General features: G+C 42.0%; 2 protein-coding genes across 3 annotated transcripts; both read right to left on the bottom strand.

Annotated features, from left to right (window-relative positions):
- Positions 1–688: 688 nt before the first annotated feature.
- Positions 689–34,794, bottom strand: STIMATE (STIM activating enhancer). 2 transcript variants are annotated; one of them, XM_014251515.2, is made up of 8 exons: positions 34,626–34,794; positions 17,963–18,011; positions 16,084–16,179; positions 13,883–14,004; positions 7,455–7,567; positions 6,483–6,560; positions 5,583–5,732; positions 689–4,704 (listed from the first exon to the last, which is right to left on the bottom strand). In XM_014251515.2, the coding sequence occupies exons 1-8, from the start codon at positions 34,792–34,794 to the stop codon at positions 4,588–4,590; spliced, it is 894 nt and encodes a 297-aa protein (XP_014106990.1). In that variant the 3' UTR covers positions 689–4,587. The 2 variants fall into 2 exon arrangements, with proteins under 2 accessions (XP_014106990.1, XP_087917921.1); XM_088061795.1 differs by lacking the exon at positions 34,626–34,794 and adding an exon at positions 21,875–21,899.
- A 2,317-nt stretch (positions 34,795–37,111) lies between these two features.
- On the bottom strand, positions 37,112–108,717 carry SFMBT1 (Scm like with four mbt domains 1). The gene is made up of 21 exons (XM_005522172.3): positions 108,640–108,717; positions 72,219–72,380; positions 65,820–65,914; positions 61,693–61,933; positions 61,253–61,341; positions 60,078–60,324; positions 59,280–59,377; positions 58,416–58,517; positions 57,389–57,539; positions 55,479–55,561; positions 53,442–53,568; positions 52,660–52,773; positions 51,241–51,283; positions 50,289–50,353; positions 48,717–48,856; positions 46,735–46,844; positions 44,867–45,042; positions 43,976–44,154; positions 43,599–43,844; positions 43,247–43,375; positions 37,112–42,570 (listed from the first exon to the last, which is right to left on the bottom strand). Exons 2-21 carry the CDS (start codon positions 72,244–72,246, stop codon positions 42,430–42,432), a joined length of 2,604 nt encoding a protein of 867 aa, XP_005522229.1. The 5' UTR covers positions 72,247–72,380; positions 108,640–108,717; the 3' UTR covers positions 37,112–42,429.
- Positions 108,718–121,896: the final 13,179 nt, after the last annotated feature.

The raw sequence follows: 121,896 nt of genomic DNA, 5'->3' as shown, positions 1-121,896 counted from the left end.
GGTTGAAGTTCTTGATATCTGTTAAATGGGACACGAATGTAACAGTGGCTATTAACAATACAAGTTTTAATCTTCCACTGCAATAGGAATTGTGGAAAACTCCTTAGCTGGAGGAAAGATTCCAACTGAAATATGGCAATGACCATGGAGAATGTAGTGAATGTACCCATGGCTGCCACTGTGGTCTCCAAATCTCAGGGAAGATTTGACTTCCCCTCCAGGAAAGTGCTAACAACCCCTCAGGGGACTGACACTTGGTAGAGTGAAGATTATACTCTGAATTCCCTGTAAAGGTGCACTGGGTATGGGGCTGCGTGGATGTGGTAGGTGGAAAGTATGAAATTATCAGGAAAATATTACAGAGGAGTTACAGAGGCAGGATTGGGTCCATCCTGTGCAGCTTCAGCTGTGAAAAAAGCCTTCCTCAGGGTGAGGATCTGAGAGGAGCCTGCAAGGATTCTTAAACTTGTAAACAAAATTTCTGACTTAAGAACAGCGGCTCTTCCTGATAAAATGGGACTTGCCATTAAGGTAAATGAATATAGTGAAATTAAAATCAACATAACAGTGCATACAATTAGAGCTGAAGTTAAAATCAAGTAGCAGAACCTGCTTCCCACAAGAGCACACCATAAACACTGAAACACAGACACTTTGAAAGAGAACAAGCACAAAACAAGTGTACAAATCTGTAATAAGTCAAACTTTATTGTAAACCATTATACAATGTAATTACATCAGATACCCTTAAAAGTTTAAGGTAACACCACTGATTAAACAATATGGTCCAGAGGGCAGCAGAATACAGCTGTTGGTTTTGCTCACATTGGCTATACTCTGAATTTACTTACAAACAAACCCCACATTCAGTTTGAGACGGATACCCACACAAGACGAAAACACCTACAAAAGAGTCCCTTTTTTAAAGATACTGCAGTTTTACTTTGTAAAACCATAGTAGTCATTTTCAGTAATTGAACTGGAAACGTCACCTTAAAAAGTTTGCACGCCTATGCTGTAGATGTACTCTGACTTGGTGTGGCTGAATTTATTCGCTTTCACTACTGGTTTCTCCTGTAAAAAGCACAGCAAAGTTGCAAACACGGGTTAGTCAAGCACAGTGGCAGAGATTCCTTGTGATGCTCAGCTCTGAGCAGAGCGGGAGAGCCCAGGCCCCCCTCCCCAGGCTCGGCAGGGATCGGAGCACACACCTGCCTGAGGGGATCACTTTGCATTGCTCTAATTTGCAACTCAGTTTCTGAGTTTTCCCTGAAGAAAAGCTATAGTACATTTTAGTTAGCAACATTAACAGACAGCATTCACCTACTTAAAGTAAGACAAGGGGACCTGAACATACTGGAGCTAGAACTTGGAAACCACATATTAGACAACACCAGTGTTTGAAGTTTATGCAGATGTTCACAGGTTGGATATTAGGAACGGTTAATGCATTTAGGTTGACCGCTCGTGGTAATTTCTATCTCCACCAATATTTCTGTGCCTCTTCTCTAAGTTATAATCCCTTTCTCTTACTGTGGCATTCACTACATAGCTTATTTTCATTAAACAGAATCCTATTTTCTAAGCACAGCCTGAATTAAACCTTTGCCATGAGCTGTCCTGAAGCACATTTGCCAGGCAGAAATCTGAGTGACAACTGGAGGATAATGCAAAACGTGATGTTGCAGTATCACTACTGGATCAACTCTTTATCAAAAGTCCATTTCAGACTGTACTGCCAATACATTTTAATAAGTGGTAAGACATAGTGAAGCACTAAGCACACACTCTCCCTTCTCACACATTCAAACCTGTCAGACAAAAGGACTTGTCCTACTCATATTTACTGCAAGAATTCAAATCTTTACCTTACAGAGAGGAAAACTTACAGTTTTACATTTTCCATCTCTTTCACAATGATAACAAAGAATGTGTAGAAAAAAACATCCAGATTTTGTTATTTAGCTAAAATTCTGAATAAAATTATTGTCTTAGTAGAGAAAGTAATTTTTTTCCCTTCTGAAGGCTGCTCCTCCTGTTACTACTGTGGTATTTAAAATACTTCTGTGTCTTTGGATCACAGTGCTTTACTACATCATCTTGCTAGGCATATCTAGATCTCACATCAAATGACATTTAAGTACTTAAGACATGAAAAATTAGGCATTCAGAACCTTTGCTACAACCTCCTTCGAGAAACAGCTCCGTAGTGCTTTATACTGTTTTGTACATGGTCAATAAGCTTGAGGTCTGCTCAAAACAAATATTTTTACATGATTAAGGCCATAATTTTATACTGACACTTCACAGACTAAACATGAGACTAGAATCATTGAAGTAACTGGAGGAGGGAAGAGGACGATAAGATGCAAGCTCATAGGGTTAAATTTGTGTGCGCTGCTCAGTTTTCTCAGCTGGCGAGGACAGCCATGGCTCTGCACTGGGATGTAGCACATGGTCAGTAGCTTTAGTTCACTATCTGAAATAGAACAAATCCTATGCTAAAAAAAAGAAATGCTGACGATTGTGACAAGAGCCAGTCCTAACTATTAAATCCCTTTGGAAAAGTGAGCTGTAGGAGACTATTCTGTTGATGAATTCCTTGAAGTACTGTGCTTTTGGAGATCTGCGTCTGCCCAGTGGTCAATAGTCAAGAGAAGATGTGAGTCACACAATCAGTAAAAAACCCCAAACCCCCCAAACCAGAGGCAACACTGATTAGGGACATTTCCCCATCCCCACCCCCATGTCAAAAGAACTCAGGTAAGCTTCCACTGTCATTAGTTTCTAGATTTAGTCTAAAGGAAACACTAGTACTATAACTTATTGCAGTTCTTACATTTCAGTGCACAGTAACAAAGGTCAGCAGCTCAGTTAAAACCTCGGGTTTGGTAAATGTCCCTTTGAGCTGGCTGGACACCCTCAGGTGTCACAGAGCATTGTGTCCCCTTGGCAGCCACTGGGAAAAGGGATGCTGGAATAGTGGAAGTAAGCACGGGAGCGCACAGTTCAGTATTTACTAAGGCCCAGTTAAGTGGTCTGGATAATAAATCACATTAAGACCTAGTAAATCTATTAAAAAATGTAAAAAATCTTAAAAAGTTCTGAGCAGTTTTCCAATGAAACTGATTTAAGGCTTGGAATTTTTCTGGTGTCCAGATACTACAACAGATTTGCATTTAAGGTCTGTTGTCACCTCTTCGACACATTGCCTTGTCCTGCACAAGGTTTAGCTAAGCAAGGAAAGCTGTCAGAAACAATCATTTAGAAAATACGCAAAGCAAAAGAATGTCACTGAAAACATGTCTACTAGGTTTCAGATCACCACGTGTTCTCAGTTATCAGAGATTATTATTCTATCTCAATTAGAAGAGACACTGAAAATCCCAGAAATGCTGTGGTAACAACTGCACTGTACCCCTTGGGGCTGTTCTTTTACTACTGAAGGATAATGAGACTTTATGGAAATTAAATAGGAGAAATTTTGTTGTTGCTGCTGTTAAGCATATTAAGTAGAAGATTGCTTTTCCAACAAAAAACAAGGGATAGAATTGTATTTGCAATATTGTTGCACAACTGCTTCAATCAGATCACAGTCCTGTACTGCAGGCCCTATAACAGGAAAAGTACCAGAAATGTTCCATCTCTTTTGGATAATTTGAGAGGTATGCACAAGAGACTTGCGGAAACAGAAATAGTAAGTCATCCATAGATATTAATTTCACAAATAATTTATCACAACAGATTTTTGTTATACACTAAAGTGCACCTTTGTCAAATATGCAAACACCACCTCTTATTGAAAAAGATATTTTCAGATTATGTGGTCAAAAGTACACATAGGACTGCATTTTTTAGTGATATTTGGTGACTTCAGCAGTGACAGGGAGCTGTTCCCTTTGCAATCCCTTTGTCTTAAATCAGGAGACAGGATAAATAAGATTTTCACTACAAATCTTTTGACCTGTTTTGCACAAAAAAGGGAACTGTACCCTTTTCTCTGATAAAGAGAATCTTTAAATACAACTGTATGAAAATATAACTTAAATATAAAATAGTCAGATAGATTTGAGAAGACTTGGAAAAAAATCTTTGTTCCACCTATTAGTTCCATAGGTACCCGGTAGCAAGTAAACTTCTGTACTTAAAAAAATAATGTTAAGTTACAGCTTGTAACCATAAACTATTCTGCTCTAGGAATTATGCTGCAAAAGCCAGTTTTAGTAATAAAACACAGTCCTTTAACATAGTCAACTCTGCTGCATTTTTGAGAACTCCTTACACTGTCCCATCAGTAACTGAAAGTGAAAGATTCTGTATCTGTTCTCTCTGATCTTCTCTGACACCTCCCACTCGATCCTCAGTGACTCGTCCATTTCCCACACACGATGAGGAGACATTCTTGCATAACTGGTCAGTGTGTTTGTAGTGCAACTGAACTGGAAGTCTTCCAACTGCTTTGCCTTCTGTTGGTAGACCTTGCTTCTAAGTCAGTTTGTATGAAAAGGGAGATGCAATTGCAACATTAAATCCCACTGACAGAAGTTTTTGCCATGAAACCTGCAAGTCCCCAGGCCAAGGAATGTGTCATACAGGCAGACCAAAGCGATGCTTCTTCTTCTTGATGGGCTTTAAGTTGGTCAGTCTGCGCAGGTCCTCCTCAGCGTCCGACTCCTCCATCTCATCATCTGCTGAAATAAGGATCTAAAAACAAATTACAGCTTCTGAGCACATGGAGCAGACACACTCCTTTCTACTTTTAAACTTCTATTCTTTTTTATCCTTGCAAAGCACCTTATTATTTGCTCAGGAAAGAGCTTACAGGACAACTAGGAATCACTGCCACACTATCAAACATCATTGTAGATCCTATCAGAAACCTCCAGTAGTTTTTGAAGAAGGATGGATGCATTTTAATCTCACTACAGCCACTAACTCTGAAGCCAAAGAATGATGCCTGAACAGTGGAGGCAGCTTGAGAGAATTTTTCAGGTCTTGATCCACACTGGTAACAAGGCAGTAACATTACCTGGCAAACCCCATATAAATAGCACTGTTTATCATACAGAAAAGTTACATTAACTTACTTAAGCTAAACTAACTCACCTTCAGAGAAACCACCCATCTTTCAGCTGAACTAAAAACTGCTCACTTAATGTAATTTAAAATAATGTTATGCTAAGGCAACTATGTAAATAATTCTCAAAAATCAGGTCAGTTGCCTCCACCAGCTCCCTCTCACTTTAAGCGATTAACTTCTCTTTGAATTAGAGATTGTCTATTAATTGTCTATTAGCTTTGTATTCCCTGTGAGGTTTTTTTTAGAAGCACTTGCAGCACAGCTCACCTATGGTATTTACATATATTATTGTGTCTTCCTGCCTATCTGGAAGGAAATTAAGTGCCAGAGTAGTACAATGACTTTTTCCTTAACTGTTTCTCAGCTGCCCATGCTAGGAGTTACTGCTAGAGGTCCACGCTCAGAAAATCAAACCTAAGTTGACAGTGCAACAATGAAATCAGTACTGGGAGGGATGAACTGGATTGATATTGCATTAATTGCAATAATTAACTCTACATACTTCTGACTCTGACTCCTCATGTGATGCTGCTCTCCTGTATCGGACTTTACTTCCATTTCTTGAATCTTGTCCCGCTTCCTTTTCTTCAAGTTTAGCTTTTGTCTTCCCTTTCTTCATAAGGAAATTATCTACTACCCAGAACATTAGCGCCTGTTAAAAAGAAGGGGAAAGTGACAGTTCAGCTCTCTTCAGAGTAGAAGAAAGTTCCAACTACTGATCAAATGAACTTGACAATAATTCTGAACTGCCCAAAAGCCAAATCTTGTCTAGGCACAGTGTCACATAGCTTTTTACACCTTTCAGGAATCTAGAACTCAAATACTTTATACTTTGTGGATAGAAGAAGAGAAGAAAATAAGAAAAGCAGTGACTACGCACAGTGATCATATATTAACTCTTCATGTGGCAAGGCTTTACCAGCAGCTATTACATGCAAGAACACCCACTGTCTCTGGCTCTAATCCCTAAATCCCAGATTGCTGCACGAGTGTACTTTGGGAAGGATGACTGCACACTTGCCCTTTTCCTTTGCTCCACCACAGGCCAGCCACTATTAGCTATGTTCAGACACAGGATACTCCACAGGACGTCTGTCCTTAGATCAACTGCTTCCTGAAGCAAATTTCACTGTAATTTTATAATCTCTATCTCAGTCAATCTACTGAAGTCGTCAGGCCAAAGGGGCCTATGAAGCATTTCTGCCCCCCTCCTGAACCTGGTTCTTTAGCTCCCTATGGATTTCAGCTTTGTAAAATCTACATATCCAGACAATTTACCCATTCTTTAGCAGTCCTTAACTCAAGCACCAAGGTACACTGTGTTTTAAGGACTAATGTTAATTAATGAACACATGGCAGAAGGATATCCAAGTAAACATCTCATAAAGTGAGTTATACTAACGTTAACAAAGAAGGGAACTATCAGCATGACGATTGCCAGCTCCAGCTGGGGGTTCTCTATGGGATTCAATAAAGCCACCTGTGGAAAGAAAAGGATCGAGTTCAGCTCGTACATGCACACAACTGGCTTAGGCAGGGCAATGCTCATGTACAAGCTAATGTGACAGAAATAATGCAGGTGAACCAAAAAAGGGCAGCTTTGAGAAAAGCAAAGTATTTAGGACAGCTCATAAATTACTACAGATAAGTAAGTGGAGCTGACAAGAAACTTATTTCTGTCACTTTTGTTTACAGAAGTCTGAGGAGCTGCCTTAGAATCATCTTGAACATTTTAGAGCTGCTCCCAAGGAACATGCTGTAGATTCCATCTTTAGGAAATTTAAACAGCAGATTTTTACAAAACACACAGTAAGGAGAAGAGAGTTCTCAAAGTAGTCCAGAGCATACAATAGAACTAACTGGTTTTAATGGCCAGTAACAGCACCACTTTGAGTATCTGGTTGCACAGAGTCCATCAAAACAAAGATTAATTCAGTCAGCATTAGTGGATTCATTAATGCACCACAAATTTCAAAAAGTCTACAGTTAAAACCTACCAACAAGGTCAGGCTAAGAAAATTCTTTAAAATCCTGCAAGAATACAAAATAGCTGTAGGCAAGAATTAGAGTTAAGAAAAGAAAGAACCACTTAGTAGTTTCAAGGGTACTTTAGACAAGGAGATAGAATTAAATTTTGGATATTTCAGGTTACAAAACAACCCTCAAAATACGATACGATATTCCTGGCACTGGATAAAGGTCTCATTAGCAGCATCCCAATTAAACTAAAAAAACATACCACTACCACAGAGTTAATTGGCAATGAGTGTAGACAATCATGATGCTTGAGCCAAACCAATAAACACTCCTGGAAGTCTTTTTACAGCTTCCACCTAAAATTCACTTGTCTGTAAAATGCTGCAAAAACACAAACCTCTTTCCACTGAGGTATAAGCAGCACTATGATGATGATGGTTTTCTCAAATGTCATAATCATTATGTACAGAGCACATTGGCCCATCCAAGCACTGCACTGCAGGGGGTCACCTGCAAGAAAGAAGAAAGATTCGACATATGCATAGGTTTGATTTACTTTGTAGTAAACATCTTAAAAAAGCAATATCAGAAGAGGCAGCAGGGCAGCTAAATCCTCCAGAAGTGCCTTCTCCAATTCCTTTAGTGCTGCTCCTTCCCCTCCCTCTGCCTCACTCCAACTTTCAGAAAGTATCAGAAACAGAATCTAACAGGACTTTGTCCCATTCAGCAGTACCTGTGATAAACTCACACTGTTTCACATAATCTGATGAAAGCAAGACAGATAAACTTTCATTGTGTTTCTCCTCGCATTGTTAATTTTGATCCTCTATCATGACATATTAAGTGTCTTAAAGGGAAAAATTTAAGGGAAACATGGCTGGGGAAAACACATTTCCCTTCAGTCTAAGTAGAACTTAGATTTCCACCATTGTCCCTAGGCTACCTTAAGCATATTTTTCCTCTCTACAAAGCTAGTTACTGTAAGTAACCATTTGAAGCAACAGGTGCAAGAGCTGCTAAGAAAAATTTAACTGAATAAAAAATTAGGATCACATTTTAGCTCCAGTGTGAAAGAGTTTGAAATTCTGCTGCATCTTGAGGGCAGACTGAGAACCTGAGTGCATGAAGTTATCTGCCAGGACAGAAAGAAGACCGCAAATATTTGAACAGGAACACTTATGTGCACTATTAGATGCTTTGAAAGAAGGTAGAGGAAGAAAAAGAAGACAAAAAAGGGGAAGAAGGATTGGTAAGCCTAGCAAGCTTTGCAGGTGAGCTTGAAGCTGCACTTCGCTCGAAAACAAAAGCAAGTTTTCCCTCTGGAGGGGGTGACAGATCTTTAGTCTTTGCAGCAGCCCCTGCAATCTCTTCAAAGGCAGCTCTGAACACTTGGCCTGGGGATGAATAATGGGCAATGGAAAATCAGATGCCTTTATGTGTTTGTAATGCATAATGGACAGTTGCTGCTTCCTTTTCTGGAACACTCCTGAAAGGCTTTCAGTATTAATACTTGGTAATAGTCTGAGACTTAGTGTTTGCTGCTGAAATGGTCCACAGAGAAACTGATAAATCAGACAGGTGTCCAAAACAACAAATACTTCCTAACCCAAGTTTTACAGGATGAGTTAGTGATCAACACTCAACAGTTTGAGAGGAAAGCAATTAAAATGCTTGAGTTTTACAATTACATACTGCAGTTACAGCTTCTCTTGTAAAAACCCAAAGAGCTGGAAATTTGAAAGGGAAAAATCAGTAAGTCAAAGTTGAGCAACTGTGATTCTTCTGAAGATACAAGGCCTGAATTAGGTTTGAGAATTAAATTTTAGCAATTAATTTCTATACTCCATATTTTTATTAGCATTTTCTAGTTTTTCTCACTAATTAGAAAATATTAAAAAATAATCTAGCTTTAGCTACAGCCTTGCTATTGAGACAAACAGTTCTTTCTAATCTGTTTTCCAATCTTTATTTAATCCCTAAAAGCAAAGACAGTGAAAACAGCCTTGCATCTTTTGCAACTCTCAGGAGATTTTGTACATCCAAAAACTGTGGAATTCTGCATTAAGTGTTGTGCACTCTCAGTAATTAATGTTTTGTTCCACAATCTTTTTGTGGGGAGTGGTGCTGGTTTCATTGGAGTTTTTTATATTGGTACAACTGAAATCAGAAGCTGTTTTATTAAATTCCACTTGAGTATTTTGTGTGCCCTACTGCACCTACAAAATTATCTCTTGGCTATAATTGCAGGTGGGGACAAGAGGGATGCTGCCTAGTTTGAATTCAGCAAGTCTTTTGACAGTGCCCCAGTAGAATACTTGAAGAAAGGGGGGCAGATATAGACTGGGTGGGTGAAGATATAATTCTGATATGAAGGAAAGAAAGCTTTCACAGTGAGATTGGTTAAATCTGCTGGGGTTCTTAAATCCTAAACCATGGATAAATGAAAAACTGACTGGACCATGCCCTGAACAACCCACTTCAGCTTTGAAGTTAATCCTGCTTTGACCAAGAGGGTGGATTATATGACCTCTGGAGATTCTTTCTAACCAATTTTTCTATGGTTTTATAAACCATGAAAGTCAAGTTAATAACATCACCACACCCAGAAGGTGCTCCAAAGAATATTTTGCACATTTGTACATTCAGAGATTCTGTACACAATCCCAAATTAGAATTTAAAGTTCATGTTGAAGACATAAAGCTCCAATTTGATTTCTAAAGTCTTTTACAGTCATCTCTTGAATTCCGATTTTATACCTGGCACTTACAGAATAATCCAGCAAATTAGTGGAAATCTTGCTACTGCAAGAAAAGCAAATAAAGAATGAAACTGAAAATTCTTGAATCATCTGCAGTGACAACTGTAGCAGCATTTTTGGAAAATGCTGGGTAATGCCAAATTAGTCTATAGTTGTACCTGCCACTGCCATCAGCTGCTGTGCAAAAGAAAGTTTAGAGACAGTTCTTGTACCAAATACCTGTTATTCCTCTACCCTCTAATTTCCCTCTGGTCTTCAGATCCTGGAAATTTTTCCTTAAGAAAATGCCAGCTCACAGAACTACTCCAAAATAAATTTTAAATAGTTTTGAAGTCAGTGCTATCTACCCCACATGGCTATAAGTAAGTTGCTGTGCAAGTTGCAAATGAAGAGCAGAAGGGAAAAGATGCATCAAATACAATTTCTGAGCTCTGCCACAGAGAGGGCAAAGCCAAGCAAAGAGGCAACAGCATGATTCAGTTACCAGTGGAGTTTACAATCACCATGAGGGATTTATCACCTGTTTTCTACTCACAGCAGCTAAAGTAGCTCAAGACAAGAAGGGAAGGAGAACGCAGGGAACATTCTTTCAGTACAGATCATGACTGCTTTTCTCCTCTTTACATACTCAAATATATTAACTGATTCTGCACTTCTATTAAAATCCAACTACTGATCTAATGAATCTGAAAATACAAAATCATAGATGAGAAGACAAATCCCATAAAACTAAAAATTCTGACATAAAAAAGCCCTCGAGGGAACGTCATGGCCCTTTGTTCATAAATCAGACTGCAGTGCTGTTTTGCTGTACAAACAGCCAGCATTTATAAATATTGATATTTTGGTATCCATTCCTTTCTTGAGGCATTTATGCTTAAGAACTATCCTCCATATAAAGAAGAGGCTTTTAAAACCAGCAGGACACTGCTATTTTTGTGACAGCTTCAAGTAATGAATCACCAGGGATCAAGTAATAGAGCTAAGAAGGGAAATGAGCTCACAGTGAGAACTAACTTGAGACAAATGATTATTTAGGCTCTAGGAACACAAACATCATTCAGTCACAAGAAGAGACTTGTCTGGAGGTGGAAGGAGGGCTCCTGTTTGTTTTCCCACACTTACAAACAAACTGAAATCACCCTGATCTCCAAGCTGAGGACTGGACTTCACTACTCCAGATAAAATACCTTCTAATACTTTTCAGTGAGTCATAGGATGGAGAAGAGAGGAGACGTGTGAAGAAAATAAGGCTCCAGGGTGACCTTATTGCAGCATTTCAGTACCTGAAGGGGGTCCAAGAGAGCTGGAGAGGGACTGTGGAAAGGGCTGTGGAGTAAAAGGACAAGGGGGAATGGCTGCCCATTGCCAGAGGGCAGGGTTAGATGGGATATTAGGAAGGAATTCTTGGCTGTGAGGGTGGGGAAGCCCTGCCACAGGGTGCCCAAAAAAGCTGAGGCTGCCCCATGCCTGGGAGTGTCCAAGGTCAGGTTGGATGGGGCTTGGAGCAGCCTGGGACAGTGGAAAGTGTCCCATGGCAGGAGATGGAATGAGATGAGATTTGAGTTCTCTTCCACACCAAACATCCATATTTAACTTCAAAATCCCAAGTTCTAAACACACTTGAAACCCCACAGAACTGCATTTTAGTCCCCTCTTCTACCGTACTTAATTTATTTTAAGAAATCTTAGGAAAAAGAAGAGTGTTCTTTGGGTCAAACTGAAAAAAATTAAGTAAACTGGTGATAAGAGGGTTTTCACTTCTTACAGCAGGGACACTTAACAGAAGATGACAACAAATGATCCAGTGCAACTTGTCTTTTTAGATGGGATTTCTTACAGAGGGCCTAACCTTGCTGCACAGCCAAAACTAATAGCTTTCCATCTGCTCTCTAATTCTCTTTATACCAGAAGCCTCTCCTCCATGATTAATGGAAATGCAGATTTGCAATATGCTTTAAAAGAGTCCCTACAATAGCTTGATTAAAAACCTAACACAAAGGGCAGAACAACACATTAATAAGATGCAGAAAAGAAAGTTAGTGACTAATTAAATGATCTGATATTAGAGAGAACAACTAACAGAAGAGGGTTTATGTAATTTCATACACGACTTATACACACAGAGGGAGTACTCAATAAACAGGTTCAGGTGTTTCAGATCTCTTAATTCAAAGTGACAATACTGGAGCAGCCACAGACCACCTCCACAGCAGAACACAGGCTCATTTGTTGACTTGAAGAGCTTAATTACTGCAGTCAGAAATGCCTCATAACTAAAATAAACTCAGGTTCATTCTGAAAGTCTTTAAGAAATAAAGAAATTTCAGGAGAGTGAATATACTCCCCACATCTCCCTGTCCACACAGACTGCTTACTGTCAAAAGAACATTAAAATGGGAAAGGACAACAGACTACACACAAAAAAGTTCAAAATGTTATTAGCAAGAAATAAAATATAATATCTGACATGATTACAAATACCTACCTATAACTGTAATAGAAACCACAATTTTTTTTTTCCTCTAAATGGAAACTCAAGTTTTATATGGGCTGAAAGCTGCTCAGACATCTTTAAATGGCTTCAAGCCAAACCAACAATCACAAAACGGGGCTCTGGGCAAGAGGTCTCTTTCCTTCCCCCTGGGGGGAAGCCCCTTTGCCTTCTCTGGGCATTGGGGCTTACCTAATCCCTTGAAGACACAAGTCTGGGGACTAAACTGGAGGAACTATTTACTTTTCTTTACATCTAGTGAATTTTTAATGGTTTAGCTCTCTTGGTCAATTCCCTGAAGAATCAGATATGCACCAGTCCAAGGAAAGGAGTGGAAATACTGGACTGTGGCTTGTGGGATAAAAGCAGACAAACAGTGTTGTGGCAGTGCTGATTTAAACAGCTTAAGTGGCCATAAACTGTACCCTAAAAGATACACATTAAATCTCTATAATTCCAACATGCCCTAATGGTATAGGCAGCTATTTCTCCTAAGTAGCTTGACATCATCTCTAAACCTCTGACATTAAAGCAAATAGCAATTAATGTTATTTGATTGCAAACTTCTCAAGCTTTTAAAGTGCTTCAATTTCACAAGGCCCTTATTTATACTTAGTTCTGTCAGCTACTCAAGATCATTAAAACCAAAGAAATCTACAAAACCAAAACCTCTACCAATAATAATTATGAAACTGCTGTGGAAGTTCTTTCTTTGTTAGGCAAACATTTTTTACTTTCTTACACTTTTTCCCCCTCGAACCACTGGGGTTGTTGTTTTTCTCTCTGATGGAGAGCCACAGCTCACTTACAAGGCAACATCTCCCATTCCTGTCTCAAAAAGCTTCAAATGTGATTTCTAGCATGTACACAAAACTTTCATTTTCATTAATCTGAGAATAACAGACTGAACAAAATTAAATGTTGATGTTGAATATGTGTGATACTCAACTACAGCTGCAAATCCACAACTTTTGCATATCAGTGGACTTCTGTAATGGAATGGAAGATAAACTCCACAACTTCACCTGAAAGTGATTTCACAGTCTGTCCCACATGCATTTTTCAGCAGTGACACAGGCCCTACGTGCACATGCTCCAGTGATCATTACTTGAGAAGCAGCACAGGCCATCTTGCCAGTCCTTTCTTTGAAGGAATGTGGCTGTTTAAAGAGGGCTGGCAGAACTTTTGGTCTGTATCTTCAGCCAGTGGCACAAGGTTCAGTGGAAATTTTAGTAAGAAATGACCTTCCAGCAGTCATTTTTTTAGAAGTGTTTCAGAGTAAATTTATCATGCTGGTATTTTTTCCATGTGATTAGCCAATATCATGGTTTGTTGAATCACTTCTTAAAAAAAAATATTCAAGCAGTTGTTCCAAACTCAGTAAATGCTCAGAGACTTGTGGAGCTTTCTAAGACAGAAGGTGCATGCTTAGATATAGAACTTAAAAGAACCCTAATGACAAGTGAAATATTAAAATAATTGTAAAATTATTTCAGGATGAGTTAACCACTGCTGAAATACTCTGGGGCTCTACCCTGAGAATCACTTCAGTGCCAGAACAGAACATTTACCATATTCCCCAAAGCGGAGAGACTCCCACTGCTGCCATTCCACGATGCTGCTGACAGCACGGATCCCAATGTAGATTAGCAGCATTCCTAAGGTGGCATCCAGCAAGAAGTTGATAAGGTACCTGAAAGGAAAAACACAAAAGAAAACAAGGAGTCAGGAGCCGTTTTCTACAGGTTTGGGGTATTTTAACACCATAATTGATAGAAGTATATTGAGTAGCTAGGGTATTGAGAACAATCATTTACCCACTTCTGTAATTACACTGAGAGCAAAAATTTTAATAGTTTTAGCAGCGTCAATATTTTTTTTTTGTCCTTAAAGATCCCAAAACTTTCTAAAAACAGTTATTTTTCCAATAAGCGTTCACCAATTCTGAGTTTTAATTAACGTTGCATTAGTCAAACGTTAAAATCGAGGCTGAGTGTCTGCAGAGGAACGTCGGCAATCCCGAGCCTGCACGAGTCCCGCCGAGGCCACAAGAGGCTGCTGTAAGCCCGCAGCAGGAAGGCAGCAGCAGGAGCAGGGAAAACAGAGGTGCCAGCACCTATTCCACAGCCAGGGAGGGCTCCCGGCAACCCAGGGATGCCCGAGGTTCCCAAGAACACCGAGATTCCCATGCACGCCGGGCTCACCCCACGTGCTCGGCCGGGATGTGTCCTTAACCTGGCCACAACACCTGCTGTGCTGCTGCCAAGCAGGTCTGGACCCACTTTAAAACTCAGGAAATACTCTTCCTATGATGGATTTTGGGTTATTTCTTCTGCTATCAAGAAGCTGTACCCTTGTCTGAGAAATTATCGAGCTCCACACTGTAATTTCTGTTATCCTGAGAATGCTGAATAACCTCACTAACTTGGTTTGTGTCATGTTACATTAAAAGTGGGATTTGAAAATAAAAATATGTAGATGCAGGAGAGAATGTCAGTAAACATGTCAGTAAGCCCTTTATTTTGAAAACACAGCAAAAGGCATTTTTAATTTTAAAATACGGTAATACATTAATGTGCTTTAGCTTTGAACACTGACATTTTTTTACATCCTTTTGTTTCCTCACTTGAATATATACTTTGAGTTATAAAAATGGAATGAAAGTAATTTGCACCCACCACTTTTTACATCAGGAAATTCTTAAATCTATAAGCAAGGAAAATCCTACAATGATGCCTGATATTGTTGAAACTGTCATAATTATAACTCAAACTTTACAGTCAACGTGCTAAAATAAATGCATTTTGCCTGACAAACTGCTTTGTGGTGGGAGGAGAAAAGCAGTGTTCTTGCACATTTATACCATGTAGGAGCACAGAGGGAACCATAAAGGACTAAGGGATATAAAACTGGCTGTTACACCAACGCAAGCAAGTTCCTTGAGCTGTGTGTCTCCTTTGTTTACCCAAGAACAAGTGAGTAGATGCCATCGAAAGGAACTGGATTGGTTCTAAAAGGCAAATTACTGGGCTTTTAAAAGCAATTTCACAGCTTCCATTACCAGCAATGTGTAAGGTACTTTGAGCATGAGCCTTATCAAGAGCAAACCCAAACAACTCCCATTTGCTTCAGGAGCTCCTGTAAAGAGCTTGTTGGGGTCTTAGTCACAAAATCTTCAGGTTTAATACAGTACAGAGAAATGCTTATCTATTTAGTCACACTGCTCCAAGTGTGACATTGCAGAATTAATTTCTGTACTAACTGCCTGGCTTCTGAGCAAGATTTCTCGTTTTTAACTAAATGAAAATAATACTGCAGCAGCCAATGTAAGTTTTTAGAAGCAAATACAAACACAAATGATTTATTTGCTAAATAATCCTGAAAGCAACTTCACTTTATATTACAGCCTTGCTTTGCTAGAGTGAACACAACTGGATATTCATTTCCTTTGGTCCCAGCACCTTCAGTAAACAAACCTGAACTGCAATGTGCATCCCAAGTCCTCATTCATTCACTGGAGAGGGACAAGTAGCAAGGCTTTGCCTGTTATGTTTAAAACAGCTGCACACAGTTCAGAATCCTGCCTGCCATGAACTTAAAGAGAAAAATCCTGATCCTTGATTAACTAAGTTTAAACCACAAGTTTTTTAAAGGGACTGATTTTTACCATGAAAACTCTCTTCTCAGCTTTATTTTGCCTTACCATCCATATGCACCAAACTCAGCTACAGAACTTCCATAAAGACCAGTTATTCCAAAATTAAACACTCACAGTGAACAAGGGTCTTCTTCTGTAAGGTCTGATAAATAGACATTTGCAAAGTGGATGAACAACATCCCTATGGCTTGCTTGGAAGTATCTAAAAACCTGTGTAAAGTAAAAACAGTTTTTAAGACACACAAAACTGTTTGCAACACAGCCAGATGTTGCAAATTTATGTTAATTAAAACTCCATCTCTATTATTAATTTTTTTTCCCCAAATGAGAACGCCAGAATGATAAAAGTATCATGGTATTTAGCTTTTATTTAATAATGTTCCATTTTAAATTCTGCCCCTATTTTTTCTAACAACCCAAATCATATTAACTTGAAACCTACCACTGTAAATGTAAAGTCTATGGATATCCTCTTGGTATCATATGCATTATCCAAGAGCTAATCCCAACTAACTCTAGCTAAGTCTTTAATAACCTCCTGGAAACAATGAGTATCCCAGCCCCTGATAGGTATTTTGGACCTTTTATGTTTATGCATTTTTAGCAAGCTTATGGCACAGACAAAAATAAAATCCTCATCATGTGCTTGTGGGCGAACAACTTAATAGTGACTAATGAGTCCTTTATCTACAGCATTTTATTTAAAAGCCAGCATATTTTTCACCTGAAAGCATGAAGTGGTTTCACTGAATTTTATCTACAGTGCAGAGCTTAGAACACACTGCAAAAGAATTCCAACCTTGACAGTATTATCTCCAAAGCAGATGATAAAGTCAGAGAGAAAACAGTTTATTACTCAAGGGGAAACTATAAACCCCCACTTAGACAGTGATTCAGTAATGACTCCAGCCCTTACCATTATTTTTTCATCATCCTTTGCACAAAACCAAAACTTGCAGTAGATGCATTATTAAATGCAAAACATAAGAATCATAATAAGAATGTTCCACAGGCAGGAGTGTGTTTGTTTATACAGAAAAATAACCATTTTGCCTGTTTTGTTTCCATGTCTAAAAAGATCTAAACAGTCCAAATGACATTTTATGCCTGAATTCATCCACCCTCCCTGATAACTGTCTTGAACTTCAATCTCTTCGTTCACTGCATGACACAGAGAGCAGTGTTAGAGATGAGGCAGGAAGCCAGTGAGTTACTTATCTAATCAGTACACCATGCTATAAATAACAATACTTGAGTCCCAGAACAAGATTCTTTGCTTAAAAATTAAGGGCTATCAGTGCACTTGTCAGAATTTCAGGCTGAGGTAGACTGTAGTACACAAAGATTTTGTACTTATTTTTTCAATAAAATAAAGGTCAGTGTTATTTTGAAAAGCAGCCATGTATGAGAGGAACTTAAACTACTGAAGTCTTGAACAAGTGGCAGCCTAACACTGAGACCAGTCTCAAAATTGGTACAGCTTATGTTGGCATTGATTCAGTCCAATAACTTTTAAAATGTAACAAATACAAATACACTTTTTATACCTTATACTTTTTATGGTGATGTACTTGTATCTTTTACCATCCTGTTTTCTATTTTATACATAGTAGGATACCAACAAAAAATGGAATTTTATTTGTACCCAGCTGAGATCATCTTCTAAGCTTATGCAAGTTTGTTGATGTTCAGATGTATCTTAGGGCTACTCCAAGTTTTCATCTTTAGGAAGAAGTACAAATTGAAGCTTTATGCCTAAATGCACATCTCTACAGATTCCTGGAAGCATTCAGTAAGAAATGACTGCCCAGGAAACACACAGAAGGTAACCTGACTCATGTATTTTGGTAACTTTTTTGGTTCCTCACTGACAGTTACCAATTTCTTGTCATCATTTTTCTTTATTTTAATCATCATACACGAACATCATCCCTTCAATTTCTACAACATGCCAGAAGAAAAGAAGTTAAGAATAAAGCATGCAGAAACTTACCATATCCTCCAGGGACGTCTTTCATGCTTTGGTTCTCTGAAGCGTTTTACTAGGAAGAAAAAAAAAATTAAAAATTGAAGACAATCAGCAACTTCCAAAGCAACAAAAATATAGAAAAGTGAAAGCAGATCATCTTGCAGAAACATGACATCCTGCAACGAAATGGATCTTTCACTACTGCACTTTACTGTATCAAACTCCAAGGATCCATTTTTAAAGAAACTCCCTTCTGTCACCTCTAAGTTCCTAGAGCTCCATTCTCTGACTGCCAATATCCCTCACATGAAACAAAAATCCACATCTGACCATTATCCCACTGGCCTGAGCCTTTGTGACTGCCCATCCAGAAAATTTAATTTCCAACAGGAAAGCAGATATTAGAAAGAGCTGTTTCTTTTCCTCACTGGACACCCAAACCCAAATTGCAAAGTATTCTCATAACATGGGGCAGTCCATAATATCAGAATGAAATTAACTGAATCAGTAGCAAGACAAATGCATTTTCTGACAACGTGTCTCTATTATGGCAAACTTAATTACAAAAGGAAAGAAGGACATATTTTTTTTTGTCTGATAAGCCCTTCACAGAAAGGTTGACAATTGTTAACGTATTGAAAACAAACAAAAAAAATAATCAGTATTAAAATTAATGACAACTATACACAAAGGCAAAAAAGTAGGTAAGTTTGTCTCTTCAGTTTCAATGCAGTTTATTATACAAACTGTTTGGGCATCTGATAGAAAGCTCCTCTCATACCCCCTGCCCAGCTACTTCCATGTACTTCCAACCCATCCCAGCTCCACCTGGAAGGCTCTAGATGACTCCTGAAGAACAAGTGTGGGAAAATAGAGGGACAAGGGCATAAAAGCAGTTGCTGATGTGCCAACAGTGGCTGGTCTGTACATTTGTTCTGTCTGGTCTGCAGTTTGTCCCATCATCTTAGGAAATTCCATTTCTAACTCCTTCTGGGTAAGAAAACTTGACTTCCTGCTGGGAACACACACTCAGCCCCGCCATGGGTCAGACCTGCAAAGGCTGTGGAAGTCTCACCTCTATCAGGTCTGGCCTCATATCCTAACACAGATTTATTCTTTGGTGCAGCTGCAAGATACTAAACCCTTACACATCCCAAAGACAGACAGACACAAGATAATGTGAAACCTTTCCACTAAGAATGGAGTTTACATATGGGTTTTACTTCCTTCTGCCCAAATTTTAGTACCACTCACCAGTTCCCTCAATGTAAGTTATTGAAAAACAATTATTTAAGTTCTTATTTCAGAAATGATCCCTTATTAAAAAAAAAAAACCAAAAAACCTTGATTCCCCTCCACCTCTTCAAATTGCAGAGATTCTGATTCAAGAGGCACAAACCATATCAGGTATAGTCAGGCAAAATATCAACAGTTATTTTAACCTGCTTCTCCAGGTATTAGTGATGAATTTCAGTTTAATATAGGGTGCTCTGTGTACATCATGCTTACCCAGCTTACAAGCCTTTAAACTACATTCTGGTTTCTAAACCAATCATAACTTATTCACAAGTAAGGCAATTTTCCCCAAAGTCAACTGTCCTCATGAAACAATTAAATAAATCACCTCCAAGGTGGAGGGGCAACAATTTCAGGGGACACCCAGCTGCCAACCTGCCATCTCACTGTCTGTCACTGCTTCTGACAGCAGAGACAAACTGTTTCACCCCCCTGAGAAACTAAAAAGTGACAAGATTAAAAGACTGTACATTTACACCAAAGATAAAGTTGTAATAGCAACATTTGCCAGCAGTTTTTCCTGTGAACAGCATGACATAAATATAAAACTTCTGTTAAAAATGAGCAACACTCAGCCAAGTTAACCAGTTTGTTATTTATGACAAGTCCTCCTCAGTCACACTAAGGATTACTTTAATTAGTGGCAGTTCTGTGTAACAATGGGAAGCCACAAAGCATCACAAAACAAATGCAAGAAACAGAAGTTTCAGCTTACTGTGGAGTTAGAGCAAGATGCTTTTCTGCAGACAAAATGGCATTAAGCTGCTATGGTGTGCTTGCTTTGGGCAGGGGTGAATTCCAAGCTTAGGCTTTTGTCTGTTATTGCTATGAAATTGTGTAATGCCTCTGGATTCATTAATTTCCTTTAGAAATTCAACAAATTCATTTTGGAAGAGGATACTCAAAAGCAATTCCACTAATAGCATTTCAAATTTTATCTGTACTGAGGAACAGCCTTGATAAGGTCTGCATTTCTCTGGCCAGTTCTAGAAACACAACATTTCATTTGAGTTAACATTAAACAGGAGAGCAAGCTTGGAAAGCCTCTGCAGTTATCTTCTGGGAATGTAACTGGCTGACCACAGCACAAACATGCATTCCCCCAAATTAAATGAGTAAAATCTTTAGGAGTTGCAACTTGATGAATATGTACCTGTACATTTGAAACTCAGTAGGTCCATAAGAAAGTGCTGTTTGCCCAGCCCAGCTCCCTGCAGCAGTGTCTGTGAGCATCAGGTGTTTCTGACAGATGCAGCCATTGCCAGGTACTTCCCAACATATCCCTGGTGCAGAACTTGAGACTTCCCAGTAACTAAACTGAGCAAAATCCCAGCAGGCTGTAGACAACCCCACTGGTAAACTGAGGGTCCTCAGCATGCTCACTAGTAATACATTAATTTTGGAAGCAAAAACCAGCATGCTTTTTAAAGAATCTTTACTGGCACTTTCTAAGCACCTATCAAATTGGGGAGGGGAAAGTAATTTTTCCCTTTTCCCTCCCCCAGAAGCAGTCAGGATTGCTATTCCCAGCCCCAGCCCCAGATTCTCTTGGCAGTCTCAGCACAAACTCGGGCTCGTGCGTGTGTCAGCTGACAGATGGATCTCAATCTGCCGGCTCCTGGCTGCGAGGACGCGGTGCTGCTCCATATGCTCCAGCTCGGAGCACCAGCAACCATCCACCAGAGTTAATATTAATTAACTAATAATGTTGAGAATTTCATGCTGAATTATAAATGAAGAAAGAAGCGCTGCTTGTTTATACATTCAGTGCCAGAATTTTTCAGGAAAGGAAATAAAAGCATTTCTGCCAACAAGCATGTGAGCTGCCAGATGGACAGATAACAGATAAGCATATAAGACACAGTATTGCTAATGCAAAATTCAAGTTCATTGAATTGTCTTCCCACTTCATTGAAATTCTAGGAATAATTAATGCTAGAGTACTGTGGAAGGGTTTCTAACACTTACTTTAACGTGGGAGTTTTGCAACCAGAATTTTAGAAGACTCACAGGGTCTTCTCATAAGGGCCAGAACAGAGATAAGAAATTAAATAAAACCTCTCTAAGTTGTCAATATGCAAAGCAACACTTGAAATCCAGCCTTTCTTTCTCTCCTTCATCTCCTCAAGAAGTCCCACAGGAACTATTTTGCTGATGTGAAGTAACTTCAGTACAGATTCAAGAACTCCAAGTTTCTGGATGGTTGCTCTTGTAGCAGCACAAACCTGGGTCATCACACACCTTTGAAATGTTTCTACGTATCATGCACTACTGCATTTCTTAGATGCAGGTTCTGGCAGTTCTCAGTAAAAGTCTTTCTGACCCCAGTAAAGATCAAAGATTTCTCTAGCTCATTAATTTAAAATTAAAAAGAAGTAAAATCAACATGTTCAGTGTCCTCTGCAGCTGCACTATGACAATACTGCTCTTCTGAGGAGAGAGCTGGGAATTTCACCTGTTTCCAGTGCTTCTCAAAACCTTTTTTAAAGATGGGTCACAGACAAAGCATGTGACTGAGTGTTTCATTTCATAAACCTCCTATATATTTCTGCCATCAGACCTCAGCAAAGCGACAGCTGAACTGGCCAGAGAGAAAAGGAGGAAAAGTTGGTGAGGATCACATCTGTACACCACACTCACGTTTCCTCATGTGCGTGGGCAGCTTCAGCTGGGGCAGAATTGGACCCTTCTCACGAACAGCCACAAGTTGGAGACAGGGAAATTCCAGGGTGAAAGAAGTAAAAAATTTCCAGTGAGAGCAATTAAATTCTGCAACAAGTTTCCCAAAGAACATGCAGAGACTGCAGTCTGACAGACCTTGAAAATTACCCTGGAGAGTGCTCCAAGCAAGGGGACATGGGCTGGCCCTGCTCTGAGCAGGAGTTAGGAGCAGGTGACATTTGGAGTTCCTTCCAAGAAAATTTGGTATGTAAGTCTAGAACTCATTTTTCTGTGATCTGACACTTAAAAAGTTCCAAGATTTGAACCAATTATCAAAGGATTAAAGTATGGCTAACTGAAAGTCACACACACGTGGAGGGACAGAATCTCACACTGAGAAATCTGCTGCAGTGCAAGCTTCCCAAATAGCGGGTTTGCAACCAGACAGAGCCTCCAACACAGCCCTCACAGTGCAAGAGTGCTGGGATCTGCAGGCTACTTTGGTATTGATTCACATGATTTCCAGCATTCCTGACAAGGATTACAAGTTTCCTGTACAAGGCTGTTTGCTCACTGTGTGTGGAGTAACAGCTGAAGTTACACCAAGCAGGAGCACCCGAGCTCGGAATCGGATGCTGATTTTCAGACGGCCACTCTCAAAGAATAGCACTATTTTCAGAACATTTGGATATCAGACCATATGCCTCACAAATTTGAACCTACAATTTCTAACCCTGTAAAAAACTTGTAAAGTCAACTGCATATGCAGGCCAGATTTTTTTTTTAAATTCTATTTAGGAAGACTTTGAAAAACACTGTTCTACTTGTTAGAATCAACACTTTTCCCACAACAGTGGGAACCATGTCTGTTCTGAACAAGTGTATGCACACTAATAAGTCCTGAAAATGCACATGACTATGGAATGAAAACTACCAGTGAATTCCATGTTATTTGTGATCTTTATCACTAATTTGAATTTACCTCCTTTTACTGTTAAAGCAAAGCCTTTAAGAGTCTTGTCTTGCCATTTCACTTTGTCCCCTTCCCATTATTTTCTTAAGCACACGGTGAGGTAGCAGCACAGTAAGAATAAGTAATTACACGAGATTACATAAAAGATTTCCCCAAAATAGAATTTTTCTTTTTAGAATTAACTGTGCAAGAAACAACATGCCCAATGAGAACAGGCTACAATGATGCCTTACAAAAGATATATAGGTGTGTAAACCATGTATCACTCAATTCCCAGAGACTTTTGTGACACTTATGAGCTTGGTGTCTCCCCATACTCAGAGTTAAACAAAAAAGGAATTCTGTGTGCATCTGTTTTAAAAGAGGTAATAAATGTGATTGCAAAAAAACACCAAAAGAACCAGTATTTTTGGTATGCTGCTCATTTCTCCAGTCCCAAAATGCACTATGCTTTTGGCAATCCAATTTTTGCCCTACTGAAAATTCTTCCTTCTATTCCTATGTCCCATTAGCTACATGCTGAAATGGAGGGTACCCTGAAAGACTGCTGCTTATTTCCTTGCATAAGGGCCCCAGAATTCTACATCATATTTTTGCTTAAGGACCCAGACTTTTTCACACTTGAGACACTCATAACACTAAAGCAGAAATTATACTGGACTAGAACTGATTTCCAGTGATATTGCTGCATTGGAGAAACACAGTTTCTTCATGATGAAAAAAAAAAGAGTTATGGAGTAACTCACTCAAGGAACGTTATGGAATAACTCTGTTCTAGTCAGTATTAGACTGACATACTATGAAGTGCATGAGCCCCCAGCTTTGCTGCCTGGCAAAAATGATTTTTAAATTCTGTAAGAGAGAAAACAGTATTAACCATGCAAGTACCCAACCCTTTTCTTAATTCCATTGTGCCCTCAGCCTTAATGATCCTGCAGTGTAATTAAAGAAGGTGATGCAGAGAGAAACTTTATAGAAAACTGGACACAATCAAGTTTAATGACCCAGCCAGCTGGTGATTTAGGGACATGTCACAATAAAGATGCAGTGCCTGGACAGCCACAAGGTACCTGCAAACCACAGATCTTATCCCAGTCTCTGTTCCACTCACTGGCAGCAGTGACGATAATGTCCTGGTTAAGGCAGCAAAACCTTTGTGGCCTGACTGGCACTTTTGTCAGAGCAGAGAACAAGGGGCTCTGTTTTACTGCGAAGTTAAACACACCAGTGCCAAGCATCTATCAAGCCCAGGTATCTCATGACCTGGGCTCCTTTGTCTCAACACAGATGACATGAGATGACTGAAAATAAAGTGTCAGCACTGGATTTCACATGATTTATCAAATGGGCAGAAGTGCTTGCTGGATAAATGCTGGTGAAATACAGTAACTGAAAGTTACCTGTGTAAAAGCATTTACTTCCTACCTGCTTCCACAGTCAGCTAAAAACCTACCTGTAAATTTTGTCCCTTCAAAGGTTTCATGAGAGCTAAAACTTTACAGTCATTCTGCAGGGAATGGCTATCACAAAGTAAAGCTCCCCTTCATAGTGCAGGGGAGGAGAGGACAAATAATTTTCAGGAAAAGAACCCTAAATACTGCTGTCTGAGCTTTGGAATAAATAAGATGATATAAATCAGATGATTCTGCTGCTTCAGGAAAGGCAGCCAAATGCATTACATGAGGCTGGCGAGATTTTTATTCTTAACATGTACGTACTTTAAGCTCCAAAAAATTTTCCTAAATCCTTAGCTTGTATAGATTGGCTGTGGGAGACACAAATAAATCATATTACCTGCATACAACTCAGCCTAGAACAATTTCAGCAAGACTAATCTCGTGCATCCTGGTAGCACATGACAGTGTGGCTCTGACACATGCATTAACTTGGCTGTCAATAAAGGAAACAAATACGTCTTAGCTGAGTCAGCAGCCCAGACACACCACATCAATAGCCATTGTCATGGAGCTTTTTCCCTTTTTTTTAAAGGTAAAGCTTACTTTAAAAACAGCTAAACTAAGCAGAGGGAGAAATGCACAGAATTTCTGACTTTTGCTTACTAACCTATTTGCTATCTCCCCAGAGAAGCACTTTAGAAGTCATAAAATGCATCTACAATGCACCCTGTAAACAGAAGCATCCAGCCCTCAGCTCTCAAAAGCCATGGCAATACTAAAAATAAAGGACTGCAAGTAACTGCTTTGAGAACTCTAAGGTAAACAGCACAAGTAGTTTAGGAAATATTTATCCAAATAATAAAGTTAAAAGCCACGATTCAGTCTTAAGAGACAGGCATTTATTATCTTTGCATTTCGCACCCACAACACTGTTGGGTTAAGGTGTGCTCTGTTTGAAAGCCATAATAAATCAGTTTCCCAGCACTTTCAGGGACAGATGCATTTGCTATTCTGTTTCTTCAACAGGTATGAGATAGTTAAAGAAAGCAAATCTAAGCTTCCAGTGAAAATGCCTGTGAGACTGACTTTAGAAAGTTGATACAGACCCCTCCTGCAAACACTTTTATACTCTGAACCAGGTATCATTAAACAACTACCAAATGAAAAAGCAAGGTCGCTAGAAAAACAGCTGTGCCATTCCTGTCATGCTATACAAGCAGCCAGCAAAGACTGAAAAATACAGTCTGCTCTGTTCAAGTGGATTTTTTTCCCTGTTAGAAATCAGAACCATTTGGGAAACATGAATTATTTAGTACAAAACAAATAGAATCAATCCATATTAATGTGCACTAAGCAACAATTTACGATTCACAACACCATTTTCACGTACAGCATTCACCAGATCTCTCAATAATACATGAAGCTTTCTGAACGTTATTAGTATGACAACAGATATCAATGAACTTTAAGTCATTCAAGCTGCTTGTTTTAAATCAGCTCTTGGGAATGAGCACAGCTCCAAACTCAATCACCATTCATTAAAATATTAAGCAAGGCAGAAACTGTAGCAGCTTTAAAAGCAGAAAGTAAACCTGAAATGTAAGTTCAGATGCAAAAAAAAATGTAAAAGGAAAACTGTAAAAACTTTGTAAAAAATGATGAAACAGCAAATATGTTAAATCAAGGAGGCCAAAGGCAGAGGTAAATTATATGTTCAGAGGCCATTTAAATTCTAAAGAGCTCTGCTTAACAGATTCAGTCTTTCTAGGCTGGAACTACGAGAGCATTAAATTGCAAAATAGACATTTCATACAACACCAACTGTTTCAAAAAGAACAAAAGATACAAAACCTACTTTCATAGAGTCTCTTTACACATGATCAAATACCATGAAAGGAGAGTCAGAGGCCAATAACACAGACTACTTTGATATAATGTATCTAACAACTAGGTATAAACTTCATAAATTAAATTTACAAAATCAGGGTGAAATCATCTAACAATTTCCACCTGCAAAACTTACTCCTTAAGAACACCAAAACTTAATGCCAGCAGTGAAAACATACTGCAGAAGTAACTCAAGGTTTTGAGATTAGATGGAGGAGGGTGGGGTTTTCCCCACCCCTCATAATTTTAAAGCTCCTTAGACTGTTTCATCTTCTAACATTACAATTACCTTCCAAAGACAGCATTTAAGTCCTATGCAAATAAAATAACATAGGCTGTTAGTCACACTCCCTGCCTCAAAGCAAGGAAAGTGTGCTGGAAGATGTTGAATAGCAGCTTCTCCAGTACCAGGAAGGAAGTAAAGACAATTATTCTAAAAAGGAATTAAAATTTCAGAGCATAGCATCTTCAAAAATTATTAGAGATGGAAGATATATGCGGGCAGTTGTGAATAGCTGCTTGTAATTGAAAAGTCATTTTTGTTCCATGGAAAAATCCTGTATTTTTGAGAAACAGAAAAAAAAATAATCACAGTGAAACAAGAAAAAGCAAGCAAAGGTCATTTCTGTAAGTAAAGAACTTACACAAGGGGACTGGCTACTCTGTCCAAGATTGCTGTGAATCTTATTTGTAGTCACTTCCATGGGCTCATCCCTTTCACAGCGTCAGTGAAGCAGTGGAGAAACCTCTCCAAGCAAATTCCTTGTCACAAATCTTCACATCCTGAGCACTCTGCAGCTCCCAGACCAGCTGCTCCTGAGCTTGTTACTGTCCCACCACCAGATAAAACAAGGAACTGCACAGTTTTCCTCTTCTCTTAGGAAAGCAAACATATATTAATCACCATGAGAGGAGGAATGCTTGGTCTAAGAACATGGAGTAGCCAAAAATGTGGCAGAAGACCAAAACCATATCAAAATGTACCAAATTACAAAACAATGTTTGATTATTATATTAAAAAATTCAAAAGTGCAACATTTAGAGGAAAAAACATCATAAAACCCAGAAAAAAACAAGTTTAGTAACTTCCTTTACACAACTTTCCCCTGCTGTAGCTCTGCATGTCTGTAAACTAACTCACACCTGGAACTATGAATCTGAACCTTGAACAGTGAGCTATGAGGAATTTGAACTGTTAAATCCATTTTAACTCATTTTCATTCTCAACCTTCCTTACGTATGACAACATATGTATCAGCTTATGACAACAAATATACATAAAATGTGTGATTCAGGGTAAGTGGCAGAAAAACAGGTCTTCATTATCATGACCATCACTGTGAATAGGTTTAGTTATTCCTGACTAAACCCTAAATTTTCATGCCCACACCACACCACCTGCAAAGGCAGACTCATGCAAACTCTGAGCTTGTATTCGGTCTGCCAGAGATTTAGCAAACTGAGTTTCACAGGGAATAAATTTTGCTGAGATCAAGAAATCTTTGAGAATGCAAAGCATTTCCTACCAGCAGGCATAAGAAAGCAGACCTGATTTTTCACTTCATCAACAAAATACACACAAAATGAGACCTTGTTAAATACCACTTTAAGAATGCAAACTTCATTAGCCATGAAATTAATATCACCACGGAACACAAAACTGCACCCTGTGTGTCTGTACAAATCAGCTCCTTACAGATTTAATTATAAAACACCAGTCAAGAAGACATTCATGATGCACTTTAAACTCCAGTCTAGCTAACAGTCCAGAAGTTCATCCTAATTAAACACAGCTTCAGAGTTCCTGGATAATTTATCATTTTTACTAGTTTACAAATGTCAACATAACTTATCTTTTTCCCTAAACATTTCATAATGTGAATGGCATGTATAATTATACTTAGAACAATTTTATTATGAGGCCTACAACTACATCCAGCAATCAGCTGAGTAATAAGGAAATGTAACACTTTCTGAGCCAACAAGACAAAGTCGGGTATCAGACCTAATGAAAAGAGACTTAGAGATTGCAGATTATTTGTCTAAATTGGTGCCTTATTTTCCTTGTCTTAACTTTTACCAGCATGGCATTTCAAGGATAGTTAGTGACACTAAAATATTAATGACCTGTCATGAGTAGGGCATGAGGACCAATAAAGTGCCATTACAATCTATGGCAACGAAGAATTGGACATCTTGCAAGCAGTCTTAATAAAAAACCAGGTTATTTTCTTCACTTAAAAAGGCTCAGCTGAGCAGCTCCCAACCCTATTATTACATGCTTTTGTACAGCATGAAATTTGTCAGCAAGATTTGCCTTTTTCTGGAGAGTTCATAATGGACAGAATTTATTCCACATAGATGTTTCATATGTTGAAAAGTAATGCAATATTAGCATGGTAAAATAAAGCAATTTACTTCACTAATCTAGCTAGGGTTGGATTTCTTTTTTCTGCTACTCATAGTGCATCACTCCTATTTGTCTCAAACACAGCTCCGGATGTCACAGAGGCACTGGAAGGGCTGATGATTTATTTAAAACAAACAAGCAGCAGCAATGCTGCATGGCTGCAAGCGATACCTCACCATCTGGGATAAGGAAACACTGGATCATTGTAAAGCACAATTTACTTGGCCGTGACCAAAGTGACCTCACAGGGCTTTTCCAAGTGCTGCAGCTACAAGCAGACACTTAACCTACACGACAACAGCTACTGTGCTGCACTGCGATACCGATCGTCACTAACTGCCACGGAACGGGCCCGAAGGAGGAAGAGAATAACACATCTTTCTATTACCATCACTCCATCCTGTTTCCTCCCTGGCCCGCAGCCAGACTGGAGGGAGCTGCCTCAGCCCTTCCCTGCAGGCGGCCAAAGCCGCGGACCGGGGTCAGGGGAACGCGGCCCCGCTGTGACCCGGCCCGGGCTGCCCGCGGCCCCGGGAGCTGTCCAGGGTCCTGCCCCACCCCGCCACCGCCGCTCCCCGGGGAGCTTCTCGCACTCCCTACTTCTCAAAAACCTCGCCTTTTATCACACATCAACAGCACATCTTACTAGTCTTCCTTTACCTGCAGAGGGATTGATTCAGAGTGCTCCTGAAACTCATTGCACACATTGGAATGCCACTTCTGCATTTACCTGGCAAGCCACTAGGAGCTTGCACTTGTGAGAGTTCTAGGAAAACGAATAAAGCACACTTTGCATCGTGTCTGCGGTGCTCAAGTACAATGCTGTCCACATTTTCATAACTAGGAAAGCTCCCATTTGTGATTTGACACTTCTGTACGAGACAAGTTTCAATACCAGACACACAAAGGCCCCTGCTGAGGGGTCCTCAGGAATTCATGTGAACTTGAACTGCATCACTCAGAGTAAATACATTCAAGGATGCAGTATTAGCAAGTCAGAATAATATAAAATCTTTTGAATAAATGCTTTTATTAATAAAGCTAGCAGGCACTGCCCAGCATGTCAGGAAATGCCATGCAGAATAAACTAATTGCTGTTGCTCAGAGGTCTGTATGCCAATGCTGATATTACAGGCTATCACATTCTCATATTTTCTAAGCCTGCATAAAGAAAATTGCTGTAGAAAACAAATAAATCATATGGTTTAGACCTTTTGTATCCAATAGCTTATCCTATGCTTTTTTGTTAAAGGCAGCTGGAATTACCTTTAATTCCTTCTCCCCAGAACATTGTTCCCACAAAATTACCCCCTTACCTTCATGTAAATATGAAATAATTCCTCTGAAAAGCACGTTTTTGCTAAGGCATTTCACATTCTACTATACTACCTACTAAGTTCATTATGTGAAAAAGCATTCCTTCTCCTTGGACAGCTTTTTAGGTAGGACTGCTGTAAAGTTAACTGGAATTAAGGATGTAGCTTGTAAGGTATTTCCTTTAAGGTACTGTAAGCAAAGGGAGCACCTTACAACACTTATAGTATCTTTTATTAGAATGGTTTCTTTTTGTAGCATCTGTGACTCTCAACAGCAAACCCACCTACTCAAGTATTCACTGCACCTGTACCAAATCATTCCACTTTTGTAAACCCTTCTCAGCTGGAGTACAGACACAAGCTGCAACAAGGCCATAAAAAGGGAACAGACTCCCACACTCTGATCTCCTTTACAGCATATTTATATTTTCCTCACAGACAGACACCAACCTTCTACCTGCAGAGAACAAGCTGACTCCTCTATTTCAATAATTCATCAATACAACTCACATCTGATTTCTCAGCCATTCCTAAGTAGCCCAAAACAAACACTGCCGCACTCTGATAAGGTACCAAAATTCTGACAAACAAGATTAGTAAAAATAAACTACTTTAAACAGTTTGTCAGACAGGGTAAGGGGATGGGCAGCAGGTTTTCCCCCATGCCTTTCCCAGCTTTGGGTAATAAAAATAATCTAACATCATAGATATGTGAGAATTCCTTGCCAACACCCCTCTCTTATCATTCACTACTGATGAAAGCCCAACCACAGAATACTCAGAAGGTGCTTGCAACTACAGACAGAACACACTAAAGTATTTAAAACCTGTTTTGTGGCATCAGGAAATAAACACAAATATTGCACCAAGGAAGAACACCTAAGGAGCAAAGTCATAATTTTAAATCAAGGTCCTATGAAATAAGACACAAATATGATAGCAGCAAACTTTGAAAAAATAGTATTTTGGTTTAGTGACCTGTAGCATAAACATGTATTTCTTGCATCAAGGGAAACTCATTAAGACTTCCTGTTATGAAGTGCTTAGCTTAAACAAACCAGTGAAAAACAAATCCATATGTAAGGCAGGAGGGACAAGAACAAAACCAAGCAATACATGTAAAACCATCCGGCTAACAGGTCTGAGAGTTAGCAACCAGAGTCCAAGAGGGCTGCCAGTCCAAGCAGACTTGACAAAATAAGGTGTTTTTCCATCAGTTAGCTCCCTTGGATAGGGAGTGAGTGCCTGTGGTCAGGAGAGGCCCAACAGAAGTTGTCTCACCTAACTTCAGTTCAGCTTTTCCTGTACTGGAACTTCTGTAGCATCTGGGTGAAACTGTTTCACACATCTGTAGCCTCACAGTTGAGCAGTAAAATTAATTCACAGTAATTAAATACAACACAGGTGGGCTCTGATAGCATTAAGTAAATTCACAACTGACATCAGAAAAGGACCTCCCTGCACTTGCTTTACATAAAGAACAGCAGGGTACAATTTGGAACCAGAGAGACTAAGGAGCGGATTTGTGAGGCCTTAACTTACAACAATAAAAAACACATGCAAACTTCTACTCTTTTTAAGGGAGATAGGGAAGCTCTCATGTAAACTCAGGACAGATGATCACTAGCTAAAGCACCTTCCACAAGAAAAAGGTTAGGGGCTTGTGACAGGTTATATCTGAATCTGGAAAAACCTAGGAGGAAGTCAATCATTTAAATGCTAAGGTGGGGTGAGTGAGCAAAACTGATCCTCATTCCCTGTGTGTCAGAATGGGGAGTCAAGAGCTACAAAGAAAAGGAAACCTAGGAATTAATTTCAGATGAACATTTTGTCAGCTCACAGTGAGAAATTCACTGTTCCTGTCACTCCTTGGTTGTGCCCATTCAGTAGTGAGGGAACACACGAGGTAAGTTGATGATGTGCCTGGTGGAAAAGCCTTTCCTTCCAGTATCACAAGACAGACACAGCAGGGCAGTTCTCACACTCACCCTGGCAGAGAGCCACCACATCTTTCGTGAACTAAAAACCTGATTCTTAACACATTTTAGCCCTTCAAATATGAAATCTGAATATGATGTCATTGGCAGGTCAGCTGACAGCACAGCTTCACAGCAACTGAACAGGGGCATGAATAAAAAGGCGGCACACTAGAGTGTCAGATCTTAAATAATTTTGCTTTCACAACAGTTCTTCAGTTCTTTGTAGATGAACATCCAGCAGTGAGGCACAGAAAAGGTCCTTCTTCTCTTATAGATTACATTTAAAAATATTTCCTTTTTTTCCACAGAATGCAAGCATGGTAAAAATTATCTAGAAAAGGGCACGTCTGGGTCAGCCTTTGATTTACCCACCTACCAAAATTTCTTATTCTTTATATGTCAAATCAAATATTTTTCAAAGAAAGACAGTTTCTGTGCATAAAGAGCTATTGTGCAATGTATCTCTGGTGCCATTACTTTAACTTCTTTTACTACAGAGGGTTCAGTACCATTAATCACAACTAAAGTATTAGAACATCTCCTTCTAGTGTTTCCTTTCAAAAAAAAAAAAAAAAAAAAAAGAAAAAAAAAAAGAAAAAGAAAAAAGACAAGTGACTTCCTCATTATTAAATTTAAATACCAGACAGTCGTGGGTAAGAAGACAAGAGCTGGAGAAATGATAGAGCTGCACAAGGAGAATTACTGCTGTTTCAAAGGGGCCTGACTGCAGTCACAAATCTCAAGCAGCCCCTGCCTACAGCTGCCTGTTTCTCCCTCAGTGCCAGCGCCTCTTGTGCCAGACAGCTACAGGAGCAGAGCTACTCCAGCTTAAATGCAACCAGCTCTGTGATGCAGCTCCAGCAGCTGTGTTATCCAGAAGCCCAGGAACAGCTGTGTAGGTGCCCAGATGTTTGCTGAGGTCACACTCTCCCTCCATTCTCAGCCAAAAGTTCCTGCTTTTCCGTCACAAAAAGTGCCATTTGTTGAGGAAACTTTACAGGGTTTGGAACAACACACCAGGTGTTTTGCATGTGACATAAAAAGGTGTCCTGGAGGGACTTTATGGTGCTAGTGAATAGAAACATTCAGACAAACAGAATTTTTGCACAGAACAGCCCCTGACAGAGAGAGAGCTACTCCTGTACCAGTGTATCAGGCTCATGTGGTGTCACCAGCTTCTGCTCAGGGAGAGGCACAAAATACTGTGGAAGAGAATGTGGCTGGCAAAGTTGAGACAAACAAACCTATACTCTGTTTTTGAATATATGCACTTCTAAGACTGATAAGTTGCTAGGTTTTTGCTCTAGTCTGCTTTGGACACAGACTCCTTTTTTCACCAGGACATTGCAAGGACTGGCTGCCTTCCTTCCACTCCCTTCTGCCACAGCTGCATCAACCGTCTCCTCACAGTTCATGGTTTAACAGTACCTAACCTAAGTCAAAAAGTGCAGCCAGCAACAACGTTTTCATTTTTCTCATCCCTACTTTTTATAGTCACTTTTTCTTGTCTTCACTTAGCCTAGTGTTACTGTAATATGCATAAAGATACTATCTCCAGAAAAAGATACCATCCTGACAACTAACATCTTCATCTTCTGATGCCCAATCCATAAGAATTACCTATCTGTATCCCTTAAATCTAAAACTGTCACTGTGTACCCATCACCTTCTTACACAGAGGTACTTCTGTTTGGAAACTGCTAGAACTTCTGAGGCTGCTGTCACTGACCAAATGCCACACTGGTGATTACTGCTGCCCTTCAGCCACAGGATGACAGCTACACACATAGCTTTTACAAGACCAATGTAATTGTTAATAGTGACTGAGACACTAAGGCATGCAAATATAACGTTAGCAAATATCTGAGTTAACCATAATAGTGTGACAGCAGCATGAAAAGGCATCAGTGCAATTCTAATGTAAACAGGATCTTGGTCTTTAGATCAAGCTACAAAACACGTCCCTGATGTTCTCTTTTCCCTCTCCCACTTTTTGCTGCCAGCAAGGTCACTGTCAGCTGAGTAAGGGCACTGGGTTTCTTTTCCACTCCTTAACCCAAAGGATACTAACTAGACCACGGGATAGATACAAATACATTAGAACTGTTCCACGTTGTTGTGACTCCCTCACCACAGAGCTGGAGCCACCACAGACCTTCCTTGTCTTTCCACCACACTCAAAAGCAGTGTAAGGAGCTGCTGCCCGTCAGCTGAGCTCTGTCAGCCGCCACACAGCTCTCGGGCTGCTCCACATCTCAGGAATGGCCGTCCAGGGAAGCGAGGCACGGCTGAAACGAGTGTGACTTGGCTGCTGGTGACATGACAAGGTGCACCGGCAGTAAAACTGATCAGCCAAACCCGTGACTTCTGTATATCCCAAACTCGAGCGGTTCCGCACACACCTCCTCCTCCTGCTGGCAGTATTCCAAGCAGAACACACACCCACCCAATAAATTCCATCAGCACGGGTACGAGCATTAGGAAGGCAAGTTTAAGAACGCGAAAGGACTTGAGCCACCGCCTCTGAGGCCTCCCCGGCACGGCCCCGCTCCAGCTCACCCGGCACCCACAAAGCGGCACCGGCGGCTGCGCCCCCCGAGGCCGCCGCGGCCCTTCCGAGCCCTCCCCGGCCGGGAGCCCGGGACAGCCCGGCCCTTCCCGGGACGGCCCCGGGGCAGCGCGGCCGCGGCGCCGCTACCGAGCCCGACCCGTCCTCGGGCCGCCCCGCCGCCCCTCGCCAGGCCGGAGGCCGCGGCCCCGCCACTCACGCATGAGGGTGCTGAAGGCCACGACGCCCAGAAGCCCCTGCAGGAAGATGCCGAATCTGTCCATGAGGGCGCCGTTCTCGCAGCCGCGGTCCCCGGGCCCCGGCGCCGGGCCGGGCCGCGGGGTGCCGGCCGTGAGGCCGAGGCTGCCGTTGGGCGGCGGCGCCCCCATAGCGAGGCCCGGCCGGCGCCCTCAGCGGCGCATGGCGGCCGTGCCGGCCCCGCTGCCGCTCCGCCCCGCTGCCTCCGCTCCCTGCCCGGCCCGCACCGCCCCTGCCCGCCCCTCCACCGCCCCTGCCCGCCCCTCCACCGCCCCTGCCCGGCCCGCACCGCCCCTGCCCGCCCCTTCGCGTCACCGCCCGGCCGGCACTCAGCGCTCCGCCCGGGACAGGGTCCGACCCCGCGTCCCCGGGAGCAGGGGCTCAGTCCCAGGGCTGCCCGCAGAGGAGCACGGCAGAGGAGTGTCTGGTGCTGCTGCTGCCTGGCTCCAGCATCCAAACACCGTCTGGCTCCAGCGTCCACCCCCATTTCTAAAACGCACCACAGCCCCGAGGAATCCCCGGGTCAGAACCAAAGCACCCGAGACTCTGCTTAGCCCAGACCGCACAGGGTCAGGCAGGGCTGCTATCACCCTAGAAAGAGGAAAGTATGACCTGGGGTCTTTAGCAAAAATGTTTCATCCTTGAAAAAGGGCAACCCCCGGCCCAATAGATTTAACAAAACATTGTCAGCACTTTCATTTGAAAAACTGTGAAACTGGACCTATTGGCCAGTGAGCCTTGACTGGCCTCATTGTGCTGTACCCCTCTTCATCCTCACCAGACAGAACTGCACCAAATGTAGCTTTTTATTTTTGTGCGGGATCAACCCAGGTCATGTTGCATTGTATTGCTTTCTTACACAACTTCTTTAATTTCTTTAAATAATTTAAAATCCCTGTCTAAATATGAATTCAGTTATAAGTATGACCCAGAAAGCACATGTTTAAGGCTATCAGAAAGCAAAGCCAAGCACATGAATCAATAGTTCTTTAAATAACACTTGTTGTGACTACATTGCAAACCTACCTACGTGACTGTCCCTCCTGGCAGGTGATGCCAAACAGTATTGGCATACAACAGTGATTTCTCTGTTTTTTAGGCTGTGTCATAAATGTTTGGAAGTTGCAGCTAGGAAAATAAATCCTCTCAGATCTCTGACCTAGAGAGCACACAGCCAAAATGTTCTGCCCAAAATGCTCTGGCCCCAGGTCAACACTCTTCTGCTCTGAGCTGCCAAAGCAAGAGCTCTGTTACCTAACAGAAAAGACAGGGACTGAAGCAGGTTGCTTTTTCTCCCCCTTGCACGCAGTGGTAACAGCCACCAAGCACTGCATTTGCAAGCGGGACTTGACCTATTTGCTTGTGGCCCAGGGTGGTTTTTCAGCTTTCACAGCTGCTGCTGAACATTAGAGAACCCACACACGTACCTGACCTGGACCCCAATACTGGTTAAAGATTTACCTAATGCTATTTACACACAAAACCTATGTTTCAGACATGAATCAGGAAACGTAACTCAAAGAGCTTATGTCTCATGTTACTACATATTACATGCTTTAAAACAGATCATTCCCCCAAAATACCTCTTCAAGGGTTTCATCTCATCATGACTCCTATAAGCCCTTCTGAAACTTGTGGCAGACAAATCACTGCCTCCTGCTATGTGCTATTCACAAGCCTTCAGATTTCTCTCAAGCAGACAGTGCTCTGTGAAGGCAAGTAGAAGATTTATGTTAAAACCTACATATTTATAGAGGTCTAAAGACAGCGTTAAGCAAATCAGTTTCATCCCACTCCTATGCATTTTTTGCACCCAGTGTTAAATCAGCTCAAGGTAACTGAAGTGCAGCCAAGAAACAAGTGCCGAGTACAATCTGCTGGAATGCCAAGTAAGGAAACAAGAACTTTGCAAGGCAAAGTTTTTTCTGAAGCATCCTGTGGACTCTCATGTTATTCAGAGGAAGCAAAACCAGCCTGTTTTAAAATTTCAGCTTGCTGGGGTAGCACTAACCTTTACAAAACTGTCCAGAAGGAGCTGCAGCACCTACAAGGTTTGCAGTGGATTGTATCAAGCAGCTTCCAAGGTTCGAATAAGGCAATAAAAGAAAATTACTCCAATTTGTAGGTCCTGTCCTCAGCTCCTGTGTATTAACTGGATTCAGCACCCCGTGAAACAAAACCTCTGCCTTAGAAGAAGCTTTGATAAAGAGGACTCCTGCATTTGAGGGACCTGAATAAACCCTATCAAGGTCTAACATGAAGCCTCTCCAAGTGGTATTTATGTGGCTTGCATTTACCTTTTATGCAAGTCATGGAACATGCCAGACAGCTTTCCACAGTTTTCCAAGCTGGAAAATTGCTCATGGTCAGCAGCAGCATTTATGATGATATTAACACCAAAGCCATCAGTAACAGTTTAAGTATCTTTTTTAATTTTCTTACAACCACTTAAAATTGTCATATAACACAAACTTTTGTACACTATTTACAGACAAAACAAGTAAAATATCCATCCAAAATATTTTTTAAAAAAATCCTCTGATTAAATTGTTACACCTGCTCAAACAATGGTGGGACTTAATAGGCATATTTTCTTGTGCATGTTTCTCTTCCATGTAGTACTTCAGTCTCACTGCATATATATATTTTCTTTTAAAAGTTAAAGAAAGATAAAACAAGCAGAAGGGACACAACACAATATGCATTTAAATCTTTGTTTAAGAACAAGCAGCTAATTAAAAAAGGCAAAATACAGGAAAAGTGCATCAGTTCCAATGAGTTAGTATAAGAAAGAGGCCCACAAGTGTGGAGCTGTCACCCTTTTGGGCAGAGACTCCTAGAAGACCTCTGATTGTCTATAGAGATTATTTTAAATTTATTTTAAACAGAAATCATGGGGGGAAAAGAAAAAAAAAAGAAAAAAAAAAAAAAGAGAGGAGAAACATGACACCTCCAGATTGTTTTTTGTTTTGCCATGAGGTTTCTTGGAAACTGGTGCTCAACAACTTTCAGAGTGGGTGAGAATTCTTTTGTGCCCAGAGCTCAGAGTTGACCCCGTGCCATGAGCTGTGCCCAAGCCCCAGGGCTGCTCCCCCCAGTCTGTGCCAGGCCAGGGCTCCCATTGTTTGTGCTAAGTCACTCAGACCCACTGCCTTGGAACTCTGTCAGTGCAAGACCTGCTCGCTTCCATGGCTTCAAGCTGAGCCAAACACTGCTGGCTGGGCACCTGAACAGAGCAACTTCTCATCAAAATCTCATCTTCTCACTTGCATGTCTGGTGCATTTCAGAACAGATACCACGCCGAGGAAGCTACAAATGACCATGGAGACAAAGTATCACTAATCTTAACTTGTTTTCCTTGTGTTTCAAACAGATTAGCATTTTGGTTTTACAACAATAAGAGGCTTGTTGTCTCTGGTGTTCCCAAGTCACATTGCAATCCCTCACCCAGAAGGCTGCCCTTGAAAACAAGGCTCATGCGTGTTTGGGGAAGGGTGGCAGCACTCTGAAACAAGGGGTCGGCACACAATCCCTTGGAAGGAGAGCCTTCATCCTACATCTGAAGTCTCCTGACCGAGCCTATGTCTTTGTGCTTAGTTACTTTTAGGTAATCTGAGCTCACAGTAGGCAGCAACCAGGCTGACACTTTGTGACAGGACTGGTTAAGGAGTAGCTTTGTACAGGATCATATTTTTGGCTTTCTGGTAAGGCTACTTCATCTAGTAACAAGAGATTTGGTCCAAAGGTATCCAGTCTCCAGTTTGAGCTCGATAGTTTTGAAGCCTATTCCATTACATTCAAAAATCTCACAAGCCATTGGGCTTTCTGCTAACAAAGTACCAAGGCTTTGTACTTCATACAGAAGAATGGAGTGCTCAGTCCAATCAACTGTAAATATATTTACACTTCTGTGGACCTAGCAGCTAAATACTCCTTCCCTCCTTTAAAGCATCACTGGAATAAAGAACAAACACTACCAAATCCTAAAACAACAACAAAATAGTGCTAAAAGTTGTGACAGAGAATGTAATCTTTAAAACCACTCCTGAACTTTGTATGTACTGTTTCCATTAATCCCAGGAGAGGCTGCAGACCTGGAGTTCTATACAGTACAGAAATTAATCTGCCTTTTATTTCATCCCTCAAAGAGGAACTTTCAAAAATGTTTAGAGTTAGGAAAAAAGTAGTCTTCATTCACCAAGGTCAGTGCTGTACCTCTCTTCTCCTGGAAGGACTGCTTTCAGTTTAGGAGGGACTGCAAGCTGCTTGTGCTTTGGGGATAATTCTACCACATTAGACCTCCATGGCATTTTTGGGGGTCAAATACTTCACTGTTACAGAATCCTTGAGTTGGCGCAGAAAGCACACAACAGTGATCCAACAAAATCTTCCTGCCTAACAAGGCTAAGCTTAGTACAGTCAAAATGGCACCACCAGGTTTCTAAAGCTGTGATGTGCAAACCCAAGATTGCACAATGCATTTGAAAATATGACAAGCAAGAACACAAACCCTCAGTGGGTCAATCCAAGGGCAAACTCCTGTTACCAGCCACATGACCAGTACACAAGGCTCAGCGGAGAGTTCATTTTCTTGTACTGGAGACATTTGTAGGACATCAGTGCCTTTCTCCTGGATTCCAGCTTTGTTGTACTGTATGGTAAATTATGTGCTAGAGGACAGCACAAGCCCTGAACCCTAAATTACTGCAGTCCCAGTGATTTCTGGTGGTGAAAGATTGCTGTCACCCAAATCCAAGATTCAGCCACCAGCTACACAAATCCAGTTTTGAAGAAACAGAGTGACTAAAGCAGCGCGTGAGCTCATTTCAAGTCGTACTGGAGTAAGATGAACAAGTAAGTGCAGTTGTGTCATCTGCCACGCATAGAGAAAGAGGAATTTGAAACAGTCAAGTAGAAACACCATCCATCAAGATAAAGCCCCAAGTATCCCTTTTAAATCCAGCAATAAAACAGAGTGCATTTTTTTCCAGGAAACAGAGTGTACAGTACCCGTGTGCAGCATAAAAACATTTCACAAACAATGAAAACATCCCTTTTGAAAATCTCAACAAAAATAGATCCCATTGGGACCAGACTGTCAGTGCCTCCCAAAACAAGGCAGAAAAATCCAGCCTATAAAACATGCCAAAGGTGACCAGTAAGTATCCCACTAATGGCTGAAACTGCTGACTGCTTTATTTACTGAGAAAAGGAAGTATGACATTTGTATTTTAAACCCCAGGCACCATGTTAACAGGTCCACTAAATTACATGTTCAGCTCTCTTCTCTCCTGACAACTACTTAAAAAGACATCTATCTGTCTATGGGGAAAGGTGGAAGCAACATCTCTTGGTCAGGTCAATCTTGCCAGGCAGCAGGACAACAGAACTCTGCGAATTCTACTGCACTGACCCAAAAGCATCATCTTCCAGCCCAGAAGTTCTCTGCTGGTTAAATTTCTCAAGACAAGATGCTGACAGCAAAGCAGCACTATTTCTTTAGAAATTTTTTCAAGCCTAATGGCTTATGAATGAGCTTGTCCTAAGGGACTGGAGTACAGGCAAATGATCTAAGCATAATATGAAGAGCCAAAACATCCATTTATTGGCCACATATCTGGTGTAAGGAGGAGAAAGGGACACTTTGATTTCAATTTAATTGTGTCTTCGCACTCTGCTTACAATGTGGGAGAAAAATCGTCCTAGCGTCACACTGCCCCTCCCTCAGGAATATTCAGCCAATAAATGGTCTGACATTTACATTTCAATTCTGGAATGAAAAAAAAAAATCTTATTTTAATACTCGTGTCAATAGTTCTGCCTTGACTAGGCAGTTATTCTAAGGGGCAAAAGCAACAACCCCCAGTTACTAAGCTTGGCTTAGTGCCAGCATTTTCACTGGAGGAAGCTCCTCCTCAACACCAACGTGTCAGGTACAGTCATGGGCTGTGCCAACTCAGCTCTTAGCCTACAGACCACGTCCTTGCTGAATCCTGCAGCTCACAGCTCTGGAATGGCCAGTCACACTGGGCCTAAGGGACACTTGAATCATTCCATTTGACCAGAGTAGACCCTGTTCATCAAAACTGCATCTTTCCAAAACCGATTCCTGCATCAGGCACCTTCCGAACTCAAATGCTTTTGTAGGGCAGGGGCTTCCTGCAGAGATGGATTTGACTAGGACATAAAGGGGCAGAGCTGCACACATCCAGCTCCTGCCTGTGCTCCTCCAAACACTCTGAGAACAGGCAGAGTGAATGAATGCAAGCCAGCTGAAACTCAACACTTATTTGATGTAGATCTTGAGCCTGATGTGAGTTTCCCCACACCTATAATGGAAAGTAATGTAAGCCCTCTTGCTCAAAGTGTAAAACACTGCCCTACAGCACGTGGCTGATTGGGTTTTATTACCCTGGAAAATTAAAATCAGCAGTTCATCCTACTGTGAGTCTACTCTGATGGTCTTAGTTGTGATGGAACTAAGATATCCCACTGGTCTTTTTCCTTTTCTGTAATAAAAGCACACAAATCCCTTGCCAACTCACCAAATTTTCATCAAGTCTGATCCTGAGCATCTGTAGATAGTTAAAAATACAAAGTCAAGCTCCTAAGAGTTTCCAGAATGCAAACACTGGCAGAGCTATGTTGCAGCCCTCTATCGATTGCAGTTTCCTTAGTGTATTCTCTAAATAGATGTTCAGGTAGCAAAGCAAAAGTCTGCTGACAGGCCCTATATACATGGCCCAATTGTTTGCTAGAAGAAGAAGGAAATAACTTCATACAATAAAAAAACCAAAACCAAACAACCCAATAAAAATCTGATAACCCAAATATAGAAAATGCAGAGGCACTTTCTCTTTCCTTCCTTATGTCCTACAGCCTGCCTGTAAGAGAAGTGCAAAATAAGTTTTCTGACATCTGAAAAAAGGAAACATCCAGGTTATGCCTACAGAAGTTTCAGATAAAGCTTTGGAACAGAAGCTCTGTGTGCTGACATTGGTTTGCACTCTGGACACGCCCACAGAAGCGAGACTGCTGTGCAGCCACGGACCATGTGCCCAAAAAGAACAGCTCCCTCCCTTTTTAGTTCATCGCTTCTACTGTTCAGGCTACAGAGGTAGTAAAAACAAAAGCAAAACCAACAACAGTGAAACAAACCAAAACAAAAACCCAAAAACTTCAAAAGGAACCACACTCTTGCTATACTGTACATTCAGAACCCTGTGGCCACATTGTTGTCCTAACAATGAACAAATTCATTAAAAATCTCAACATTAACACACGAATGTGCAAAGAACACATTCCAAAGTCAGTGCTGTGGTAAAGCAAGTGTTTGTCCACAGGGAGGGAAGGGGATTCTGTGAAACATCAGGAACAGAAAGTTTATTTCTGGCAGCCTACATGCGAACGTAAACAGGATCCGTTCCTCCTTTTAAATTTTCGTGCCAACAGAACTATTGAAATGTCATTTCCCACAAGAGGAGACTTTTCTGTAATCATTAAAAAATATATTAAAAAAAGGGAACCATAGAGCAAGAGACTATTGTGTTCCCGAGCTGGCAGCTGGTAGAGTAGCCCCTGTGTTTGCATTGGCATTTTGCTCCAGATGTTGTCTTCCTTCTGTTGAAATAGAAAAAAACGAGGCTGACACACACTTTTAGGTCACCAGGGCCTCAGTTAAAGTTCATTTGGCTTTACTTGCTAGAGAGGAAGGAGCATGTTTTTGTAGTTGTGCTTCAAAGGTCCACTTCAACTTGGCTGCTCCTCAGTTTGCAAACTGCTGGTAGAAGGCAAGTTTGACCCTCTCAATGTGATGGCAGAGTTTAATAGCTGGTCCAAGCTTTAAGTCCATGCACTCCTGAACAGTGGGCAGGGTCAGCAGCAGCAGTGCCTGGCCATCGATTTCCTGTCAGAACACAAAAATTCCACAGTGACTTTGTTGTTATTCTCCCTGCTCCTTCAGCTCTGACTTGCTATAATTTCAGATTTGTGACCATTTGTGAATTAGATGTTTCTTTCATGCTCCCCCATGCAGTTTAAAAATCTCTCTCACACACAACAAATTAACTTGCTTCTTAAAATGCCAGCTCAAATCCACTGAGGTACAGTCTCAGGAGATTCTATTGTAAAAAATAGAACCCAACAAAAGAAACCCAGGAAATTTCAAGAAGAAAGTAATTTTAATCAACTACTGCATCTTTCTATAGAAATAGAGGTGAAGTATATCTGGAACTTCCACCATCATAAACCACCCTAACTATTAGTTTTAATTTTTAACACTGGTTTTATGGAAAATTTTAATCAAGAAGCAAATAAAATGTTGACTCTTGTCATGGTGCTTTGTTGTAGGCATTATTTGTAGTTATAGGATTCAGATGCTCTGCTGACCAAAATATTCTCCCCTCAGTAGTGAGAAACCTGAAAAATTCTGGTCATTCCCTGAACTCTCCTCTCTCAAACTGTTGCAGGTTGCACAAGTGTTTGTTTCCTTAGAACCCTATTAAAAAAAACTATTTTTCTGACTCTTTAGAGGATAAAAAGCCAAGTGACAGATTCAACATTTAACAGACAGAAAATGATACCTGATCAAGGAAAATCCTTGCCAGCGGAGCACAGTCGGTGGATTTGAGGAATCGTACCACATCAGCTACACTCCATTCCAGAGGGTTACTGTCCAGCTGCAGCTTTTCAGCAACTTCCATCTTTATGTCCTAGACAAGCCAAAAGAATTCCCAGAATATCACACATGCTAAGTCTTTATTCCGGTCCTATGACACAACCATAACAAAAATCATGGACTTCAATTATTCTGTAGTTTTAATGATGCCCTTCTCGGAGCAACAGAGAACACACATACTGTGGTTAATACTCCCCAGATTTTGGTGCTTGCTCAGCAGGGAGCAAGCCAGGGCAGAAATCTACATTCCAAGTTACCTTTGGCGAAGGAGGTTTATTTTCATCGTCAGAAAAGGAAAAGGTCCTGAGCTTCCTCTTCCGCTTGTCTCGGTCCTGAGCCAGGGAATGGGACAGTTCGCTCTGGGTGGGAGATGATGACAAGGATTTCTTCTCTGATACCTCTGATTCTTCAAGCAGTTCATCTTGGTGCTCTGAGGTGCTGTCCTCAGTCAGAGACTCTTCATCAACCTCATCCTGGTCATCCTCCTCTTCTGCCCCACTGCCCTGAACAGTTAGGAAAGAAGAAAAAGAGGCAGCTGTAACCCTGAAGTTACAAGGAACTGATGTTTGCTGTTTCAAATTAAGCAGTCAAAGATCACATCTCAGATCTATGAGCACTGCTGGCAGGGTCCTACCTGGGGAGATCCAGCTGGAGTGTTATCCACAGACGTAGAAGAACGCTTTTTCTTATGAACAAAGAAATGTTTTCGTCTCTTCCTTCTTTTATTTGGTTTCTTCATGGCTACTTCCAGGTTGCTGTGGCCACCTGGGGGCCGACCTATCCGCTTGTTTTTCCGCTTTCCATAATAGTGTGCTACCAGACAGAAGAACAGAGCAGTGTTGAAATGCACCTTCAGTGTCACTAGTTATGTTTGTCCCTCATCAGGACTGGAAAATCAGTAGAATGACACTTCCCAATAGGAATCCCAGTTCTGCAAAACTTCAAAATCACTATGTCTGTATTTTCCACTTCAATTTGGTTTAAGAAAAAAGAGTTATTGACCAACTTTGTTTGCCCTGTAAAAATTTACTTCCTCCTTATCTGGGAAGCCCCCAAATGATCCTCTTTTATACAAAAACTATTAAAGATGTGGTCCAATTTATTGGCGCTTTATATGATTTGTAGTTTTTAAACATGGCCTCAATGCACTGTTTGTTCTCACAGTGTCAAATGGTTAAAGCCAGTCTGCAAAAATCCTGAAAACTAAGAAAAGAGCTTGAAGATGTTGCATCTCTTGTCCCTACAACAAATTGGTAAAAGCAATTTATATTGTCACTTAAATTACATTAGTCAGTTCTTGTCTCAAAAGTTGTTTTCAAATGATAAAGTTTTAAGCACACAACAGAAGTTAAGCCATGGTTCCACCACTTAATACAGAATTAATTTTTTCTCCTCTACACAATGGAACATGAATATTTTGCAGGCCTCTCTATGTAGTGCTTGAGCTGCTCCTTCTGGACTCAAAGCCAAAAGAAACTAAAACATCACACTCCAAACTTCACCTTGGTACAGATCTACTACTCACTGTATTTTGTCTTTGTCAAGACAGAGCAGTTCTCTGAACACTTATCCAGCACCATCTGAGGGCCAAAGAGGTTTGGACAACATTCCAGCTTGATGCATGTTTTCCTGCAGAAATCTGCCACCCGATCCGCCGTCCTCACCACCTCCACGGTCGCACGGTAGCTCTTGCCTTTGTATCTAGCATTGAAAATACAGGAACAGTTAGGAATCTTCTGCCTACCAGGATAAAAGGACTTCATTTAAAGGTGTACAAGAATACTGAGATCAAACTTAGAAAAAATATGAGCAATGATGAATTTTATGGGCTGCCAAGTCCAGGAAACAGGAGCTCCTGTCTCTTATGTCAGATCCCCAAATAAAGAAAATCCAACACAGAGGTGTCTGCAGTACCAAACACAGCAACACTGCTCCATCAACAACTACAAAACATCATCTGAGAGGACTGTCCCAGAGTTCAGGTCTTTTGTTTTCTTTTTTCACTGATGGTTTGCTCTCCCTTTGCTTTTATGGGACTGCAGAAATGCCCACTGTGCCATGGACAGCTGGCTCCCCAAACCAAGGCTGAGAGCACCCACTGGGCTCATTCAGGTAACAGCAGACAGCTTTTGGTGAGCCTTTCTGTGCTCCTGTGGAGGCAAGGGGGGACCACTGACACATTTCCAACCAGCTTTTGTCCAACTGCTGAACAATTCCCTAGGACAGTCACTTATTGCATGACTCCTGATTGATTATTATTGCACACTGCTCCCGTTTGATTTAAAAAAATAAATTATTCCTTTTTCACCAAGCTTGCCATTACACTGAAAGAGCTGCACTGTGCAATATCTGCCAGAGCTGCCCAGCATTTCTGCTTTGTTCTCCCAGCACAGCTACAAGCATGTGCTGATATCTACCAGAGATGTTTCAGGCCTGCAAGTTCCTAGTTAATACCTTGAAAAAAAACAGCTGTATGATCGTAGTCCAGATACCCCTGGTGTCACTATGTGGCAAAAGAAAGCAAACAGCAACTTCAGCGAGACTAAACAAGTATTTTGTTCTTTATTCCTCAGCTACACCTTCTATTTACACTAACCTTTGTCATCTTCCTATTGCCCAATTCAGAGCAAACCTTCAGTATATGGAAAGGTGTCTTTTTATACATGAAACTGATCCAACAAAAGAATTACTGACACGTTCAAAATTATGTAGGAAAGTGTGCAGCGGCACATTGGGAAAATCTAATCTCTAATATGCAAACACAGTGACCTAATTACAAAACCATCCCCAGACTATAAAGAAATATCTGGATTTATCAAATATATGCAAATATGTTCACTGCTTTTTTCCTAGCTGTAAAAGTAATCCTGCAAAGAAGCTTCAACTCAAAAAGCTCAGCAGGAAAACTGGGAGTGCTTTAGGGAAGACTGCTGTGGAAAGACATCCATGTCAGGCCATTTCAAAGCTTCTAACTTTATTTCTGAACAATCTTTTTCCACTAAGAAATTTGTGTGGAAATGCTTGAGAAGCTTCCCAAGCAGTACATGTTTCTGCTTTAAAAAACTGACAATTATCTTCAGGTGAATTAAAGAATCTTAAACCTCACCCACGTGTCTGTCGTCTGTCTGTCAGTACAGTGTTGTACCAGTGCCACACCAGCCTCTAGCTGCTCACATGCCTGTAGCAGAGTACACTGCCATATTATGGAGCTTTAAAATCACATGCACTCCACCAGAATTCACAAAGAAATTTATGAAGAATTTAACATTTAATGGTTGTTGGCATCTTGATATGCTCTAAGAGATTTTTCCTTCCCTGAAATGCAAGTTCAAGCACAGACTGCAGAGAACAGCTACTGGGACTGACGAGACAGGGAACAGGACAAGAATTTACTTGGCTTTTAGGGTCTCTCCATGGCCATGCCATGCAGCCTCTTCATCCAGCTGCAGCTCTCGCAGGACACGGCTGGGTTTGTAGGCGGCATTGATCAGTAAAGTGAGAACCTACAGTGCGGGAGGGAAGAGCAGAAAACATGTGTAAGTTATTTGTACAATAAATCTGTTTTAAAGTGCCAGGGCAGAATAGGAAATTACTCCTATTCATCCAAATTATCTAGCATCAAAGCACTCATTCACAGCAGGATTACAGACACGTCCTGACAGTGCCAAAACGAACACTGAGAGCAGCGGACACTCTGGGCCTTCCCAACCCTCAGAATTTGTCTGCAGAGTCACGAGTGTATCCAGCAATTTCCAAGTCATTGCCCTTGAATTACACATCACTAAATTAATGCCTGAGGCTCAGTACTCCCAAACTTGTATAACCTTGGCTAAATCTGAGCGATTATCTTAAAGATTGTATGTCATGTAAAGATGTGCCAAAAAATGCAGGATTTTGCTGCCTGCTAACCTACTGCTTGCAAAAAAAACCATAGTGCAAAATCCTAATCTCTCATCTGTTTTGCTTCCACAAACCATGATAAGATCTGTATTTTACTAAAATGATAATTTCTTGGGTACTGTAAAGTAACTTGGAAGTTGTGAATAACCTGAAGTTAGAGGGGGATAGTACAAACTGGGCACTCTAATTGTACTTTTTATGCTCACTTATGTGCTTATTCCAATCATTCCCAACTGGGTGCATAACAACCTTGACATTACAAATTTGCAGTTTTATTGTTACTAACACAGTAGTCCAGAAATCAAAGAAAAGTATTAAATATAATGCAAGCACCAAACTCTCTCTAGGATTCATATTGTGAGCAAGACTCACAACTGAAATCAACACAACTGAGCACACTGGCTGAACTTCCAGCACCACTCAGCACCTGCACATCAGCAGGATTTGTGCATTGTTTCTGCTTTCAGGCAATGAAGCAGAGTAAACCTTCAGGATAAAATGAAGCTGCCACAGAATTTCACAGTTGTTTTTTTGCCATTCTTACATTAAAGTACTGAAATGGGCAGGAAGGATAGGGTAGTTTTCTGCATGCAAAAAGCGTCCTTTTTCAATAATCTGCTTGATTCTTGACAACCAGACTCCTGTTTTACATCATGTCTGCCAGAAAGTCTCTCTTTCTTATGGTCTCTCCCCATTAAGATACTTGGTAGGGAAGGTAAAAATTCCAGGTATGTTGAGCCAATTCTTATATATAAAGTGATCATTTCATGATAGTTCAAGTGTGCACATCCAGTTAGTTACATCTTGGGAAATTTCCAGCCTCTCAAGTCATATAATAAGCACCTCACGACCTTTTTTGAAATTTCAGAAAAATAATTATTACATTAAAGAATCTGGAAATTTGCTGTGAAACACCTTCTGGAGAAGAAGCTCTCTAGCATTAAAGAATGGCCTCCTCCTCCCTCAACTACATTAAGAAGCCAAACTGTAATTTCATCTGATCCATGCAAATTGTATCCAACTTATAAAACACAGATAAGTCTTTTCATTTCCCAATTACTGAATGTAGTTTGCCATTCTGACTAAGAAAATCTGCATTTCCTCTGTTTTACCATCAACAGTGCAAACCGTAAAGGAATTTTGGGATTATCTCCAGCTAAATTCTGTTAATTAAAATGGAAACATTTATTACAGCCATAAAAAGATACTAACTCCTTTGACTGTAGTAATTACAGGTTATACTGTTTTAACAGAAAATAAAATTTAGCAGTAGAAGGCTGAGTGTTACTTAGATAAATGAGAGGCTTTTATTCTTATCAGCCATTCATAAAACCATTCATGTTTTATACTTTATTATATGCAAAAAGACACTCTTTACTCATCATCAGCTTAAATTTCTGAATTACCCATCTGTGATTAGAGAGAGATCCTCGTGTTTAAGATACTGCTTTTTGCAGTGTATCCATCCAGCTCACCTCCTTCAGCACCAGAACACAGTTCCCAGGTCCCACGGACTGGGGAAGCTCTGCAATCCTGCCTTTGTTCAGGTAAGGCCCTGAGAAGCACCGGTGATTGAAGTAGATCTTTGGGCAGCAGTACTTGCCATTAATTACCACTGAGAAGTGAGAAATGAGAAAACAAATGTTTAAATCACACACTGCAAGCGCCCCAGGAAAGAAGCTCACACTACCTAACAGTTTGTCTGCAGCAAAACAAGGAGGGGGAAAAGTCCTGAATGACAGGGATTTGAGGTAGTTTCTGTGCCACGTTTGCAATGGCACCATTAGTTATTCCAACGTTGCCAAAACATTTTTCATACTTCACACCCGTGCTTGCAAACTGTCAAGCTGCAGTAAATAAAGATGGTCATGTATCAGAAAAGAAACATTCCTTCCTGGCTAGTCTGCTGCTGCTTCATGGTATCACACCACTGAGAACAACAAAGACAAAGACAATCCCAACTTTTTGGTAGCAGAAGCAGTTCCTACACAGCAATTACAGATAAATTTTCCAGTCAGTTTTTTCTCCCCCCAAACTTCTGGCACCAGAGAAACTGTCAGTTATTCTCCACTGTTTATCCTAAACTGCAGCATCACATTGTTTTGCATTTTTAGATTATTTTCCTTTGATTAGCAAACAGAAGATGCAGCAACTGATAAACTGACCTTTGATGAAGTGACAACAGCTCTCTAAATCTATTTAATGGTTCAGCATTGCTCAAAATTCAAGTATTAACATATATTGCAATACACTTATGTTCAAAACCAATGTTGTTTTACCCAGCAATATTGTAGTTTTTTCTTGATTGAGCAACACTATCACTTAAAGACTTTAAATTCAGCAGCTGAAAACTGGCAGATCAAGAAATGAAGTCAAATTTACTTTATGACTCTATTAAAAGCCGATTAAAATGATAAACAAGCACACATCATTTTTATCTTGCTTTTGGTGAAGCTTCAGATGTGCACTTCACTGTAGAGAAAACAGCAGAGGAGGCACTGTGTTGCCAAATGGATGGATCTCTGTGACTTTCACCAGCAGATGTACTTATTCATCACATTCCTTCTTGCAACAGTTTAGAAAATTGTTAGATTTTGCCATCTGGCACACAAAGCAGTTTACTGTTTGAATTGGTTTTGTTTATCACCATGATGCAGTTAACATAAAAACCAGAGAAATCTGCATCCCAAAGCCAGAATCCAACAGCTCTGAGCACAGATACAGCACACCTGCTTCTCCCACATTATCAAATGTAACAGGTGACAATAAAAGGTCACCTGCACAGGTCACAGTATCAGCGCCACATATCCTCTCTGCTGAACGGGTAATGTTCTGATATAAAGATCTGATTTCCAGGCTTAATGCACCTATGAAATGCAGAACAAAAGTAACTGCAGGTTTTTGTTTGTTTCATTCATTTTTGAAGCTCAACAAACCATCAAGGGATGAAAATCTCCAAACCCTTTCCTAATCTTCCCTCTCCTAACAGGGTTGAGCAGGTGCTTAGAGGATATTGCCTTTGTTAGCCTGACCTTTGTGATCAATACCTGAGTCAGAAGAGTTCAATTCCTGGTTCTTTAGTCCATCATGAACTGTCCTTGAAGACAAAATTCTGAAATGAAAAGAAGAAGATTGGGAAAACAGACACATAGTCACGACAGTCACCTCCCCATTATTAAAACACCATTATATTTTTTTCCTCAGCTCCAGCCTTATTAACCTGCTTTTTATACCTCCCCTGTTTCACAATAACATGCAGAAACTACCAAATTCCATTTGGAAAGGACTTCTGTCCTGCTGAAGCCAGCAGCAATCCTTCCTTGCTTGAAGTCCATGGGCCACCATGGTGACAGACACCTCCTAGAGCTACCCACAGGAGTTTACATTCCCTGGCTCCTTTTAACTTCACATTTCACAGCACAAGGCAGTGTAGCCTCAGCTTATGCATTCTGAAAAAGCTGGAATTTAAACAAAACACAACCAAAATGACTCCAGTACTCTGGTAAGGATCCCAGTTACAAAACATGGGGGAACAGTCTGCTCAGTATTTTAGGAGCAATGCAAACACTGGCAGGACTACTGACAGCTCTGGTGTTTGTAAAGCTGTAAGAGTCAATAAAGCCAACTGTGAGCATTCCATGGAGCATATCTGAGCAGGCTCACAAGACTGAGCTCCTCATGCATGACACAGAGTTTCTAGACCAATTGTAGATATTAGTAGAACCCTTCTTTTTGCCTGCTTTGGGCCAAATTTCATATGGGAAGAAACAATTACAAAGAAAACCCCCAAATTCTAAGCTTCCTCTCCTACTGTAGTGCAAGTGTCATTTTGAACATCAGCAGAATCTACCAGCATTAACACAAATGGACTGTGGAATCTCTCAACACTCAGTCCAGCACTTCTGCAAACCTACATCTTCCTAACACAGCACATTTTCCAACTGAAAAATAAAGAGAAAAACCTCAACAAAAAATAAAAGCAAATAACGTGTTACTTACTGTTTCTCTGGCTGAACTACTGCAATTTTTTTCTGCTTGTTTACTGAAAGAAAAAAAAAGAGCAAAATATGAGAGGCAAACAAATGAAGCATCTAGAGCAATATACATATAATGGACTCATTTCTTCTAAGTAACACAGGAAAAAAGATCAATGTTCCCATCACTATAGTGTCAGAGTGTGACCCAGCTGCACGAGAGGCACACTGGCCCAAGTAATTTGAAGAAAACCAGGTTTACTTCAACTTCCATAAAAAAATTCTTTAAATCAAGAACACATATGTCCTGTTTTCTACAAAATCTAGTTGATTCTAGACTTCTTCTGTACCTCTTTGTTTGCATCAGAGCTCCTAAACCACCTGTACTACCAGCCCAAAAGGAATGACATGCTTTCTTTTTCAGCACCCAAAGGTTATGTTCTTTGTCCCAGAGGGCCGCTCTATTGGCACAGTAACTTCAACACTTTAACTTTGAAATTAAATGAAATCAGCTGGTTAGAAACACAAATGACTTAAGATAATTGCTATGCAGGAAAACACTGTTGCAACCAAGTCAGTCATTTAGGTGATGGGTCCACTTGCTAATTCTGGCTTTCACAATCAGGTAGTAAAATAAAACAAGGTAATGCAACTTCATGCCTCTTCAGCAATTTCAGGCTTTGGCACTGGCAAACCTCTGGATTTTTGTTTTCAAATCATCTTTTATCTAATTAGGATCCCCCCTTCTTCCTCATCTGTCCTTGGCAGTGCAAGTGGATTAATTTCTCTTGCTTTGACTTGCAGAAAATGAAAGCTAATTTAAATCTAAAAATTTTCTTATCTTACTTAATGGAACACTCAAGAAATCCTTCAGTTTCTCCAACCCCCATTGAACTTTAATAAACATGCCTCACTAACCAGCTGAGAGAAGACACTATCTTAGTCTACCTACTAGTGTTGTTAAAAAGGTAGGGTTTACTCTTCAGCACTTTGTCGTTAGGGATCATCCCCAGCTGGCCCATTGAGAAAATCAGTCCCCTTTATTTTGTCTCCAAAATGTGCACACACACCACACTGTTTTGTTGTGGCATTTACTTTGCCCAAGTGAAGTGTAAAATCAGTATCAGGGTCAGACACACGGCAAGAACAGCTCAGACAGGAGTAAATGCAGAGCATGGGGGGTGTTCATACACAGACAGGATTTCTTTGTTATGGCCAATGGGTTGTCCCTGCAGGGCCCTACAGTGTGCAGCGGCCTCAAGCCAACACTGTGAGGTTTGGAGTTATTGAAGGAACTGGCCCCAACAGCCAGAGAGGCAGTTGTGCAACACACAGATTCTCTGAGCACAATTAATGTTTCCAAATTCAGCGATGCCAGCAATAAATCTGCAGTAATTTGCTCACCACCTCTAACCCAACACTGCAAATAGAAGAGAACTGGTACCTATTGCTTTGCGAGGAGGCCTGAGCTGATATCCATTCGTCTCACACCAACCCACTGGAAATATATTCATTGATTCCACACTCACTATACACTCAGGGACAGGTTTCTTGGAGCCTGTTCAGTTTAGAAAAGAAAAAATTGAAACGAGTCATAAAACCCCTTATTTGGTTAACGCTTGCCGTATGTTTGTTAGTGAAGCTGCTTTGATTTATGGTGTATCTGGAACACAATAACAATCATTTATTCATCCCCTTTTTCTGACCAAATTCTTTCCTGACCTCATTTGCTTCCTCCTAAAGGCTGGAGATGGGAATTTTCCTTCCGCAGTTTAGCAGGGATGCACAGCGCATAGTAAGTGCATGCTGATGTACTTCCAATCAAGAAATGGGATTATAATGGAGAACAGCTGACACAGGCTTACTCTGTCTTAATGAAGAAACTTTCCTTCCCAGGTCTGGCCAAAGCTTGCTCAGAATGCAAGTCACTCATCTGTGAAACTGTCACAAGGCCCCGCTCAGCACTTTGCACGGTGCCTGAGCCCAACACTGACACTGCAATGCACAAATGCCATTTTTGGCTTAAATAAGCAGTGCCAGCCAAGGCAAACTGGAAACAGACAATGCAAGTGGGTTTTGATGGTGATTTCATTGAGGAAACTGTGCTTTGCTGCCCATAGTCTGCACAGAATGAGCTTGCTCCAAATACCCCTCAGGTTTGGGGATGGCACTACAAGCAACTGTAGTGATGGGTAAGCACTCCTCTCTTCTCCCAAATCAGCTTACCCTCCAGCTGAAGCCAGAGGTATGAATCTTTTAACTTGGTGACTGTAGCAATGCAAACTTCTTCAGGATCAACTGGGTTCACAGCCTCAAGTTTCATGTTCTCTTTAAATCCATGGTCAGAAGTTAACTAGGAAAAAGCCAGAATAGTTCAGTGAGACACCAGCTGTGTATCCAGGATAGGATATGAACAGCAATGAACAGGAGGAACACATAAAACCTTCAGTGCTTGAATAACACAGAACAATACTCAACACAGAGGAGATTTCAGATAATTAGTATGCTGAATACAAATAAGATAGATTAGGAACTACAATGCATTTAAGTTAAAAAAGGCTCTACAGACAGACCTAGCAAAGAGCATCCTCAAAAAATAAGGATGCTGAGGCTCACTGAAAGGATTGAGTGCATTCTCAGCAATCAGAAATTCTCTGCTGCTTGTCACCTGAGTGATAAGTCTGACAAATAGTCTGACCAGGTTCTCCATTCTATCATGTGAACTTGGAAATCCACTTTACGTATGCAAATAACATTCCTGCCTCATCTGAGTTCTGGCAGGCAGAATAGGAAGCTTTCTTTTCATTTTACATTTTTTGGATAAGTTGAATCTTGCTTTATTCACCAATATAGTTTGCATTTATTTTAATAAAAAAAATAAAAAATCCCTCAAACATAAGAATAGGTATTTATCCAGCTCTGGAGCTCTTGAATTAAAGATAAGAAATACCAGCCAGACAGAGGACTCTTCTTCCCAGAGCCACTCTGCAATGTAATTACAGGATCAATACATTATGAATTCTGGAACTAGCCTACACTGATCAACTCTTCTCAGAAAAGGGATAATAAATTCAGTGACCTGTTCTAAGATGCCACAGTTTACAAGACAGAACAAGGGCAACAAGAATTCATAGCCAGCAACACTCTCATCAAAAACTGGTAATTATTCATTCTAATTTCTCCCCCTAAGCACTGCAATAGCCCAAGTATGGTAAATGGAACTGGAAGGCAGGTGTTAATAGTACCCTTTTCCTCTTGACGAAGTATTGTGCTTTGGGGGACAGCAATACCGTCACTGAAGCAACAAAAGCCCAAAATCTTGCACGTCCTTCAGGCACTGGTTAATGTAAAATGATTATTTGGTACTAATTTAAGATGACTTTGTATTGATTGATACAATGGAATTAATTTTTCAAGCTGAAAGGATGGAAGATTGAAAGAGTACCCTTAGTAAATGAAAAGAAGGTCTATTAAAAGGCCCTATTTCCACAGCTACAGGAGCACCAACGATTGATGCTGTTCTGTGTCTCTTCCACGGACTCTTACACATCTCAATTTCACAAAACAAACACTTATTTTCAGTCTGTTTTATCACAACTGAAACATTTGGTCCACTGCTTCCCTATCTAGGAAACTTGCATGCAGATACTTCAGTTCACATTCATTTGTACTCTCTTATCTCTTCTGCCTCCTGAGTTATCTCAGGTAAGGTGTTAAGGTGCTCAAATGTGTCCAGAGGAGGGCAACAAGGTGAAAGGTGGTGAAAGGGCTGGAAGGAATGCCCTGTGAGGAACAGCTCCAGACTCTGGGTTTGTCCAGTTTGGAGAAATGGAGGATGAGGAGTGACCTCACTGCTCCCTGCAGCTTCCCAAGGGATGTGGAGAGGGAGGTGCTGATCTCCAGTGACAGGATGTGTGGGAATGGCTCTGAGCTGTGTCAGGACAGGTTCACAATTGACACTGGGCAGCACTTCTTTACTGAGAGGGTGGTCAAACACTGGAACAGGCTTCCCAGAGAGGTGCTCAAAGCTCCATCCCTGTCAGTGTTTGGCCAACATCCTTAACAGCACACTAATTTCTGGTTAGCCCTGAAGAGGGTCAGGCACTGGACGGGATAATTCATCATTGCAGGTCCTTTCCAGCTGGAATATTCTATTCTACTTGGAAAGGCAATTCAAGTAAGAAACACACAAAAGGTTCCTCTCCCTGGAATCAGGAGTGGCACTGAGGCAGCAAAGGAGATTTTCCTGCAGGAGAACCTTACCGAAGGGAAGCAGCTCTGGGGAGCCGCCTCAGCACCGCACTGTTTGAGGTAGTCGGCCCAGTCGAAGTCCTGCCCAGGGTAACCTAGGACAGCAAAGAGCCAATGGTTAGAGCTGAACAGCTGAGACTCATTTCAAACCCACCTAACACACTCAGCACTGAGATCTGTTTGGCTCACTCAGGTTTGTGAGCTGACTTAGGGCTTCAGGGAGCCATGTGAGGTCAGACCACTCCAACCTGAATCATGAATCTGCCAAGCAGACAAGGGCACCAACTGAAACATGGGAAAGCAGTTTCACCCTTTTCACAGAGTACAGATGAAATTCAGGAGAAATTTCTGCAACTGCTGTTGTGTCAGCTCTGAAACTATTTTTTTAAAACAGAGCAGTCAAAATGTGCACAATATCAACATGCTACTCTCTCAAAGACACGTTAAATACTAAGTCATTAAAGAGAGTGGTAAGATGTGCCAAGAGCCTCATCAAGCCTGATAACAGCTGTAGATCTGCACAAGTTTGAAGGGAAGTGTCTTAACAAGGAGTCCATCAGGAGACAGAGAATCCTTCCAAGAAAAATTATATTCTTCTTGGGGGAAATACTTGGCTCCCCTGTGATCTAACAAAAGGCAAATAACTGAAGGGAATGGGGCACAAAAGTGTGCTGCCATGTCAGTTTAAGGCTGGCAGTAAATCAGCAAGGACAAGTGCTGCACTTATTCCACTCCCCTTAAAGTGACACCTGTGACAAAAGTTTAAGAAATCAAACAAAATTTTAAACCCAGTGGAAGAATATAGTATTAACATGACAATCTAAAATTGTAGAAAGCCAAAGATTCCCACAAGCCTCCTTTTCGTCAGGCACCTCCTGCTCCCTCAGCTGTTCCTCACAGGACTTGGGCTCCACAGCCTTTCCCAGCTCCATTCCCTTCTCTGGACATGCTCCAGCCCCTCAATGTCTGTTTTGCAGTGAGAGGCCCAAAACGGAAGCCAGGGTTTGAGGAATGACCTCACCAGTCCAAACTCTAACTTATTCTGTGTCTCTTCCCCTCAGAAAGGGCTGAACCATAGAAGGACTTAATTATTAATTTTTCTCAGTTTTACCAGTGCCAATAGGGCTCTTGAGACCTCACACAATTCAGAATGTCCACCATGTCCAGGGGGACAAGAATAGAAACATAGAATCTTTTTCAGCTCCAGCCACATGTCTATGAAGTGAGATTTCACTTTTCACATGCAAAATTCTAGGAAATGCTGGTCAGGCAGAGACACTTTTCACACCTTATCTGAGGAAAGGCAGGACACAAACATCCTATGGTCTCTGCTCCTCTGATGTAAGGAGCAGCTAAAACAAAACATTCTGAATTGTGAGGTGGTGAAGAAGAGAGCAGAGGCCCAGGTTTTACAGTTCCACTGACATTTCCAGTTTGAGAAAATGAATAAATATTTCAGCAGAGCAGGAACACTATCCCATTCCCTTATGTCCTAAAGCAATGTTTCAACAATCCGCAACAGTGCCTGATAGGCCATTGGTAAAAAAAATAGTTCATTAACTTCTGAGTGATAAGATAGCCTAAAAATATTATAAAATGTTGGATAACAATGTTCCATTCCAACCAGAAGCAAAAATCCAATGCAAAGACTCAAGGCTTCTGATATGATGTTAATTAAGTCTGAAATCAACATTTCTTTCAGGCCTCCATTCATTCCAGTGTTCAGGTTGTTATGCATGACCAGCATCTTTAGCCATTCTCATCCTCCCAGATCCACGTTTGTGCCTGGGAAACTTCAGTTCCCCAAACTCACAGCTCCTGATTTTCAGAGCTGGATCTGTCTTGTGCTGCTACGTGCCACTGTCTTGCCCAAGTGCTGTCCTGAGCAGAGGGGTGAGCAGGAGGAGGCTGCACACACATACCTGGGGGGGGGCTGAGGTGCAGCCCGTTCTTCAGGCTCCACTGCACCGGGAAGATGCCGGCGCTGTTGACGTGACAAACGTAGCGCTGGCTGGTCGCACGCTCGGGTCTCAAGTCATCGATTTCTATCAGGAAATATTTGTCATTGTACACCTGTAGTCAGCCAAAAGAGAACCACGGGCTCTCGTGAGATGCACATTCTGATAACTTTATTAAACAGCAACATTGCCTGATGGAAACCCTTTACCTTGAAATACTGTGAGGGTTACAAAAAAATAAAATTAAAAGAATCTTTGGGATTTATAAACCAACGGACTCATCTGCATTATCCAGAAACTAACAAATATAAATAATAAAATTTAATGTCTGAGCACTTAAGGTAATCAAATGTTTTAGGGAATTTTCTCATGAAAAATGCACAGAAATCAGCATTTGTGGTCTTCCTACTATTATGTAACAAATTGCTTATTTCACAAGGCTGAACTGTGTCCCAGGATGGACTGTCACAAATAAACCCACTACATTCCTGAAGTAAATAGAAGCAGGACAAGCAAATAGCAAGAAAAGTAACATCTGATCATGTTGGAGAGTTTTCATTTCAACTTTGAAACCCCTTGTTTGGAAATCAGGCCATCTAAATGTCATATGTGCACAGTAATGACATAACCTTCACAAAATCAAAATGCCAAAAAACTATCTTCAGATGGATACTCAGATTATGAGGGATTATACCAAATTTTAAAAATCTGGGTTTAACAATTTTCATCATTGCATCTTTTGAGCTTGTATCTCTATAGAACTTTCCCCCTTCATTGAAATCCAATGGCTTCACCATCAGCAGTTGTTTTATCAGGCAGCCTGTCCCCTGAGGGAGACATACAAAACATTTCATTTGAAAACTAGCACAAGATTTTAAGATAACCAGTTAATGGTTATCCTGAGCATTTAATGGAACTCCCTGAGCATTTAAGAACAGAAGTAGCAGTAGAACTGAATCTTAGAGCAGGAGTGGTTTCAGAACCCTGGTACCTTGAGAACTGTAGCAGGAGAGATAACAAACGGAGCCATGGGGTCCACAGCTTCCAACTTCATGCCTTCAGAGAACGAGTGCACTCCAATCACAGGTTTATCCTGGAAAATGATGTGTTGCTGTGATTACCTGCCCTCCTCCATCAAAAAAGACATGTACCTCACATAAATCAACTGAAGAGGAAGAGTTTTTAAGGAGTTTTTATCAGTTCATTCCAAGAAATCAACATGTCCCAGTACCAGCAACTTCTCTAAATGAAAAGGCCAACAATGCCCCGAGACTGACAGTTTTTGATGAGTTTTAGGAAATTGTCAGAGGAAGAAGTCACAGGGACTCATTCTCCACACAGAAGCAAGACTTGATAATACAGAGTGGTCTTGTAAGTTCATAGAAATGTGTTGAGGTTTTTTCCTGTAACCTTTAGCACTGCTCATGAACTAGACTAAATGAGAACTACACAGGACTCAGTTTAACAGAAACCTGCAGAACAGGGCTCCTGCCCTAGAATTATCCATATCCTGCTCTGTAAATGACCCAACAAATTCAAGAGCAACAGCACCTCTACTTCTATTTATGGGTCCAAATGAAGCTAAGAAAAATTAACTAAGAACCTGAAGGTCTAAAACATGTGAACCATGACAACTAATGACTCATGTAACTGTGATGGGTGCATTGTCTAACTTACCAAGAATTGATATCAGTATGATTATTTTTCCTTATAATCACATTTTTACACCAGAGAGAGAAAGGAAATAAATTTTAAAAAACAACAAAACAAGGAAAGAACTTTGGGTGACTGACTTTGCTGTATTATTTCTCAGGAATATAGCATTGCCATAGTATCAGCCACAGCATTAAACTACCTTAAAAAGATCAGTAGGAACAGATGACTCCTCCTCCTGCTCTTTCACCTTCTTCAAGATCTCTTGCCAATCTGCTTCACTCCTCAAGGACCTAATGGCTTGAGGAAAAAGGGAGGGAAAGACTGAGTAGTCATTTTTCTTCCTCTTTTCCCTCAGAACATATAGCAATAAAGTTTGATTTGTGCCCCTCTTAAACTGCCAAATTTTTTTTCCCCAAGATTTCCCTTCATCAGGAAATATGTTGCATCACCAGCAAGCTCATAAGCCATCCCTTTTTATTTCTGCCACTTTTTGCCTCCTTCTTCTGATGACCTGCCCTGACACAGACATGCCTGAAAGATGTGTCTACCTGTTCCAGCCTCTGCCTCCACTTCCACTCACTTGGTCTTTCTTTTAAGGAACATTTTCATATCTTCAAACAGTATCTAAATCATTCCAGTAGGCTTGAGGGTGGCAAAAGCTCCTGCTGAGCAGTACTCCAAAACTATAAGACTTTTTCCACCCCAGGAAAACAAACATACCAAAAATAACCAAATCAGGAAGGCAATCCCTTCCTCACTTCTTTCCTTTGCACAAACAGGAGGAAAGTTTTAACAGCCAAAAGCATTTAGGAGCTTTAGAACAAGTGGGTGAAAAAGTCTTGTAGGACTATTTGTACCTTCATTTGATTAGGTACAGGACTTGTCAGATGACAGGAATTATGTGACCACTACGTGCACCCAGAAAGACAATTCAGAGCACTAAAGCAGCAGCCTCTACCCTCTGATCACCACATACAAGATCTGTGTTTTCAAGTACCTAAAGGTGGTTGCAGGCTGTATCCATGCTGAGCTGCCCAACCCACTTGGTGAAGGAAAGGGTCCAAATAGAAGAGCCACTGGTCAAATTTGTCCAAATCATCCAGGCCTTCATACCGCAACTTCAGCCTCCCACCAACATTTTCTACCACGTTGACTATCCAGGCTTCCAGGGAATCCCGGATGTTTTGCAGTTCCAGTCGGGAGCCAGGTGCGATGAGGTCCAACGGATTTTTCCCTCTGTGAAGCTACAAAAAGAATACAATGATTCTGTTCATCAGAACAAAACAAATGCCATACCTCCCCCACTTTACACACATTCTGTCTGCATAAATAAAGTATGAACACAGAAGAACAGAAATCCATGTCCCTTCCTAACTCAAGCCAGAAATGACAATGTTCAGAATTGCCGGTGTTTGTGTCAGAGCTTCTGCACTGCCTGTAGATAGAGTCACACATTTCACTTAAGTCCTCATTATCACTTTCAGAGACATTATTATTTATATATTCATGGTTTGAAGGAAACATGAATAACCTCTTTCTAAAACTGAGTCATCCAGCATACAAAGATGACTAGACAGAAACATAGAGACAGAACTGTTAGCTGTAACACAGATGTCAGAGGCATTTTCCAAAAACCATTAGGTTCTGTACTTTACAGCCAGACACCGATACAAGGTGCAGATATTGTTTTAAGTGCAGAGCAGGGGGTAAAAATTTGCTTCTTCACTAGCAAAGATGTAATGTTTAAGTGAAACAATAAAGTGACCATTAGCGAAAAATGCCCAAAAAAACCAATGCAAAGTAGAAGGAGTCAATTAAGAAAGGAGACAACATAAAACCCAGATAAATAAAGCATTATTTTCTTAGAGCTGTATGGAGGAGGAACAGAATTGGAAGAAGATTGAAACCTTAGGGAGTTGAAAAAGGTCTTTCTTTTGCCAGGATTAATGAACAACCCAAACCTGCAGCAACAGATATGTTTCAAGACAACACTATAAAAATTAAATACTGTAAATAGGAAACACTAGAGAGAGGAACTCTGGGGTCAACAACATATTACAATGCTCCCTAAACTTAAAAAGGGAATTGAACTGAGAATTCAAATAAGGTCCTCTTAATGAAGAAAGGCTAAGCCAAGACAAAACCCAGTATGCAGCCCCTCGCAGCACTTACCCCCTCCAGCAGGTTAGCAGGGGCACTGCAGGCCCCCTTCAGCACCCGCTGAAGGAACTCCTCCTGGTCAGGTATCTTGTCCTTGATACCTAATCAAGAGTGAAAGAGAAGGACTGTGATTTTTCCTGCTAGATAAAGATTATTCAGACACAGGATGTTACCACCCCCTTGCTCTGCCTAATTCAGGAAAATCTGCCACTCACCAGTAACAAAACAAAGAAACAAAACAAAACAAACTTAAAGGAAACCTCAAAGCAGTACATTTTGATGGTGATGATTAAGATAACCCCAAGCTTCTTTCATGGGATTTCAGGAAAACACAGCAGATAACCTCAGCTTGTCCCCACAGCACCAGCACCTACACATGCTCCCTGCCCAGCTGACACAGGACAACAGCACCCCTTGGCGTATTCCCCTGTTTCTGCACACAGAGCTGGTACCTTCAGGCACTTTGAGAATCTTCTTGTTCTGCTCACACCAGCCGATGGGGTGCAGGTCAGCTGTCAGGATGTCACACCAGAAGTCGGCCTTGCGGTCCTCACCGTAGCCATCGTAGCGCAGCAGCAGCAGCTGCCCGCACGTGGTGATGATGGTGGCAACCCAGTAGGTGTTCTGGTCAGACTTGACAGCAACTTCCAGCTTCATGCCAGGGGCAAAACCATTCTGCAAACTTGTATCCACCTGAAGAGGAAGAAGATCATCACAAGAGGTCCTCAGGCACCTCTCAGAAACTTTGCTGAATAACAGAGGATAATAATTTAGACAAGATCATTAGCAGAAAATCTCAAGCCAAATGCCACCCAGTCTCTTCAGAGAAACAGTTTTATCACATTATGGGACCCAAACTGGAATGCACACAGAATCAACATTAATGAAATCTTCTTTGCATTTCAGAATATCTTTTCAAGCTTAAAGCAGTACTGTGTCATTCATTTTTCTGCCCTGGGCAATACCTTTCTGCATCACTGGAAGGCTTTCCCACACACAGCTGGGCTCTCAACCTGAGCACAACTAAAGGCCAAACTCAGCGCCACAACTTTGACTTGTGTTAAACTTGTCATTCAAGGTCTTTGGACATAAAGCCAAATTAAAGCACATGCACATGCCTTAGGTAACAGTATCTGTCCCTTCCACTATGCTCCTCTAGGAAGTCACAAACCTGCACAAAGTGCAGAATAAGGATTTTTAACCTCTCTGTGCAAGAACCTAAATAACCCTATATGCAGCACTGTTACATAAATCACATGGAACGCAATCAGTGTGTATTCTTCATGCTTTGACAACAATAAAGCACCAAACACTGGGAGTGCTCTGTTTGTATGTGGGTGTGCTGTGTGCAGGTGACCAATCCGACTGCATGGGATTGAGACATGGAAATGGGACACTTAAAAGAGAAGGCAACTCCATAAGTTTCTCACATCCCTAACTTCTCCTAACTCAAACAATCCTGAAAGAGCAGATGGACCCTGTTCTGCTCTCTCTATAGAATGTTCTGATCTGTGCTTAATTCCAGGACCTCAGTCCTAATTAAAACTCTGACACGTCAATTCCCCGTTCTCAGTTGACTGTAACTGGTGTTTTCTTTCTTTTTTAAGAGGTCCCAAGTTCCATTTCCTCTTTGAACCAACTACAAGAAAGGCTTTCAGTATGATGCAGATGGAGCAGATATCTTCTGGGGTACTTATTCCCAGTTCTGTGCTGACAGTTCAGTAACTGCCATAGCTATTATAGTCTCAGCAGCCAGCACATACTGGTTTGCTAAAAATAAGAGAACTACACCAGAAATAAAAGCATATGCTTGTGTTAACTGTTCATATCCTTCAGGTTAATACTCTTCACTTAGAGAAATCTCTTCTTAAAAGCCTAATCAGCAGGACCCAATACCTGCAGGCATTTTGAAGCGGTATTATAGAGGGTGTCTCTTAAAAAAGAGACTTGTCTTGCTGAAGAGATATTCCGAAAAACTTCATGTTCTGATTCCTGAGAGAAAGGCCTCGAGCTCAAAGCGACATTTGAAGAATTGGGAAACCTGTGCTCTCCCTATACCCGATCTTTCAACAAAGCCTCACGGCAGGGAGAACAGGTTTCAGCAAAACCAAGAGCAGCAGGAGGAGCGTTCCCTGCCACCAGGTGCCTTTCCTAAGGTGTCCCGACCGTTTCCTGGGAATACCGTGTGGATGGAGCCGCTGCCCGCGCCCTCTCCTGGAAGCGCTGCCGGGCTGGGGAAGCACAGCAAACTGTGGGATTCTGCAAGGAGTCTCCCGCACCAGCCTGGCCAGCAGGGCAGGATGGGCACCCTCAGAGCCTCTGGAACAGTGGGTCTGAGAGGCAGCTGAGCCTCTCGTTGTGACTCCAACCCCCATTCCCCTTCCCATCAGGAGCTGTCCCCCAGTTTGTGCTGTGGCACAAGCCAGGCCCCGGGGAGGCGACTCAGTCCAGGGGGAGATAATGGTAAGGAACAGACAAAAAGGATAAAGGGCAAGAACCCACAGCAAATACGTGTGTTCAGATGATGCAGAACACAAACTTCTTTTTCATGTTTTAAAAGGCAGAAAGGAATTTAAAATAGCATTCAATTCTAGAGGAGATGTATTTAGACTTGGGAGCAGTAACAACACTCGCATTCATTACAGCTCCAGGCTTTTGTTAAGTTCTTTTTCCTGCTACATTTTATACCAGTCATTTTTATCTTGATATTGTTTAATTTTTAAAATGCTAACAAATTAAACATTAGAACACACTTAATTTGAGAAGTAGCTTAATTGTCCAATTCATCTTACTCATAGCAAGGCAAAACTTTCAGAATTAATATAAGCAAATATAAAAAGTCACCTCTCCCATCAGCAAGACCAGTGCTTTGCTAATACAGGCTGTGTAATCATGGATTACATTTTCTTAACCTGACCTGGACTCTCATTCTACAACACAAGATAGTTCTCACCCACAACTCATAATGGGAGCTCACTGCTTCAGTATTTAAAAAGCATCAAACTAAAACCATACAGTTACATTTAAAAATACATTTATATTAATTAATCATATATGCTCATTTGCTCTTGTGCCAATACTATTCTTCAGATCAGATTTTTCCACTCTTTTTTTGAGAGTAAAGGTTGTTAGCTCTCCTGATGGTGGATTATAAAAATATGTCATTCTTAAAGACAAGAAACTGGGACCACGGATTTGAGCTGGAGGGACCACAGTCACCAGCACAGCCACACCAGTGCAGTCACTCACCTGATGTATCCTGGAATCACACTAACCTTGTCTCAGTGCTCTCTCACAAAGACAGGCTGTCACTCTCCACTGGGAGGCAGTGAGGCTCTCTACTCCACCTTTTCCAGCACACTACCTCCCAATGGACCGCAGAAACCCCCAGCATGTGACCTTGCACTCCTGCATTTCTATTAACAGTGAGACTGATATAAATACGCTCCTCCCTCTGCCTGTCAATTCAGTGTCAGCAATAACTTCTCAGAATTTTATGCCAAGATTATTACAGAGAACATCAACACTGGTCTCCAGCCAAATTCTAAGGAGCTCTGGTACAAAATGCCCAACAGTTCCATTCTGAACGTGCAGAATCTAACAGCCTCTGTGAAGTCTGTATTTTCTGTGCATCTGTACTACTAACACAACTGACATATTTTAACAGATTATTTAATAGTCTTCATTTCTCCAGGTTACTCTTGGACTCAAAATGCTTCATGATCCTTCACAAACAGACTTCAGTCTGTTTTCCTGCTGATTTAAATTTTCTCATACAGAAAGTCATGGTATTTGGACCCAAAAGCCTGAGCACCACGGGTGTCTTCCAAGCAATGTGTCACACACAGTCACCAGTCTGGCAGTCTGGAAGGTGATTTAATTGTTGGAAGAGAAACAACAGGTTTGGACACCAGCTCTGTACAGCTCACCCTCACTGAGGACTCTGTACAAGAAGGTAGATTTCACATTCAGATCTCCCCCAATGGGACAGTGCTCTCCAGGATTTTACCAGAAAACATTTAAGATGTCCAAGGGCAAAGACAAGGGCTTATCAAGACTTCATCCTATTCATTAAGCCTAATCAACAATTATCCTAATCAGTTTTCTAACTACTACAGTCAGGTGTTTGGCAAAGCTATTATTTTCTCCTTGCCTCTTTGAGGTCTGCCATTAAAGCTTTCTTTGAGAGCAATTTGAATTCTGCTGTTCAAGAACTACTCTGATGCCTTTCTAAAGCTACTCCTCCATAGCACTTGTCCAGAAGCAATCACCAAAAGAAGAAAGAGATTGGATATTTTGAGCTTCTTGAGAAGAATCAAGCTTATCTTCTGGTGCAGAAAAGACTTTAACTCCTTAGATTTCAGTGCTTGTGGGTGGAGTTACCCTGTGCTATGTACAGAGAGCAGGACAAGAAACAATAACAAGAAGGTTAAATCCTGCATTTCTCTAGAAAATAACATGATTCTAGTTAGTCTTCCAAATCTGAGAGAAGCAACTCATGGCAAATATACCCTAAACATTTAGTGTACGAAAGAAACAATGTAGGAGATGCTAAGTGCAAACACACTCCCTTACTCACATGTTTAAAAGATCCATGAGGGGCTGCAGTTGTTCCTGTGTCTTCTAGATACTCATCCCAGTTGAATTCCATTTCTTCCACACTGGAACCAGCATCTGGAAGAGAAGCCAAACATTTCTAAATCAGTAGCTTTAGGCTACTACAAACCACAGCAAAACCCACTTCAATTCCAAATGACTGACTACACAAGTGTGCAGTGAACACATTTCGAGAAATGGACAGCACTACTTGGCCTTTCCTGGCCTTTGAACAGCACTTTGAAGCTGGACTTGGTCTGGAAAACAGTGAAATCCTGAGGATCTTGGTTTAGCACAAATTTGCTTACAATTTGTGAGAGGGAAATGTAGGGAGAAGCTCTATATTTGTATCAACAAATATGAGAGACTCAGAACTCCACACACTCTGGTCTGCTGGTGTTTTAAATTAAAAATCACCCAGGAAAGAGCAATACCACTAGAAATAGATTTGAAAAGAAAGTCTAAAACACCTTTGAAACATGACTGTGCTATTTTTAAAGTTAGATAGTATACATTTAGCTGTTCTAAAACATCAAAAGCAAAGAGAAGGATTCAGGGTAGTTCTAAAGAAAACAACTTGAGACAAAATTAAAATAAAGTCCACTCAACTTGGTCACTTTAAAAGCCTGGTTCATAAGATGTAACAGCTTCTTTAGACCAAGAAAACCTCATTATGGGATGCATTTAAAGCACAGATGTGCTAAAATCATTCAAACCACATTTCAAAGCTCACTCAGGCTGTTAGGGAAGCAAGCACCTGTAATAAGCCACACTACAGATCAGTCAAATTTTCTATTATTATTGTAGGCCTGTACCCCAGCCCTGTTCTCCCCTTCAGTTCTGGCTTGGCCCCCATCCCCGCCTCTCTCTTATTCCCATTTTCTCTGACATGCCCCCACTTTGCTAAAAAGACACCAGCACAGGTTGGATTTCAGGCCCCCTGTTTATTTCGGCAGGCAGCCAGGTGACATTTTTCCTGCAGGAACACAGTGGGATGGCCAGGGAGGGCTCCAGCCCATGCAAGCAGCATTTTTAACCTCAACACAAGGGGTTCAGGTTCAGCAACAAAACAGAGTGGCAGCGACAGCACACAAGAGCAGAGCTTTTATTTTCATTTTCAGGCTTGATTCCACCATCTGCACCATAGCTGTCCTTATGAATGAACAACAGAGCTTTCCCCCTCTCAGGACCAGGAAACCTGACACCTTGTTTATATTTGAAAACAGAGAAATCTCTGTGTATCACAAGCCCAAGGAGAGCTCAGCAAAGGTTACAGGACACAGGCATTTCCCACACCCCGTGCCTTTCCTAGGACAGGCAGTAACTGAGCTTTCAAGCAGCAGTAGTTTGAGTAGGAAACATTACACATAAAACAAAAATGAATTAATTACCACCACATGTCCTTATCAGACCCCTGACAGGCTAACAACCTGCTAAGTAAGATCTGGAACAATTCCCAGTCCTCCAATAGAAAGGAACAAATATTTGTCCAAAAGTCTGAGATACGTTAAATAGGCTAAAAACCTACAAGTCTTGAGTTAATAGGTTTGTTTTATCTTCAGACTGATGGTTAAGCTCATCTTTGACTTTTCGTTGTGACTCTAGGAATTATCACTTCCCAAAACTTAAAAATGTATATTCAGTTAGCTGTTGTTTGCTGATGACATTATCTATTTTAAAAGAGGCTCTTATCTCTGCAGAACCCAACTTTGTCTGTTTTTAACCAACCACAAGAGGTTATTTTGGCCTTTCATGAGACCAAGAGCTCAAAAGATTCAGAGCTTGAATATCACCATCACTTTTAAGGGATAATTTTTAACTTACTGAGGAAATTACCTGGAGAAATAAGGAATTTTATTTAGATTTTTTTTTAGGGAATAAAAAGTTAAAACACAGACCACAGTTGTCTGCAAATTAGGGTGGAGCTGATCAGAGCTTTGGCTGCAAACCATTCTAAGAAAAAACAATTGCATTTCAAAGTTTCGTTAAAACAGATTAAGATTTCTCAACTCATTAAAACAGAATTTTATTTTTATATGACCGTAAAAAAGCTGAAGTTCACAGCTTCACCATCAAAAGGGAACAAACATCAGCTCTGGCCAGTCAGAGTGGCCAGGAGTGAATTCTAATTTTCCTCCCACCCAGAGAAAACCAACTCACCCTTCCTACAAAAACCACCCTGCAGCAACAACCTCCCTCCACTCCAGCCCCAAAAAGCAGGTCCTGCATGGTGTGGCAGTGAGGGGATGTTCGGAGGGAAGCAGAGCAGAGCTCTGGCCGCTCTGGAAGGCAGCGGCTCCTCCGGGAATGCCGCGGGGAGCCGGGGCTGTCCCGGAGCGCTCAATGCCCGCTGCCATCAGATAACTGCCGGAGGGGCGGCTAAGCTCCTTAAATGAGCCACAGGTCACTTCACACACTGAAAGGGTCAATTAGTAACTTATGTTGCTCCTTAATTGCTACAAGGAGCTCCCAGGAAAGCCGGTTTGCCTGCTGCTCCAGTGACCCTTCGCCTTTCGCTGCGGCTGAAGCGGCTCCCGCCGGGATCAGCGGCCGCGGCTCCCCCGGCGCATCCCCGGCCCGAGCAGCGCTTCCCGCACGGCCGGGCTGCGCTCACTGCCCTGCGCCGCACAGTACCCGCAGCTCATCAGCACAGCCAAAAGCTCACTAGAAACACAGTTTTCATAGGAAAAACCAAATAAAACACCCCAACAAACCAAACCCAACCAACAAAACCACCCCACCAAAACAAAACCCAAAACAACCAAACAATAAACCACCTCCACCAAAAAACAAAACCAGACCAAAACTGAAACAAACCAACCTAAACCCCTATCCAACACTCATGGCAAATTTAATATTCTTACTCTTTTCTTTTAGGGAGTTTCCTTCAGTCAGAGGGACTTTTAAAAACTTATCCAAAAAGCGCCCACAACTTTTTCTGTTCACTCATTCACAAAAGCTGAACTCAGCTTGCCTTTACACTTTACAGAGGTTTTACAATTGAGGTGGTCATTTCCACCATTGAGTACAGCAGAGCTGGGGAACTGTCCTCCCTTTCAGAGGCTGCCCAAGCTGAGGGCTGTGCTTAGCTATGGTTTGAACCATCCTGCTTGCTGCTTCTCACAAACCTGCCACAGCAGCCCAGGTTATTTAGCACAGCTCTTTCTGGAGCAATGTGGAACAGGAAAACCTCACAAAATACAGCTCCAAGCAAAAATGCTGTATGAGGATTCATAGTGAGAGCAGTAAATTAGCTTATTAATTGTGGCATGTGGTAGGACTACATAAACAAAGAAAAACCCCCCAAAGAAGTCTCTTTTTTTTCAACATCTGAATGCAGAAACACTCGAGAAGTGCAGCAAAGGACCATCTCTCTTGGTAACACTTTCAGAGTCAGAATCCAATCACTTTTCTGGTTTTATTGGCAATACAGTGGCAGCAGAGCAAACCCTGCTTAAAACAAGCCTTTGAACTGTTCTGCTAGTATTTTTTGCAAGACCCTACTGCACAGCTCCATCCTCACAGGTTAGCAGGTCCCTGGAGACACAGGACCAGTTTAATGAAGCCACATTCCTGTGGGACCATGAGTCTGCATTAAACACCCTGATCAGTCTGAGTTCAGAATGTTCAATAAAACCTCAGACATTTACAGGAGAGGTTCTAGCTACTGTGAGATAACTTGCAAATCAGTGTGACAGATGACAACAAGTAAAACTGTATTTAATGCATTTGATTCCAAAGCACAGTTTATTCATCTAATGCTGCATGGGTGTACATATTTATGCTCTCTCATTCTCCCCATATCCTTAATTGCTACAAGCCCTAAATGAATTCAGCTTTCTCCTATGTGGAGACTTACTTCTCTGTATTAGACAGGATGACTGAGCAGCACATTAGCCCAGAGGCAAAGCACAACTTTGGCAAAGGCAAGGGAAGAAGCCTGACACAATTCCCATCTCTCTGGCTTTGCCATGCAACCAGTTTGCGTCAGAAGAACTTTCAAATCAAGCTCACATTTTCTTAAGTAAAATCTGAGAAGTGTCCTGCAGAGGTTCTGTAGAGAATATTCATCGACTTTGGAGGTGAGAAAATTCTCTGTAAGAATATCAGCAGTTTTCTAGGCACATGCATCACTTCCCATTTCTCATTACTTCTACTGGCATTATTGGGAACACTCACTCTTTCCGAATTTTATCACAAATTACATCCTGCTGCTCTCTGATACATACAGGTAGAGAAAGAATATGGAATCATACCATTTAGACTGGAGAGTGCAGTGAAATATTAAGGAAGTTAGCCCTTAAAAATATCTGAAATGGAAACAGTCTACACTAGGTTGTTCTCATCCTTGGATTTCAGCTAAATTCTCACTGCAAATAACTTTCATGCATCTTTAATGTGATTTAGTAGAAGACTGTCACATTGGACATTTAAGTACATCACAATTGAAGGTCTTGCAGACTTCAGTAAGGCTAACCCAAAGGTTTCTCACCCTGAAATGTAGATATAGTTAAATCTGATTTTAATAACAGTTAATCTTTTTCATCTCCACCAGCTGCGAGGCCATGAATAAATAAAGACAGGTTGGAATTTCAGGAGCTGAGAAAGACTGTGACAAGAATAAAAGTTGTCTTCCCCACATAGTGCAAGGGAGCATCATAACCAACAACCCTGAGCTCTGTCTGGGTTCTCGAAACCAGAGGGCCTGGATGTAAAACCAGAAAAATAGGAGAATCTCCAAAAGACGATGAAAATTATTAAGTGGATGAAAATTACACCAGACAAAGAATATGAAGGCAATGTTCCAGCAGTGGTTTGGACAGGTGTAACTCAAAAGCACTTCAGAAAATAGTATTAGAGGGCACAACAGAACCAATGCGCTTACGCTTACACAGGCATTTGCTGGGAACTATCTCTGAATGCAAGTAAAGCTCTCATCATTTATTGTTTGCTCTTCACAGCCTCCCGTACTCAACCTGGCACAAAAGGATGCTCAGGGAAATAGCTGCTGAGTAATTTCAAGCCAGTATCAAACCTTTCCTTAGCTATTCAAAAGCACAAGTGAGAGAGGACTCTGTGACCTGGTACTTTTTGAGGAAGATGGAAAAATGTCAATAAAGGTTTTAAGACTGAGGGATGTGCTATCACAACCTGTTGACACACCACTGCTGACCATGTAAAGAACTCCTCACTCTTCTTCTCCCTTCCTTACACTCTGTGACAGAAGCCTGCAGTTTCTACTAGAGAAAGAAAAAGTATTTGCATGTGCCAGGAGAAATTCTACATCCACATCCATGATGCCTTTTCTTGATTATTTGAGGATATAACATTGACAACAACTTGACTGACTTGCTGTAATTAATACTCAAGAAGCATATTTCAGCATGATAAAGAAGATGATAGCATTTTCCTAAAAAACACTATGGATTAAAATGATATTTAGTATTTCTTCAGCAACACTAACAACAATTAGATTTCCTTAAAGTAAAGGTACAAAAATTACCAATAGTGGATTGTCCTATGAGAAGAGCAGCTTGTCAGACAAGTATCAAAAGAAAGTAATACTCAGGTAAAATCCTGATCAATTGTTTACACTGATAATTACAGATGAAAATTTGCTTTAATAATAATTTAATAAACTGTAATAGGTAGGCACCTCCTCAAAGAAAAGGGACAAGCCACATCAGGCAAGACAGAGAAAATGGATGATCCCTACCCTCACAATTCCAGAACCATTTCAGGAAGCTGTTAGTATTCCCAGCCACCCCAAACTAACATTCTTCCTGGCCTGGTGTTCCAAGGTGATCCAAAACCTGAGCTGATTTATCATAAGACACCTCTCTGCAGGAGGTTAGGTATTGATATCACATGCTTATCAAAGAGAACACACCAAGGCACTTCAGGAAAACAGGACAGATTACAATGGCAGCTAACAGCCTCAGTTATCTGACTTTTTCAACCAGCAGCAAAAGCTTGCCAAAATGTTAACAAATGAACACAAGGACAGAACTAGGTATTAACCACTCTGAAAGATAAATGCCTTACAATAGTAAGTGTTAACACCACCAAGCTTTTCATAAGCCCATCTCATAGTGGTGCCACAAAAAGGAAAGTCACAGCTTCTAGAAAACTCAACCACCATGGTGGACCAGATTTTGTTTCCCTTTAAGGCAGTGATACACCCTGCTCTGATACAGAGCAGTAAAAAACACAGCCATGACAGCCCTGCAGCCAGAACAGAACCCAGAATCTGTGAGACTGGAGTTTCTCCCAGTGTACAGCACCAGACACATGCCCTGTGAGACACTCACTGCACTCATCTTTCTTCCACATTGCTAATATTTTTAGAAAAGTTGGCCAGGGAGCTGGGCTGGACTGTTACCTGCATCATATTGCTGTTCTCCATTCATCTCCACAGGAGCCCAGTGGTTGTTGCCAGCAGCCAGAAGCAGGGGAGTCCAAGGCTGTCACTGTTTGGTGGTCATGAGTTGCCTCCCGCCTTCGACAGCAGCCGGGACATTCAAGAAGAGATCCTGGAAAACACCTGAAAGGAACAACTGGTAAGAAAATCTTCCTGGGATTTTTAGCTACTTTTAAGATAGAACTCTAGAGTGGTTTGGGTTGGAAAAGAACTCGAAGATCATCTTCTTCCAATCCCCTGCCATGAGCAGGGACACCTTCCGCTGTCCCAGGTTGCTCAGGTCCCATCCCACCCAGCCTTGGACATTTCCAGGCATGGAGCAGCCACAGCTTCTCTGGGCACCCTGTGCCATGTCCTCACCACCCTCACAGCTGAGAATTCCTTCCTAATATCCAATTTACAAACCTATTCCTATCAGCAATAAAACAATTCTTTCCTGATGATGGTAGAAAATGAGTAAAAACAGGCCTAAAGCAAGACCACCAGTTCATTGGCAGTGAACCACAGGTTTTGTTTCTTTACAAAATTCTCCACTAAAGCAAAGCTGTATAGTAAGAAAGAGTGTGGGTGACATGTTTCTTTACAAATAACACACTTTGACTGACATCTTTATAGAAATCAAAGAGATGAGTGGCTATAAAACAAGAAAAAAATACATAAATACCATAAATCCAAATACATAAAATCCATAAATCCAGAAAGATTATTGGCTTGAAAACTCTAGTAAGAAAAAGGTAATTTCAAAAAGTCATTGCATTCTTGTTGAATGTCTGTGAAGTACCTGTTTTGAGATACCTGAAATAATATAGAAGACTAAAAATCAGGTTCTAAGAAACATAGGCTGTACTTCTGAAATAAACACATTTTGAATAACAATGGTTTATAAAAAGGAAGTCCTACACATTTGAAAAGTCTCTGATTTTGAGTTTTGTACAGCTACAGTGTCTATGCAGACTACCTGATAACCCTTAGAGGTACACAACACTGGTAGCTTCCTTCACACACAAATAAATCAACAAACTTGGATAGAAGATATCCAGCAGCAGTGCTCAGTCACGTAGGAAGTTCAAGTACAATCAAAACTACAGCTGACTTCAAAAATTTCATTATGTGTGAAAATAAAAATTTTTTGAGAGTAGCAGGACTTATAATTAAGAGCTCCTATTGAATGGCAGCTTAATGCCACAAAAAATCTACTGTGTAGAAGATACTAACAACTTTTATTCATTATAGCTTCACAGGAATGTGTCTGGAATGGAACTCAGCTGCCAATTTCTGCTATATGCTTCTATAACCTGCTCCACTCCAGCTCAGAAAGTCAGTGCTCAGCATGTAACTACAAGGGCACACATTAACTCCAATCCAGCTCCGCCTCTGTGAGGAAGCTACTGAGAAATTAAGCCCAGGCTCCACTCTCACTCTCCACTGGTTTTCCAGGCTCACAGGAAGGACAAAGCAGTGCAGGGTAAGGTAACTCAAGCACATGTTCCCAGACTATCCTCTCCCAAGACCTTCCTCCTACACAGACTGAGCTTCCATCTATTCCATCTTTTTAAAAGTGCTGCTGGAAGATGATGTCACTGGCACCATGCTCTGCACACAAACTAACCAACAAAACATTAATCAAAACATGCCTTGCTAATGGCCTATCCCAAGCCTATCAGCTGTCACAGTGCTAAGCCAAAACAAAGGCAATGCTGTGAGCAAAGCACATATTCCAACAAGTCTGGGGATATGCCACTGCTTTAGAATAGTGCAGCCCTGGCAAAGTATACTCAGAATTAATTGCAATTAAGCTATTTTCAGTTTATGGGATACAGCTTTCAATTAGCTTCTATAACTAAACTAAGTGATGCAACTACGCTCAATTTTTTTTTTTTTTTTTTTTTCAGAGTGAGAATATTTAGGACACTACCCTCCTCACCAAAAACCCCCAAAACAAACCCACAAAACCAAAAACCCCAAGCACCAAAGAGACTGCTGATTTAGAAAATGCCAAACACTGGCAGCTCCTGTTGAAGCTGATTGATATTCTGCCCAAGTGAAGTTGGGTTGTTGTTCAAGATTTCATAAGCAGTTGTGGTGTTTTATGTACACAAAATTCAGAGCACTTGTAATTAGCACCCACCATGGCTGCTGCTTACAGTCTGGCACCCCAAAGATTATCTTTTGATAAATCTCAAGGGAAGTGGAGCACAAGTGCTGCTGGAACAGAGCTGATTTGGAAATACTTTGGACTCTTCAGTCTCACTTCTGCATTTCAAATCTCCTTTCAGCACATGAAATATTCAGATGTTAGCAACTGGAGGCAGCATTAAAAACAGTTACAGTTCATTAAAGCCAGATGGCTCACTTGAATATGAAAAGAAATCAAACATAAGTTGGATGTTGAATTAAAGCAAATCAGCTGGTGTCTGAGGCTTAATATTATTTTGAAACAAAGGTGCACGAGACAATGGGGACACCTCTTAGGACTGGGGACAGAGCTCCAGCGAGGATCAGGTTTCAGGGAATTCCTTCATGCCAAGGCATTCAGTAAAATCTGTTTCAAACTTGTGTCCTGCATGGAGCTGCTCTCGGCACAGGCAGGAGGAAACCTGCTGCAGCTCTGCCAGTGCAGGGCTCCCCAGAGCCTGAAAACTGCAGCTCTGCTCCCAAAATTCTGCTGCTAAGGCAGCGAGGGAGGCGAAGATCCCTTCCTTTTGTTACTCTTGCAGGTGGGAGGAGAGGGGCAGGATGCCCTCCTGGTCCCTATGCCCACTCAGACATTTACTACCTGTGCTTTTTCACTTCGAGAAATGGCAATTACGCATTTCTACAGAGGGGAAAGGACACGTGCACTTCCTCTAAAGACTTTTGGTAACAATTCTCTTTTCTAGGGCTCAGAGTGGGAACGATCCTGGCGCTGCACTGGATGGGGCTCCAAACCACAGGGCACAGACCCCCCCCATTCCTAATTCCTGATGTTGCTGTGCAAAACCTACAACCTCATTTGCAGCTCCAACCTACACCTCATTTGCCTCTGCTTCTATTATTGCTGCAGAAACCAGCAATTCCCACAGCCCACAAAATAATCCACAACTCCAAGCGCTTTTTTTTCACCTTTCTCCTAATCTAAGACCACTACAGTCAATCATGAATACAGCTCTCAGCTGGCCCTTTTGCTACACAGAGATGAGATAGTGGCTCCAGGGGAAAAGGGGAGCACATCGGAATTAAGATTTGTGTGTGACTGGGTACTCACAGACCACACACCTTATCAGAGTATGAGCAGATCTAAGGTAGAAATGCAGTTGCATGGGGTTTTGCCCTAGGAGATAAGCCAGGTTGAAAACATCAGCCCTTAGGAAAACACATCTGCTACCCACTCAGAGGACAGAGACTCCACCCAGCCTGACTGGGACTAGAGACTCCTCACTGACAGAACAAAGTCAAAAATGGAGAGGACTTTCTTGGATGACAACTTAGGTTGAAGTGTTTTATTAAAAAAAAAAAAAAAATTAAATTCTACAGCACGAGAAGAAGCTAATGCAATAAACTATTTGGTTAGGAGCCCAAATATTTTAATATATTAATTTTAGGTTCAACTTACAATGTGGAGTACTTGATTCATAAACATTTTTGTGAAATGCATTCCAGGTATACTCTTAGTATATTACTCTTAGTTAAGTGCTTTCAGCATAAAAGAAGATATAGTGTGCAAATATCTCAACCAGAACCAAAATCAACGGTGCTGGAGAAAATTAATTTTCAAGCTATTCAGTGTAAGTTTCATTCACACTTTTGTAGCAATACACTTGCAGTTACAGAAATACCCAAACTCCCACAGTGGGGTCAGAACATTTCCTTAAAACAGCCCCATCCTTTTGGGGGAAAATGCCAGAGACTCCGGCTAAGCACTGCTGCCAGCTCGGTGGAAGGGTACAGCTGATTACCTGCCACAGCAGATCAGCAACCACCTCCATCAGGCACAAGGGCAGCTTTCTGCCTCCTTTGAACAAAAATCTCACCCTTGAAATCAGGGCTGAGAGAGGCAAAAGCAAACAAACATTCAGAAGAGCATCTGGTGTAAAAAATCTTTAATAGCTGTGAAGGAACTGTTTAAGATTCACAGATCAGGAGGTTTGTGCACCATCACTGCAGCTGCACCTGGATGAGCAGCTCACCAAACCCCACAGAGCTGCAGAAGTCTGTGAGACACCAGCACCAGGGTGTTTAAAGCCACCAAGTCTTTTCCCATCTCCTCTCCTCCACCTGAGGGATTTTTAAGTCCAGTGACACAGGAGCAGGGTGGGCACAAACCCAACCTCTGTCTCAGCTGCCACATGGAATATGACTCATATTTTGTCATTCAACAACCACATCAAGTCTTCTGTCAGATAGGACATTAAAAATATATTCTTGGGAAGCCAAGTATTATTGTACACACATCTATGCCCTTCCCTCCTGCTACATCCTCCTGCCATTCTCCCCGCTGGAGCCCTTGGCAGAGGTCCTATTTCACCAAGAAAGGGTCTCCAGAGTCCCATAGTTCATGCAAGCTCCTAGTTCTCCAAGCCTTTTAAAGTCAAAATAGGGTTTAAGGCCTTCCTTATAATTTTGTCTTCTCTTATTTAGTCCCTACCAGCTGGAAGCCTGGATAACATTTTCTAACTTTCAGTTGTATAAACAAAGTAAGTATTTCACAAGCCCTCCTAGTACCTGACCCCCCACAAACAGACGACAAAGTGGAAGACTTCTTACAATCTCCAATTTATGCTGAAATTCAAAATTTTCAAGCCATTTTATTTGCTGTTCTGTGACAAGGAAAAAAAAAAATCAGTTTCAGTTGTTTCTGTAGGAAAAAAAACTACCTGTCACAGAAGCCTTGTCTCAGCATTGTTGCACACTCCAAATCTTTCCAAGACCTGCAAGGCCCAGAAAGCAGACTACAGATAGGCAAAATAAAGTTTGATGCCTCTTTAACAAAGAAATAAAAATACTACCAATTTCATTAGTCACAGTGCTGAAGGAATTATCCCACCCAATGTGGAGAACAGAAACCTTTGGCTGACTTGCAGTTCTTTAAAGCATTATTTTTACACACACAAATGAAACAGCTGGCCTATAAAAAGCAGCTTATTTGCCTGCTTCTGGTAAGGATTTATCAAAGACAAACAAACCACTGAATCACCATTCATGCAGGTAGGACCACCAGCATTTCCTTTAGGTTGTCTTATATGAACAGCAAAATTCTGCTACTACTGTTGAACATGAAGATTATATATGTATATAAATACAGAAAGGGACTATCACAAGAGTTAGATTCATGGTTAAAACTTATTATAATTTCTCTCACACCTGCACTGAAATCTCTACTCACAGACCAGAACCCCCAACAACTCCCTGCTGCTCCCATTAAATCTGTTTTAGCAGAGGAGAACTCAGGTTCATCCGTTCCACTGCAACACTGAGACTCCTCAAAGAGAAGTGCATCTAAAGAACACACCCAAAGAAATTCCTGCAAGATGTAAAAGGGGAAAAGAATCTACTGTGGAGGATCCAGGCCATTGCCAATAACAGCAGGCCAGGCTTACAGAGAATTGTGAGGCCTTGGAACACGCTTCACACCTTCCACATGGAAGTAACCACAAGCAAACACCCCTGCAGAGGATGCTAAGCCAGCCCGCACCACTGCATTGCAATGCAACAACAAACTTACCATTTCTATTCCAAGGGTTTATTCAAAATAAAAGGCCTGTGTTTGTGACAGGTTCCCTGCACTGACCACCATCAGGGTGGGCAGAAGCAGCACAGGCTGCTCTGTCCACATTGAAGCAGCAAACTCCCAGTTATTGACAGGCTTTATCCCTGCTGTTCTTGGTGCACAGCCACCTCCAGGACTCAGACAGGTGTCCGAGTAATGCGCTCCCACAGCAGCATCCCAGCTGTGCTCCTGGTCCCTCCCTGCCTGCAGCACTCAAGGACAGGGTGGCTGTGTCACCAGGACAGGGCAGGGGACACCACCTGCAGCCAACGCTGCACCAGGTCCCTCACGTCAGGTTAAATACAGCAAGCGCGGCCATTACACACCCAACTGAACAGGAACCTCGCAGCAGACTGAGAGGTTACAGCCTGGCAGTCCTTTCTGCCTTGCAAATGCAGAGATGTCTCTAAATGTATATTTTATTAACATAAAAATACTTACCAGAGAAAAAGAGAATCTATTTGGTCACAAAATGAGACCAGCGCTCATACGTTTAACTCTTTCATTAGAGCTATTGTACATCACAGAAAAAAACAACAAACAATAACCTATTTAGCAAAATTTTGCTGATACCATAAATGATGTTTATCTTTTCCACTTAGATTAGGTCAATTTACGTCTGTTTTCCGATCTCGATCCCTGTCTGAAGTCCAGTGGCTTCCAGGATTTGACTCAGTGCCTGGATCTGCCAGGTAACCATCCAGGTAACACACCTAGAACTGGTTAATGAATCCTGAAACACACAGGTCCAGCTCAACAAATTACAGGATCTGACTTTACAACCTGTGCTGCACTACCCAGCCAGTAAAGCAATTTCCATGGGACTGCAGTTCAAGTCCAGGTGAGAATGTAAAAGTCACAGCTCTATTCCCAGCTAATTTAAATGCCAATGGACAGAGAGAGGACTGACTTGACAGGGGAATAACACACAACAGGGTGTCCCAAAAAGTTCCCTTATGTTTGTAAGTGGCTGCAAATAGGAGCTGTTAAATACAGTTTGTCTCTAACATTTAAGATAGTCAGGAGTTCTGTCAAGTCCTTAAGGCTTCTTTTTCTTTTTGAAATGCAAAATCTCCAGCATTATTCTGCTCTCTTCATCTACTTTCATGGCATGCAGACTATAAGCACATTGGGGGTTATGGGCCAAATAAAGAAACCAGACAGAACAGACTGCTCTGTTTTCATTGTTGATTTTTTAAATTCATGTCCTATTGCATGAATACAACTGCTTAAAGTTACAAGTTGGAAAAGAAGATGAAGGAAAAATGTGAAGTTCCTGCTGCTCCCAAATCCCAGACAACGGCCTGGCAGCTTCTTATCCTCTGTACAAAGACAAGCAACATGAACAAGCAAATATTCTACCAGTAAAATGTAGTATGATTCATGGTGAGATAAAATAGAGCATTCAGATGGAAAGACACTGACTTCCACCTCTGGATCTGAATCCCTGGTGCATGTAAGTATGGAATCCCATTGGGATATGGTGATGGGGAAAGGGATGCTGCCTGTGAGGAAGCGATAGGAGAGAGTTAATCTGCCGGCAGAGGAAGGAACCCTTTACACTCCCTTTGAGGAGCCTATCCTCTATGTGAGAGAAATGTGTTTTAAATCAAAAAATACCCTCATTGCACATACACTGAGGCAATTAACAAAGATACAAATTAATCTGTAAATGCTGGAAACATGAGAATTACTGGAGAAACCCCAGGACACCCAGTTTGGAAACTAATTTCAATCTGTAAAGGATGTCAGGACTACAGACAACATATGAAGGTCAGTGAAGTCTTCACAAAGTTACAATAAATAGCTCCCTAATGCTGCCACGAGGCTTGATTTATTCAAACAAGTCCTCACTGCTGACTCATATTCTGTGCATGTGCTATAGGAAAATCTTTGTATAAAATCTGTACATGATACTCAACTTGACTCAGCACTCAAGTCACATAAAGGGAAAAAAACTTTGCACAGTCTTCCAAATAATTTGAAAATAAACTCCTGTTTCAGAGAACCAACTAGTGGATATCATCACTACAGACAATACAACAATTAAAGAAGAAGACTGGCGGGGGAAGGAAGGTATCTTGGAAATAAGACTTTTAAGAAAAAATCCATGATATAAAACATCTTTTGTATGTAAAAGCACACACCTACTTGTTTCCTTCCTTTGTCATGACATTGAAATGGTACACAATACAGAAAAAAGCAAAATATTACACTCATTTCTCATCCACAAGCTACACTCTGAAAGGTCAACTCTCCTTTGAACCCACCACAACCACAGGACAACTCAGATTTGGGTTTAGAGATTGACTTGGTTGTTGAACTTCATGTTCCTATTTTTAAAATATTGACACATACTAGGGGAAAACAAAGGGAGTGGCACTTCATTTATATTTCTTTGCATACATGGATCATCATGCCTTCTTCCTCAGACAAACAATCCGTTAATCAAATTGCCAGTGGCAGGCTGGAGTGAAGATTAAGATGGAAAATAACTTATTTCAAAGTTTGCAGCTTTGGTATCATATAACTTCAATCCAAGTAATTTAATCTTAAATAATTTCAATTAAAAAAAAAACCAAAAAAACAAGAACCTTAATCACGGCATCTTTATTTGCTTTTATGCCCACTAATGATATTTGAACATAAGGTCTGTACAGACAGATGCAACCACAAATCAAACTGTCCAAGAGACAGAAAACCCATTTTAACAAGCAGTGACACTAAAAAAAAAATCCTCCATGATTGCAAATAAAAGCTGCAGAAGCAAATAGGACACAGTTTTAGGAAAAGCAGTCATCACAACAAATCAAGCTGAATCAAAACAGACTAAGAACTCATGATTTTCCTTACAAAGAAATTAACTTATTCCTGAGTGGCCAGCACAAGGCACAGAAGAGGCAAACAGCGAAAGCTTGTGCCTGCAGAAGTCTTTGGAAAGTGTCATCCAAGCTCATTTTCCCTAACAAGGATGCTGTGGTACCTACCAGCAAGAAGATTAACAGGAAAAAGGACTCTAAAAGGAGACAACCACACCCAACACACACTGACCACACTCTACAAAGCCACCTTATCATTGAGGCTGTCAGTTCTCAGGTCTTGCTTTCTGAAATGCTGAGAAGCAGTTCTTCATTTCAGATTAAACCTGAATAAATGAGACTACAAGCTTTGGAGAGTCAGGACTCTGGGAGGCCTGCTTTGTCATTTTCTTCACAAACCCATGTTTCAGAGTCCAGCACGGCTTCAGGAACTTGTGTGCCTCAAATTTTTATTGTCATGGCTTAATCTTGCTGTTTCATTACCGTGCAAGGCAAGTCTGATTACCAGAGCAGCCCTGGAACATTCCCAAATAGCTCTGCAGGCAGCAGGTGCCAGCACCAGCACAGCATCTGCAGAGGGGGAGAGCAAGCCCTGCTCTGCCAGCCTGGGGACAAGGAGCACTGAGGGAGGACATCCCTTCCTCCTCTTCCTTGCAGCTCCTGCAACCTGGGGCTCACCCATCCCTCCCAAAGTCCTCCCCCAGCACTGCAAAGAAACACCAGAAGTACAGAAAATTAAACAGCAGCAGGTTTCACCTTGTCTGTAAGGATATGTTCTGTTCTCCTCACCAGCAGACCAGCTCAATCCAATGCATGTCACCTATATACCATCAAATGTTAATTCTTGCCAGGACTACAGTGATTTCCTACTCACAGGCACTCCCCAGTTTAAAAGTCAAAACATGACTGTCAATTATCATCCAAAAATTGAGGGGGAAGCCAAAAACAAAACTATGATTCTACCATGCACGGATGCCATTGGGGAATGCATCTCAAAGCCTGTGTCTCTCTGCTTGAGTCTCCAAATGTGAACATAAGAATTTCTAATTCCATTTTTATTAAATTGAATCACTTGCCATCTCAACCACTGAGTAAAAATTATCACCTCAAGTCAGAAATCCTAAATGAAGCAAAATTCAACTTCCTACAATGCATATTTAAAGATCCCTTATAAAAATAAGTGCTGAGAGCAGGTTATCCTACATCCTAAGTTCCACCAGTTGTACAAGAAAAAGCCCTCTGCAGCCTGGGTTCAACAGATCTTTACTTTGATCCCCAACCTGTTTCATGGGTCTCCTGTGCACTCTTGAACACCTCCTGTGCTGTTACCATGAGATGCATTCTGACCTGAGCTGCTCCGTATCTTCCAAAGATAGTGTCACTGATGAGGAAGTCTTGAGTATAATCACCTCAAACTAATCTAATCTAAGTCACTTTAGGACTGATTCCACAAGATCCACTAGCCCAGTGCAGGATCTATCACTCCCATGTGAGACACGATAAAACTGCAGAGGAGGTTATGTGATTTCCCTGCAGGTGCAGGAAAGCCCGTGGCAGAAGTAGGATCAGGAGCAGCCCGAGGTGTGACTGTGTGAGCTGCTCAAGTGCAGCATCTGGCAGATACTGCTGGGGCTTTGGAGTGTAACAGCAAAAATAAGTGTATTTTCCCTGATGGTGACAAATACGAGTTTACTGACACCACTCAAATGCTGAAAGCAAAGCCAGTGATACTGAATAACTAGACAGAAATATCTGAATTATTTAGCACACAGTGCAGAGGCACCAAACAAGCCAAAGCATGATCTGACCAAGAAAAGAACAAGGAAAAAAAGCCCCCAACGGCTATTAGTTTCCCGCTGGAGAGAAGGAACAGCTGACTGCGGGATTAAGACAGCAGCCATGGCAGAGAGGAGGGTGAGACTGCATGGGTAGGGATGGTGACAGGCAGCACTGCTGCTTTTTGATTGCCAAATACTACATTGACTAAGCTGCAACATGAGATAACATCCCCAGACTTTTTTTTTTTCCCTTTTTCTCTTGGACAATCTTCCTGAAACACTGTCTGAAATCCTGAAGTATTCCTTGGCTAATATCAGAAAGGAATGGAAAATCCACATTTCAACCACTCCTTTTAATAATCCTGTAGAGAAAATCCTGACCAACTGATCACAGCTAATATTTCTTCCTCATTTAACTTCCAAAACTCTGTCTCCTGCAAATGACATTTTATTTATAGCAGTGGTATTTGCTGTATAACTGATTGGGGAAGGCTGTAAATGAGCATCATTGCATATATATGGAAAACAATGATAAAGCAGTCATCAAAAAGCTACAGAACATTTAAATATTCAAATAAGGCAATCTGCATAACCCCCCACCTGAATTTTAATTTTACAAAACTTATTTCATACCTTTGTGCCACAGATGATCTGTGCAAGCTAATTCTTTTCCACAGAAAAAATGGCACCTTTCACTTTTAGATGTGTCCAAGTGATACTAATTTTAATTCTTGGAGTGAAGGGTAAAGGAGCCTTTGCCATAGGAGGACAGGTTATTTTTAAAGTCTAAGTGCTCAAGGCATAGAAGGCAAAGGTGAAGATGCTGATGAGCCACAGGAAGATTGCAGTGGCAGTGAACTGCATCGAGACTCCTCACCCTCCAAGCAAAACAAGGTTATAACTTGCAGCTCTCTAAAATGGGAGCCATCAAAATAGGAAGGAGAGAAAAACAGTGCTGTGAGGTAAGGCAGACAGAGACAACAGCAAATCAGCCTTTATAGTGAAGCTAGGACTTCCAAGGGAAAAAGAGGATCAACTTGTGGGAGACCCCATAAAGAAGCAGCTTTTACCAAGCAGGTCAAAAAGATGTAATCACAAACAGGGAGGTTAAATTAACACCTGCCAGCTCTGGAGCTGGGATCACTCAGATCACTTTACTTAGAAAACACAAAACCCAAACGCAATGCTCTTGCAGCCTTGCAGTGCTGAAGTCAGAACATTCCAAAACTGTACCTTTGCACTTCAGATGCTGCAAATGTAACAGGTAAGGGAGATCAGGAGCTTTTCTTATTCAAACCTTACTCTGAGATCTTGAACGAGGCAGATTTTAAACACTTTTTCTTTCCATGGGCTTTTAAACATTATCTTATACATGGGGTCACACAGTGGTACCAATTACTTTTTTAGCATTTTTGATTGTGGAGTTCTTTTTTTTTATTTGATTCTACTGCCTTAGAAATAGCACTGTTACATCCTTAGTGCTGCTTGGATTATAAACAGCAAACACCAGAATATTCCTCAGACAAGAAGATCACTTTTAGCATCACTCAATTCCCTGACCACAGACACATTAGATCATACATATTTAAAGAAGTACCATGCCTGAAAAACTTAAATTTGATAAGAAAAGCCTCAAGAAGGAAAGGGTGTCAGGCTCCTTTTAGGCTCTTCCTCCTGGTACACACACAGCTGGGGAGAGGGGGAGAGAGGGAAAGGAGGAAAAGAGGGGGTCAGTAAAAGCAATCACTGCAGTTTTGCCATCAGGATCAGAGAAACTAAGGGGAAAAGGAAGAGTAAACACCTAGAAAACGGCCAGTTGCTTCAGAAACAAAATTTCCTCCTTTAAACATTAACCAGTTAGTCCAGAGATTTCTGTGAAGAAGTTGGCGACCAAGCTCACCAACACTTCAGCAAAAGACTTGGTAATTTATTTTACCTACACCACAGTGGTGTAGCAAATATCTTCTACATTTAAAATTCCTGTCCTGTAAGTCCAACTTATTTATACCTCAGGGTTACAGTCATTATTTCCTAGATCTAAAATCAGGAAAAAATAAAATCAAATTAAGATAAAAGTTGTCCATACAGGTCTCATTCTGTCAAACTCTTTGCAAAAACAAAGAGCTAACTAAAAACTCTTGCTCTTCATCACACACTAGCAACCCCAGGTCCACATAAACAGTTTCTTTCATGACTAGCCTTTTTTCCCTTCAGCCAAACAAATCCATCGCATCATCCTCTGTGATGTGAGAAAAGGCTCTGAGAACAATGTCCCAAAGAGCTTACTCATTTTCTGCATCCATGAACTCTACAGCATTCATTACTACAATAAACACTGTAAATATTTCTCACAGCTTCTGAAATTGCCAGCTTTCAATGATTTTTACTCTTATCTTTTACTTTCCACACTCTGTCTTCTCTACATGATGGTACAAAACCCCACAAATGCTGCTACCAAAATTACTGCATTATTTAAATAACAACCAAGCTAAATTTCATTGACATTAATTACAAGTTGGTTCATTAGAATGCCAGTTGCTGTGATAAAAAACAGTTACTGAGAAGGAAAAAAAAAAACAACTGCCTGTTTTTAGCCTAAATTTGTTATATGCATTGTGGCTTTATGCTGGCTTAGGGCAATTCCAGGAGCCTGGAGATGTGCTCAGTGCCATTCCTGCTTCCAGTGCTCAAAAAGGACAGCTTCTGAAGGGGAGAGAGGGGGAAGAGACTTTGCCTCTTAGAACCCAGCATGAGAGAGAAAAATAGAACAAATGTAAATTTTTTAGAGCTGTCTTTTTCTTCTCCTAAATTTTATTTCAGTCCAGCACTCATGGACAGTTTAGATTTTTGGTGAGTTAGAGGAAGTGGAAAAGCAGAGCTGTCTCAGGCTTCTGATTCCAACTACTCTGACACTAAAAGGGGCCTTGTGCAATCGCTTTGCTCACCTCCATACCTGGATTCAGTGAAGAAATGGTGGAAATCCCAATGACCCTGGGCCTGCACCACAAAAATCTTCCGCAAGTACCACGCCTCCACAAACAAGTGAGCAACAGTGAAGAGAGCAAAAATCAAAGCACTAACAGTAAATGTCCAAATAAGTTCTTGCCTCAACATGTGCTAAGAGAACCTTTGATGTTAAAGAAAGAGGAGGAACCTGAAAGAAGAGGTCAGGCTTTTCTTGAGAATAACAGCTCCTCAGGGCTCAGCCTCAACAAGGAAACCTACCTTCAAATGTTTGTTTCCAGACCTCACCACTTACATGTTTTTAAAAGATGTGTGAACATTCTCTATAACTTGTCTGTAGTTCCACTCATAACTTAAGCAAAATAAGGCTGCACTGGTCTGAAGAAGGTAGTTCCACACCCACTCATTCATCCCTACCCCACATTAAATTTCCACTGAAACCAACTCACACAGCAAAGCCAAAGAGGAGACCGTGTCTAGGCTAAACCTTTATTTATAAGATTTATAAACAACTACTACCCCCTTCATCTTCCTGATCAGGTACAGTATTCAATTCCAACAGCAGAGATGAATGAAACTTCCAGTCTTATTTATAATCCTGTCAGTGTCCCATCATCCTGGCTGTGACACAGTGTGCTTTGACTCCACAGAGGCTCCATTCTGACAGAGCACAGGAAATATCCAAGCACAGACCAGAAACTATGGAGCTCGAGTAAGAAAATCTTTTCTAGATTCACCTGAATGCCCCAGGTTCTCAAGCAGGCATTAACTGGCAACATCAGCACTGGCAGCATTCAGCACACAGGTCAGGGACTGTGTTTTTGAGAAGGGATGTGCAGCAGAGGCTCGAGCACGAGCTTGTCCTGCAGCCACAGAGCAGGGCTCACTCAGGTGCCTGCCACAGAACAGCACAGCAGTCTGGCACTATTCTGTGGCTCTCACATTTTGGAAATCTCCCCAGGCATTGTGCCAGAAGAAGCCAGGGGAAGACAGCTCTGTCATCTAGGACTTGGCTGATTGATGCAGCTTGACTTTGGAGCTACACAGCAGCTTTCAGTGAGTTTTGAAACACAAAACAGGAGTCTGGATTATACTTTCAGGTTAGCTGCACTTACAGCAGCAATTGATTTCTCTGGGTATCAGTCACAAATAAGCCTTGAAACCCTTTCCCCCCTTCTTCTACCTGTTTGCTCTCAATGCTTTCCACCCACCAGAGCATCACCCACTCGCTCCAGAGGTTCTGTGCTATGAACAGGACAGCAGTGCTCTCACAGCTCTAGGAGATCTACACACCACCGTTCTCAAAAATAGCAATTCACAACCAGCACAAGGGAATTCAGCCTTGTCATATAAGTTAAATGTTGGTATTTAACAAGCTCCACATATTCAGTCATTGGATGGTTACATACACAAAGCTGACCTGTTTTATTTAAATTATATTTTAGTTATCCTAAGGACAAAATTCCATGGTGCACTTTCACTTTTTTTAATCCACAAACTTGCAGAACTGAGACACATCTGTGGGATCAGTCTCCTGAAAGCTGGTTCTGATGAGAGAACCATTATGCCCAGATTGTCTGAAATGAGCACAGCCATGCAAAGATTATAATTTATCAGCTAAATTGTATCACTGTGCCATTTCACTATGCATTAAATAAGCTGTCCTCCATAAGCTAAAAAAAATAAGAAAAAATAAAACCTCACCTTCTTTCAGCTAAAAAAAGAACCACAGGAAACACAAGCATACAGCGACCAAAAAAATTAAATCAGGATTTCTATATAGATGGTTGCTACCTCTGCTTCCCCTACACCAGCAGTACTGCCAAGGACTTGGAGGGGCCATGTCCATCAACATTCATCAGTACTTGATTAATTGCTCCTGACCAGTTTCCCACTCAGTGCTGAACATGAGATGACTTTATCTGTGCTGATATTTGAAGTACACACAACTATACCCAACATTCAGACATGTTATATGAGCTCACTTAACCAGCATAAGTAACATGGTTTGCACATCACTGCCTGGATCCTTCCCACAGGACAACCTGAGGAAGGAAACCCCTCTATCCAGCCCTTTGGACCAGGAGATGCAGGTTTTCCCAGGGAAGCTCCAGCATTACCCTCCAAGTGCATCCTTTATTAGTTAATGGAAGGCCAAGCATGGGGAACTTCATCGTTTTAGTCTGGTAAGGAATTCTACAGGCAGACTAACAGTTAATGAAATAAGCATCTATTATTGCACTAACACTGAACTTGTATACTTTAGAGAAGACTGAAGCTATTTTACTCAATAGCAGCTGTGTTTACACTATAGCACAGTCTGGTACCTCTGAAACTCAAGTGAACTTATATCTGACAGTAACTGTGCTGGTTCCAAGGGAAAAAAAAAACCTGTTAAGAGGAGAAACGTGCTTCAGCTTCTTGTGTCAAACGAGAATCTTTACTTCAGCAGCTGCTTTTAAATGTACAACTTCATTTACCATAGACCAAGAGTACAAACTGAACCCCAAGTACAGGGAAAACAGTAGCTTCATTTATACATTTATATATGTTTCATTTACTTATATATGAAAATTCATCTGTGCTCACCAGATCAAACTTTTAAGGTACATAAATACATTTTGATCAATATGAAAGACAGCTTACAGTTTAGACTGTGAGCTGCATCCTTCAGTGACTGTCAAGAACATAGCACCTGTACTCCAGCTTTCTCCAGATGAAAAAAATGTCCATTGTCAAGATAATTCAGTGTTACTTATTAATGATTTAAGTGAGTGGTTATCTTCCTTTTTCCTCTTAGCACTCACTGAACAGAATGGAAAATAACACTTTTATCTAGAACTATCAAAAGCCTCAGACATCTATCCTACACAATGCAGCCAGCTGGACCCAATCTGTGAAACTCCTTGCTCAGAAAAGGAAGTATCTCCTTGCTTTTACCTGAAAACCAGTGTTTATGTTACAATGATGATGCCAGATCCATCACAAGAGTACCACCACAGAGCTAAAGCCCCAGGTGGGGAATGCCATCAGCTTCTAAGCATCATCTGTGAGCCTTCTGCTCTGACTAAGCAGAAAAACCATTTGGCACAGCCACCAGGGCTCTGACCCTGCCACCTGGCTCCTGGCACAAACAGTTGTTCAATCTTAGAAAATCGACCCTTCAGCCTGGTCATTTCACGCCTTGCTCAGGATAATATAATGTCATTTTGTGGGTTTTACTTAATAGTTCTTCTTGGGCAATCGCTCTTTAATTTTAATTGGGGCTTACTCTATTTGCCTTTGGTTTATGGTGCCAGACCTGTTTTGGACTGACAAATAAAGACTTTTCCCCTGAGCTTAGAGTAACACAGGTAGAACAGATCTAAAGGGCAGCAAATTCTAAGTTTAGAGGTCTCCACTGCCCAGCACATTGTGTTACCTTGCTGCCTCTAGAGTGCAGCAAGAGGACGGCTGCCTGCTGCTGCAGCTGAGCTCTGGAGAAGGGAATGTGATCCCAACCTTCCTGCTGTGCCCTGCATCCCTAGCACTCCTCCTCTAAAAGCAAGGCAGTGAACTCCAGTGCATCAATCAGTTTGCCTGCCCAGTCCTGGCTTTCTTCTAAGCCAGCAGAGACAAAGGAACAGAAATTAGAAAGATCTGAAAGTGCTACATCTAAATACAGAGGGATGCAGTTCTCTCACTCATATAGGGGAAAACACAGTGAGAAAAATGAGGAAATAGGGAATTTATGGCTGGCTTTTTCCTCAGGCTGGCTGTTTCTAGCTACTTTCACTGCTGTAAGGCTGATCAGAAAAGCTTTCCCAAAAGGCCAGTGCCTTCCTAGGAGGCAGCTGGAGATTAAAGATGCTAAAGCCAAATGCTGCTCAGGAGTTGAAGATAAAATTCAGAGCTGCTCTTAAGTTTCCTGCCTTCCCTGCTCCAGAGCCAGTTCATTATTGTCACCACAAACACAAATAAAACCCAGCAAGTGGTGGCAATGCCAGCTCTGTAGCACCATTGATGCTGACCCATGAGTGGCTTCCACTGAACTGATCCAGGAGCCAGAGACAATGAAGAGCAATCAGGAGGTGGCATCCAGCACTGCCACACAACTGCTCAGGCAACATGCAATCTTCTCATTCTTTTGATCAGAATTACTGAAAGTGTTATGGGTTCTGGTTTCAGTTGTCACTGAACACAGATGAGGTGGATTTGCTCAGCAATGCTGTGTGACACTGGGTGTGCTCTGGATTTGAGAGAACACACACTGGCTCTCTGCCTCTGTGCTCAGTACCTTTTCATTTAATGCAAAACCCCAAGTTAAATTTTTCATAGCCGATGCATTTATAGTCACTTCAGACAGAGATCACATCATTACCATCTATTACCGAGAATTTGTAAGTACCCAAAAGGCACATAAATGACAGCATCTTTAGAAACATCCTGATCTTAAACAGATGCCTACAAAAAAATACCCCAAAACAATTCTGTTATAGTGATTCTTAGTCATCACTGTAGCACAGCCTCTAATACTTTGCTATGAAGAAATTGTAGGCATAGGACACTCAAAATTAGTTTCCACAATTTATGGCAGCACTGATGTTAAAGACAATAATTGCAACAGGAATAAATAAAGTGAAAGTTAAGTTAAATGTCATGAGGGCTTATTAATTTATAATGTAACCAAATTAATCCACTATCAGTATCTAAAGAAAAACTACTGAAATCAAGTGTTCTTGGGAAGTTGTTAAGAGGAAATTAGAAATTTGGTTTAGTCTTCACTGCCACTTCACTGTTTTACACTCACACTCCAGATCTCCTGTTTTAAACAGTAAAGCTGAAAATAACCTCCTACTTTTACCAGCATGTGCTTTTTGTTCTCTGATGCACCAAGCTAAAGACTTAATATGGGAGTGCTGTCTGCAGACAGCAAAACAACATCTGGCAGCTTTCTGAGGATCCTGTTTGAAGTGACTCCTCACACTGCGAACTGCACAGGAAATCAGACCTGGGTAATGCCCCAGGTACGATCCAAGTCTTCACATCAAATTTCTACTTACCAGAGATTCAGACTCCTATTCTAAATTGCTGAGCTACTGTATCAGGTGTCCCAAGAGGGGACAGGTGCTTCTCCCTGTTTTTTTTTGTACTTGTACTTCACAACAGCTTCTCCTTGTAACACAAACAGAGCTGGAGAATTCAGCTCAGGTGTGCTGGGGCATGTGGAACTTGTGTGATAATACCTGAAATTATATTGCTGTACAAACACCACTGTGCTTTGCAGTGCTAACCTTTTAGTAAAAAAAGGTTGCAAAGAGACAGTATTTAGGGTGATTTTTAAGAGGGAAGACTAATGAAGATTAAAGTAATTTTGAAAGCATCTCCATCAGCAGACCCCCATAGCCAAAGCTAAACCAGACAGGTCACTTCTGTCACTGAGTGAATGAGACTGTGCAGAAGAAGTCCCAGTAGCATGACATCATGATGATGTGATGTCACACAGGAAATCAAAATTTAATCAAAACTTGGAGGAATTGCAGATCTTGGGTTTGTCAAAACAACCACATTTCAGCACAGCTTAAAACATGTGGAACATGTCAGCACTTCCTAGAAATCCACTATAGCTATTCACATCACACCTTCCTTATTCAAAATTTCTACCCAATTTTTCTACATAAGCTCCAGGGAGCACTTATTCCAACAGCAAGCTCAGACTGTCACCTCAGTTATTCAAAAGTATTAACTTATGAACCTTAAAATGTTTACTAAATTATTAAAACATATTTATCAACAGCTTTGCCTTAGATATCAGATTAAACAAAACCTAATATCTAGCTTTTCACCTGCTCAGTGAAATACCTTTCAGCTTTATATACACAATAAAATGACAACATCGGAGAAACAGATGACGTAAATTTAGGAGGAGAACCAGACATCATCAAAAGAACAGGAAAATTCACGGTTAAGGAGAAACTGGAATCAAGGGGAGACAGAAATTTTGCACAGCACACAAGTTTTCCCACACTCTTAATCAGTCACGGTCAAGCAGCTGAAAAGGCCACCTGACACGTTTATGTGGAGAGAACTGGATGGCTCAGGGGATTTGCAAGACATTAAAGCTCACCTAGAACTGCTCCCCAGTTTGATCAGTGTAAGTATCTCACTTGGGCACTCAGTGCAGGTTGGGAGAGCTCCCTGCTGCTGTGTGAGCTGGGGTGAGCACAGATAAGGTGTGAGAAGGAACCTGGTACTAAAGCAGTCCTGGTGGAGGCAGAGGAAGCCCTGCAGGTGAGGCAGCCCCAGGCTGGCAGCACGAGGGCAGCTCAAGCTGGGAGGTCAAAAGCCACTGATGGTGTCTGTACAATATCATAGAGCAAGGCAGACACCACAGGGCAGCAACAACAGCTCCCTGCATCCTTCATCCTGGCCAGAAATGGGCTCAGCTTACAGGATAAACAACTCCTTTCTGCTCTAACTAGAAGAGACAAATGGGTTTGCTGCAGTTACATGTGCAATGACTGAAAAGCTGCAGCAGCCAAAACCAGGAACTTTTAAAAATGTTTTTTCTATTCTGGTCTCTCAAAGAAAAGATTGTTATGGAAAGTCTTCAAGCAACAAAGAACCGACAGATATCAAAAATGGATCAATACATTTTGTGTATGACATGCACATTAAACCAAGGCCACCCCATTCCAGGCTGTCTCACTCTGGCAGCCTGTTATTTCTGGGACATATTGTGAACTCCAGTCCTTCCATGCACTGGTGCCTGCCCTTCCCTTCATCAAGACTCAAACTCTTTCCTCCAGCCACAGTATTCACTGTAACACTCTTCATCTTGTGCCCAAAATCATCCTGATAGCATGAACGAGCAAACATGAATTCTCTATTTTCCTCATGTCATTTCGTATAATTTTTAAGGGTTTCTTGTATTTGGGTAGATACTATCTTGTTTCTATTCTAACACAATATTCTATTTCAGTTCTTAAAACCTGATAGGCAACCCACAAAAAAACAGAAGGCACATTACACCTCTTATCTACTGCAACTCTGAACTAATGTTACTGCAAAATTTGTACTATTTTCATGACAGGAGAAATGGTTTCAGCCTTTTTATTTATATAAAGTCTGCAAAGGCTTTGTAATTCTGCAGGGGAGAGTGTGGTAAAAGGAGAAAGAGGTAAATTAGTAAAGGTTTGGTTTTCCAATATTAATCTATCTAGCATGAATATAGTGTCCGAATTGATGAGAAGAATTTTAGTCTAAGCTCAATCTACCTTTCACATAGCAGTTAAATATATAACGAAAAATTAGCAGCAAACATCAGTTATCAGTATAGCTTCCTACAGAGAACTGTCAAAATTATCTTTTTAGGCTTACAATCATTTATAAAACTGATTATTGTGATAAAATCAGGCTAATGAACAGCAATATATGAAGTCTTATTGACCAATGTAAGAGAATAACAACAGAGAGAAGTTTAAATAAAGTTCAAGGTAAGACAATCTTGGTACAAGTTCTTGGTTTACAGTTGATTGGTTATTGAAAGACACAGGATGAGTCACAAAGATCACTCTGTATCTGCAGCAGAGTTTAAGCTTTACAGTTTATACATTTTTTTATTTTTTTTCTAATTTTCCAAATCACCCTCCTCAAGTTTTTCAGGAGGATGAACTAACACTAGGTTCCCTTTCCATTAAATTCCACTTGCGTCCCTGAAGCAAACTTTAGACAACAGAGAAAGAAAAAGATCCTACAAATGTGGGGACTCTGGTAACTTTGTATTTGGAGCGTGGAAATGGTTCGGGCTGTTGGCAGAGAAGGCATTTTATCAGCAAGTCAGCAAAGCAAGAGCATCTACAGCCTGCAAGCACACGGGAATGCCTCATGCATCTCCTTGTACATGGCTTGTGATGAATAAGAAAACAAAACCACTGCAAAGACAATAATAATTAGAGTTCAGAATTAACAGCTGCCCATCAAAACTGGGAAGATAGAAACATGTGCAAAAGGTATGACAGAGTGTGGGTGCCTTATTACAAAAATAATAAACCAAAAACACCCTACCCGTATAGAAGTGGCAACAGTAAAAAAGGAAAATTCCTGTTGTTGGGGAAGAGAGCCACCTGTGGACATGTACAACTGCCCTGTACTTAATCTGTTCTGTAAATCATTCTCTGCACTTCTTTGGCACCTACAGCAGGTGAAAACTGCTGAGTCCTTTAACTCTTTGTGAGGAAGCATCAGAAAAGTCTAGAATATATTTGCTCAACATGACATTATGCTATAGCAACTCTTAAAACAATCCACAAAGACCTTCAACATTCAGATTATATGAGACCTACTAAAAGCAGAAAAGTTTGTTATGTATTTCATTTTTTAAGTCTCTACCTTTCCCCTGATATGGTTTTCTACCAACACTCAAACTTCTCCCCAGGATATTTCATGAAATACACGTAAGTCACTGTTACAGTCTCCAAGACCCAAACATCTACAGTGCAGTTGCATCATTCATTCAGTCCATCCCAAAACTGGGTTTAGATACCATAAAGACCTTCCCTGCAATCCCAGCTCCACTCCAGGGCAACACCAGCACACTGCCAGCAGCTAATTATCGAACCCATCAGAGATGAGGCTCCTCAAAGGACTACAGCCACTTAAAGGCATTTAAAAGCTGCTGTGAAACTTTTAATGCAAGACACGTTTGGCAAAGGCCAGTTTCAGATTGAAGCCCAGAACTTCAGTCTGACACAGCTGCCAGGAAACACGTCCTGAGGGAAGGATCCGAGTCACACACAGTGTTTCAATTCAGGAAAAACACTATCAACACGTTTAGGTTTCTGCATTTCTATCTCCCAGCAGATCAGGAGAAAACAAGCAAGCTCATCTCTTGCAGAAACAGGTTTTCCACTGACTTTTTCTGAAAGGATTGTGATTTTTTTTTTATGGATTCAAAATGCAAATGCACTGGTTGCAGCCTGAATTCAGGAACCTGTTCTCTGAGCAGTGATTACACACTTGCTCTCTCCAGCTGAAAAGCACAGCTGCTTTTAGTTTCTGATTGCATATCTTCTAATTATTAGTTTTATCAAAGGAACTAAATTGATGGGACAAGCTATTTTTACAAAAGCAGACAAACGTAAAGGTATTCCAGGTAAAAGATGAATAGAGGCAAGAATGGTTTTTGTCTAAGAAACCTCATAACAAAACTTACATTTTTTTTCTTACATTAAAGTTGACTCAAGCAGTCTTTCTTTAAGCTTACACACAATATTTAGGCAGAGAACAAGACATGCACATCAACTGCTATAAGAAATGCATGCTTTCTTTACAATAATTCTAAATATCCCCTTAACAGAGAAATCTTTTTGCAGAAAATAATTTATGAAGTAATGCCGCTAATATTTTATCACGCTATCAGTATTAAATAATCCAAGGAAATGGTAATACCTAACACTAGAGTACTGGGAAAGAGATGAGTTTCTGAATGGTATTAAGAGCATAAGAGAAGAGCATTCAAAAGACATTCTGAAACCTCTTGAGTGTCAACTTCACGTTCAACCCTGATCCCTATACTTATCTTCATTTTTCTTTTTCCAGCTCCCTCCCACCTTTCCTTCCTCACAGCTTCTTCCTCTCCATCAAATCGGCCATCATCCCTGTTTGTGAAATGAAACCAGCTGCAGTTTCTGAAGGAATGAGGTCTGAAGATGGACAGCCTGTCAACTTCAATTACTCATGAACACCTACGGGCTCTCCTTTCTGACCCAGCTGCAGAGCAGGTCAGCTTGTACGAGTACCTCACCCTGCTATAGACAGGACCAGAATATTTCTGTCATAAAAGCCAGTCCTGATAAAGAAATGCTTTAACTCCAGCCAGGGAATACCTCACTACCAAGAAGATAGGTGGTCTAACCCAACTCCTCCATTAGCATAAGACCAAGATGCTAATTAGCAGAGGAGCAGCGCAGCAGAGCAGATGTGTATTTACTACAGTGCCGCATTAGCGCTCGGCACGAAACTCCAGAGAGCTTTTTTGAGTTCCCAGACTAATGTGGACCTCGGGCTGTACATCCTACCATAGGTTTTAGGCACTGGATCACACTTCAGCGGGAGTTGGACTCCAAATGCTCTGAGAATCCAGGTCCAACTGCTAAACTTTGGGAATCGAGTGCTGGATTGGATGTAAGAGGGGAGAAAGAGCTGTCCCTGGGCTGCCTGCAGCACTCGGGCTGACAGGACAAGTGCTGGTAGCGTGAGAAGAAAGGAGAAGCAGCACTTCATTTCAGCCCTTTTCTATTTTTTTTCCCAAGAAAGATTAGCAAGCAGTGAATGAAAACTCTCCAGCAAACTGCCTTAAGTAGAATGCTCGTGTGAAATCACACCAACAGACGTCATCCTTTTCGCATCTTCTCAAAAGTGTTTCCCCCAGGAAACTAAATCAATAATCTTAAGCAATAGCAACTGCACACACAAAGCAGACTGCTTTTAAATGTAACATGAAAAAGCACTGTTCATGTTGTTTTTAGGATTATGTGTTTTAATTACACCCCTTAGCCCTCCTTCTTGCTTTGTAATTGAATTTTCTTTTATCTTTAGAAGGCTAACTTTATTCATAAGAGGCTGTGGATGGCAGAGTTCAATCCTTTCACTGTAGAGTCCTGAGGTCTCCCACTGCTTTCCAAGATTTTATTCACATTTTGTTTTAAAAGGGTTCCAGCTCAGATTAGCAAATGGGTTTTTAATGGAAATGCATGCATATCTAAGGAGGTGCATTATAAGGATAACATACAAAAATTTCCCTTTTTATCTGAAGGTAACCCAGAAATATCAATGTCTCAAGTTCCACCACAAATCTCTTAGAAGTCTGCTCAAACAGTAGATATTTACAGGACACACTATTCTATGTGAAATTACAGATCTGGGTACCATAACTTATTTTTCATTCTACCTTTGAGATCCAACAAATCTCACAAAAAGACAAGCTGGCTTGAATACACTGCCATTGTGTCAGCAATACATGCTCCTGGCTGTCTGATGCCCTGACACAACTTCTTCTGTATGAAAAGAAAATCCCTCTCTAGCTATCATTAGTGCCCAAGTAAAACCCAGCCACTATTTCCGATCCACTGCCAGCACATCTCTTAACATTATGTCCAAGCAGAAATAACAAGAGGCTAAAAGCACAGAAATATAGTTCCTTCTCAGCCTACAGCCTGGATTACTTCATACACTTTTGGCGTTCAGGCAGTAGCCGAGCTTTTCCAGTGAAGTAAGTGAAGTTTCATAACAGGCTGAGAAAATCTCAGAGTAACAAGGCTTTAAATGTGGCACTGCAACTCTAGAACTGAGAAAAACATACACACTAGGCTGGCTATAATGCCAGTACAGGTCCTCCTGGATTGATTAATTCCAAGAGACTTCAGGCATCAACATAAATAAACATCATAAGTCAGCACATATGATCTTGGAACATCTTCAACCAAACACGATCTTCAAACCCTCTGACAGGGAGCTGAACAGAGACCGATTTCCACTGTAGCTTGTGAGTTGTGCCTGCACTATCCACTGAAATGCTGTTTTAACTTGCTAAAGCTCCCTTTGAGTCATCTACTGCTCCATGCACATGCAAAATGTGATGGCAAAACACAGCCTTCCCCTGGATCTTTTCCCCCTAAATACAATTACTCTATTACGAGCTGTGCTAAATCATGGAATTCTCTCTTTCTAGGCAATGCTACAAAAATATGGCCTTGCCTTTTTTCATTGCTCATTAACTGATGTACTCCCTTCTCATTCCTCCCTTTGAAAAGTACTGAAAGCTTAAAAAGAGAGGAAGAGAAAAAAACAAAGAAAGAAGAAAAGAAAGACCACATTTTTCAACTACACATTTTGAACCACGAGAACATTAACAGGCCTAAAGGCCTAAGAAGAGTTAAAGCACAGGGCTTTAGTAAAGAGCTCACAGTAAGGGCTGATGCTCTTATTACCCCAACATCAGGAATGGTAAAATTACAAGAAAATCTGTTCTCATTTTAAGATTCTTTTTTCTTTGTGTCTGTTCATACAGAGAGAAAAACAAGACTTGAGCCTAAGGGCTCAAAAGACAGAGTGCAACTGAAAAAGATTTCTCTATTTTTAGGAGTACAATTTCAAAGCTTGATCCTAACAACACTGGAACATTTACGCTGTCATAAAAAGTGTTTTCAAATTCATACTTTCCCCCCCCACTGAATTATTTTTGCAGCCCTTTCCCTGCAAAGTTCAATATATATTTTTTCAGACATTACCGTGCTGTCACATGTAGCCTTGTTTCATTAATATATACAAAAGAGAGATAATACTCTTCTATTCAAGTTCCACTTCAACTTTTGAATCATTAGTTGTGATCATTAAATCAGAATTTTAATTCTGTAGCAGGATGTAATAAAAACAGTGCCTCAGAAAAACCAAAGGATACCTTTGTCCTGAAAACGTTACCTTAAAAAGTTATTTTATGAAGCCTCCTGCATTTTTCCCGTGTCAATATTCTGCATCTAAGTGTAGCCCATGGAAGTTCTTTAGAGCTAACCCTACTAGAAATACCTGTACATATTATAATCACATGCTTCTGCTGTGACATTCAATTCTAAATATACTCTTGATTAAATGGAAAAGAAAACCGTTCGCCTGGTTGTGTTTAAAAAACACATCTCTGCTGACAGCCCAAGTCTGTTTTGATTTGCTCCCTATAGAAATGGAGCTGCTAGAAAACATTAAGTGGCAAGTGCAGCACTGGATGTAAATTACACCATCTCCACTTAAGTGCTGCCCTCAGCAGCAACCGGAAATTGCACAGCCCAGCACTGCCACAATCGCTCCAGGAGCAACAGGGATGGAAAAAAATGAATTATCAGATCTCTATGCAAAGCAAGAGCATCAACTGAGTGAAGAACTGGCCTAGAAAAATACTCCCTAACAGCTTTCCAAAGCTGAGGTCAACATCTCAGCAACATCTTAACTTTAATTCTCAGTAAGGCACTTTGTTTGCCTTTATGGTTACAAAAAGGGGCTTAACAAAAATCTTACAAAAGATTAAAAGCTCGTTCTCTGATATGAGAACTGGGCACACCCAGAAGTGAATGGCCACAAAACGAACAGAAAACTGCTGAGGTACAAACAAAGACTGAATGGATTTTTCTAAAGGTGACAAAAAAACACTCATTAACAGCAAAATGAAATCACTTAGTACAACAATCTCCAACATACTTACTACCTTATACCAAAGTAAATCACGTGGAATATAAATCCTACTGATTGTGGCACATTCCATACAATAGGGATTAAATGCAGGATCCATTTTCTCCTGTGCCCATCACACAGGTGTGGCCACAAGGCACCGTGGAGCTGCCACAAGGAGACTGATTTGATCTTGTTCCTCCAGACCAGGGATGTTCACTTTGTCCTTTTCCAAACTGATGCACCCACTGATCTATTCACCCCACAGCACGTAGGCTTGGTGTGTGGCAATACATATCTGAATTACCAGCATTTCAAAAGTTTCACAACCTGGGAATTTCAGAATAATACTTTTTAAATGTTGAAAATATTAGTGTTAAATTCCATACCATATGCTGCACAGCAGATCTAGTCAAAGATCACTAAATGGTAAAACTTCATTAAATGAAGGTAATTCATCAACTAATTTGTCAAGAAGTAAGAGTTTTAGAAAGCAAATTATTCAATCTGGGCATTAAGGCCAAACCCAAGCCCAGTGATCACCTCAGGTTAGATCCAATGAGACTTGAAATATTGTGGAGCTTCTTCTAGAACATCTCCTACTTAAAATCCTGATTATAAACACATGAAATAATGATAGAAAGAAAAAGTACTTGTTCATAATACCAGGAGGACTAATGACTGTACTGTGTCCTGCTTTTCAAGGGAAGCACACAAACACGAAATGAGTGTGAAGTTTTAAAACAATACAAAACCATTCAGGAGATAAAAAATAAATGCTGTTTGCTAAGAACTGCAGAAGGATAATAGCAGATGAAATTAAAGGCAAGATAATAAGACATAGAAAAAGAAATAACCGCACCTATACAATGCAATTGAAATTAGCTACTGCAACTTTGAATTTTGAAACTGTTACAACTAATTCTCTTGGACCACCAATTTCATACTCATTAAGAGCCCAAAGGAACGGAGGAGAAAACAACAAACACTGTACGACAATTCTAAAAATCCAGGGCCCCTGGAGACAGCTTGTAGTGCTGCTGTCAAACAGCCATGGAACTACTGGGAGCACAAAAGAAAAAGGTAAGAAAGAGCATCAGAAGCTTGAAATACTTCTATACTAATAGGGATGGAGGTACTATTCAGTTTTATAGCAAATGTAAGAAACATCCACATCCAGAAAGAGAACCCCTGTCCAGCACTGAAGCTACAGATCAGCTTCAGCATCTTCTGTACAACAAGAGATCTCTGTCTTTGAGCTCAGCAGTGCAACTACAGGAGAGCACAAGAGCTGTGCAAAATCAAAACTACTCTCAAAAAGAAGTATAAGGAATGGTTATTCCCTATTTCTCCTACCACAAGAACCAGAAAACACAGACTGAGCACCTTTTCACACAGCACACAGTGAACTGCAGACCCACAGTCACAGGCAGTTGTGGACTGACTCCTGCACGGCCACGTCGGTGCAGAGCGTGCTGTGCTCTACTCCACTGCCTCTTATCCTCACTCCAAGAGATTTCCTGAGACACAGGACTAGGGGTCTGATCTGACACATTATGGCAATTTTTATGCTCATCCCAGTTTCAGCTAGACTTGAAGCCAGTCTTCCTCCAGCAACGCTAAGTAACTTCCCAGTCATGCCCAAGAGCCACCGCAGCAGTATTTTTCTTTCAAATTTCACTGCTAAGGTAGAATCTCAGAAGGGTTAATTTTACACACTGAGGTGGATTTTGCCATGCTGTTTGTCAGCTACATTAAGGTAAGGCAGATAACGAAGAAATCATACACCATTAGTCTTTGAAAGCCAAAAAAACACCACTTCATTCAGAGACTCATCCACCCTGACCACTGTAACCGCTGTGACCCAGCTTTCTAAAACCACACCTCTTCAGAAGCATCAGTGCTGCTATTTTTCTATAAAGATGCCTCCAGTAATTGATAGAAAGTTGCTATTTTTTCTGCAATATTATCTGTACTCATGTTTGCATATAAGAATGATCAAGACACAAAGTGTATTTTGATGTCATTATCTACATCACAGCACAAAAGGAAAGCATTTATATAAATTGTTTTAAATAAAAGCACGCTAAACTATGCAATACTGCAAGTTCTCAACAACCTAAAAATAGTTCCCAGTAAGATGCAACCACTGTTTGGAAACAAAATATAAATGCAAAAGATTAAACCTGACTATCAAAATAAAAACTTAGATTTATAATGAAAAGATAATTTCAACACTTCTTATTTGATAATCATAAGAATAATATTTTTTGTCAAATTGCTTTTAGATGGAAATTGAACTTCAATTAGAAATAAAAACTGCACTTTCCTTTTACTTGGATTATGAGTATTCTTACCTGCAAGCATATACAGAGAAGGCAATAACAAAGAAAACGATATTCTGGTACTCATTAAGTAACAACATAGAGTTAAACCAAGAAACATTAACTTTAGTTTAAAAATTTGTGGCTTTTATTGTCACCTTGCCCTTCCAGCTGCTACTCTGCTGTCTTTTTTTTTGTATGAAGACCAGAAGAAGAAACAACCTTCCCTCATTCTTCCAGTCATTATCTCTTTCTTACATAACATGAACCAGTAAAAAAAATCAAAACCAGACAAAGCAGCTGTTGGACACACTCCCTCTACACTTGCAGTGAGGCTAGAATTATCTAGAACTGGCTTATTATCAAAACAAACTGGACTCATGTGCTTCAACAAACCACTTCCCTAAATACATTTGTTTTCATTAAGGAGAACAACAAAATACATGTTTAAATTTGCTAAGGAATAAGTCCAAAATGTATAATTTGGCCACAAGAAAAAGGGGAATTCAAAATTAAGCTACTTCTCCCTCCAAAATCTAGTAAGAAAGTTTAACAAATAACTTATGATATAAAATAATCACATGAAAAACAAGACTTTTGCTCTTGGCCAATGGACTAAAAAGCCTCACAGCTAAATTGATTGGATTTTGTTTTGCAAAAAGAGGGGGAAAATCTTCCCTGGAAGAGGGGAACACTTCCCTATGCCCGTGCCCATGGCCACATTCATTTAAAGGGAGTTGATTAGCTTGGTTCAATTGGCCAATTAGTGCTGTATCTTTTAACACTTGTGACTGATCCTGTACTTGCATTATTTCTTAGGGCCATTAGTTTAACCCTCATGGTAACACTTTAAAGAGCAATGAGCAGAGTTAATCCTGGAAGGAATCACTGCCTCCTTCAATAATTTCTTTTTTCCAATGTGCATTCTGTGAGTTTTGGTGGCCCAATTGCAAGGAAGCATTCTGGTGTATTCCCCCTGCCTGTCTGCTTGGCATTCTCCACCTGGACATTTCTTTAGGAATCTAAATTTCCTGTAATTTACCTGAAAACACAATTTGAACAATTTAGTGCTTAACACATGAATGGGGGCATGTTTGGAACTTGACATTAGGAAAAAATAAACACTAATATTTGTATATACCTATATATATATATATATATATATTTATATGTGTGAGGGAAAGCCTATGTCTATAATACAGACCCCTGTCAGGCTTCACTAGCATTTTTCCATACTGCTGTGAAACACCACAGCTTTTTCAGCACCATGTCCTCATTCGAAGTTATTGGGCACTAAAGCCAGCGTTGGCCTCCTTTCAAAAGATGCTTTGACACGAAAAATACTCTCAAAAACCCACTGTGGTTTCAGACAACGCTTTACAGTATAATGGAGTTTCACAGACCTTAGATTAAAATTTTTTTTTATGATTTCAAGACAAATAACTTTCTTTTTTTAAACCAGAGGCCATGGCTCCCTGTGCAGAGAGCAAAGTGCATGCTTGAGCTGCAAACGTGCAGGTTACTACAGCTCCCGAGGAGGGAAGGAATTCTAAATGGATTTAATTCAGTCAGGCAACAAAAAGAAAAAATATACCAAATAATAAAAAAATAAATTGTACATTTGTATGTATTTTCCCAGGTCAAGAGATCACAAAGAAGATAAGAAATGCCACAGCATCACTTGCTCCAGTACAGAGAGGTGAGACACTCAGAGGCCTCGCAGAGCCATTTGTAATAAATGTGCACCCAGCATCAGAAGGGAAGTGCCTTCACTTCCTGACTTGATTGGTTTCTTCTGGAAACAATGACAAATCTGAAGCTGCTATTTATGGCTTTCTGTCACCCATTGCCAGAAGAAATAGTGACTACAGCCTCTAAATACATCAAGACAGAGTTCATCTTCTCCAATCCATTTGATATCTACTTCAGGATCACTGCTGCAGTCCCTCGCATCCTTGAAAAGGATTAAGTGACAAACAGCAAAACCTTGCAGGGTTCCCCACCACCATCATTATTTTCAACCAATGACCCAATTCTGCAAGACAGAGCACCTCTTGAGATATGCTGAGAGCCCTCAACTCCAATCAGCCAAAATGGGAGAGGAGGTCACTCAGCCCTACATCATTTACTCTTAGAGAAAAAAATAATCCAAGATGCATCTCTTCTTTCACTGATCAGCACTCTCAGAGAACCTCAAAGCTGGTTTAATAGCTGCATCATTTTTAGATAGCATCACTTTCCACTAATCTCCTTTCCAACTCATCTGTTTGAAGGAAGAGATCATTTCTGTAGTGAACGAGAGTGTCCTCAAGTGTAACAGCAAATAAACCAGTGTAAATGAAGTGCCACAGCAATATAAACAATGACCTTGAAAACCAGCAAGTTGCTGCTCAGGATGACTCTGGGGACAATAATCACATTTTAAATGTCCACATAATCTGAACAAATTGCTAAAATTACCTCTGTAGCAACAACTCACCTGCACTGTACGTAAAAGCGTCTGTAACCTGTTCATGTGCTAAATCCCAATGGGTGGAAAAAAACCAAAACAAAATATATGGCTCCCACCAACTTTAAGTGAAGGGAAAACTCTTACTTGTGCATTATTTACCACAGGTAATCCATGCAGCAAAAAGCTTGTGTCACTTAAGGCTGCTCTGTCTTATCAAAAAAAAAAAAAAGATGCTTGAAAGAGCAGAAATCCCAGTACTAGAGAAAAGCATTACAGAAGAGATGGTTGTTCTACTGCAAACCTCAGTGAAGCTTTTCTTACTTCAGGTTTTAACATTATTGTTCACCTGTTTATCCTAGGAAACAAGGCTCATTAGATTAACATGGAATACCTGCACGTGTGCAGTTTTTTACCTCTCCTCTCATGACTCTTCCCCAAACCCAGTCAACAAAACATGACTGAGGGTCTGGGGTTTCTATGACACTGAGATCCAACAAGTGTTGTACTAGGATGCTTATTTTCAGAGGGAAAATAAATCTGAACATCACTGTCTCCATTGAAAGATGAATGAAGACATCCCAGACAATCCACAAGACATAAAGAAAGGGAAAAAGAGGAGGGGGAGACAGAGGAAGAAAGAGACCTTGGGTCCTGGGCTTCCCCAGTCGTGTGGCTCCCAGGTCTTCTTTATTTACACAGCTCCCAGCTGAACACTCCTCAGTGGTGTCTGTGGGTGACAACCCAACACTCCCAAGCCAAACAAAGCAGAAAACTATCCCAAATACTTACGGCTTTCCATCTCCAAAGGTTATTAAAGCATTCCCCTACCACTCAGTAACTACCAGGCAGCTTTGCATTAGTTAAAATTCACTAATTTTCCCAGAGACTTGGAGAGTCACCTGGAGAGTCCCAGTTGATAAGCACAGTATCTCGTTCCAGCCTAAGCTCACACCCTCCTTTCTCACAGGGGAACTTTTAAACTATTCAAACATGTAATTCCCCTAAGAGATGCCCTATTAAGAGTGCAGAGAAAAATTCCCGTTGTAATGCTTTAATTCTACAGACTAGCCTTTACTAGGAACACTTAAAAAACCACAATCTTACCCATAAATAGGGGCAAAACAATGATGATAATTGTTACTATTATTATTATGACTACTATTACTATTATGACTACCATTATTATCCTGTGACCACCACCAACCCACAAAGATCTCAGCAAAGTCTGGGAAAAAGGGGGAAAAATCAACACAGATACAAAGTGAACAGAAAACGTGCATCTCACATGCATCTAATCTAACTTAAAAAAAAGTATTTATATTCTGTACCCTGGGAACCAAACCTATTTTAAAATCAAAAGAGCACTAATTAGCATCTCAATGCTTCTCTCATAGGTTTTATCAATATAAAGAAAACTGCGCACAGTGGAAAGAATTATGGATTAAAGTCAGAAAAATATATAATTACCATAAAATATCATTGCACTGATGTCATGGCTTTAAAAATCATAAGATGCTAACATAAAATTAAGATTAAAATTTACTCTCATTTTTGACTTTTTCTGAACTTCGAGAATGTGAACTGCTAAATCTCCTTTTCAGGATCTCACACACTGACAGTGTCTGCCTTCATGACCATTTCAACAAGCACTTGAATCAAAACAAAAAAATCAACTCCTTCCCCTTTATTCTACCCCATGACTTTTCAAGTAAGAAAGTAATCCTGAGAGGGAGAGCCCTCCGACCTTAAAAGCCTTAAATAACACCCACTTCAAGTTTAAACATATGACCTAAAACTTGACAGCCGCTTCCCAAAAGCAGAAGAAAAGGACCACAAAGTCAAGTCCACTACCAGCATCAACACTGATGCTCCAAGAGACCAAAACAAAGATGACACATAAAATCTGCTAATCATCAAGCAAGATGAGTCAGATGGACAACACAAAAAAAGATGTTATAGGTCCGGAAAACATTTGTAACTTGCACTGGCTACACTGTTTCAAGTCAACGACCAATGTACAAGACACAGAATTGCACACTTAAAAAGTCAAGAAACCAAATCCCAGGATAATTCTGTACCATTAAGGCTGCCATGTCATTATAGGAACAATGGATGTAATGCAAGCCCTGTGGTTTTAGGCACTGGAAGCTGTCTCCCCAAAATGCCCCTTGCTAAGCACCTCCGGGTTTAATTTTCCCATGCCCTTAAAGGACACTGTAGTAGATTTAACATGAATCATTTCACTGTCATCGTGTTCGTGTAATTAAGTTGCCACGTGCCTCAAGTGCATCAGCTGTAGGACAATTACTCAAGTCAAGCCAGCACCAAATGACTGTATTGATGTCTGCATCACTGCATGATGATCATGCCACGGCCAAACTTCACAAGTGGAAGCACAGCAATGATATTAAGGTGTATTCCAAATATGGTGGATTCAAAAGGCAACCATGACAGAAAGGTTGTGGTCTACATTTGTCACTGGTCTGCCACGAAATGACAAAAAATCCCCTGAAAAGTGTTACCAAAACATACTGCGGCACATGTTTTTGCAGTAGTCATTAACATCTTCCCCATGAGGTAGTGAAAGGGTTCCCAGAATATAAAGATCACACCATGCAAACTCTATCAGTCATTAACATGTCAGCTTACACTTAATCCACCTTTTCCACACAGCAATTGCTCAGGAGATTTGCCAGTTTTAAGAATCAGATAAGATAACTCAATAGCAGCAAATTAATGGGGGGGGGGGGGGGGAACCAGCAAAGGAAAACCCATACAGATCAATAACTACAGAGATTTGCCACTGTTTCCCTGCCCTCTGCCTTGCACTGCTGTCTCCTGTGAGAAGGAGCGTGTCAGCTCTAACATGACAGCATCCTGAGGTGTCCCAGGGTAAGTGCCCAGCACAGACACACCAAACACCAGCAAAGCCATTCTCCCAACACTCCCCTGCCACCTCCTATGAGTCATTAAAAAAGGCAGTGAGAAATTTTATTGGGTTGCCTGTCTTGTCCCATAAGCATCTTCCCAACATAGGTTCTGGGAAGAACCAGATTTCATTCTCATCCTTCAATCACAGCAACAATTCACAAACCAAATGCAAAAGAGGAAGTGCCTAAATCCAAGGCGGGAAGGCCACTAAGTCTTCTCTGCAGAGATTATCTTTTACATAGACAGATACTTTTTAACTTTTTTTTTTTTGTTTTTAATTGTAAAATCCATGTCAGTACCATTCACCACGCAAAAAACGTAGGCTTTCAGTTAATTAGTTATTTTTACCTTCACATTGATTTACTTTGTCCAAACAGTTGGCTATTTTGAAACAGTAATCACAGACCGCAGCCAGACCAGGAATTCATCCTGCTGGATGCTGTAGATGCTACAAGTTACAAGTCCTGAAGGAGCATGACTACTCGCCATTAACAACTTTTCCTCTTACAGGTCAGATGTTCCTGACCAGTTCACACACATTGAAAACCTTAAGTAGGTTGCAACAATGATATTTCTGAAGTTACAAGGTGAATTATCATTTCTCCAGCCTGAGTTTTGCGGGGTGCACCTTATATTCTGCCTCACAGAACTGTTCGCTATGGTAACCTCCTGGGCTATTGACAGCAGCCAGCTCCCATGAAGGAAGGAAGGAACAGCAAAGAAACAGCAAGTTAGGCCTTTTCTTTTGCTGCAAAACCTCTCCCACCAGAATCCTACCGTCGGACATGAGGATTACCATGTACAATCTTTTTATAATGGCAACAAGTTTCTCCAAAGTAGATATAATTGTTTTGCTAAAACACACATGTGACTGTGAAACAGGCATCACTGGCCTATTTCTCAATAAATAGGGGCCTTGCAGAACTGCAATAGCGAATGTAGTTACAAATTCACAATTAACTGCCCGCGCTGTTTTTCTTTTCCTTTCATTATTTCCACTGTGTAGGGGGTGGGTGGAGGTGGGGGGGGGACGAGGACTGGTAGCAAGTTTGCAAGAGCCAAGGACGGAAAACTTGCTCAGTTCTTCCGATGCGGGCATTCCGCCCTCCCGCTTCCAGCCGGCGTTGTCCGGGCGGGAGCCCTCCCGCAGCCGCTGCCCCTGCGCCGCTCCCTCCCCAGCCCGAAGTTGGCGTCCCGGGGCATCCCCGGCGGCCGCCCGGGCAGTGTCACCGGCACCCGATTTACGACTTCAGGTGCAGGAGCGGCGGGCAGCGCAGACCGACTCCCCGAGAGACAAAGGCTGTGTATCGCTCGCCGGAGCGCCGGCGGGCGCGGAGCCGCCGGAGGTGCGGAGCGGCGGCGGCGGGGGGGGCGCGCCCACAATGCCCGGCCCCGCGGCAGCGCAGGCCCCGCAGCGCGGGCGGCGGCGCTGCGGGAGAGCCGGCGGCGCGGCCGCGGGGGCGGCGCCCGCCCCCCTCCCCCCACCCCCCCCCACCCAGCCCCCCCCAGGGAGGCGAGACCCGCCCGCTGACGGGCCCCTGGACGGGGACCGACGCCAGCCGCTGCCCCGGGCGGGACGCGCGCCGCGCCGAGCGGAGCGCGGCCGCGCCCGGCGGGGGTGCGGAGCGGAGCGGCGCGGGGTTTTCTGGACCCCTTCCACCGCCATTTTGAGGGGGAGGGGGGCGAGCGAGAGGCGCTCGGTGGGCTCGGCCCCCCGCGGGCGCGGGCAGGGACCGGCCGCGCCGGGGCGGCGTCGCGGCTCGCACAAAGTTCCCGCGGGGGCCGGGCGCGTCCTCGGGCGGGCGCGGGGCCGGCCGGGAGGGCAACTTCGGCCGAGCGCGCCGCGGGACGCCGCGGGCCCCCGGCGGGAGCGCGCAGAGTTGCGCGCGGGCAGTTGCGCGGCGGCGCCCGGCCAGCCCCGCGCATCTCTCCTCAGCGCGGCCGAAGGCGCGTCCCCCCCTGCGCTGCCGCCGCCGCCTCCCCGCCGCGCCCCGCCTGCCTCTTCCCTCCTCCTCCTCCTCCTCCTCCTGCCTAGCCGCCTTTTTCCCGCATCCAAACTTCGTGAGCCCGGAAAAACCCTCCGGGCCCCGCGCCGCGCCGGCAAAACGCCCCCAACCGCTGCGCCCGGGGGCGCTCCGCCCGCGCGCGGGCGCCGCCGCCGCCCGCCTCACCTGCGGGGAGTTTTTCCAGCCCTGCGCCGCTGCCGGGGCTCGGGCTCCCCGGCGCTCCGCTCACTGCCTCATTCCAATATGGCACGGCCCGCCAGAGCGCATGCGCCCGCCGCCCGCCCGCCTGCCTCCCCCCTCCCGCCCCTCCGCCCTCCCCTCCCCTCACGGCTTTTCGGGCGCTCCGGCTCCCTCCTGCCGCGGGCGCGCCGAGCCCGCCGCCGCCGCCCGCCCGCCCGGCCCCCGGGGCCCGGCCCCGACCCCGCCCCCGCCGCGCTCCCCCGGGCTGCTGCCCCCGGACACCTGCTCCCGCCGCGCCGGGGGCAGCGCGGGCTTGGCCGCCGGTAACGGGGCGCGCCGCCGCCGCCACTCTGCCGGGGCGGGGCGGGCGTCCACCCCCTGCCCGGGCCCCGCGGGAAGGGACACGGCCCGGCGGGCGAGCGCGCGGTCGGTGCCCGCCGCGGGATGCGCGGTCCCGAGTCCATCCCCCCCGCCCCGGCTAGTATTTAGCCCCCTTCCCCTCGGAGAGAACCGGCCCCGTCGGTCGGGGCGCGGGGACCGGCGGTGACCCCTTCGCGGGGCCGCGCGGCCGGCGGGACCGCGCCAGCGCCGCAGTTGGCGGGGGGCGGGCGGGAGGCACCGGCCGTGTCGTCCCCCCCAGCCAGGGCGGAGACCGGCGCCCCGCGCGCCCGCCGCCGCTGCCCGCGGCGCAGCGAAGCGAAAGAAAAAGGAAGCGGGTTGTGCAACACCGCGCTCCTGCCCGTGCGGCGGGGACGGAGGGGCGGAAAGGGAGAGTCCCCCGCCCCGATCCGCGCAGCCTGTCCGCACCGAGGCGCCGGGCGGCAACGAGCCCGCCGGTCAGCGGGGGACAGCGGGAGCAGAGCGCGAAAAGCCTTTGCGCTCCCCGGGAGCGCATCCGCCCGCCGCCGGCGGCGGCCGGAGACGGCGGGGGGGGCGCCGCGGGCGCGCTCCGGTCCGCTCGCCGCCGGGAGGGACGCGCTCCCGGGCCGCGGGCTCTCGGCCGGCTCGCCCAACCCGCGGGCACCGGAGCTTATCCGTGCGTATGTGCCCTCGCGTCGTGCTGGACACCAGTTGCTACCGAGCCGAAATGAGTGTTCGAGGCGTAGAGCAGGCGGATCGAGCGAGCTGTATGGTTTGTCTGTGGTGCAAAACAAGTGCCAACAAATAAACAGAGCGGCAGTGCCGGAACAGCGGGCAGGAAGAAGGAATGGAACCATGAACTTGCTCATTTACGCATCCAGCGGGCAGATCGCACACACCGCTCTGCGCGCCGCGGCACCGCGGAGACGCGCCGGGCTCCGATTACTCCTGAGCGATGCGCTGCGATGCCAGGCAGGACGGAGCCGGCCACGCAGCCCCTCTCGCAGGAGAGATGCTGCTCTCCATGAGGATAAGAAACCTCCGTTTCTCGCTGGCTTGAAGTGAAAAAGCGACGACGTTTCGCGTGGCGCTCGGGAGGGAGCACAGCGCGCCCGCCGCCCGGGACAGCGGGGCCCGCGCCCGACAGGAGCCGCCTCGGGGCTCGCCGCGGCCGCGGCGCTGCCCAAGGGCGGGCCCCCCGGGCCCGGAGCGCTTCTTGCCCGCGGTTCCGTTTCCCGGAGCGGCGGCCCGCCCGCTCCCGCTGCCGTTCCCGCCGAGGGGCGGGCGAGGCCCGGGCCCTCCGCTAGAGGGGGGTCTCGCCATGCCGATCCGCAGCGCCCCGCCGAGCGCTCCCGGCCCGGCACCGCGCAATTAACTATTCAAACGAAACCGCTGCCGCACCGCCTAATTGAGTCCCAGCAGATACCGCCTGCATAACCGAGCACCGCTCCACGCAGCCCCGGGCCAGCCCGGCCAGGCTCCCCGAGTCTCCCGGAGCAGGTCTGCGGCCACCGCCAGGCACGGCAGCCCCCCCCCTCACCAAAGCACAGCCGCTAAGAAACGGAGGACTTGATCTGCAAAAGCCCCAAACTACTGTGCAACAGGAAGAAAACCTCAAAAGTCAGGTATCACGAACTTCTTAGTCTGACAAGAGCAAGAAGCACGCCCTTTCAGACTGGACGTTGGTCCTGGAAATGAGTCCTTGGTACACACAACTGCGTAGAGAAAGAAACGTGATCCACCAGTCTGATCCGTGAAACATCTAAACGATCTTCTGTGTCCTATTAATCGTCAGTCACAGAAGGACAGCTGTTTACAGAACCTCCGCCTGGCCAGCTCCATGATACGTTAACTTTCTGTCATCTCTGCTGATTTGGAGGTTAAAAAGGCACGGAAAGGAAGTAGAATCTTGCTGGACCTTCTGCCATGTTAGCAAACTCCTGAAACACGGGGCTAACACACTGCAAATACACATTTCAGCACACGGGGATTAAATCTCCTTCTATCCCTTTTGCAGGAATGGGAATTTGTGAGAAACCAAACACCATTTTATTATCCAGTTTCGAGGATGAACTGGGTAACTAAGCTGCCATCAAACAGCCAAGGTGCCTTACTTTTATCTTCAAGGTTTTTCTAGCATCCATTCTTCTGATACTAAAAACTTTCTAATTTCCATTATAAATGTATTCACTACTAATTTATACCCAATCGGTCTTTACCATTTTGCCCTTCGAATTAAATAACTTTGATGCTCTGATATTTACCTAAAATGTCCCTATAAATACCAATTAGATCATCCATTCTCAGTCTTTATGCTTGCTTTTTATCTTCTCTCCAAACAGGTTTTCCACTCCTCCAGTGTCCTTTTATACCTTCTACCCTGTGTGCAGTGTTCTAAACAAGGTCTTAACAACTGCCTTGTACCACGATATTAATATCTCTCCGTCTCCTGAAAATACCTCACTCGATGCATCCCAGAATACATTAGCATTTTTAAGACCACATTACAGTGGCATCATAGTCATCCTACAACCAATAACGTACCTGGATTCCTCCTCTTGTAATCTCACATTTGATGAACCTCCAAGCTCACTCACAGTTATTCTAATTAATCTTTAAGTGCATGACTTCTTGCTATTACATTCCAACCCATTTCTGGTACTCCAGGCAATAGATCAATTGTGCTAGGGCAGTTTAAGATTCCATGCCTTAAAAATATGTATCTTGTCCTATTTTTAAGTTTATTTACCTTTCTGAGCCTGCTCAGAGGTCTGCAGCAGCTCACTCTGTGACCTGTCCACACTTTTGGCCACATCAGGAAGGTGGCAAATGTTGTCCTTGTAAAGCAGCCTGCTCCTGAGATTCTGTGAAACGTCCTGGCTCCAGACTACCTACAAATTCCTCCATGTGTCCCATTTCTTCAACCAGAGGTATCCCTGGCAACACATGAATCTCAAAGAACCACAATGATTCACCTGTTTCCCTACAACCTCTCACTGTGTTTTTGCACTTGTTTGTGTTTTGGTGCAGACTGTGGTAGGCCATTTCTTCCACAAAATTAAACTGGAATGCTTCATACAAAATAAGCCACATGTCTTTTAGGAACCTCCTAATCATTAAAAAACTTATTTTCCTTGTTTGTGTTTAGTGATTAATGAGGAATTCTAAATTTTCTCTAAACTGATCCAGCAAGTCACATTTGTTGTTAGCACCACACAACCTTTTCCTTCAGTTGTCCTCTCATATTAGGGAAGACCTTTTTTGAAGCTGAAGTGTTCAAGCTGTGTGAACAGCATTAGATAATCAGTACCCAGGTTTAAGTGCCAGCCAGTTTCTCTGAGCAGGGCTTTCTGCTCCTTCCAGGGAAACATTCAGCTTGCCTTTGCTTTGCTACATTAATTAGCAACGCACTCCTATAAACTGTGAGTACCAAGAAGTTCCTCTGAACTTTTTTTTTGCACAGACAGCAGGCTCAAGCTGTACACCCCTGCACTGAGAACAGGACTGGTGTGGGTTTGCAGTTCTGTGCTTGTACTCAGATGAAACTCATGGAACAGAGCATTCCCCTTCAGTGAAGTGGGGATAATTAATTTACAGGAACACTTTATCTGTGAGAGGAAAATGAAGAGAAGAATGCTTTGAGTTACAGATATATTCATTCAAATTAGTTACAGGTTGGTTAAAAGCTTTTGTCCCTACTTATAGGGTAGATTTGATTGAATAAAGGTTGTGAGATGTATGAAGAACATGTTGGCCTTACTGGAATTACTTTTTGTGTCTTACATAGGGAATCCAAGAGTGCTTCTGAAATCCTTGGACCTCTTGTGACCTTCGTCTGCAACTCAGCCCATTAAGGGGGCAAAAGTTGGTGTTTTTGGAGGAAACAGGGCCCTTACAAGAGTTGCAGGCTCAAAACCAACATTTCCCAGGATGCCCAAAGGTGATCTAAGACTAAGCTGAGTCAGACTCTCCACAGTGGTTTGAACTCGTGAAATTTTCCATAACTACAGGGACTTTCTCAGCAGATGCTGTTGATCTTTAGCTGTTAGCTTAGAATTCATGTCTTCCTCCAAAATGTACACTATTCTACTGCAGTATTAAAGAACATTTGCCAAAGAATCTTTAACCTTCAATGTTCTCCACAGCTTGTACTTGTGGGATAATAACCAGAGACGTGCACTGAAGTATTTGCAGTTGCCATTTCTGTGGCCAGTGGATCAGACTAACTCTAACCCAGGAGATAACCTCCTGTGGGTGACTCAGTGACATCCCTGGACTTCTGCTTTGCTTTTCCTGGGTTCACACTTTGGTTGGCCTGAAAATGGTGGCAGTTTTAGCACTGGTGGAAGGCTCTGCTGACAGCCCCATGAAGGACAATCAGTTCATGCCCAAAGGAACCCCAATACAGACACAAAGGAAGAGCCACTCGGACTCTTACCTCTGCTGTTGCAGACGTGCTGATGGCACAACAGGTGGTGCAGTTCAGACCACCCAGCTTCTTCAGTGGCCTTGTAAAAGATGCTCCTGCTGGCAGCAGCAGGTGCCAGGTATGCCAGCAGGGTATGGGGTGGACACTGAGGGTTGTTAATAGTTACTGAAGCAACACTTTCTTTCAAATATTAGAGGCAGGTCTCTTTCAAAGGCATTTTATTGGCATGTGGGTATGCTTGAGAAGGTTCAGCTGTATGATGAAGGGAAGAAACAGATCCAAGTGATTTGCTCCACACCTTCCCTTCCCCAGCTGCCTGATTTAGATACTCTAGACTTTGCTCAAGAAGGCTTCAGGGCACATAATTTTAGTGATTTTAGGAAAGTGAAGAAGAAGAAAAAAAGAAGAGGCTACAGGACCTTTAGTTATACATTCAGCTGGCAGCAGCAGCAGCAGAGCATCTGTAGACTGGTCTCTGCAGCACAGGACACCCATCTTCCACCTTCTCTCTGTTCAGCTTCTGAGTGTCTTTTTTATGTCTCACTGCTTTTCCACCTGAATTTTGCTTCTTTCTCATTTCTCCTGACTGCTGTACATACTATTTTGTTATTTCCTATTAGCGCCTATTTTACCTCACTTGGGTTGTTTGGTTCATGTTACACTTCAGATTAATTCCCAAAACTGTAAAAAGAATAAATGAATGGAAGAAATGTGATTTTTACCAGCCATGGTGCTGTTCATTTTACAATATAATTTTCCTCTGCCTTTTGTTTAGTCTATTTAGTTATTTATTTTAACTCTTTTCAGAGAGTTTCAATTTCTACTTGTGCAACAGCTCCCTATGTATGAGGTCCAGTGCTAGATGTGTTCCCCAGGTTCATGTTAGTAATTAAGATATTAGGATATTTGCCGTACTATGGAAATATTAATAATTTTTTAGTTTTTAACACAGTTGAAGATTTGCATGTGTAAGGCACATCATACAGGTCACAACAGAGAGGGAAAAACTTCTCAGGCTAAAGCCTGGGAGAGATGAGGGGAGAAACTATGAGTAATCTTGCAGTTTTCCTAAATTATAGGTAGATGTGCCCTTTCCCCAGCTCACTGTGTACCAAATAGGAAATTACTGCTAACTCTGAAGATCTGTGATGCCTGATACATGAAGTTCTACTCCTTCCTAATGTAGTTCCTTCCAGTCCTCTCTTTCTTTTTGGTAAAAAAAGACCTTTTCCCAGGTCTCTGTGCATCTCCTGTTGCCTCTGGAAGCTCTGTGAGATGGCACAGGTGAAACACCCCATCACATAAGAAACAGTGAAACAGACCCAAAGAAACCCTAACAATGACCTAGCAAAAAGCCATCACCCAGCTCTGAAGGTAAAGCTGGAATGGGAGCATTTCTGTTACTACTTTAATACATTTCTTTATTTTCTTGGCATCAAAGAGGATGAGAAAGTTCCAGAGGAGATGGAATTTTCTGCCACCTTCTTCCAGTACTTCTCCCTTCTTCTTCTTTGTAGTAGGCACCTGTATAACTGTCATAGAGGACTGAAATATTGTTTGTGCTTGCAGCAGCCAGAACACATGAACATTTAGGCCCTACTTACTTTTTCATGTCCCCATGGTTTTATATCCCTGCAGTGTGGGCTGTCCCCATGTGCACATTACTGCAACAGAACCAAGGTGGACTGCAAAACAAGGAGAGCCAGGCCCAGTAAATTCAGAACAAAAATGAAGCAGAGGGGAAGGAAGTGTGGTCACACAACTGGGAAAAGTTAAGTACAGAAATACTCCATAAAGAAGATAGTATGAGGACTAGAATATTCACCTTTAGAGAAAAACAAAGCTCCTGTGTTTATATGATATTAACTGTGCTCTTTATGGTTCTCCTCTCATCATTCCTATCCACTTCCCAGCTTCTCATACTATTACAATTAACCTCTGTACAAGATAGTTTACATCAACACCCACTGCTGAAGTACTCTTGACTTCAGTCAGGCCATACCCTTCCCACTGTTAACTTTCAAATACTGCCCATATTGTCAGTATTTTCACTGTATTTGACTGTGATCTTACCAACAGCTTAGTAAGTTATTTGCAGGAAGATATACAGGGAATACTTAGGAGTTTTTTCTAAGAGACAAAGATGGAAAAGAGAGGCAGACAACATGCTTTTTCACAGTAAAGTTTAGATACCACAATGAGACTGTGCAAGAACAGTATTATAGTTTACCTGAGAACAAATTTACTGCTTTCAATTTATGGGCAGAGTGATTTTTTTCCCCTCAGATTAAAAATGTTTATGTAGTTTTGGAAAATCCTGATCAGCCCAAGTACAGAAAACCATACTAGGAAGACCTATTATAAGCAGCAGTAAAGCAGCCCATCTTGTTTCATTATGCAAGCCAAATGAAACACAGAAATTAAGCCAAGAGCGGGAAAACAACTAAGACTTAAAACTGTGTTGGGAATACTCCAAAGACTCATTAACAGATGAAAAAGTATTATTATCTTATTAGGAGTACTACCACCCATACAGAAGCTCTGATCAAAACAATAATTAAACCACCAATAACAATCTCCCTGCATCATTAAATACTTTTGTACAAATAAATTAACTCTGCCAGCCAGAAACATCAAATGAAGATAATTTACCTCAACCAGTTAATAAGTCCAAATACTCAGAAAGCTTCTTGCATTCTTACCTGGGAATTCACTATCATTCTTCTTCCAAAAAAAGCTTTTACAGAAATGATTTTGACAGCATTCCTATAAATTTCTGTATTTACTCCACCACGGATAAATCAATGAACCATGTGGCTTGAGATAACAACCTGTCCCTTTGCCAGTGGTGAAAACTGATTCTCTTCCAACTAGCACATGCAGCTGGGCAGGAATATTTATTTCTGAGCAAAGTAAATGGACACTCAAGTGCAATTGTTGATATGCAGAATCTGGCAACAAATCAATACTGACTTTAAATACCCACTTCATGCCATTACTTTTTAATACCCATGAATCTTGTTAAAATCCCATAGCATGATATCCTGAAGTGACACAGCCTGCTTAATTTCTTTTGGTTTGTGGGTTTATCGAATTTGAGGCTTTAAGAATCCTGTTATTGGTGAGTGTCAGTTTCTAGCTTTTCTCTTTTATTGGCTTCCTTTGAAATATCTCTGGAGCTCTTATATCTTAAATTTGATTTTTTTTCTTGTGTCTGAGAAGGGTGCATGTCTAAATTTGGCAGGTGTGTATTACTGCCTTGACCTTACAGAGGCAACCACTACTGATATCTGGGGTTTTAGGGGCAGATACACTGCCTTTATTTATGCTCCTTTGAGCAATCTAAAGAAGTGTAAATATATTAGACAATTTACCAGATCATTCAAAACTGCATTCTTGAGCCACATATATAGCAGTGCTCATATATGTGTACCATGTTGTAGTATAATTATCAAAAATTCGAGATCAGGATGAATAAAATTGGTCAGGCTCAAAATCTGGACAAGTATGATGCAGAAACCAGGATCTGAAATTGCTATAAAGCAGAAACTAACCTTTCCAGATGCACTACCAAGGATAGGTCAGGGCTGAGATTTATCAGCAAAGCAGCACTTGTAGGGAACTTGAGCCACTCCTGCCCACTCCGGACCTGTGTTGGGGAAAGCAGAGAAGTGTAGCATCAGAGGTGTGTTACTCTGGAAGCTTTTACTAGCAAAAAGCTGAAGAGAGTTTAAAATTATTCTTTCGAAATAGATTGGATCCAAGAAGCCTTGTGTTACCATGAAGGCTTAATATGTATTTTTAGGAGCACCCCACAAGACAAGTTCATCCTGTTCATGGAAGTGAGGAGACAGGAAACCCCACTGGAAGAACAGAGGAGAAAGAGAACTTTGTTTTCTGGTGTGCTAGACTCTACACCATCTTTGACTAACTACTGTTTTAGCCTTGATTTGTGAATATATTAAGTGGTGGAACAGGTTTACATATTTATTCATTTTCTCCCTTAATGTAAGAGGAAATTGCACAACAATTTACTAACTGTAAATGTTAACTAACTGTACTGCCCTAGGGAAAATCCAGGCTGTGTCCCACAAGAGATGCAGTGATCAGCACAGGCACGAGCACCTGTATTATACCTGTGTTCCTGAGGAAATTCTATAGATTTTTGGAGCACTTGTAATGTGCATAATTCACCTCTTGCTCACCGATGTAACACAATTATTGCTGCACTGTTGGAAAGCAGACCAGTCCCTGGAAGTGTCACTGAACACTTTACTATTTTGGGGCTCATTTTGTGTTCTTTTGTGTCATCTCTAAGGAACTATCTCTGAGGAGAAGATAGTAAAGCAGGAGGACTGGTCTGATCCATTCTAACAAACCCAATATTCCTAAATCATGCTCTTTAGTTTCCCAAATTAACTTACCTCACGGTTCCCCCTTTGTGCCTGGAAAGATTTATTGTTTGTATTCAACCTGAAAATCTGCTGGCATTAGATATATTAGGATACCCACAGGTGGTTCTTTTGTCATCCTATCACTGCAGTGGGAAGATAGCAAAATAAATCAATAAAAACAATGTCTTGGCTGATGCTTGGGGAAACCAATCTGTGGTTGAATATATAGCTCAGCAGCAGACTGCCCTATGCACAGGCAACACTAGGTACCATGGCTTCCACTCACTGGAGATCTCAAACAAGGATTCTGAGTTTTATTTAGTGTTTTCCCACCACTCAAGTTTCTAATTCTGTGTCCTCTTTAAAATAACAATGTCTCATCTGTATTGTTTGATTGTTTCAGATATGCACCAGAGTGAGGGTTATTTTGCTACAAGGTCAGGTTTTCTTTCTTTGACTTGAGCACTGTTGCAGCAAGAGCCTGATATAAAGCTGGTTTTCAGTTGCCAATATCTGAGGCTCGTTTTCAAAGACTACATGCAAATCATGCCAGTGCTGCCTTCTGCACTTCCTCCATTTTATTTTCTATTGAGACTGAATGTGAAGAGCTGCAGTCTATTTAGAACACCATGGTTCTTTCAGCAAAAAAAACCAAAGCTATTTCCAGAAGTGGAATTTCTTAGAATCAGTGTATTTTCTTCTTCTTATAATAGAAATGAGTATGAGCATTCTGAGCCTTTAGTTATCCTCCCAGGTCTGAGAAGATGTGAGGGGAAGCAGAGTGGGTATGGAAAGAAAAGCAGTTGATTAGTAAATCCATTTAAGGATTTAAGCCTTTGTTAAGGAAGCAGCATCGAGACTGCTGGAGTGAAGTGAAACGTAAGAGAAACAAGTGGCAATTTACTCTATAGCTGCATTCTCCAAATTACTTTCCCCTGGGGATGTAGTGGACATTAGCAGGCACAGCTCCTGCAGGGAACAGCTCCTGGTTGAACTTGTACCCCGAGACCCCCAGCTCCAGGACACACAGGGCAAAGGGCGAGGCACTGCCCACCATGCCATGTGCCCTACACAGGCACTTGTGCTTGTTGCCCCGGATTATGGGGGTCTTCTGGAGTCCAGATTAGCACAAGAAATGTGGCCCAGAACTCCAGCTAACCCAGGAAGGAATGCAGCAATGCCTGTCAGGATCTGTGCCCATGTAAGAGCGGTGCTTTGTCCTACTTTTGCCATGGATTTCATACTGGATATCTGAAAACTCATAAAGATGTAACAAACCATTTAACAATCAAAGCCATTGAAGGGCCTCTACTGAGAAGCAGAGCTTTGGTTTTCTGGTGTCCTGTTAAGGGAAGACTGGCACCATGGGCTTTGCAGATCTGGGTGATGAATTTCTATTTTTTAGCTTGAATACAGTGTGCAAGTACAGATCCAAAATGTGAAATACAGAAGGGACAAACAACGGCTGTTCCCTTACAGGCTCCCATGCCTACCATACAGAATATTTTTTACCTTGTCAATCATATATAGGAGGTATTCAGTGGAGGTAATCACACAATAGAAACATGCCTCCTGTTTTCCAGAGCTTTTAGGTTTGAATTCCCCTTTGTGCAGAGCCAGGTGTCCCATGTTTCTGTTGCAGGAGTGAAGCCCTGTGTCTCTCTGTCAAGGGAAGCATTTGTTAATTGCTTCCAAAAAAAAAAAAAACGCTGGAGTGAATAAACATTTAACTAAATAGCTAAAACATGCATAAGGTGTCCTACGCAATTTTCAGCACTCTCAGCTGCAGCACAAGATGCTCGTGTAGCAAGAACAGCCATGCCAGATGTTAGTTAGGAACCTGCTTGTTTTCACTGTGGCAGGGTGGTTTTGACTCGGTGATAATTGTGCAGAGCCCTTGCAGAGGCAGAAAAAGCCTCTCTCAGCACTTCTTCAGCATCAGTGTTTGTGCTTTGTTTGCATCCAGCCTGAATGGTCAGGAAGTCTTGCAATGGGTTCAGGAGCTAAGGCTTGGTTACCTCGTTTATGAGAAACAGAGCCAATGCAATTACTATCGTGAAGCAGGAAAATTTATTTTGTTTTGTTTTTTTGGGTTTTCTGGGTTTGTTGGGATTTTTATTGTTGTTTTGTGTTTTTTTGGTGAACATTCACTGCATACTGCAGCAAGAAATAGTGTGGAGGGTTGATTACCAAAATTATTCAGTCAAGAGTTTAACTCCTTTACGTCTCCCGTGCGGTCCGATTGCCGGGTGTTTTGGGGGTTTTTGTTCAACAACTGGACAGCAGAGGGTGCCAAACCCCAAGAGGGAGCGCACCCAGGCCCCGGAGCTCTCAGCATCCCCTGAATTCCCCGCTGGAAGCTCTCCTCCAGCGCCAGCGCTCCGGCTGGAACCTGGAGAGCCGCAGGTTCCCTCTCGTTGTGCTGCCTGCGGGCTTGGGATGTGTCAGCACTTCCAGCCCCGTTCAGAAGCTCTTTCTTTGTGGATCAATCCAGGCTCTTGCCAGCCAAGTCATTTTCTCTCTGATGTGCAAGCGGCGCTCAGTGTTATCTCAGGAATCTGAAGCCACGTTTTGTTATCAGGATGTTGCAGGGACGACTCACTAAATTAAAAGCAAGCACTTGATCATAGAGAGCTGAGCACAAACCTTTAACACGTGCTACAAACGTGACACAGCCACTGAGGAACTAAATCTGTTTAACTCGACGTGGTTTAAGCACAGCATTTTATTTGGACAAGGAAACGTGAGATTAAAACATCAGCAGCTCTGAAATCCCATTCTCATCCTACAGTGAATTATGAAATGAAGTGCCATTATATTAGCAGGCATTTCTTCCTGTTCTAGTAAAAAGATATGCATTCTACATTTTCTGCAAACACTGCTCGTGGGAATGAGAAGGAAATTGGTCCTTGAGTAGTAACTAGTTACAATAGCTTCTAAACAAGCCTAAAATTATTCTAATTGTATTTAGGAGCCAAATCCCGAAGCCTCTATTGTATTCAGATTCCTGTTCTTTGCTGGAGTCAAAAATTGCTCTACTTGGTCCAGGCAACATTTCTTACCTTTTTGCCAGTCCCTGTCCTGAGGATGAGCACTGTCAGATGGCCAATTTTACTGCTCACATACCTGATACACATCACTGGCCCATTATTTCTACACAGGAACGGGATCCATCATTCCTAACTCAAAACTGTGCAGATAACAATTGATAATTTGTAAACAGTTATTCGCTTTGAATGAGTTATGTAGGCTCTGTTTACTTAATCCAGCTATTTGTCAGCTTTATCAGTCACTTATCAACAGAAGCAGAAAGCAGGTCACACATAACCCATTCATCATGCCTCCTGTTGCTGCAACACGCACAATATATATTGCACATGCCACAGCACTGGTGAAATAGCTCACAATACTACACTGCCAGCACAACTCAGTATAAGAGTTATTTTCTCAATGCCAAAAACTTGTGGGATGCTTCACAGAGGGGTAATGTTCCCACTCAGCCCCAACACTTGGGCCTGACAAACAAAGCGATTGCACAAGTGTGACAGGAGGGTGGGCAGGGGTCTCAGCTGGACTGGGAACACCCAACACTCTATACAGCAGTGTAGGAGAATATTTTATAAATTTGGAAAAGAGCAGAAGACTCAACTTGAGAGGCCCTGGGGTTCTTTAGGGTCCAAGGATGTACAATATTTAATCATACTACACAAAGGTTTGCACTTACAAAGCACCTCACAGGACTCGGTTACCCCTGTCCCTTCTTCCCTACCTCACACTTCACCCCGTGCATTTATTTTTACCCCTGAAATGTCTCACCTTGTCCTCCCTGGCAGGGCCTGGCCTGGCTTCATCCAGCCCAGGTGCTTCTGTTACAGCTTCAATCAAAACAAAATTGTTGTGAGCCTTTAATAAAAAGACTTAGTGGAAAACCAAGATTAGAAAACCCCCAACTTGCCCTTGTCCAGCAGTAAACAGTTCATCACTGCAAAAAAGCCACACAGCACCAGCCTCATGCAAACCCAGGGCACTGGGCTCAGCACACAAACAGTAAAACACCAG

Source organism: Pseudopodoces humilis, chromosome 13 (assembly GCF_049639895.1).
Source record: "Pseudopodoces humilis isolate 2021_Gansu_Grassland_sample_001 chromosome 13, ASM4963989v1, whole genome shotgun sequence".
NCBI lineage: Eukaryota > Metazoa > Chordata > Aves > Passeriformes > Paridae > Pseudopodoces > Pseudopodoces humilis.
This window is presented reverse-complemented; position numbering and strand designations above follow the sequence as displayed.

Coding starts and splice junctions, on each gene's coding strand:
- STIMATE (XM_014251515.2), bottom strand. CDS start 34,794: ATGGGGGCGCCGCCGCCCAACGGCAGCCTCGGCCTCACGGCCGGCACC. Junction 18,012..34,625: donor GGCCTTCAGCACCCTCATGC/GTGAGTGGCGGG, acceptor TTTTCTTCCTAG/TAAAACGCTTCAGAGAACCA. Junction 5,733..6,482: donor TAGTTCCCTTCTTTGTTAAC/GTTAGTATAACT, acceptor TCTTTTTAACAG/GCGCTAATGTTCTGGGTAGT.
- SFMBT1 (XM_005522172.3), bottom strand. CDS start 72,246: ATGAATGGAGAACAGCAATATGATGCAG. Junction 61,934..65,819: donor CTCATGGATCTTTTAAACAT/GTGAGTAAGGGA, acceptor CTTCCTCTTCAG/GTGGATACAAGTTTGCAGAA. Junction 46,845..48,716: donor GTGTTCTGGTGCTGAAGGAG/GTGAGCTGGATG, acceptor CCCGCACTGTAG/GTTCTCACTTTACTGATCAA.